Source organism: Mauremys reevesii, linkage group 23 (assembly GCF_016161935.1).
Source record: "Mauremys reevesii isolate NIE-2019 linkage group 23, ASM1616193v1, whole genome shotgun sequence".
NCBI lineage: Eukaryota > Metazoa > Chordata > Testudines > Geoemydidae > Mauremys > Mauremys reevesii.
Genome location: NC_052645.1, coordinates 16,330,864 through 16,444,657, shown reverse-complemented (window position 1 = coordinate 16,444,657; position 113,794 = coordinate 16,330,864). Strand labels below are relative to the sequence as shown.

Below are 113,794 nucleotides of genomic sequence, written 5' to 3'. Positions count from 1 at the left end.
GATGCTAGGCAGATTGTCCAGCTCCACATTTGAATGGCGTGTTGCTACGAGGCTATAATACACATTCACCTTTGTCAGCCCAGCACCACCTGCTGTACGAGAATCTGCCCCTGGGACCGGGTTCTACCCCCCGTGTTAACATGCAGTGCCAGGCACGAGGGCGAAGTGTCGGAGTTAAGAGCCGAGCCAGGAGAGGGCAGCGGATACCAACCAACCCATCCCACCTTCCAAGCGGACCTACCAGCCCAGGAACGTTCCCACGCGCGGGGTGGGGCTTATCGCCATGAAGGCAGCAGAGCGGGCGTGGAGGGGTGGCGGAGCAGAGACGTTTTGGGGGCAAAATGGGCTTTTTTTAGTCCTGTCCCGGCCCTGTGCCGCAGGGAACCCAGGATCGCCGAGCACGGGCCCCCGAGGGCCAGCTTTGAGCTGGAAACCCCCGATTCCTGTGGACGAAAGCTTGGAGCCAGGGCCAGCCCCTCGCTACTCCCTCTGCGGCGCCCAGCTCAGCCCCGGCTGCGCCCGCAGAACCGCTGGCCTCTGGGCAGCCCGCTCTCTGCGCCCCGTCTCCAGGGGGAAGGGGATGAAAATCGCCCCCAGCTGCGCGGCCAGCGCAAGAGCCGACACCTGGGAGGCAGGAGGAGGGCAAAGCCCCAGCGGAGCCCGGGGGTGGTGGGCGGGGAGGGGGCGCCAGCTAGCTCGGTTTTTCCAGTGCGCCTGGCACGCGCCTACCCAGGGGTTTGGAGAGCTGCGCCGACGCGCAGCGCTGCGCCCTGAGCTACCCCAGCTCGCCGCCACTTGCGCTCAGCCGCGGGGCCCCTTTAGGCTGGGGGCGGGGGGGGGTTGCGGTACAGACACGTGCTCCGGGTCCTGGCGATGGTTAACGCGCACGCCCAGCAGCTCTCCGCGTAAAGCCCCAGGGCAGAGGGGCGCCCGCCTGCTATCGACGCCTCGCTGGCCAAGGGGGTCCCCAGGGCAGCTCCGCGTCCCGGGCCCAGCGGGGAGAGCCTGAGCCAGGAGCTGCTCCGCTTTCCAGCTTCCGCCTTCGGAGAAGAGGCTCCCGCAAGGCCCCGCACCTGGCGCTTGTCTGGCCACGACCCATTCCAAGCCCCCGGCTGCCCGGTCCCACGCGCGGCGGCCAATGGGCGGCTGGTGAGGCCGGCGCGGCGCGGCGCGGCGCAGCCCGTGCGCCCCCGGGAGCGCAGCGCACGGGCTCGGCCGGCAGAGGCGATGCGGCTGCTCTGCGGGGCTCTGCTCTGGCTCCTGGGGTTCTTGTGTGACCTGGGTAACAGCAGCTTCCTCCGGAGCCATCTCCATGCCTCCAGCTTCCTGCAGCGCCGGCTGAGCGGCCGGGAGAAGCGGGAGATGCAGCGGGAGATCCTGTCCATCCTCGGGCTGCCGGGCAGACCCCGGCCCAAGGCCTCCGCCGGGGGCAAGCTGCCCTCCTCCGCGCCCCTCTTCATGCTGGACCTTTACCACGCCATGGCCAGGGAGGAGGAGGACGAAGAGGAAGATCCCCTGGGCTGGGGCCGGGGGGTCTCCCGGCCCGTGCTGACCAGCTTGAGCATCCAGGCGCCGCCGTTGGGAAGAGTCATCAGCCGGGCGGACACGGTCATGAGCTTTGTCAACATGGGTAAGTGCCGAGCGCCCAGGCGGCTGGAGAGAGCAGGACCCCCGAGGGCGGGTGGGGCCCTGCCTGGGCTTGGGCACCTGCCCCCGCTGGCTCAGGGGACTTGCGTCACCTCTTCTCTGTCTACCCAGTTACTGGAGTCACAGGTTCCCCGGCCAGTGGGGACCATTGGGAGCCTCTTAGGGTGACCAGACAGCACGTGTGAAAAATCAGGACAGGGGGTGGGGGGCTAATAGGAGCCTATATAAGAAAAAGCCCCAAATATCGGGACTGTCCCTATAAAATCAGGAGATCTGGTCGCCGTAGAGCCTCTGGCCCGGCCTGACCCCCTGGATAGCCCAGAACTTCCCCCGGGGAATTCCAGCGCAGACAAACCAGCCAACCTGCGGCTGTAGCCAAACACCCCCTGACCAGCTGGCCGCTTGCAGGGCTTTCTTCACCCCAGTGCACATACAGGAGTTAAGGGTTAGAGCAGCTGTTCGGTTAAAGCTCAACTCTTCTGGGGGCTCTAAAATCCTCAAATGGCCTTGAAATGAGTGTTTGGTCTCCTGGCTGATTGGCCTGGGTCTTTTCTGTCATTTTTCCCCCCATGGTTCTCATTTCCCTCCCTTGAAAGTTGTCTGCATTCAAATTATTTTTCTGACACTTATGCCCCCCCCCACCTATTGGTTCCCATCTGTGTTTGACCCACCTCTCGCCCTTTATTCTGGGCCCCGGTTTCTAAGGCCGATGCTTTCCCGTGTTGTCCCAGGCTGCTGGTGGATTTCTGTCCCTTTGTTTCGAGCTAAGCTGGCAACACTTCTCTCCTGGTTATTCTTCACTTGAGGGCTGGTTTATGACCATTTGCGTGGACTCACTTGCCGGTTATTCGGCAGTCTGTTAAGCCTCTGGATATTTGTGACATCAAAGATGATGTAATGTGAAGGTGACAGCTTTGTCCTCAAACCATCCCAGATATGAAGAGCCTGTTGACTGCTTCCAGTCTTACATGGCCATGCAACATGCTAGATATAATATATGGCCTAGTGGCTAGAGCACTGAACTGGAAAGATGTGGGTTCTCTTCCCAGCTCGTCACTGGCCTGCTGGGTGACCGTGGGCAGGTCACGTCCCCTTGTTGTGCCTCAGTTTTCCCATCTGTGAAATGGGAACAATGATAGCGATCCTCCTTTTGTAAAGTGCGTTGAGACCTTCTGATGAAAAATGCTGAAAAGAACAATTAGACTCTGGAACTCATTGCCACAGGAAGTCAGTGAGGCCACGAGCTTAACAAAATGGAATTGGACCTTCATCTGAATAACAAGCAGATCCAGAGTTATCATCATAATTAATTGAAACACATTTTGTGAAAGGCATATTAAAACTAATGCATCTGGACCTAGCCAATCCCTGTTGCAGATCAAGGTGAGACCTAATGGGGAAGGGAGCAGATGGCCCCACATCTGCCTACTGCCGGGTTCTTGAATCTTCCTCTGAATTAGCTGAGCTAAATGGATCTTGAGTCTGATCCAATCTGGCAATTCCTGTGGTCCTAAAACTTTATTCTCAGCACCCCACAGGGAAACACACTAATAACCCAGTAGGTTTATTTACTGTTAGACTGGTGTATAACCTAAACCTAATTTAAACCTACTAGAACTCACTAAGTTACCATTGGCCAGGGTTCCTGAACTGTTGTGTGTGCCCGTGTGAGGCAAAACATGGCTGGATGGCATCACAAAAGCAGCACCAGGTAGCCTGGCTAAACTCGCAAGATGATAGAATTACCTTCTTCTGACGGGGTTAAGCTTTTACTGTCCATGCTTCTAACAGGGCTGCCGCTGTCGGAGTTTAGGACGCACAAATAATTTGACTCCGTGCGACTATCTTGGGAGGTTCTACAATGCATCCTTGCAACAGCTGTACACTTTGTTACTTACGTACCACCGCTATGTGCTTAACCTCGCGTCCCGGGCTGCTCTCTTCAGACACCAGACCTTCACTAGGAACAGAAACCTCACTGCTAAATTTAACTTCATCCTAAACCCCACAGACCAAACCTCGCTACTAATTGAAACCTCTCTGCTTTATTGTAGAGCTGGCTAGTGCTGGTTATGATGCCATTAGCTTGCTGGCATCCTACGCACAGATGTGGCTCTTGTGCCGCATCCTTTTTGAAACAAAGCCTTTAGGAGGCTGGACGGTACCTCCAGATGCTATTCCCTGTTTATCAAGCTGACTTCATGAGTGAGTTGTGGTGGAACGTGGGTATGGGGGCCTCCTGTGATGGAGACTCCATTTCAGTGTCAAAAGCTGTCACAGTGGTCCCTGTTAGCCTGAGTGAGAAGCCTGCTAAAATGGGGTGGGATGTGGGGGAGCAGAAAGGGGGAGAAACTAGACCAGAAAATGCCTGTTTGGCACAAATTCAGCTGTAACTTTGTCCCTGCTGGGGTTAGCCCTGGGTCAGTCTAAACCGGTTCGTCTCTTCTACAATCTCCAGTTTAAAGACCAGGCTGCGAAACTGTAACCCAAAAGTTACTTCCACCTTAACACGCTGGAGGTGAAAAGGTGGAAATCCACCAAAGGTGACGAGTGCCTTCAAAAGCAGCTGCCCCGGGAAAAGGCTGGATGTTAAATGGAATGGGTTCACAACTGCTGATCTCCACAGTTACCCAGAAAGGGAGGTGGAAATATTGGGGACGTGTGTTGAGAGCGACGACCGAGTGCCTGCTGTGGGGGGTGGCCGTTAAGCAGCTGGAGGAGGAACATGTGAAAGGGGCTGCTGAAAGAACCCCTGTCGACCAGTGCTCAGAGGGTCCGTCTACACTGCGGCCGGCCCAGGTCAGCTGACTTGGGCTTGGATCGCGGGGCTCAAAGTTGCAGGATAGATGACCGGCCCCTGAGACCCTGCATGGGGGGAGGGCTTAGCCCAAGCTTGAATGTGACACTGTAATTTTTTGCCCCACAGCCCATGCCCAAGTCAACTGACCCAAACGCTGAGACTCGGTGCTGTGGGTTTTTTTTTATTGTAGACGTACCCAGAGAGGGAACTCTTGTGGGGCTTAACAACATAGAGAACATGCAAGGATTGGTCCGGGATAGACAGGGATGGCAGAGCCTTTTGTGCCCTGAGTAATGTCTGATGCTGCAGGATGGATTCAGGTTCAGATCTGTTCCAACACACGACGGCATCTGTTGGTTGTGGAAGCGGACTCTGATGATAAAACCACCTAATTTTCAGCAGCAGCGTATTAGTAATTCACTCTTATCAGAACTGACGTCCAAAATACAGGGCCAAATCTGCCCTGATGTAAGTGGGCACAACTCCGATTGGAGTCAGCGGGCACTGCGTCACTTCCAATTTCGGCATGCGTGGGCCTGGAGATCCACCAAACAGGAAGGATTGATGGCCATGGAGCAGAGCGTGCAGGGGACGCACCAGCTCCTCTCTTCCAGCAACAGGGTGGAACAAGCTAACGACATCAGGACACTGAATCAGGATTCAAAATAAAATCCTAAAAGTTGCTCCTTATTGCTGTACTCCGGTCAGGCTGGGGACGGTCTAACGCTTCTGCCACTGTCCTAGCTGTATTAATGACATCTAAAGTGATGATATTTCTACCCAGCACCTCTGTTCCTGAAGACTAATGTGCAAAGTTCACTGCAACAAATCAAAGGAAGCTAATCAGAAGAGGGGCTTCATCTGTAAGGGCAGGCTTTGAGTGTGGATGAGGTGTTTCTAGAACAAAAACAGCAATATCTGAAACACGAGACCTTGTAGTAATGGGTGACTTTTCCAGCAGCCATCTGGGTAGTTAAAGTAATACGGCAAAACACAAACTTCCGAAGAAGTTTGTGTCAAGTATCAGGGGGCAGCCGTGTTAGTCTGTATCCACAAAAACAACCTTGCAGCTGAAGAAGTGAGTCTTTTTACCCACAAAAGCTTATGCCCAGATAAATCTGTTAGTCTTTAAGAAGTTTGTGGAATGTCCTTGAGAAGGTGGAGGAAGTAGCCAGGGGGACAGCCAGTTTAGACTGGAGTCTGACTAACAGGGAGAACTTGCTTGCAGATTTGAAGGTTGAAGACAGTTGGGGGGGGGGAGGAAGTGATCATGGAATGGTAGATTTCTTTATTCCAAGGAACAGAAGGAGTCAGAGCAGCAGAATAAGGACAGTGGACTTCAAAAAAGGAAACTTTAATCAGGGGCGGCTCCAGGCCCCAGCACGCCAAGCGCATGCTTGGGGCGGCATGCCGTGGGGGGCGCTCTGCCGGTCGCCGGGAGGGTGGCAGGCAGGCAGCCTCCGCAGGCACGCCTGTGGGAGTTCCACCGGAGCCGCGGGACCGGCGACCGGCAGAGCGCCCCTCGCAGCATGCCGCCCTGCTTGGGGCGGCGAAATGTCTAGGGCCGCCCCTGACTTTAATGAATGCGGAGAACGGGGAGGTAAGGCCCCTTGGGAAGAAAATCTAAGGGGAAAAGGAGTTCAGGAGAGCGGGCAGTTTCTCAAAGAGGCTGTTAAAGACACAACAGCAAACTACCCTGATGCAGAGGCAGTATGGGAAGAATAACAACAGGCCAATATGGCTCAACCGGGAGCACTTCAGTGACCTGAAAATCAAAAAGGAATCCTACAAAAAATGGAAACCTGGACAAATGGCTACGGCTGAGTACAAACCAGTACCACCGGCATAGAGACAAGAAGGGCTAACGCACAAAATGAGTTACACCCAGCAAGGGACATAAAAGGCAACGAGAAGAGGTTCCCCACATTAAATTAGGAGCAAGAGAGATGAAGGCAAATGCAGGGCCTCTACTCAGCAGGGAAGGAGAATGAATAACTGATGATATCACAAAAGCTGAGGTGTTTGATGCCAGTTTTGCTTCAGCCTTCGCGAAAAGGGTTACGGGTGACCGGATTCTTAGCGCAACGAATATTAACGACAAGGGGGAAGAAACACAAGCTGAAATAGGGAAAGAACAGGGTAAATATTCAGATGAGCTAGATCTATTCAAGGTAGCAGAACCTGAGGAAACGCATCTGAGGGTACATAAGGAATTAGCTGAAACAATCTCCGAACCATTCGTGATTCTTCTATATGTTCTCAAAGGTACAGCTGAGGTCCCAGAGGACTGGAGAAGGGCAGACATAGGTAGGTACAATCTTTAAAAAGGGGGACAAAGAAGACCCAGGGTATTATAGAGGAGGCAGTCTAGCGTCTATACCTGGAGTGATACTGGAACAGATGATTAAACAATCAATTTTTAAGCCCTTAGAGGATAACAGGGTTACAAGTAATGTCCTGCATGGATTTGTCAAGAACAAATCATGCCAAACCAACCGAATTTCCTACTGGCCTAGTGAATGTCCCACAGGACATTCTCATAAGAAGACTAGGGAAATGTGCTCTAGATGAAATGACTATAAGGTGAGTGCAAAACTGGTTGAAAGACCGTACTCAAAGGGTAGTTACACCCTCCCAGTTTGACAGCAACACTGGGTCAGTCCTGGGGCCGTTGGTCAATATTTTCATTAATGACTTGGATGGCAGAGTGGGGAGCGTGCTTATGAAATCTGTGGCTGATCTCAAGCGGGGAGGGATTGCTCCAAACATCCTTATCAAACAGGAGAACTGGTCTGAAATCAATAAGATGAAATTAGAGAAAGATAAGTGCCAAGTACTTCACTGAGGAAAGAAAAACCAAATGCGCAATTACAAAATGGGAACTAGAGGCTAGGTGGTGGTGGTACTGCTGAAAAGGATCTGGGGGTTAGAGTGGATCACAAATTGAATCTGAGCCAAGAACATGATACCGCTGTGAAAAAGGCTAATATCTTTCTGGGGTGTAACAACAGGAGTGTTGTATGCAAGTCACAGGAGAGAATTATCCCACTCTACTCAGCCCTGGTGAGGCCTCAGGAGCTGGCGTACTGCGTCCAGTTAAGGGTACCACCCTTGACAAATTGGAGAGTGGCCAGAGGAGAGCAACAAAAACGATAAAAGATTTAGAAATCCTGCCCTACGAGGCAAGGTTAAAACCCAGCAACCTGGGCATGTTAACAACTGAGAAAAGAAGACTGAGCAGGGGCAGGTCTGGGACCGGGCGCAGGCTCGGGGCTGGGAACAGAGCTGCAGCCAGGCCACAGCTGGGTGCTGAGGCTGGGGATGGGGCGGCGCTGGGTGGCCCTCCCTCCCCACCCCCCCATGGGGGTTGACTCAGGCCCCCCGAAATGTTCTTCTGTGCCCCCCCTAGAGGGATGTGCCCCACAGTTTGGGGACCTCTGCAGTAAGCTGTGTGACAAATTATTCTAATAAGCCATCAACCTAGTGTCTCTGTTAAGACCGTGGTTTTTAGCGTCCAGCAGAGTAATGAATTTAAGTTCCCAGGCTGGTCTTAAGAAGGTTTTGTGCAGGTTTCCTTTGAGGATGATGAAAGAGATAATACTTAGCCCTGCCACGAGTGCAGGGGACTGGATTAGAAGACCTCTCGAGGTCCCTTCCAGTCCTACAATTCTGTGAGAGGTCAGCTGCGGAGTGATCGCTTTGGGAAAAGTTTGCCCATGGGTGACAAGGTGGTTTTGTCTGTGACATTCATTCGAATGTCTGGTTTCATCCACACAGGTGGTGTTGGGGCATTTGATGTGCTGGATGAGGTGCTTCATATGCCATGATTAAGGCTATGATTTTGTCATGGAGGATGTGGAAATCACGGAATCTGTGACTTCCAGGGACCTCCATGACTTGAGTCTGCAGTGCTTGGGAACTGTAGGGTCTCCCCGCTGCTGACCCTGCAGCTCCTGGCCGCTGTGGATGGCAGGGTCCCTGGAAGCTTAGAGCCATGAGTGGCAGGGGACCCCACAGCTCCGAACTGGTTGTCCCCCCCGCTCCCGCCCCCCGAGTGGTATGGAGACTCTGCAGCTCTTCAGTTTGTCACGCATATTTTTTGTAAATGTCATGGACAGGCTTCCATGAATTTTTCTTTATTGCCTGTGACCTGTCCGTGACGTATGCAAAAAATGTCTGACAAAGTCTTAGTCTTAGTCATGTTAGGTGTGTGTAGGACCCACGGATCATGAAAGTTGTGTTAGGGGTGGGAGATATTGATCATCACAGCAGGGGAGATATGTCTGCAGGTTTCACATCTGTTGTTTTGGCAGGGTCCAGTGCTGCTTTGAATTGCTGTATCCTGGTGATGAGGAGCTGGGTGAGATTTTGGGGCAGGGGGAGAGGGTGGGTTGAAGGCCAGAAGAGGTGGGTTTGTGAAAGATTTATTTCAGGATGTGGACCCCATCAAGTATTGGTTGTAACTGTTTGATGGTACCCATATGGATTCTAGTGTGGGGTGGCAGGTGACAAGTAGGGGTGTACAGTGAGTGGGTTTTTCCCCCTGTGCTGAAGCAGGTTCTTCTGGGGTATTTGGGTGACCCATTCTATGACACAATTGACTCTGGTGGTGCGTCCTTGTTTAGTGAAGGTGGATTTAGGTGTGTATCTCGGACTACTACTTCAAAGCAAATTCTGGGTGTAGATGACCGATTTCATGATGCCTCTGGGGCAGGGGAGGGAGTTGCTGGACTTAAGTGTGGTGATCTGTGGTTTAAATGGTAGTGAAATGGTTGGGTTACAAATAAACAAAAATAATGAAACGTCTGATTCACTAGTGCACTGCAAAATTACTTGGTTTTAAAAAGAAAGTACTTTATAGCCATCAGAATTAAACTTATATATAAATATTGTTTTTACAAATGCTAGCCCTGCACTTACATGTTTGTGTGAGTTGTACTAGCAGAAGAATGAAGTGTATAATGAAAGGCTGTCAGAGAACCTTAGCAGCACTAATGCATGCCACTGTCTGTAACACACACACACACTCTCTCTCTCTCTCTCCCGTCTCCTTACACATCAAAACAGACCTACCTTTTTCTAGTCCCTCCCCTACAAACCTTCCACACCCATCGCCTGCAGGGCAAGCTCACCTTTGCTACGGTTCGTGATAGGACCAGGTATGGGAACCGTATTGCACCATCGGCATGTTCCGAACGTTTAATTTAAGATTCCAGTCACCTTCATTTCAAAAGGAAACTAAAAGCTGCCTCATGCTCCCAACCACAGAGCTAGCGAGAGAAGAAGCCAAGAGAAGCTGTAGGAACCTGATGCTGCCTTCAGGGAGTTACTATCCACTCCGGTTATTTTGGGAAATACAGCCGAGGAGCCACCCATTTTAATGATTTACTTATGACCCAGGAATTTGAGCTGGGCAGCCCAGTACCTACTAAGGATGTTTTCTTTCTTTGTCACACTCAGTGGGTAGGCCCGGTCAGTAAGAACCAGTCTGGGGTAGTCACTCCACAAACGAGGGTATTACGTGGTGAAGGATCGAGCCATTTTAGGACAAACTGGGATTTATATTACCAAGACAGGGTGGCCCGGATGCATGTTCTATAAAATGACCTGGACGTGACTTTCTGACCATACAAATGCAGCCCCTTTCTGAGACTTCTCCAGCCCTGGCTGTTTTAAAGAGGGGTTTTTCTACTTGCCAGTTATAGAGTAATCTGCCTGAAAATGCCTCCTCCCCCCGAGGAGCCAGAGAACGAAGACCAGTCTTCTCTGAGCCATGTAGCTATTTCACTACTAATAAACACAAGGGGGAGATAGCAGAACCCTCCATGTTTACCCCGTAAACTCATCTGCAGAAAGGCATCTAAGGGACACAGTCAAGTCAGTTTCAAAAAGTAGGTTTTTGTGGGTCTATAACATTGTCCTAGTTCTAAAATGTGTTCCTCTCCCCTGCTGCTATGTGCAAACCTTGCACAAATTAAATGTGAGGGCCAGAGGCTCACCTGCCAATAAACCTGCCTGTGTGCAAAGTGCAGTCAGATACATGGAGCAAACTAATCACGCGTTTTGTCAGTTTCTCAGATGTCAGGTGCAAGGATATTGAGTTAAGTGTTCGGTTTTTTTAAGTGAGGTGTCTGCATTTTTTTTTTTCAGTTGGCACCGTCCCTTTACAAGGCTGCACAATATAACCAAGAAAATGTTCCACTTTTCCAATTTTCGCACTATTTTCTTCTGTCTCATTTCCATCTTTGTAATTATATGCAGTTGTTTGGCACACTAACGACACAGGGTTTAACAGACCAAGTACCACACGGAAAGCACTTAATAAAATAACCACCAGGGTTTTTTTTTTTTTTCCAGCCATTATAACAGGTGGCCATTTGATATAGGGCCAGCCAGCTCACCAGGACTCCCAGCATTTTGGCTGTTGGCCTCCACTTACGAATCCGGGTGGAGCAGTTTTTCCTTCCATCCGTTTTAGCAAGTCAGCTGTAGTGCAGCTGAAACAGCTGGGCGGGTCTGGAGTGTGGCTGGAAATGCTTTTCAGAGGTGGCCACTTAATGTAGGGAAAGTTAATATCAGAGAGATGGGAAATCTTAGGGAGACTTAATTATTACTTCTCATTAACCAAAGAGATTGCACGTTGCGTTCCACAGCAACGGCGCCACACTTGGCTTTAAGAGAGTGTTTTTCGGTATGAAAGGTAACCCAGAGTGCTTCCAGATTCTAGCAAACAGTGCAGCGCATCTCTCACGTCCTCTTGCTGGGAGATGGGACGCTGGCTATATTCCCCACACAAACCGATGGGGGATCTTCAGCTGACAGCCGCTAGAAGGGAGCAGAAAGAATTGCCATTCAGCCTCGTCACTTACCGAGGGCAGAGCTCTTGACTGTCTCCCCGCCCAGCTCCCTCTTTAGCAGCTGACCGCAAAAGCCAAGTGCAAGGTCTGAGCGCACAGTATTACCGCCTATGGGGGATTTCATCAGCACAGCTAGTTTTTACTTTGAGGCCAATTATTAGCAAAGACAAATTACCTTCAATATTAAAGGCTGCTGTTTTCCCACTCCTGCTGTTCCCTTCGTTCTCTAATGGCTTATGCTCCCTCCCTAGTTCCTCGGATGAATTTCATCGACAGTGGCCCAGTAGATCAAGACACAGACTGGGGTAATTGTTTTGTTTTGTGGCAAAGCTTTCTCACAACACTGGATGAAGGGTGTGTGTGTGTGCATGCTTCCTTTAAATGTGCAGAATTTTTGTCAAGAAAGTATAATTTTTTGCAGAGGGGGTAATGGAAATATTAGCCAGATTCCACTGAAACATACTTTCAAACTTCACAAAGGAATTGCAGTAACATACGTGTCTTGGAAATGAAGGGACCCAAGCAAGCCGGCTTTATGATCAAATGCAACAGAATTTCGGAACCGCTTGTGAATGAATAGGTGGCTGCATTGGAGTGATTCCGCGGCCTTTTGCTTCTAAGTTTGCTGCAGAAGGAGCCAGGAATTGTTTAGGAAATGAGAAGCCAAGCACAGCTCCTTATCTGCCACATTTTGCAGTGCTTGGGAGTACTTCTAAATCCCTTTTTCCCCTTTGGAAAGCTTCTGTAGTTTATTTTTTCCTGGTTTCAGCTGAAGGGTAGCATCCTTCTTGCATCTCATTTAAATATATTTTAAGACTCCGAATACTTGATGTGGTTGAAGATGCTGGCATCTCCTTCTAATTTAGGGTCTGAAATGGCCATTTGGAGGCAGCCAGGACTAGTAATTACAACTGCTGTGTAGTTTATAGAAATGGCGCACACAAAAAGTTTGACAATTAAAAAAAAGTGCCTAAAAATACCTTGCAAACAGTGGAGACTTGAAAACCTGCTCTTCAGCACTGCAGAGATTTCTGGCTGGGAAGAGGGTTGAAAGGACTGAAAAGAGAGAGCCTGGAATTCTGCGAGAATGCTATGAAGGCGGCCTGGAAGAGCCGGTAGAGATTGCAGGATCCCAGCTCTACCCTCTGTAAGGTGCTGGGGTTAGAGAAACACAGAGAGGCCGATAGCACATCTGGAGCTTTGCTCCACTCTGGGGAGAGGCTCCTTCAGAAAGTGGTTTTATTAGATACAAGACCAGAGGGGCAATTTCAACCCTTCCTCGGGCCTGCAGCTGCTTGAGAAAAACGGCAGCCTGGCTTTCTCACACTGAACTTCACTTCGTTCCCCCAGGGTCTCTCTCTGTCTGCCCTTCCCCGAATTAAAATAACTGAGCGCGTGACAAATGAAAGGCACCTTTGAAAGCTCAATTAAGCAAGTCTGGCAGTCTTGTTTGTTTGTTTCCCCCCCCCCCTTTTAACCTATTAACTTTTAAAAATCAGAGTGAGCCTGAAAACTAAAAGTGTGGGTGGGTGGTGGGAGGAGGGGATCTAAAGGAGCAGAAGGATTTTGATCCCTAGGGAAGCTGCCGCTCTACTTGCTGTAAAACAGGCCTGCCAGAGACTAAACGCCTCGGTCGGCGCACAAGCTCAGCCTTTACTCAGAGGTGCTGAGATGGTAGGAAAGTGGTGCTGGCCCGGTGCTTGGCTGGGATCACTTGGTAAAGGGTTCAGTCCAGCACGAGAGGAGAGAGAGTCTCAATACCCCTCTGGCCTATTGGGTATATAGGTTCTGATACCACATTTGCTCCCCGAACACCTCCAAGTGGCACATTAAGTAGTATGAGTCTCACCTGTCACACGCTGTTTGGTCTCCCAACCTCTGTCCAAGCCTGCCTGTGACTCAGACAGCTGGCCCCCACCGCCGTGGCGTCCCTGCTCCAGAACCTGAGCCGGCTACGTGAAAACTAGTGCAGGCATGCCTACACGAGCGGAATCATAGCCCCTGACTGCAGTGTAGACGTACCCTGCCGGGATGTTTGAACAGGGTCACTATCGGTGTCTTCTTTCATTTCCTTCTTCTTTCTTACCAGTTAAGGTGTGGCACAGAACAACCACCGGAGCTCTTTCTGCTGGGGGTCGTTCGTGTTTCTCAAGCAGTTTGCTCACGAGGTGTGTAAAAGCAAATGGCCAAACGGCTTAAAGGACTAGTTAGACACTTCAGATAGGTCCTTACTAATATGTGTGTGTGGCTTGAACTCTGAATGATTCAGGCCCCTTCTCTGGGGAGGCCTCTAGAACCGGAAAGAGAGCCTAGATGTGGTTTTACTAAAGGCACCTATAAAGCCAGCCGCTATCTGATTTCACAAGTGCTACCTCTCCCTCTACTTAACAATCTTCTATTTTCCATGTGTAGGGTACCTGTCATCCCCAAAGACTATTACCCAAATCCTACAGACCCTCTGTTACCAGATGTAGTGATACAAATGTGAGCACTGGCCACTGACCTCAATGGTACCACTCTGAGTAGTAAACACTACACCCAGTAGTAGGTGGCTGCAGGATCGGGCCCGATCTTTGACCCGTGTTACAGGGAAGCATCAACTACTGTATAGCATAATGCAGCACGGTAAAGGGAGAGGACATTTTTGACCAAGGACGTGAGGGTAAACCCCCTTGCGTTCTGAAGATGGCCACAGGATCGTTAATGTCCACACTGAACACACGGGACGTCTGACTTGAAATGTTTATCCAGCCATGCAATAAAGAAACCTCAAAACAACCCAGCTATTTTTGCAGTTTACCTCCAAAAAGAAATGCAGCCGTGTTAGTCTGGGCAAAGCAAACCCATGGTTCCTGGGAGTCTGTGGATTTTCAGCCTGATGCGTAGCTAAGCCAGCCATTCCCACCCAATCAATAATTGTAAAGATTTGGACTTATCATTTTAAAGATCTCCCATTCAAGGATCTTGATGTATTTTTACAAACATTATTTAAAGGCTTGGAACACTCCCGGGAGGGGGAGGGGAGGTATTATACAGGGAGGGGGAGGTATTATACACAATTTCCAGATGAGTCAACTGGGAAAGAGGTTAAATGACTTGGCAAGGTCTCAAGGAGAGATTCTGTAGGGGACTCTGAACCCAGGAGTCTTGACTCTGGGACTCTAACTCTACTGACTAGACCAGTGGTTCTCAAACTTTTTTTTTCCACAGACCTCTTGAAAATTGCTGAGGGTCTCGGCGGACCACGTAATGATCTTTCCAAATGTTGTTTGTACCATTAACTAACTATTGTAAAGCGCTTTGGATAAAAGCACTATATATAAAAAGATAGTAATAAGTAACGTTTTTTGTTCTACAAATAAAAGCACACAACTCATATTTTAATATCAGTAGTCTTAGCTTTCTAATGTGATGGATGTGCCCTCTCTCCTCTGCTGTGGCAGCCCCTGAGCTGGGGCTGGGATGGAGGGGGGGGTCTCTCCCTCTCTCCCCCACCACGGCAGCCCCTGAGCTGGGGCTGGGATGGAGGGGGGGGTCTCTCCCTCTCTCCCCCACCACGGCAGCCCCCAAGCTGGGGCTGGGAAGGAGGGGGGGGTCTCTCCCTCTCTCCCCCACCACGGCAGCCCCAGAGCTGGGGCTGGGAAGGAGGGGGGGTCTCTCCATCTCTCCCCCACCACGGCAGCCCCTGAGCTGGGGCTGGGAAGGAGGGGGGGGTCTCTCCCTCTCTCCCCCACCACGGCAGCCCCTGAGCTGGGGCTGGGAAGGAGGGGGGGGTCTCTCCCTCTCTCCCTCACCACGGCAGCCCCCGAGCTGGGGCTGGGAAGGAGAGGGGGTCTCTCCTCTCCCACCACGGCCCCTGAGCTGGGGCTGGGAAGGAGGGGGTCTCTCCCTCTCCTCACCACGGCAGCCCCGAGCTGGGGCTGGGAAGGAGAGGGGTCTCTCCCTCTCCCCACCATGGCAGCCCCGAGCTGGGGCTGGGAAGGAGGGTCTCTCCCTCTCTCCCCCACCACGGCAGCCCCCGAGCTGGGGCTGGGAAGGAGGGGGGGTCTCTCCCTCTCTCCCCCACCACGGCAGCCCCCGAGCTGGGGCTGGGAAGGAGGGGGGGTCTCTCCCTCTCTCCCCCACCATGGCAGCCCCCGAGCTGGGGCTGGGAAGGAGGGGGGGTCTCTCCCACTCTCCCCCACCACGGCAGCCCCCGAGCTGGGGCTGGGAAGAAGGGCCCATTCTCCCTGGCAGCTGCAGCCCTGGAGCTGTGGAAAGTCGCCTCTTTCTCTGGCCGCTGCAGCCCTGCACGTGCCAAATTCACCCCACCCCTTCTCATCCCACTGCCCCCTCCCATTTACCCTCTATTCCCCCCAAGGCCACCACCTCACCTTACATGTGCATCTTCTCCCAGGTCCAGGCACCTAATTAGTGGAGCCAGTCTGCATGGCTCCACTAATTAGGTGGGTGGCCCTTAATTCTCTTGTGTGCCGCCACCCAGGTGCGCACCTTAGAGGGAACTATCTGTGGACCACCTGAATGGAGCTCATGGACCACTAGTGGTCCCCAGACCGCAGTTTGAGAACCTCTGGACTAGACCATACCCGGAATGGCTGTTCGTATTCGTGTAAACTCAATGTCAGTGTCTCTCTTCCCATTGCCAGGTTCCTTGCTACGCTAGGATTTAATTAAAACTGATAATTTGTCAATTTTTCAACTCTCTTGGGTGACCTCATCAAAGGCTTTACAAAAATCTAGATCCCCTGCCTTGTGTCCATTTCCCTGAGACACACAATTTGTAACTTAGTGAAGAACATAACAATATTTGCCTGATCTGTCTCTCAAACCCATGCTGCTGTTCACCAAGTTTTCATTTCAATGCACAGATCAATTACTATCGCATGTGCCCTACTAGGATAATGGGCCCATAGTTTCCAAGATTAACTTTTGGCCTCCTTTTGATGACTAGGTCTACGTTCTCCAGCCCTCTGACGCGTCCCTTGTCCTTCGTTATTGACTGGAAATTCTGACTAGTAGTATTTTCTCCCACTACTTCTTTCAGAGTACTTAGAAGAAAATCATCAGGCACAGTTCACTGAGACAGGTTCCGCTTATTAAAGTAACTTCTATATCAACTTCCAAACTTATCACTGTTGCCTTTTTCTTCTACCAGAGACTGAAGAAAAGGGTTAAAAAGATCTGCCATTAGGAATCCTCTCACTAGTATCCCTTCTCTAAGATTGGTCCTACAGCCTCATTGTTTTTCTTTCTATACCTGATGATTTCAAAATCTTTCTTTGGTTCGACCCCTATAAAATATGAGCCAGTACATGTCTCAAATACCTCAAATCCTTTCAAAAGGATGAACGCTATGACCCTGATAAGACTTGACTGACCAATTAATGTCAAAGCTGCCCTTGTCTGCCCTCACATCGCCTGTTGTGGATAAGTTTTACCAGGTGAGGGATTTACGGAAGAGGAGATTTGGTGAGCTTCATAGTCTGCAGAGAAAGTGACAAATCTTGTCTTGGACCCCACTCAACATCAACCTGGGTTTGACTGACCGCGAAGACAATGGAGCCTTCTGGACCAGTTTCATACCGGACATGGAATTTGTGCTACAGCGGAATTTCAGTGGCGTTTTAGAGACAGTCCCCTTTGTCATTGTGGACAGCCGCAAACCATGGTGCGTATTGTTGAGGACTGCAAAATGACTCAACTTCCTGGAGGTCTTCGTGCCTTGAACATTGTTGATAAGAATGCTGTGGCTTGGCTTGAGTGGGTTGCCTACACCAAATAAATAAATGTCAAAGCTTGAGATTTTTATCATAAGCTCTAAGGAGACCTCTTAAGTGAATCAGTGTCTTTCAGAACTGCTGTAATTAGATGATTATGCGTATAGGGATTCCCATACGCCTATATGCAGCAAACATGCACCCAACACATGTGGGTAATTAGCAAGTTGTTTAGTTTTCCACGCACGGCATGAAAGCAGCTTGCAAAGTATTCTCGTTACAGATTCCCGCCCGGGAGGAACCAATCATGGTCTTTTGGAGCGTTATTTTAAGTTTTACAGCAAATAAATATAAAAGGCACCTAGAGACCGTCTGTGTTAATTGCACCTCTCCATGAGTGAGCACGTGCTCATTGAGGGCCTGTTCTTGGGCAGGAGGACGCCCGATGAAAGCAACACAGGGGAGGTCGGCTGTCCTTCTTTAATGGGAACCCCTTCATTAGATTTCAGTCGGAGGGGGGAGACAGACAAGAACAAGAGACAGAACAAGGAGAGGAAAAGAGGTGAGATGAGGTTTAAAACTCTCCTAAGAAGGGGGAAGACTGAACCATGTCGTCATTATTTGTGTGTGTCACTGTAGCACTTTGGGGATCCTGGTCCTTGACTAGGGCTCCCTTGTGCTAGGTGCTGTACAGAGGCAGCTGTTCTGTCCTATTTCACTCAGGGTGACGAGTGGCAGTTGGGCAGAGGGATTAAATTTTGGTGATTATGTAATGATGAAGCCAGTGACGGAAGGAGCCAAGCAGAATTTTGAACCACGGAGCTTTAACTATTCAGGAAAATGTTGCTTGACATCCATTTAACAAAAACAGCCCTATTCCCGATTCACCCTAGCAGACACATCACTGCATCAGTCCTTTAAAATTAATAAGCCCATGGTGCTTACACACACATTTATATGCACACTGACAGACAGACATAGATTCGGACTGAGATTTTTTTTTTTAATGAAGCCTAAAAGATTTGGATCGCCAGTTCCCAGGGGATTTGAAAATCTCCGAGCTCCCACCCACACACCCACAAACACTCTCACACACGCAGACAGAAATCAGCAAGAGAGTTGAGCCTCTGACACAAGACGCATTCTGAAAAGTGTGGAGTGATCTCTATAACCACCCCTCAAACGGGTACACTCTGATTTCGGGGTCAGCATACGTCTCCACGCAAGCCCCAAATGCAATCGACTAAAGTAGGAATAACCTATGCAGCTGGCTGTGTATAGATGATGTTTCCAGGTCAGGACGTGCCCCATGACTGCCTAGGCACCTTCATAATGTCCTTCTATTGCTTATGCCCTGGAGGAACTAAGAGGAACAAGGTGGCGGAGGGAATATCTTTTACTGGACCAACTTCTGCTGGTGAGAGAGACGAGTTTTCGTGCTTACACAGAGCTCTTCTTCTGCATGAACTAAGGCAGGGACAATGGTCTTCGCAAGCCTGGTCCCGGAAGACTGTTTCCACAGCTTTGTGCCCCACTATGTGTGATAGCACATCAACTGCAACTGAGAGAACTTCTCCAATGATGCTGAATGTTCCTAGATTTGTCGGCCACCCTGAGCCTTCTGCTTTAGAACTCATCCGATCCACTGAAATGCACTAAACAAAACCAACTCTGGAATAATTACAGCACTGAAAAACACCCAGAATTTTCACATTTAGCATCTCCTTGTGATGTTACCGCACAGACCTCCTTGATTTTTGCCACAAGAATTCCTATTGCCCTTCCCTGAATGCATGTTTATACATCAAATAGATGACAAATTTCAAGTATTCTGGGAAAACCTCTAATTGCAGTTGTTTATAGTTTTCTAAGTAGTTAGTATGGATTTTATTAGCAAGATGCTGATGCTGTTCCTGTATCTCTTGTCTGTTGTTTCTGTATTGTAGAACTAGGAAAGGAACAGTATTCCATGGCACTGTATCCATAAATAACTGCAGCTGAAAGGAGGAAAGATAGAAATCTTGCTGCTGTCCAACGTAACTTTCTCGATAGAAATTCAATCAGATGATCAGATCTCTCATTGATTTCTATGTACTCTGTGTATGTATACATGTTGGTTTCTGTCTCATTTTGTGTATTCTAGCTCTTGTCTCCACCTAGCACATGGCAGATTTCTTATGTATCAATTTCTTCAGAGTAATGGAATTCAAGTCTTCACCTAGGAGAAATTTTGGTATAAACTCAGGGCAGGAAAACGACATTGATCTGAGATCCAGGACTTGCAATACTCCATCCTTGTTCTCTGCCAAAAAAGCATCGCTAAGCGGAGGAGTCAGTGACTTAGATAAAGTCCAGTATCTTGTGAATTGTCAAATACTGTATTCCAATGGAAAAACGGAGAACTTCAGCTTTTCAAAGGTATGCACCGTTTAGCTATAAGGCTTGGCTGGTCATTAAATATTGGACACTATAGTCATATCATTCTGAGTATCATCTTGCTTCTTCCTTCCCTAACTTTAATCCCAGCGTGATTTGAGCAGCTGGAAATCCGAGAACTGCTACAGCTGAACATTGATGCATCATATAATAGCACATCATAATAAAGACCTACCAGACCTTAATACACTTTGGCAGAGCCAGTGAGAGTGCTTTCAGGGCTATGTTTTCAGCATGGATGCTTGGTCAGTGGAAAGAAATGGATCCCTGCAAGCCATCTGGACCAAAATCAAAGGCCTTTGTTCGTTTCGTTATGATGCTCCCTCTGCTGTTATAAATGGAGCATTCAGTCCTAGTAGAACATTCCCTGTTAATTGGGGGGGGGGGGTAGGTTAAGTTTCAGAACAGCTTTATGAGACCTCCCAGTGCACGTTGTCTGCAGAACGCCTTCTTGACAAGTCGTGACTCGACTTGCCATGGATATGGATGGGTTTAAAAAAAATTAAAATTAATCCGGTGGCTTTGGAGCGAGTGTGCAGATGTTCGCACGGTGGTAATTTTTTTTTGTTTTGTTTTTTTTGTATGGCGAGATCAAAATGCAGGTTTCTCCTCACCAAATGTATTCTGTAACATCCTTCCCCAGCACAGCTGCCCGTCCCTCGGTGCCAGGCCCACACCACGAGAACAGGAAGTGCTCTCCGCATCCGCCCCAGGCTGCCCTTGCCTGATGCTTTTTATAAAATGTAGCTTGTGGTGAGCCCAGTAGCTGGAGGGAAGATTTTTTAAAGACACATGGATGGATAATTAAAATCTTGGTGTTTCGTTTTGGAGAAGTGCATTTTGCTGTTCACGCCCCTTATATAAACATTCTTTGGACATTCTCTTAGCAGATTTTCCCACTGTTTTATATTAAGAACATAAGAAGGGCCATACTGGGTCAGACCAATGGTCCATCTAGCCCAGTATCCTGTCTTCCGACAGTGGCCAGTGCCAGATGCTTCAGCGGGAATGAACATAACAGGGCAATTATTTAGTGATCCTTCCCCTGTCATCCAGTCCCAGCTTCTGGCAATTGGAGATTTAGGGACACCCAGAGCATGGGGTTGTGTCCCTGACTTTCGTGGCTAACAGTCATCAATGAAACGACCCTCCGGGAACTTACCTAATTCATTTTTGGAATCCAGTTATACTTTTGGCCTTCACAACATCCCCTGGCAATGAGTTCCACAGGTTGACTGTGCGTTGTATGAAGTAGTATCTCTTTATGTTTGTTTTAAACCTGCTGCCTATTAATTTCATTGGGCGACCCCTAGTTCTTACGCAAAGGGGTAAATAATACTTCCTTTTTCACTTTCTCCACACCATTCAGGATTTCATAGACCTCTATCATATCCCCCCTTAGTCGTTTCTTATCTAAGCTGAACAGTCCCAGTCTTTTTAATCTCTCCTCATATGGAAGCTGTTTCAGACCCTTCGCTGTACCTTTTCCAATTGTAATAGATCTTTTTTGAGAGGGGGCAACAGTGGTATTCAAGGTGTGGGCGTACCAGGGATTTATATAGTCATGTTGTGATATCGTCTGTTTTATTATCTGTCCCTTTTCTAATGGTTCTTAACACTCTGTTCACTTTTTTGACTGTTGTACAATGAACAGATGTTTTCAGAGACCTAGCCGTGATGACACTACAATCTCTTCCTTGAGTGGTATCAGTGAATTTAGACCCCATCATTTTGTGTGTATAGTTAAGGATATTTTTTTTCCAATGTGCATTACTTTGCCCTTAGTATTACATATTGAATTTCATCTGCTATTTTGTTGCAACTCCTCACAGTCAGCTTTGGATTTAACTATTTTCAGTAATTTGGTGTCATCTGCAAGTTTTGCCACCTCACTGTTCACCCACTTTTCCAGATCATTTATGAATATGATGAACAGCACAGGTCCCCGTGCAGACCCTTGGGGGACCCTGCTATTTCTTTCCATTGTGAAAACTGACTATTTATTCCTATACTTTGCCTCCTATCTTTTACCAGTTATTGAGCCATGAGAGGACCTTCCCTCTTATCCCATGACTCCTTACTTTGCTTAAGAGCCTTAGATAAGAGATCTTGTCAAAGACTTTCTGACCAAAATTGGTGCTACATTAGCTACCCTCCAGTCATCTAACGGAGAGGCTGATTTAAGTGATAGGTTACATACCACAGTTCTGCAATTTTGTATTTGAGTCCCTTCAGAACTCTTGGGTGACATATTGCTGTTTAATTTATCAATTTGTTCCAAAACCTCCTGAGGAATTGCCTCAGATTGAGGTGTCAATAGAGATCTGTCACCTAAAAAGACTGATTCAGCTGTGGGAATCTCCTCCTCATCATCTGAATTCTTTCCATTGGGCTTCACTGCATTTAGCTTCCCTGCAATGGCCTTGTCTTCCCTGAGTGGTCCTTTAGCACCTCGGTAGTGGAGTGGCCCCAGTGGGTGTTTGGCAGGCTTCCTGCTTCTGATGTACTTTAAAAAAAAATGCTGTTAGTTTTTGCGTCTTTAGCTAGTTGGTCTTTTGATTCTTTCTTGGCCTGCCCTGCCCGGTTATACTTTTACACTTGAATTGACAGAGTTTATGCCCCTTTCTATTTTTCTCACTAGGATTTGACTTCCAATTTTTAAAAGATGCCTTTTTGCCTCTAACTGCCTCCATTACTCTGCTGGTTAGCCATGGTGCCCTTTTTTTGGTCCTCTTACTGTTGTTTTTGTTTTTGGTTTTAAATTGGAGCATACATTTAGTTTGAGCCTCTATTATGGTGTTTTTACATAGTCACCATGCAGTTTGCAGGCATTTCACCCTCGTGACTGTTCCTTTTAATTTCCATGTAACTAACTTCTTCATTTTTGTGGAGTTCCCTTTTTGAAGTTAAATGCTACTGTGGTGGGTTTCTTAGGCATGTTTCCCCTCTACAAGGTTGTTAAACGTAATTACATTATGGTTTCTATTACCTGGTGGTTCAGCTGTATGCACCTCTTGGACCAGATCCTGTGCTCCACTTAGGACTAAATTAAGAATTTCCTCTCCCCCTGTGGGTTCCAGGACACTTATTTATGGTGTCTAGAAATTTTATGTCTCATCTTTTCTTGAGATGAGATAGTTGAAAACCCCCATTATTATTGCATTTTCTTCCTTTGTAGCCTCTCTAACCCCTCTGAGGATTTCACAATCACCATCACCATCCTGGTCTGGGGGTGGTTAGTATATTCTTACTGCTACAGTCTCATTGGTCAAGCATGGAATTAAAATCCATAGAGATTCTAGGGTAGTTTGATTCATTTAAGAGGCTTACTTTATTTGACTCTATGCTTTCTTTCATATATAGTGCCACTTCCCCACCCGCACGACCTGCTCTGTCATTCCTATATAGTTTGTATCCTGGTATGACCATGACCCATTGAATATCCTCATTCCACCAAGCTGCCATGATGCCAGGAACTCTAGTCCACCCATCTACGTATTTAGACTTCTAGCATTTGTATATATAAGCACTTGTACATTTTGTCAATACAGGCGAGTCTCATCTTACGCGGGGGTTCCGTTCTGCAGTTAGCGCGTAAAGCGAAAACCGCGTCTAGTCAAAATTACATTGAGTTGAATGGCGGGCGGAATCGCCCGCACTACAGGTACAGTATTAAAATGGTTGTTTTTCTTTTTTTTTTGCCGACCTCGTAAAGCTGAAATTGCGCATGTTAAATGTGCGTAAGATGCGACAGACCTGTATTCAGTTGCTTGTGTTATATTTCTATTCCCTGTTAACAATGTCAAATGTAGAAATGAGATACCATGCGTTCAAGTGCCGGTTATGAAGATTATGGATAAAATTTTCAAAACCAGCTTAGTGAGTAAAGACCGCATGTTCTTAGGCATGTTGACTTTGCTAGACTTTAGAATCCTAAGTGCCTAAATCATTTTTGAAAACGGGATTTAGGATCTTAGATCACATAGGGTAAAATTTTCAAAACCATCTAATCCTTAAACCATATTTATTCATTACTGAAACTGAATAAATATTTATGGCTCTAGAACTTTTCATGTAAACGTTTTGTTAATTGGAAGTGACTTGGAGAGATGTGTTTTAAGTTGTTTACGGCTGCGTGGATGTGTAGGTGAGAATGGTTTCTAAATTAATAATATATTGGGATGCCAGCTAGATTTTAAAATGAAATCTGCCAACTAGATGGGTTTAATAGTTTTTGGTTTTAATAATAATTTGCTTAATGTATTATTTGATTGTTATAAAGAATTCATGTTAATACCCCTTTTTGGCTGACTCCAAGAACTGCTCACTATTTTAACACTGGGTTTGTGTAAGAAGTTACTTGTATTTCAGAAATAGGACTTTTTTGGTTTTTAATCATTTAATTCTAGCCTTTTGTTACAGACAATGGTATTTCTAACCCACAATTAAAAGAGAATCTCTATATCAGATAGCATATATGCTAAGATTAGAGCTGATCAGATTTGTGTGTGTGTGTGGAAACTTTTGACTGTTCCTCAAACACCAGGAAGTCTTTGGTTTTTCAACAAAATGCTGCATTTCCATGGAAAGCAGATGCTTTCTGTGAAAATGTTCATTGTGCCCAAAACATAATTTTCTGTCTAAAAGCAGTTTTTAATGGGAAAATGTCAACCAGTGCTAAACAAGTTATACAGCTGGGGGAGAAAAGGATGAACAGATCAGGTTTTTCTTTGATTTTTTCCAAATTGTTGTGTGGAAATAATAAAAGCAAATGAAAACATATCAGTTTGATGCTGTATGCAGTGGTGGGGAAGCTGTGTTGGTCCCAGGCTGTTAGAGACACAAGGCAGGGGAGGTAATATCTTTTATAGGACCAACTTCTGTTGGTGAGAGAGATGAGCACTCTTCTGCAGGTAACCTGTAGAACAGAAGTTGTCCAATAAAAGATATTCCCTCACCCATCGTGTCTCACTAATCACTCAGCTGAGCGTTGATAGAATTTCTCATGTGAGTATTAAACTGAAAGTGCAGCTGACTGGCTGGGAAACAGGCCACTTTCAACTCCCATGTGGCTTCCCATATGTGCTCCCAAAAGAACTTGGGTTCAAAAACGTATAGACGTTCCCACACACATTCTCAGTCCTATGCAAGACCTTCCATTGAAAAATCAAATCATTTGGTTAAACAGGATTTCTTCTTTTTGCTCTTTGCCAGGTTTATCAGGGCTCACAGCAGGAGATGGGTCAATGTTTGATTATCATTATTTTTATTATTTTATTACAGCAGCACTAAGAGCCTCAGTCTGAGATCAGGCTCTGGCTGACTCAAATCTTATTAATTCAACAATTTAATGATCCAATTAATTAACTAAAGTTAACAAAAACTCACCAATAACCTCATTGATTCCAGGTTGACCTGTGGCAGGTTTGAAGGGAGGGTACTGCTGGCCTGTTAAAGGGATGTTCTTGCTTGTTTTAGAGATTCCTGGATTTCTACTGGTGTTCACAGTTCAAGAAGGGTCTTGATAAATTGGAGAGGGTCCAAAGAAGAGCCACGAGAATGATTCAAGGATTAGAATGACAAACACAAAGAGCTTAATCTATTTAGCTTCGCAAAGAGATGGTTCAGGGGTGGCTTGATTGCAGTCTATAAGCACTTACAGGGGAAACAAATATTTTGATGATGGGCTCTTTAATATAGCAGAAAAAGGTATAACAATATCCAGTGCCTGGACGTTGGAGCTAGACACATTCAGACTGGAAATAAGGTGGACATGTTTAACAGTGAGAATAATTAATCATTGGAACTGACCAAGGATTGTGGTGGATTCGCCATCATGGCAATTTTGAAATTGGGATTGGATGCTCTAGTTCAAATTGGAATTATTTGGGGGAAGTTCTGTGGCTTGTGTTATGCAGGGAGGCAGACTGAATAATGACAATGGTCCTGTCTGGCTGTGGAATGCATTAATCGATGAATAATCTAATATATGGAGATAGGTCTATCTCATAGAACTGGAAGGGACCCTGAAAGGTCATGGAGTCCAGCCCCCTGCCTTCACTAGCAGGACCAAGTACTGATTTTGCCCCAGATCCCTAAGTGGCCCCCTCAAGGATTGAACTCACCAATACTCAAACCACTGAGCTATCCCTCCCCCCCTGTGGTTTTACTAGGGTCCTTTTGACATCTTTGTAACTTGCTGGAGCAAGTTCAGGATTGGCTGCTCTGCACTTTGCTGCTTGATGTCCAGAGAGGAGAAGAGCAAGAATTCAATTCAATTGTTTTAGTTTTGCAGCAGGGCATTCATAGAATATCAAGGTTGGAAGGGATCTCAGGAGGTATCTAGTCCAACCCCCTGCTCAAAGGGGGACTAATCCCCAGACAGATTTTTACCCCAGTTCCCCAAACGGCCCCCTCAAGGATTGAGCTCACAACCGTGGATTTAACAGGTCAATGCTCAAACCACTGAGCTATCCCTGCCCCACTAACAGCAGGTTCCAGAGTTAGTGTCTTCAACCTCTTTCTTCCAGGGTGCTTTATTTATACAGGAAAGTGAACAAATCAAAGAGAGAGAGAGAGAGTGACCATGTGCCAATTTGGCTTGTATGCCTAAATCCCAGGGCTTTAGGTGATCCATATTTCACTGGCTACAAGCCATACATACATCTGGTGGTGATGTCGTAGCCTCAGTCTGGATTTCAGAGTTGCATTCCTGTAGTATCCAGCAGATGGTGCAGATGTGTTGCAAATAGTTTGTGGACTCAAATTCTGTCGGAGGGAGAATGGCTGAAAGAGCTTTAAGACTCCCTTTTGAATGGTCCCCAAATCTAATAATTTTTAATTAATAAGAATTTCTTTTAAATAATCTCTTAATTTGAAGAGAACTTTTTAAACAAATTGTGTGTGTGTTTCCACCTTTGCAATATTTGACCTTTTAAATACAGCTTAGACTCTCAAGAGTGTAACAGCCCTTTTAGGAAACAATTCCTGCCATGAGACCGTCTGGCCTTTTTAAACAGGCACATCTTTCAGACGTAACCAGGCAAAATGCTATGTTAAAATGGAGTTAAGGTTGGGAGACACGTCAGTAGCATGAGGGTAAATAACATTACAGGGATGTTGCAGTTATTCCATGAACAGGCATTACAAACCCAGGAAGTCAGAGTTCAGGTTAAAATTAACAGAAATCTGATAATGTTAAGCAAGGGAGGGATAGCTCAGTGGTTTGAGCATTGGCCTGCTAAACCTAGAGTTGTGAGTTTGATCCTTGAGGGGGCCATTTGGGGATTGGTCCTGCTTTGAGCAGGGGGTTGGACTAGATGATCTCCTGAGGTCCCTTCCAACCCTAATAATCTATGAACCTTAACTCTGCCCCATAGTGAAGCCAGACAGTTAGGACTCATGTATTTTGAGTTTGTGGTGCCGGATTAGATTACATTGATTTTTAACAACACAAAGTATCTTTTGCTCATGGCCTCAGTAAAGAGCTGGGGTCTGGGGGAGTTGTGTTTGAAGAGGACAAACGGATGAGTAGAAATATTATGGTTGAGGGGGAGAAAGTGGAGATTTGGGAGGGCCAGGGGAAACACCATGTGCATGGGTCTGGGGTGGGGGGAAAGGGTGTGTTTGGGGAAGGGGGCTGTGTTAGGGAGACTGGTGCTACTTGAAGTGAGTGGGGAGGAAGGAGCCCAGTCCCAATGTCCCCATGGCTTAAGGGCTACTCCTGCCTCCATTTCCCTGATGGTGCCGCCTGGGTGGGCAGTGCCTCCAAGGCAGTAGTGCCATGGGGGAGGCATGCAAGCAGTGATACCTGAGCTAGCATGTGGCCACAAAGCAAGGACAGCTGGACCACGTCGCCTATCAATGAGAATTCTTGACACAAATCCAGCCTTGCTCACCTCTCTGACTCGTTGCAGGCGGCCAGCAGAACTGTAGCATGCAAATCAGCTATAGCGGAAGGGTGCTTGGTTAGCTCTGATATTACAGTGGCTACATGTTAGTGCCCTTGCCTGCCAGCTGGGAGCCGTATGCCTTCTGCCGGATTCTCTGTGCCTTTGGGGCATCCAGGATCAGCGGAGGAGGTTTCTAGAAAGGTTTCTGTAGCTCCCCAGAGTCTAAACAACGGCTCAGTGAAAGCTGAGGATCCAGGAAGCTGAACAGCAGGCGTAACAAACATCCCACTCTGGTCTGGGGTTGGCTAGCGTTCAGCTGCTGCTCCGTAGCAGGGAAAGTCTGGGAAAGTTGTCCAAAGGCTATGGAGGTAGAACAAAAACGGGGAGGTTCTTCAGGAGCACGGCCCCGCCCATCCTGCCTGGACTGACGGGTCTAGTTCTGCCTCCAGCAGGCTGCAAAGGGGTCTGGGGACCTTACCTGCAAAGAAGAAAGGGGCCTTGAAGGAAGGGGTGGAAACAGCTCCCTGAGAATACCGGTTGTGCAGCTCCCTGGATGGGGTAGCCGGGATGGGGCACCCAGCATGATGTAGGCAAAAAATCAAAACCTTTTGAGGCCTCTATGGCGTGCAGCAGTTTTACAGGCCGATACTGACAGGCAGGGGCACTTCTTTAATCAGAAATGGGGGGAGGACAGGGGAAGGAGAGTGGGAGGGGAGAGAGAGACGTATCAGGTCTAGAGACGGGAGATCCACATAGACAGAACTACCTCCTCCTAGCTACATTTAAAATCCCCAAATAGAACTTTTACCCCTAGATCTTCTGTAGTGCTTTTCATCCCTAGATCTCAAAGCACTTTCCCAAAGAGGCTGGTATCATTCTCCCCACTTTACAGACAGGGAAACTGAGGCACAGATAAATAAAGCGACTTGCCTAAACTCACCCAGCAGCAGAGCCGGGAGTAGAAGTCAGGGCTCCTGAGTCTCAGGCCAGTGCTTTAGCCACTGTACAATCCCAACAACCCCAAATGTTAAAAAATTGAGAGTCCAGACCCCCAGAATCATGAGTTTCTTTTTAATGGTGGGTTCGCCTTAATTGCCTTCTGATTATTGAGTCTTTGGGTCATGTTGTCAAGCTTTTCTCTGCAAGCCAGAGGGCTAGAAACATTTGGCAGCATTGAACTTAGCCCTGCAATCTATCATCATTATTGATCTTCTCCTGTTTGTATTACCAAGACCCACTGTGCAGACACAGAACAAAAAGATGGTCCCTGCCCCAATGGGCAAACACTGGCACGTGATTGTCACTGTGACAATAAGTAAGGCGAGGATTTAGTCATGGGTATTTTTAGTAAAAGTCCTGGCCAGGTCACGGGCACTAAACAAAAATTCACAGCCCGTGACCTGTCCATGACTTTTACTAAAAATACCCGTGACTAAATCTTGGGGTGGCTGCTGCTGCAGGGGGAGGGGGCGTCCTGGGGGGCCAGGGCCAGAAGCACCAGCTGCTGGGATCTGCTGGAGCAGCGACTGCTCCAGCCACCCTGGGGACTGCTGCTCTGGGGGGCGCGCCCTGGGAGGCCATTACTGCGGGGAGGGTGTGCCTTGGGGGGGCTGCTCTGGCCACCTCAGGGACCGCTGCTCGGACGGTCCCCAGGGCCAGCTGCACTGGCCACTGCAGAAGTCATGGAGGTTCATGGAAAGTCACGGAATCCATGACTTCCATGACCTCCGTGATAGACACGGAGCCCTAAGAACAGGAACACTTCATGAGCAATTTCATACAGGATGCTGAAAAAGCAAGATATTAGGGTTTTTGCCACTGAATGCAAGGTAAATTAATTCTAGAGGATCCTATTAAAACCCAGTTGCTTTGGGGCATGTGTTTCTCATCACAATGGGGTGTAACAATGGTCTGCTGGTAAGCTTGATAAACGTTCAGGGTATCATTTGTATCCTCACTTTCCCCAATCCTTCATTTTCCAGTTGAACACGACAGAGACATCTTCTACCAGAAGCCGTACTGGAAGGAATTTCGATTTGACCTGACCCAGATTCCAACTGGAGAATCTGTAACGGCTGCCGAGTTCCGAATTTATAAGCTGCGAAGTTTCACTCGTGATGTCAACAAAACCCTTCACATCAGCATCTATGAGATCATGAAGGAGTATTCCAACAGGTGCAGCAAAACCGATCGGTGCCTCTGAGCTGGAAACAGAAAAAATGTTTTTTCTTATATAGAGCTAGAAACAAATCTGGGTTCTTATGAGCCGAAACTGTAGTTCTGCTTTTTCGCTTCACAGTGTTCAGTTTATGTGCAAACCAGAGTACAATTGGGACATGAGAATTTCCGATTCTGTTTTTTTCAATCTGTGGGGAAATCATTCCCATGTATTTCAATAGGTGGCAGTAATTTAATAGGTAGCGGTATAGCTGTCCCATCTGGACCAAGGGCACCGTCGAGCTTTTTCACTCGTGGACATTGGGGAGCAGGCTTTTTCAGAGCAAATGTCAGCAATTATGCCACCCATTATCATTTGATTAGTACTGCAGGAGCAGCTAGAAGTCATAGCCATAGATCAGAAGCCGTGTGTCCTCGGCGCTGCACAGACACACAACAAAAAGACAGACCCTCCCCCGAAGAGCAGTCAATCTAAGCAGGTCGTGTTATCTACCTTCAGTTGATTTTGCTTATCTATTTTTCCGTTTCTGTAGGGAATCTGACTTATTCCTGTTAGATCTTCAGGAGCTCCAGGCTGGAGCTGAAGGCTGGTTGGTTTTTGATGTCACAGCTGCCAGCAACCACTGGTTAGTAAACCGTAAACACAACCTGGGCCTGCGACTTTATGTGGAGACAGATGACGGTAAGGCTAACTCAGGCACTGGAAGGATTTAAAAGTCCTGCTGCTTTTCAAAATCTAGCTAGATCTTGGTGTGATGCACCTGGGTGTAAGGAGAATATCCAATACAGAGCTCGCATCAATGTCTTTTTAAGGCATTGACGTTAATGCACTTCCTAGTGTAGGGTTTTCTAATAGGATAAGTTTAATGTAATCCTTGCCTGAAGGGATTCTCACGTGTGTTTCGCCGGATTAACCTTTCCTAATTTCACCCATGGATAAAATCCATTCCAAGTGTTACCTCCACAGGTGTACTTCAGAGATCGTCCTTGAGGCTAGGAGAACGCAATTGCTCTCGTTGGCCCCCTCTCTCTGCAGTATTTCCCTTTCAATAAGCATGCTGCTAAGATCAGGCTATTTTGGTTTGTGGTGGTGCATAAAACCTTGAGTAAATGTGTCCTCTCTGTCTGGAAACGGCCCGCGGCGGGTGGGTGGATAGATCAACACCGGTTCTAAACAGCAAGGGCCAGAACCACAGCTGGTGTAAATTGGTGACTTCAGTGGAATGATGCCAGCTTACGCCAGCTGAGGATCTGGCCCCTGGTTGGTTGGTTTGTTTGTTTTCAGTCAGCCTGAAACAATTTGCATCACAGGATTTCTCTCTCTCCTAACTGCCCACACTAATGGACGTCAGATATCAGGTCCAGATCCTCAGAGGTAATCAGCACCTAGTTCCCATTCAAATCAATAGGAGCTAGGCGCCTTTGAGGATCTGGGTCTAGGGATTCAACCAGCTGAGACACTGCATAAGAAAATAAGAACGGCCGTACCGGGTTAGACCAAAGGTCCATCTAGCCCAGTATCTGTCTACCGACAGTGGCCAATGCCAGGTGCCCCAGAGGGAGTGAACCTAACAGGCAATGATCAAGTGATCTCTCTCCTGCCATCCATCTCCATCCTCTGACGAACAGAGGCTAGGGACACCATTCTTTACCTATCCTGGCTAATAGCCATTTATGGACTTAGCCACCATGAATTTATCCAGTTCCCTTTTAAACATTGTTATAGTCCTAGCCTTCACAACCTCCTCAGGTAAGGAGTTCCACAAGTTGACTGTGCGCTGCGTGAAGAAGAACTTCCTTTTATTTGTTTTAAACCTGCTTCCTATTAATTTCATTTGGTGACCCCTAGTTCTTGTATTATGGGAATAAGTAAATAACTTTTCCTTATCCACTTTCTCAACATCGCTCATGATTTTATATACCTCTATCATATCCCCCCTTAATCTTCTCTTTTCCAAGCTGAAGAGTCCTAGCCTCCTTAATCTCTCCTCGTATGGGACCCTCTCCAAACCCCTAAGCATTTTAGTTGCCCTTTTCTGAACCTTTTCTAGTGCTAGAATACCCGGACAGTGGGAGTTGCGGGGGCAGTGTGCAGAGCACCCTGGCCGTCCCTACGCATAGGAGCTGGAGAGGGGACATGCTGCTGCTTCTGGGAGCTGCGCAGAGTGGGGCAAGCCCTGGACCCCGCTCCCCAGCTGGAGCTCGAGGGCCAGATTAAAATGTCTGGAGGGCAGGATGCAGCCCCCGGGCCGTAGTTTGCCGACCCCTGATCTAGACATACTCTTTAAGAACTCACAGAGGCTTTCTATGGTTAACAGTGCCTCTGCCTGGGGCTAGCTTAATACCAGAACTAGTTCACAACAACCCAGAGTCCCAAACTAAAGCGCATACCAATAACACAAAGAAAAAGTCCATACTTAGCTCTGGCATTTTCTCTCACCCTTGAGGGCAGCGACTGCTTGTACTGTGCGGTCTTGTTCCTGCGAGGAGTTGGTTTTGAGCTGTGCCGTTCTGAGGATGGCCTAACAGTAAAGATTGTTCACTGCAATACTGAGCTGTGTAAATTACCTTTCCCCTTTGCAGATGGCCCTTCTGCTCAGCCAGTGCGTTCCTGGGTTATTTTATATGCATAGCTCTTAGTTTAAGGATACTCTCTGCCTGCCAACCAAGAACATGGCCTCTTAAAACACAGAGGATTCCCTTTGTGCCGCCAGTTGCCGTCGGAGACGGTGATCACGTTGCCAGTCACTCATGAGCTGGTCGGTTAAGCTTGGTTAGCGGCAGAGGTAGAGCGGTAGCTGAATTGCTCTCAGTACCTGATTTTGTTTTCATTGTATTGACAGAAGCCCAGATGAGTCCTTCTGAATGAGGACTCGGATAGGTTCCCCATCCTTTGAGGTTGGTGACCAATGGTTGGGCCAATTTGGATTTAATGTGCAATGGAAATACCTCGAAAATCCTCTTTCCAACTGATCAGAAGTTTAGGGAGGAAAATGCTTCCTCCCAGGTCTTCCTGAGACTGCCAATGCTTTGGCTGTTAGTCCCATTCAACAAAGCACGTAACCACGTGCTTAAATTCCATCACGTTGCAATGAAGTCAATAACCCTTTGGAAACCTCTCTTGTGCCATCTTGTCCAAAGCTGGATCCCTACACGTGAGACCATCCTCCTTTGCAGAGGGTCTCGTGTCCTGGGGTGAGATTTTTTTTCCAGAAGTGCCTGAGTGAGTTAGGAGCCTAACTCCCATTTTCAAAAGTGACTTAGGAGCCACTGAGACTTTGCCCCGACCCATGTTCGTGTTTGGAAGCCAGCACCTGTTCTACTCCCAGGCTCTATGAATGCAAAGTGGGAGGGAGTCCTAGCACTGAATATAGTGCTGCCATTTTGCTTCACTTGCCCTATGGCGGGCATCCAAGACTGTAATGGTGAAATTCTGGACCAGGGAAACGTTGAGGCGCTCGGAGGAGAGTGTTATCTTCCTTAGAAAAGGCTGAAAAACTCGAAATAATTCGAGGAACTTGCTGCTGTTTGGAGTTCCTGTGGATCTCTCATTTCCTTGTCTTTTCTACCCCCTGTTTCACCCTCCCCACAATTATCGCTTCTTGCTTTCAATCCTGGATTCGAATTCTTACTCTCGTTTGTCTGGTCTTCCAAGCCAAGCGATTTAGCTCACAAAGCGTGTCCTCCGCTTGGACAATGACGGGTAATGTCTCTTTAATGTGTTGTATGGAGGCAGGCTGCACTTCCAGTCCATGCAAAGAGAGGCCCATTCGTTTGCTCTGGCTCTACCAACGGAGCACCTGGCAGCCCTGGGTACTCGTCTCTTGATGCCGAAATCTAGATTATGAACACACAGAGGGTGAGGGAGGAAAGGTGGCTGGCTGAGTGGAAATAATAGAATGCAAGGAGATGTTACACTAGAAAAATCCTGGGACTCTACTGGGGTTTGTTTATATAGATTTTTTTTTTAATTTAAAAGTTCATCTGCCCCTTTGACTAAAGAGCTTAGTTTTACAGCCTAACTTGCATATGTGATGGAACGAACTTGTGTTTTCGGCCCATCGTAGGGCAGAGCATTGATCCGGGCTTAGCAGGACTGCTGGGTCGGCGCGGGCCACGCTCCAAGCAACCTTTCATGGTCACTTTTTTCCGGGCAAGCCAAAATCCGGTCCGAGTCGCTCGAGCCGTCAAGCAGCTGAAGAAGAGGCAGCCCAAGAAAACGAACGACTTACCGCATCCAAACAAGCTTCCAGGGATTTTTGGTAAGAGCTTTAGGTTAGAGACCCAGCTAGCTAGAGGGAGCACAAAGGCTGTATTTACAGTCAAGAAAATGATCTTTATCTAAAATACCATTTTCCTCTGCTGCGCTAACCATGGTATATTTTGTTAGCCCCTCCCTCCTTCAGGAATTTCTCTTCTGGTTGAAACACATGGCTCTGATGTGTCCTCAAGTGAGTTCCAGATGAACTAGGTTTTGAGAGAGCTCTCCACCCTCCCACCCCCCCAGAATAGGAACCATTAATTGGATTATGAAGCCAAACAACAGAGAAACTGTACTGTCCGCAATGGCTTCCTGAAGGAAAGGACTTTATTAGACTTTCTAGGTAGTGGTATATCTGAATACTGAATCCTTTAAGTATGCTATTAATATTAGCATCAGCTTCAAAACCATCCTTAGAGTGGAGGAGAGCCTGAAAGGCATCCCATTGAACCTGAGATGTTTTTGACGCGTGGCCAAGCGTTAGTAGAGATGATTGTTAGGAACACAAAAATATGCTGCTTTCAAAGTCTGTCTGGGATTAGGGAGTCATTTGGGGCCCATTCCTGAATGATTAAGGTTAGATTTCTCCATGCTGAATGAATCGCTGTTTCTTGATCTACGAGTGATACATCTAGAACCAGTCTGAAGCCTTCACTTCTTTTGGTGACCCAGAGTCTGGGATAATGTTTTCTGGCCGCATTCTTCAAGGTTGCCAATGTTCCTAGGGGTTGTAGCTTCTCCAGGCTTTCTGTTAAGACTTCTCACTAAGCAGAGGGGCTCTGAGGCCAGTGGGGCTTCATTGTCAGGCATAGCTAGAGTTGCCAGAAGACGTTCCGAGATCCCAGGGGATTTTGAAGCTTGAAGGTTCCACGCTGTTGGCTGTTGCCACGGAGCTGGTGAATCCAGCAAGCTGGCCAGGCGCTCCTGGAATCAGAACCAATGTCTCCATGAGGAGCTCCTGGCTGAAGCAACAGGAAGTCCAAGGAATCCGTCAGTGCTTTTTCTAGTAACCCTCCAGCTGAATTATTAAATCCAGATTGAGAGGAATCCGGGTCAGGGTGAGCCTGGACGTAGCATCAGTCGCTAAGATTTTGAATCAGAGGTCCCAATGGGTCAGGGTGTTGCAGAAACAGCTCCTGTCACCTGCTATGTCAAAGACAAAGGATATGGCTAATCTGAGGGATTTTAAAGTTCTTTTGGAACAGCCTCCCTTATACTGGTGCTAGCAAATACTCAGATAAAATAGGGTAACTTGCTATTTTGAGTGACAGGTATTTTCTCGTCTCTCTCCCCCCATCTTTTTTTCTAGATGACATTCACGTCTCTGAAGGCAGACAGGTTTGCAGGAGGCATGAACTCTACGTCAGCTTTCAAGACCTTGGATGGCTGGTAATTCCGCCCACTGCCCCTTGTTTCTTTAGCAGTAAATTCATACCCAGGAAAATTAAATGGGGAAAGTAGCCCTTCCTTGGGGCTCACCTCCACTCCTTCACGACCACAAGGCAATTTGGAGCATGTGAACTCTGCCTCACTTTGGTCTTCCCTGGGAGATTTCACAGGAACTTGCTTTAACAACATCATTGGCATTACTAAGAAAAACATGAACTGATACAACCTGAAATCCATCAGTGACCCTGAATGAGGAACTCTCCAGTCAATATAAAAATCAAAATAAACCCTAACTGTTGACATTTCCCCTCGCCCCACTATGAGTAGCCTGATTGTTTCTGTGTATGTCGGAGAACTGAATGAACAAGTGTAGTCGTGCTGCTTAACTATCGAAAAATCTTTCTCTTTGTAGGATTGGGTGATTGCACCACAAGGATATTCCGCTTTTTACTGCGAAGGAGAATGTGCCTTTCCTCTGGATTCCTGCATGAATGCAACCAATCACGCCATCCTGCAGTCACTAGTCAGTAGTTTATTAATGTGTATGTGCGTTAATAGCTTGCAGGGCCCCAGGGTCTGCACAGGATCATTAACATTTGGAGTAGCTGTCAGAAACTCGGTGGTGTATAAATCAGGTCACAGTAGAGAGATAAAAGTGCAGTCCAAGGGCTGGTCTACTAGACACAGAAGAATCTTTTCATGACCCCCAAGTGAGATGTTATATTTTTGTTTGGTTGGTTTTTTTAAATAGACAGTCCCCGCAATTCAGATCTGGATCTGGGCCTTCTACAAGTTTGAGGGCATTTGGAGTCAGAAGTCTAGTTCAGACCCTTCTAAAAAAAAACCCTGTGTCATTAAAGGGGTCAGAGTGACGCGTGATTTTAATCTGGTTGGGATTTGCCTACATGGGCAGATCAAGGAATCAACAGGAAATAATGGAATGAACACCTGATTGGCCAGCTTTGTTTCCCACGGCATGCTTTGCAGACTCGCAACTCACATTGCAAAATGCCTTCTGGTACAATTCCATTTTTCACTCAATTTTTCAGACAAATCATCTCTCGGGGTTAAAAGTTTCCAACTGTGGTGAAAATGACTATTGCCTGTTCTGACTAATTCCTCCCCAACCTCGCAGTTAACTAGAATACGGTTAATATTTGAAAACCTGGAACGAGTTTTCAGGGAGGTGTGTTGCCTTTGCTAGACTGAAAACAGTTTGATTTGCAGTCTCTGCCTTTAGGACACCTTGAAAATGCGGCTTGATGCATATGCCCAATAGGAGATATCCCTCCTGCCCATGTGCACAGATGAGAGTACACGTCTTTCCCAAGATTAGGAGGCGCCATGGGGACTTTACAAAAAAAATCTGGAGACATTTAATGCACCATTATAGTTCTGAAACCAAACCACTCACCAGGCAGAAAATTCCCAGCAGAAAGGCTTTCTACTGCAACATTTTCCCAAGCACACTACACGTGCTTTAACTTCTGGGATTTCCTGACTAATGAGCACTTGATGTCCCATCTTAGAGTTGCACTGACTCTCATTTTAGCATTGAATTCCATGGGGTGTAGACAGATTGCTCCGCTGCATTCGGCTGAGAAAGGGCAGTTTTGTGATACAAAATATTATAGGTTGTTAATATTCATATATGGGAGCAACCAGAAGCCCCACTCAGGATCAGGCCACAGTACGAAGACACAGGGAAATCCTTGCCTCAGTGAAGTCAATGGTAGTTTTGCTGCTGTTTTCAGTGGGACCAGGATTTCACCTGGGTTCGCTACTACCAAACCATTTATGACTGTTCTGGATGCCTTTTAGGCTTTGCCTTTAAACTTAAATCTTCCCAAATCACCACAATTCCAGAAACATAACATGTATAGCAGCAAAGAGTCCTGTGGCACCTTATAGACTAACAGACACATTGGAGCATGAGCTTTCGTGGGTGAATCCCCACTTCGCCGGGTGCATGCTATATGTATAGCAAACTCCTGAAAGTGTGTGACATGTATCAGTTTCACTGCTCGTCAGGACTGGCCCTTCCAAGGACTGATGTGAATGGCATCCACTTGGGAAGGCAAAATGAACCGGAAGTATAAAAAAAATCAAAGCCAAGATTCTCAAAGGTATTTAGATGCCCAGCTCCCATTTACTTCAGTGGGCGTTGGGCACCTAAATCCCTTTGAGAATCTGGGCCCTAGTGCCAGCCAGTTTTCTGTCCTGAAGTAGTGCGGCGTGACAGCAAACCACCAGCTTCTGTAAAGGGAGATTCTGAATTGCCCTGAAATAACTGAATTGCACGTATTTGGCAGGGAGGGGTGCATGTGCCTGGGTAATGACTTACAAACTACTAGCCTTGCATTATATGGGGCGTCACTGGCGGAATTCCTCGTCACCCGGAGAACGAGTCAAGGCAGTGTCACTTTCAGAAGGGAGACAAGGTTGTGTACTTAGTACTTTTTGCACAACATTAATTTTCAGTCTGGACACCGAATACCCACGGGGGAGGGCCTACCTTCCACGTGCGCCTAGAAGCTGATCTAAACAAAATATTTTATTCCTGGGTAACAAAAACACACAGTTTTAAAGCCGCATTCTCTTACCTGCATATTTTCTAACTGAGGTTAGTATATTTCGTGACAAGGGCGCTGCACAGAAATCTCAGTTTAACTGATGAGTTGCGCTGGAGGAGTGGAGCCATGAGAATGAGGCCAATATAAACTGCAGCGAGTGCTGCCAAAAGTTTAGAATAAATATTTGGCTGAAAGCTGAAAATAATCTAGCCATTCAATCAGAGCCTTTTTACAGGTAAGAGCTGCTCTCTTTGAAGCTTTTTCTTTTCACTAACTCGAAAAACCACATGTTTACCTTGAGAGAGCTCGTTACTCCCTGCTACAAGTTCCTTATCCTGCCTGGAACCTGCAGAGGAGCAGCCATTCGTCACCAGTGAAAATTCTCACACCAGCTTGTTTGCCTCCACAGGTCCATCTGATGAAGCCCGAGGCTGTTCCCAAGGCCTGTTGTGCTCCCACCAAGCTCAGCGCAACCTCCGTCCTCTATTACGACAGCAACAACAACGTGATCCTCAAAAAACACCGCAACATGGTGGTGAAATCATGCGGCTGCCACTGAAGCTCCCTGAGGCAATGCGATCGCTGGTTCCGTGGCGAGGAAAAAGAACTATTTTAACAGGTCTGAATCCCATCTATGGTGCCGAAGTCCGTAAGAGTCAAACGCCTAGTTGTAGACGAGACAACACTTTTATTATCCTACTATACTTCATGAGACTAGAGACGGCAATTCGGGGGCTGCTTAAGTCGCGTTGTGTTTCTGGCTGTTGGGTTTTGTTATAGGACTGTGGCTAGCTGCCTCCTGGATTATTCATTATTACTCGATAAAGTTTAGCCTGCACCAGTGACTAGGCCGAGGAAGGCAGGACTTGAGCTGCTTCTCAATCTATCAGTATCTACTTACTTATGTCCAAGTATTATGGTTTTAACAAGCACTTATAGTTCTCAGAATGAAAACACGGTCAGCCAATTAAATAGCTGGCTAACGAATCCTCCCCTCCCATTTAACGTTTGAAAATTCATCCAAGTGGAAAAAAATGTCGAGCTTAGGCCACAGTTATAAAATAAACCCCTAGTTTGGAAAGTAAACACTTAATTTTGTTTTTAGTAAATGTCACGACCCAGCAGCATGGACACTATTTCTTGGCGAAAGCCCCCAGGGTCTGCTAAAATTGTACCTAGTATTTGCTTTGGGGGGAGGGAATCCTTTAGTGTGCGACAGCTTCAGGTCACTTTGTTTTCTATGGGCTAATTCATTTGAAGTGACACCTAAACGAGGGTGTTGGGGGCAAAAGAAGAAAGAGCTAAGAAAAGGATCCCTTTAATGTTGCCTTATCCTATGGGGCCCGCATTCTAGTTCTTAGGGCTGCCGCTGTGCCTCGGTTTCCCCATTTGTAAAAATGGGGCTAATGATGCTCCATTGTTTTGGTAAAGTGCTTTGAGATCTACAGCTGAAAAGTGCTATATAGGAATTAGGTAATATCATTCCCCTTCCTGCATAGGAACAGCATCCTCACTAGGGGGCTTAAACCAGTGGGGGGGGGGGGCGCAAGAGGTTCTCGGGGTGGGGGGGCCAAGAAACTGGGGTCCCACAGGACCCACTGCCATAATAGCAAGAACAGGATAAAATAGATTGGGTATTGTGGGGCAGGTGCAGGATTTAAAAAAAAATAGTCCTCCCACTCTGCAAACCAGGTGAACACCCTAGTCAGAAGTCACTGCTCTCCGGCCACCCAGCTCTGAAGGCAGTGCCGCCGTCAGCAGCAGCACAGAAGTAAGGGTGGCAATGGAGCATGGGGTGTGACAAATTCTGTGCCTTCCCTGCTATTGTTACCTGTGCTAGGTTGATTAAAGCTCCCCTCAGTATGCCCAGCTGTGCTATAATCCCACCTTTACTGGCCAGCCTCTTAGAAGGGACCGGCTCCTGCCTCAGGAATTGCATCATGAGCTAAAATGTTCCCCCCTAGAAATCTGCTTCTCCCGTACCTGGGAAAGCAGAGGTGTGGAGCAGGAAAAGCAATCCTTGTTCACCCGCTCTCCTTTTTATGCAAATTGAATGTGCCAATCTTAGTTCAGAGCCTTGGGGGGAATAGCATGGATTGGCCCATGGTCTGTAGGTGACAGAGACAAGCTTTCAAGCTACACAGAGCTCTTCCTCGGCTCTGGGTACTGAGCGTGTCACAGCTCACTCCAAGGTCGAACTGCTAGTTTAGCAGAAGTAGTTCGCTTGCTGCAGCACACCCCAGAGATGGTGTTTTTTGTTCACCTTCCTCAGCAGTTCAGAGACGAATTCGTCAGTGTATCTGCCAAAGGGCCTAACACACACTGAGCACCCACAATTCATCTGACTGTGTTGCCAATTGTCCTGCTTTTTATTGCAAGTCTCACACTAGCTGGGATGTTCCTTTAAGCATCAGCTCCCAGAATCGTGGGATTTTGGGAGGATCTCAACTTTTGTTCAAAAGTGCCTAGAGTTAGGGGCTGGGCAGCAGCCAGGCTTGTCCAGGTGCCCCACTGCAGCATCAATCTTTGCACAGCCAGGGGCTGCCTTTATGAAGTGCATTCAGCATTAGCCACTCCACTCAAAGTGCTGATGCTTATGTGGCTATGATGTCAATAATAATTTTTATAATCTAAACCTTTGCTACCTGAACACTCGGTGGTTTCTGCACTTTTTTTTCTCCTTGAACTTGCTCTTTCTTTCTTTGCTCTGCCAGATCTGATAGCTTACTACGTTTACCAATGGCAGAGAATGGAGAGCCTATTAAACTACAGAGTAGCTGGGTTGGAGCAGGGCTGGCTTTAGGCCGATTCCCCCGATTTTTACATACCCGGCGGTGGGCCAGGTCTTCGGTGGCACGGGGGGGTAGGGGTTCCTTCACTCGCTCTGGGTCTTTGGCAGCACTTCGGTGGTGGTGGCGGGAGCGAGTGAAGGACCCTTCGGCGCTGGGTATTCGAATCAGGCCTCGCCGTTCCTAAAGCCGGCCCTGGGTTGAAGTTTCCATTAAGATGGTCTGGGGATGGTTTTATATTTTACATGAGGCGCAGTGGGTCGGTGTTGAACGGCTGGGGACTTAGTGCCCTCTGCTGGTGGAACTTGGACACTACAGCGTCCTGGAGGGTCAAATGACACAAATTAAGCAGCCTGGTTTGGGGTGGGTTTTTTTGTATTTAACCAAACCACCTCTCAGCTTCCCCGGCTCATGGCGGAGCAGAGCCGAGCACGCTCTAGGGGAAGGGGAGAGCAGGCTGGGGATTGTCAGCGCTGCTGCTCTGCCTCTGAGGCCTCAAGCCCCTGCTTGTTCTGCTACTCGGGGGCTCCGCACCGGGGCCGACGATGGTTTGAGGGAGCTGGGGGTGATGCGACGGCCTAGGTCCTTGGTGCAGCCATTTCCCGCCTGCTGCCCCAGCTTTTCCCTCCGAACCAGAACGGGACATTCCTGCTAATTCAAGCAGTCGTAACTACTGCCGAGATTGCCCGTGGATGCTTCCATGCAGCCCCAATGCGACTTGGCCCAGAGGAGCCTAGTGCCTGAGGCAGGGGTGAGCAGACAGCCTGTGGCTTCCCTCTGTGAGCCGGCAGCTGCTCTAACCTGCCTCTCACCAGGCCACCTGCTGAACTCTGAATTCTCTGGGCCTCTTCTAATGCACCTGCTTGATCTGACCCGAAGAACAGCAGCGCACCTCTCCCTGGGCCGGAAAACGCCCTTGCTACAGGGTCCTGCCATACACAAGTTACTTGTTTCAGGGCTTGAGCACAGCTCTAACTAGTAGAGAGGATTTTTGAGCCCTCATTTGGGGGACAGATTAGTCTCCTGTCTACTCTCCTATAATCCTAAAATTATCTTTCATCTTAACCTGTTTCGCTGCAGCACTCGGTACTGGCTCCTGTTGCAGCCAGGACACTGGATTAGCTAGCCTCAGGGTCCGCTCCAATCAGGCAATGCCTAGTGTCCTAAAACTTTGTCAGGTTCCACAAAATTTGAGTATGAAGCTTTGTAAATGCCTATTTTTCCTCGAACAACCCAACTAACTATGATTAAGGGATCGCCTAGTGAGTGGGGCAGTGAACAAAACATGATTATGTACAAAACAAAGTGGTGAGCTGTTCTTGGACATAAAGATAATTGAGGTAAGAAATCATCACTTGAGGAACGGCGAGGTGCTTTTAGTACTGCATCCCCTTTCATTTGAAAAACCAGTTACCAAAGTAGGCTGAGAACAGTCACACTTATAGGGTGGGGGAGGGAAAGTCGTGTGTTCATATGAAAAATTATCTGTGGTCATGCTCGAGTCTAAATGAAAAGATTAAAAAAACAGTTTAACCCCCTGATCCTGTAGTGCAAATTTTTCCACCTCGTGCAGCTTTTCAAGAACTCCCTTTTTTGCAGACTGAGGGGAGGCGGGTAACGTTGTACTGTAAAACTGCTGCAATCATTCCTACGTTGGCAGTTATTCTAACAGGCTCCCCTCCCTTCAGGTTCTGGACTAGTGTAAGGAACAGTAAGTGTAGCAATTTAGGAACACTCTGTCCTCTCTACTGAGAGGGGTTGTCTGTTCTGCCTCAGTCTGTCACCATGACATGAATCCAGTGTGGTGACGACAGTAAAGAGATTGTAGTTTGGAAAACAGCCTGTCTAACTTTCCAGGATGCCTAAGGCCTTGTGCTGTAGGTACTAGCAACATTAGCCAAAAACATGTTACTGGATGACATTTAAGGCCCATGGAGCTGCAGGTTGTCAGACCAGCTTGATCCAAGGGTCCCGTCTGGCGTTAATCCATACAGCTGAAAGTGACCATCCTAGCCATTTTGGAATAACTCTTTTGAATAACTCCCGCCTGTGGAGTTATAGCAGACAAGCTATGCTAGTCAGTTTCCTTCTGTAGACAAGCCTTGAGAGACAAATAAACCAAGGACTGTTCAGCGACCTTACCCGCAGCTCAAAGCGAAGTCACCTGTAGAGAAATCCCACAGCTGTCTGATGATCTGAAAAGCCAGGCCCAAGCCAGAGGAGACTTGCATTGAAAAATAGCATGAGACATCACAGCTGCATTCCAGAGGCCGTGACCCAGCCGTCGACAGCCCAAGCTCACTTTCCAGGCATGAAACTTGGGAAGTCCACAGCCAAGACCAGCTGTGGCTTCCCCGCCGCTGCCCCAACCCACCTTCCTAAAATAACTGAGAACAAAACATCTGCAGCCTCTTGAAGCTAGCACATACCTGAATTGCAAAAGCCGCTCTAGAAAAAAGCAAGTGGGATCAACCTTCGATAGAGACAGGAAAGGAACAATGGTGAACGAAGGGTGCCTGATGCTTACTAGCCTTCTGAATTTGCAAATGAACACACAAATTGCATGCATGGCTTATGAAGAGGAGTTTTCCTGCTGGGTGAATAGCTGTATTGGACCTGCCTTCCTCAACTCCCTAGCAAGCTGGTTTTAGACTTTCAGTAAAACTATTAATTACGTTTTTCAAATGCAATAATAAAGAACACCCTGAATTCTTTTCTGCATGCAGCCACCACCCAACTGCCATCTAAGCTCCCAGTCCTGCTAACACTTAACTGCACATGTAACTTCTCGTGGGATTAGTGCCACTGACTTCAACAGACCTACTTGTGCATGTAAAGTGATACATGTACTTAACCTGGGCTGCAATCCTGCAAACACTTATGATCCCAAACTCTCATAAGTGATGAAATAGAAAAGCAATAGGCTAATCCTGCGTCTAGTCAGGACAAGGTGAACAGTGGCACTGGTTTCAATGAATACAGGATCAGACCCCACATGAAAAAAAAAAAATTGAGAGATAATGGAAGTATAAATATGGAAAATGCAGAAGTGATTTTTTTTCCACATCAAAACACTTCGGCAACCATAAGGTTATGCTGTGGCAGCTAATGTTAATGCAAAAAATATTGCAACATAGTTATAGTTTTGATCTGCAATAGTCACAGCTAGTACTTCCTGTTTCCCTTTCCCCTCTTTTCTATATTCCAAATCACGTTCATTGCAGCTTGTTTGCTCGGCCTCCGCAGCTGCATATTAATTTGAAGTGTGAGATAGACGGAATAAGGAGGAAGCCCTTAAACGCATTTCAGCTGGAAACCCCTGACTGCGGTCCCTGAAGGACGTGAAATAAATGTTCACCAACAATTTCTTTCAGTCTAAAATTTTTAAAGCTGATAGCCCGTAACTACAAATGTTTGGGGCGACTGCTCATCAGAATGATCATTTTTTAAGTCAGAGAGGTTGTGTGTCTAGTAGATGGATCAGGAGCCCTGGTTCTATTTCCTGTTCTGCCACTGGCCAGCTGGGTGACCTTAGGCAAGTCACTTCCCGTATCTGTGCCTCAGTTTCCCAATCTGTAAAACAGAAATAATGATACTAACCCTGTCTTTGTAAAATGCTTTGACATCTACCAATTAAAAGTGCCATATAAGAGCTATGTATTATTGGTTTTAGCTTAGCGTACCAGCCACTCAGTACTAGACACACCCTGGCTTTTAGAATAGATTCTTTTGCCTTACAGCTACTTTTCATCCGAAGGATCACAGCAAATGAAGAGAGGAGGGAGGAGGTCTTCCCGTGTATTTGTGAAACCCCACATCATGTATGGTGTCGAATATCAACATTTCTGTACATTTTGAGAACTGGCCTGCAAAACCCAGGGTTGTGAGTTCAATCCTTGAGGGGGCCATTTGGGGATTGGGCCTGCTTTGAGCAGGGGGTTGGACTAGATGACCTCCTGAGGTCTCTTCCAACCCTAATAATCTATGTTTCTATGATTTTAAAATATGTAAATCAAGAAATTAATGCATATTTTAAATGCGAAATGCACGCATAACAGGTCCAACAGAAGATACTACTGGACCCGCTTTGTCTCTATAAAAAAATATGGTCGGCGAAGAAACACATACAGCTGCAGAGCGTAAACACGAACATCAGTGTCAGGGAAAGCTTTTCAAAGGGCCTTTCACTGCCTAAAACCCATTCGCAATCACTGCAAATGCCAGCTGTCCCGCTGTTTGTAGCTGCAATCCGCCTGCACCACATCAGCACTAAAGCAGTGCGTGAGCATAACGCTAGACAAAATGCTGGTAGGGAGTTTAGTGCAGAGGACAGTCCTTCGCTAGGGCTGTGCACTAGATGAACTAACTGATGGCACTGCCTAGCTCTTTTCATCCAGAGATCTCAAAGCATTTTACGATGCGGCCCAGTATCAGTATCCCCATTTTACAGAAGGGGAAACCAAGGCATAGGAAGGCGACGTCGGAGGTCGGCTGTTAAACACACTCACCCACTGGCTGCTAAACACACAGACCCAAAGCAGCTGGCTGAACGGCAGATGGTCCGCAAGTAACTCCACACAACACAAGGCAGACTTCTGCTTCTTCAAGCCTTTCCCGCGACAGCAACTTTCTTAGATTGTAAGAAACAGGTGGGGACTGTTGTTAGTACTTTGTTGACCTCTAGACGTTACCACGATCTGTGCGCTAAACAACACAACAGTGTGAGAATTCCAAGATAAGGGGCACCTTTTCGGTATTTTATAAAAGCTCTGCTTTATTTTAAACAAGTAAAAATTCTCTGCAGAAGACATCGGCAGGACTGGAGATGCTTCGCAGAGGAGGGACACAGAATCCACTCCGGATTGGACAAACTATTTGCATGTTTTTTTAAAGCTTCCTGTGCCCCCCCCGGGTGGAAAGGCACCCACTCATGAGCCTATGCTGTCTGCTGAGCAGACTGTCCAGCCCAAGCCAGTATGGTAGTTTCTAAAGAAACTACGTAGCAGGTGGGACTTGTGGAGTAAGAAGGTGACTTTTCTCCTTGGCAGTCTCCAGTTCTTTTTTCCCCCATCCAGAACACCTTCCAGCCTTCACCGCTCATCTGGTCACCCCATCCAGACTCCTGACAGACGGGCTCACACATACTCCCCACAGTCTGAAATGATCACTTTCTCCTTGGGTTTCCCATCTTTGCTGCCTTGAGCCTTAAGACAAATGAAACAAGAAGTAAAGACAAATCTCCAAGTCAGACCAAAGAAACAACTGGGGAAACTGCTCCCCGGACTCCTACCTCGATCTGCCGCATCACCTCCATCCCTTCCGTCACCTCTCCGAAGACCACATGCTTGCCGTCCAGCCAGTCCGTTTTATCACAAGTGATGAAGAATTGGGAGCCGTTGGTGTTTGGGCCAGAGTTCGCCATTGATAACAACCCTGGGGACAAAATATTGTTATTGTATTGAGGTCCAGTCATGGAGCAGGACCCAACCATGCTGGGGGCTGGAGAGGATGGTCCCTGCCCCGAACAACTGACAAACACACCATTTATCATAGATCTGCTCTACGCTCACTGTTAAGCGCATCACCACATCTGGACATTGGCTGCCTAATACAAACACTCCTTCAGCAGCTCCCTCATCACGGGACAGCCACAAGGCTCAAGAGAGAGACCGTTTGCTAGTATGTTTTCAGGTTCATAATACAGTGCTGCCCTCTGCTTCCTTTCTTCTCCTGTCTCAGGCTTCATCGGTCCCATTTATGATAAACCCATTACCCGCTGCCCCCCCCCAGTGTTCGTTACTATCATGTCCCCTCCCACCGTGCGTACAACACAATCCGTATTACAAGGAGCGCGGCCAGGCCAAATGAGGTCGCAAGTTTAGATTTTTATAAAAACACAGGATCCATCGAAACTGTCCCATGGACTATTACCGCCTCCTGCCCCCGTCCCACCGAATGGAAATAAAAAATCCAAATCAACATTCCCTACAGTGTTTACAACCCAGCCTGCAGCACCATATTAGTGCATCAGACACTGAGCACAACAAGCGTGAAATTGACTAAGATCGGCGACAGTGGGGGAGCTGAATGGCTAATATCGAGCCTCCTAGCTACACAGGACTGGAAATGACCTTGTGGGTCATCAGCTCCAGTCCCCTGCTATCCCAAGCAACCCCATTGTACATCCTGCTCATAAACTCTTACTTCTGGGTCCCTAGTGCAAGTCCGGCCTACGGCAGCTGGGACCAACTGTTGCTATCATCTGATGGCTACTAGGCAGCTGCTTGGTGGCCTGCGTAAAATACGTTGGTGGCCTCACGCCGTATGTAGGTGACATAGGTCACTTCCTAGGGGACAGGTGTCCGTATCTCAAACCTCACCCACGGGGTTAGCACGGTCTCCCTTTGCCGACAAGCTAAGAAGCAAGGGGCTGAACTGGCCACAGACAATGAAATCTCCTCCCACTCCTAGAGACGCTCTTTCCGAGTCCAGTTCGCAGCACATCAGTGGTGCAACGTGTGTGTGTGAGGGGGAAGGGGGTGTAGGGAAGAGAAGGGCTGTACCCAATCTGTGGCTGATGCAAGAGCTTCGCTCTCTGGCTACATCAATACCGTAGGCACCGCTGTCCCCTGGACGCTCGACCCCCACCCCCACCCTACCCCATGCCCCTGCCCCACTCCCCCCATTCCAACCCCTTCCCCAAAGTCCCCACCCCAAGTCCGCCCTCTCCCTGCCAATATTCCAACTCCTTTCCCAAATCCCAGCCCCGCCTCCTCCCCTGAGCATGCCACATTCCTGCTCCACCCCCTCCCCTCCTGGAGTGTGCCAACACGGCCCAAACAGCTGTTTGGTGGCGGCCGGGCGGGAAACACTGGGAGGTAGGCGGAGGAGCGGGGACACAGCACACTCAGGGGAGGTGGTGGTGGTGGGGCGGGAGGTGAGGGGAGCTTGGCTGCCAGTGGGTGCAGAGCACCCGCTAATTTTTCCCTGGGGGTGCTCCAGTCCCGGAGCACCCACAGAGCCGGCGCCTACGGTCTATACGGCAAACCACTGGCAGCGGCACATAGGGTACGTGTAGCTACCCGCCGCAGTGAAACGCCGACTGCATAGCTACATGCGGCTGCGTAAGAGTCTGGCAGAGGCCAGTCAGTGGGACGCGACTCTGCTAAACACCATCCATGCAGCCGAGGGAGGCATGTCTTGGGCGTGTAGAGAGCCGTGTAGGGTACATACCACAAGGCTCTGGCGTGTGTCTATTCTACTATGCTAGGCCTCACCCCCTACGCTGCTATTTACGCCCGTGGGAAGGGAGCGAGTAGCGTCCTGTGTAGACAGAGGCTGAGAATCCAGCCCCGTTTACCGACCACAAACTCAACTGCCCCCCAAAAGTTCCAGCAATCTGCCCCACGCACTCGCAGCAACGTTTGCCCGAGCTGCCCCCCTAACCCAGCCTGCTCCCGCGCCCACAGGATCTGGCCTCACCTGGCCCCGTGTGCTTCAGAATAAAGTTTTCATCGTCAAACTTCTTCCCGTAGATGGATTTGCCTCCGGTGCCATTGTGGTTGGTGAAATCTCCAGCCTGACACATGAACTGGGGGATGATGCGGTGGAAACTGCTCCCCTTGAAGCCGAAGTTCTTTTCGTGGGTGCATAAGCAGCGGAAATTCTCTGGGAGGGGGGGAGAGGGGCCCCGCGGGACAGCAGAGGAAAGAACGCAAAATCCAAGTTCAAAATGCCAGCAAAGGGACTATATGCAAAAGCTCATCTTAGACCAGGGGTGGCCAACTGTGGCTCCGGAGCCATATGCGGCTCTTCAGAAGTTAATGAGGCTCCTTGTACAGGCACCGACTCGGGGGCTGGAGCTCCAGGTGCCACCTGTCCAATGTGCTGGGGGGTGGCTCGCTGCTCACCCCCTGGCTCCGCCACAGGCCCTGCCCCCACTCCACCCCTTCCTGCCCCCTCTCCTGAGCCTGCCATGCCCTCGCTCCTCCCCCCACCCCCTTCCCCAGAGCCTCCTGCATGCCGCAAAACAGCTCATCGGGAGGTGAGGGAGGCACTGATCAGCTGGGCTGCTAGTGGGTGGGAGGCACTGGGAGTGGGGTGGGGGGAGCTTATGGGGGGCTGCAGACGTATTACTGTGGCTCTTTGGCAATGTACACTGGTAAATTCTGGCTCCTTCTCAGGCTCAGGTTGGCCGTCCATATTAGAAAGTGCCTTAGAGAAGTGGCACACTCACCCGCTGTCATGGGCACAATGTCCGAGCGCAGGAGAATCTGGATTCGGCCAGCGGGCTTGTTTCCAATCTTGATGTCCATGTACACCTGAGGATTGGCCCTGGACTTCTTAGCAGGAGGCTCACCCTAGGGAAGAGAAATGAAGTGATGTTCCCACTGGTTCTTCTTACAGGTCTCCAGCCCTGAGCTCTCAGCCTTCAGTGGCTCATCGCTCAACACACCCAGCACCGATGGGACATTCCACCTGCTGGGTGTGGCTGCTCCCCCTCCCGCAGGGAACATCAACCCTGCAATCAGGAGTGTGACTGCAGCCCGCGTAGACGTACCTGTGCTAGCTTTACTCTAGCTCAAGTAACAAGAGCAGCGAAGCCGCAGCAGCATACGCGGCCTGAACTAGCAGCTTGAGAACGTACCCAGGGTCCCGGGCAGGGCTGGACTCGAGTCTGGCCCATGCCCATGGATGCTGTTCTTGTGACTCGAGCTAGCTTTGAACTAGCCATCTTCAGTTTCTGTGGCATCGGAAAGGAATTTCTGAAGTTGCAAGGCCTGCGGCGCTACTGCCCACGTGTCTGACACGCTGCAACTCAGAGAGACGTTTAAACCCACGACCCACCCAAACCCAGACCGTTTTCAACACACCCTTTTGAATGACGCAAGAGGAACAAGTCAAATCCACCACTTGATCCTTTCCTTCTCCACACAGAAGGCCAGAGTCCTGTTGTTTACCTCCTGCGTCTCTGATTTGGAAGGCTCTGCTCCCTCTTCCTCTGCATTCTCCTCAAGCGTCTTCCCCGAAAACTTCTTCAACCAGTCATCATCCGACCAGACTGGGACAGAGAGAAGAAGGGATCAGAACAGGGTCTAAACCAAACCATGAGTTCTACTGCAGCACTAGCAGCCAGGTCTGACCACAGTGTGTTCTAGACAGCTTTGAAGGAGCAGGAGGACTCAGTCCCCGTAGGAGAACCCTAAGGACATGGAGCCCGTGGCACAGAGAATTACAGACCCATTACACAGGTGAATGAGAAAATGACATTCACCGAGTTAGTAGCCGCAGCCTAGTAAAACCTCCCGTTAGTCACCTCTCTAAAATTACCAGCAGGATCAGCCCACCCCGTCTTGCCTAATGGCTACTCTGCACAGGTAACGTTTAAGTGACACAGGCCCTCAGCAAAGCGATGGAGAAGGCAGACATACAGCAAGCAAACGGAACTGCAACGCAGCCAGGCACTACTGACAGACAGCAGGACATGAAGGTACTCCCCCCTCTCATTCACCAACTCACCGGGCCTGGAAGAGCCTTCCTTAATCCGCATCGGCTTGGCCAAGTTGACACGAATCGTCCTGCCAAAAAGCTCCGATTCATTCTAAGGAGAACGGAAGAGAAAAAGGTGAGACATTCCTGTGTTCTGCAAAGCCCTGCCAGGCTCTGAGGGAGTCAAGAGAAACCCAGAACATCCTTCCTCCCTCTCCCCTGTCAGAGTATTGAGTCTCTGAATGGACCAGGAGCACCTTGGGCTAGGTGATGGACAAACACAGAACAAAAAGACAGCCCCGCCCCGAAGAACTTACGAAGCACGAGACAAGAGAAAAAGAGGGAGGCAGGGAGGAGCACGAGGCAAGAAGGAGATAATATCGGCAAGTATGAGAGTCAGTGGCCTTGGCACACCTGCGGCCTAACGGTTGTCTGTGGTATGCAAACCAGGCATATGCCACAGCAGCCACTGCCCCCAGTTTAGCCGGCAAGAACCTGCAGCCAGTACTGCAAACTGCTGAGATTCTTTTCTGACTTGGGTCCCTTCCCGACAGCTGTTACGTGGGGAGAGTTCAGAAACGAGTTACCAAAAAACCCCACCCACTCCAGAGGGCATCAGATCCATGTTTCCCTTCCTCGGCCTAGGAGCTATGATCAGCTGTGAAAGGGATGGGGGACATTAGATACAAGCGATTAACAGAAATCTCCAGATGACGCTGAGACATCCTGTCATGGCCCATCGTACTGGGAGCGGAGCAAAGCCAAATGATGCAGGGTACAGACAAAGGGCTACACTTCCCCCACGAACGTTCAGTAAAGAGGAATGTGATCCATACCATGTTGTCAATAGCTGCTGCAGCGTCCTGAGGGAAGAGGAAAAGAAAATACGTTATTGCTAATTCAGCCATGACTCCTCTATTCCTGTAAAAAAGCCACACTAGGTGCATAGACGGCTGCTAGGATTTCATATCAATGCATATCCTGGGCAGGGAGCAATTGTCTAACCTCGCTCCTCAATGCAAAGCCTGTAGCTTCTTGCCACATCTCACATGGACCTTCAGAAGCGTTTTCAGACATAGGGGCAGATGCATTCATGGTTTTCTCCCCATCGATCCAATCAGCCAATGCCTCCAAACTGCACACCATTTGGGTCCCTTGTGCTGATTTTTATTATCTGAAGCCTGCGAGAGGGTCATCGGGCCACAAACAGGTGACAGCACGTGGTATCTACTGAGCTAAAACCACCACTGACATCACGGACTGTTAGCCCTGGTCAAGATTTTGGACCACGAAGAGTTGCCAAGATGGAGGTGTTTCTGCAGGGTCATCCAAAGAAAGCAGAAAAAACGGAGATGGCAAAGCTGGACCCAGAAGTGGGACAGTGATTCCAGCAGAGGGAGAACCATATGTAGCCATGACTGTTAACCTTGAAGGAGTCAGGAACAAAGGGTGCCATCTTATTCCCACTTAAGTCAACTGCAAAACTACCAGTGACTTCAGTGGGAGCAGGACTGGGTGAAAATATGGTGTCGGAAGAAGAGATTTCAAACTCAGTATTAAAATTTGCTCCTTTCTCACCTCTGCCAACTCAAATTCAATGAAAGCAAATCCCCGGTGCTTTTCTGTGGAGAGATAAGGAACAGTTACAGCCGCCGAGAAAGCCAAAGAACAAGGAGATTTGACAAAAAGTCACTCGCGCGGCTAAGGGAAATTAACGTGTCTGCTGCTGCCTCTCCATTTGAGAATTCAGACTTTGTTTCAAACACAGTTGTGTTTTTAGCGGCTGGTGCAAAGAACTGGCAACATCGGGGTAATGAAATGGCCCATTTTTAATTACTTCAAGTTGTACAGAAACATTAAACTGTTCTTTATGGCCCTGACGTTAACGAAGCTAAATCTCCATCAAGGTCATTCTCAAGTCATGCATTTAAACAATCTGTTGTACAGAAAGAAGAGCTAACTTTACACCTTCATCCTGAAATAAGCTCCATGCAGAGACTCACTGAAGTCAAGTCTGTGCACGTGGAAATCACTGCAGGATTGGAGTTTTCGTTCACAACCGGGGTAGAGAAAAGGCACAGTCGCATGTAATGACAGGAAAAATCTCTTTGCTAAGTATTGAAAGTTATTTACGAAATAAACGAACAAACATGATTTAAAGAAAAGACATTGCAAAATACAGTGTTAATCTATTTTGAAAATTGTAATTTAGTTTTAATTGTTCGTGCAAATATGTCAGGGAGTCCTAGTACATGTCCTGGAGAATATGTCATCAGATAATGGACTTTTAGTAATAATAGATCTAACTGCAACTGCTACTGAATCGTTGCTAAGAAGCAGGGAGAGGACACTGGTTTGTAGGTGATTACTGAGGGCCGGGATTTTAAATTGTACTGGTGTGATTCAGAAGATGCTAAGAAACTTCTGAACCTGGTCAAGTTCATAGGAAAACTCAAGCCTCTAAAGTTCTGCACATGCCAAAGACAGCACGTTACCCAACACATCCAGCAAATTCAGGGCACTATGAACGCCAACGGTCCTGGTGCACCGGGAAAATGCTGCCCTTGGATTTTGATGTTACAGAAGCACAAACCTCTACAGTTACCATTATGTAGGGTTTTTAAATAGATTAATGGAGATATACCCATCTCCTAGAACTGGAAGGGACCTTGAAAGGTTATTGAGTCCAGCCTCCTGCCTTCACTAGCAGGACCAAGTACTGATTTTGCCCCAGATCCCTAAGTGACCCCCTCAAGGGCTGAACTCACAACCCTGGGTTTAGCAGGCCAATACTCAAACCATTGAGCTATCCCTCCCTCTCTTTAATCCATGATTTCTTGGGAAGCAGCAAACCCCAAGGCCAAGCAGCTAAAGGCAGCAACTGGACACTCTCTCAAATTCTTGGACATGGTTCCTGACACAGAGATCCACACAGAGCAAGAAACAAGACAGACCAAAGCAGGAACCGACTCACCAGTTTCATAGTCCAGAGGTATCTGAATATCAGTGATATCTCCAAAGGGAATAAAGGCAGCATGGAGAACTTTCTCATCCACCTCTTCCGCAAGTCCACCTGCAAGTCACACAGAGAGTGTTCTCTACCTGCGCAGCCTGTTTGCCCACAAAGACTTCCCAGTGCAGCAACAGATGCCAAGTGGCATCAGTGCAGAGGAAAGGAATGGCCTGCTGATTACAGCCAGCTTGTAAACTACAGCTAGCGCAGAATGTGGCTATGATGATGCAGGATTGGGGCCAATGGTTTGGGGAAAGATCTGAAGTTTCTTTAGTGGCTTCTACAGTTTATACAGAAAGAAAATCCCTTCTGTATAAGAGACACCACCCGCCCCATCAGCAAATAAGGACCCTAAAACAAGGCCGGCTCGACCATTTTTGCCCCCACAAGCACAAAAAAAAAAAAAAAAGCCGACCGGACTGTGCCACCCCAAGAATGGACTGAATGCCGCCCCTTAGCATGTGCTTCCTCTGCTGGTGCCTGGAGCCAGCCCTGCCCTAAAAAGAGAAGGGCGGGAATCCATTCACAGAATATCAGGGTTGGAAGGGACCTCAGGAGGTCATCTAGTCCAACCCCCTGCTCAAAGCAGGACCAATCCCCAGGCAGATTTTTGCCCCAGATTCCTGAATGGCCCCCTCAAGGATTGAACTCACAACTCTGGGTTTAGCAGGCCAATACTCAAACCACTGAGCTATCCCTCACCATTTGTTGCCCTAGTTCACCAGCCCCTTTTTTGGGACTGCCTTTGAAAGGATAAATGATATCTCCATTCTGTCTGAAAAGTCTGCGGTTGTAGTATATTAACACTCAGAAACCCCTGTTACCACTTTTTAAAAACCCTTTTGAAGAAATGAACAATGCAGGAACCACTTGAATTCACAACCAATTCCTGCTCCTTTTCTGCTTGCTAATCTACATCTGGCTTGGACCAAATGCTCACACAACCCTCCCACCCGCAAAAAAACCCCAAACTGCTAATCCCATCCCAGGACCAGATTCTTCAGCTCTCCCAATGGCAACAGATAGGCACATGAGCAAGGACAGGCATTCTCAGACCTGTCAGATGTACTGAGCCAAAGCCAGTGAGCAAAGGGAAGGTTTTGTGCACCACACGGCGCAGTCTGATCAGCCAAACTTTAATCAGCCATGCTGCATCAGACCTGACCTTACCCACACCAACACCATCTTGGTGTGAAATGGTACAGAACTGCAAGCGCTGCACAACTCACCTGCTAGCTCAGGAATAGATCCAAATAGAGTAACATGGAGACTTGGCTGGAAACTGAAATGCAGGCAGATTTCCAGGGTAAAAGGGGGGAACCTTTGCATAAGGGGACAGGTCACATACAAGGAAGTGGAACAGAACCATCAGATTGCCTGCACATACTGGCAGGTCAGACGTACTGACCTCTGCAAGCTGTACGTGCCCTGCCCTAGCTAGCAGCTACACAAACACACATTGCCCAGCACAAACTAGCCGATCAGACACAAGGAAGTGGAGTAGAACCCCCAGTCTCAATCTTCCACCCCTGCTGCAGACAGGTTCCATGGAGCAGCTAAGCACAGGGGACAATGATAATTTAGCAAGTCATTTGGAGGTCAGGGGAGGGCAAGAACACACGAGCCCTGCAGCTTGGTTGAGGGGGAGAGCAAGCAGCTATTAAAAAGTTGGGCAAGGGGTTGAGTAACGTCTGTGTTGCCAAGTTGTCTGGATCTGCAGCCCAACCCGGGAACAGAACCTACTCGGGCAGGAAACACATGGCATACAGCCAGCACGCAGGCCAGAGGGTTTGAACTCAGGTGCCTGGCCTTAGGCACCATACTAAAAGAGGCCCGATTTTCATAAAGAGCAGCTGCTCTCACAAACAGGGCTGGCTCCAGGCACCAGCCCAGCAGGCAGGTGCTTGGGGCGGCCAACGGAGAGGGGCGGCACGTCCGGCTCTTCGGCGGGAATTCGGCGGCGGGTCTCTCACTCCCTCTTGGAGCGAAGGACCAGCCGCCGCATTGCCGCCGAAGACTGAAGCGGCGCCGGTAGAGCTGATCGCAATCACTTTTTTTTTCCCTTTTCTGCTTGAGGCGGCAAAAACCCTGCAGCCGGCCCTGCTCACAACCCCCCTGAAGACCAGGCCATAGGGGGTTAGGCATCAAGTTTAAACATTATGGGCATTCAGCCATTCATCCCCTTCCGTTCATGCATGAGAGCAGTACACATCCCACTAGTTAAAGTCAATGCTGGGAGGTGCAGGGAAAGGAAGGTGACTAGCTGAAAGTGCCATTTCGTTTTCATGTAAGCTTAGTCTGACCCACGCTTGCCATTTTTTGTGAGTCTCCTGCTCTTCTGTGTTACCCCTAAAGCCCCAGCTCTCGGATTCCTGGGAGTCTGAGAACAGTAGCAGCTTTAAAAAGACCGATGAACAGTATGTTCCCAGCCCTGCAGTGACAAGCAGGAAAATGTAAAGATCATCAAAGGCTCAACGCTAGTTTATCACACCCCCCCCCCCCGACGTTTAACCCAATCCCATGATTTCGGACGGGGTTTGTCCTTTTCCCCAGCCTCTAACAATCCGCTGGGACAAGGCCACAGGAGCGAGACCCCGGGGAATCCGGCAGTGGCCAGAGGCGAAAGCCAGCCCCGGAGGCGGGCAAGGCAGGGGACGGGGGGTGCTCTTCGGAGGCCTCCCGGGGGGAGGAATCAGCTGATTGCCAGGGGCCCACGTGGGGCGCTTCACCCCCAGCCCCGGGGAGCTGCGAGAGCCCCGAGCCCCCTCCGGCTGCACCGCCGCGACTCACCCACATACAGCACCCGCTTGGTGGAGGCCATCTTCCCGCCCCAAGCCCTCCCCTTGCCCCGGAACCTCACCCCGGCCCGGCCCGCCCCTGCCGAGACACGCGGCGGCGGCGCCGCAGCAGCTGGGCGCGGGGGGCCCTTTCCCCGCTCCGGGTGCAGGATTTTGCCCGTGCGAGTGGCTGCAAATCTCCGCCGCCCTGTAACAGCGAGCGCCCCGGCTGCGCGCTTCGCTCACCAGCCTGCCCGGGCTGGCTCCGGGGGGTTAAAAGCTGACCCTAGACCCGGCCTTCTGCACTTAGGGGCAAGAGGCACAAGGCTCCAGTACCAGTGGCAAGGAGCCCCAGCGGTTCAGGTTAACACAGGGGTGACTTGAGCACCGTCTGTCGGACCTACGTGGGGGGCAGACCTGGAATACTTGGCTTCGTCTAGCAGAGGAAGGTACAACAGGATCCAGTAGCTGGAACTTGTAGCTAAACAAAGTCAGAGTGGAAACAAGGCATCCGTTGTTAACAGAGGAATTAACCCTTGGGACAACAAGCCAAGGTTTATGGTAGATTCTCCACCACTGACCATTTTAAAATCAAGCTGAGACGTTTTTCTGTAAGATCCACTCTAGGAATTATTTGGGGGGAGGGCTCAGGCCTGCGCTGTGCAGTGGAGTGGATGATCCCAGCAGTCCCTTTGGGCCTTAGAATCTGAATTAGTAACCCCAGGAAGAAGGGCGTTTTTCCTAGGGAAGAGGTTGAAATTACCCCAACAACCTAGTGATTCAGGCTGATCAACTGCCCTCCACAGAACAAATATCTTAAACCTTATCCACTACAGTGCGATTAGGTGGTCAAGATTATTGAAGCAACCTCTGAGTTATAGGTTTTTTCCCCCCCCTAACCATAGTATCCGCTAGTTGCTATTGCTTCTGAGGAGTTTCTGTGGCTCCAGCTAGCATTACAGCCAGTAGGTGCAGCAGTTTGTGTGTGTGGTTTAGAAGTAGGAGTTAATGCAAACTGACTGAGGATAGATTGTAAATGGGGCTATAAGATTTACCCCACTGGATACCTGATCCTGAATGGCAGGGTGTCCAGTGATCATAGGACTTAAAGGTGCTTGCAAGAGCTGTGTTTGCATCGGAGTCCCTAACACATTTCACAGGGTCCTACCCTGACTGGGATGCTCAGTGAGGTACAGCTGCATTTCCAAACAATCAATTAGTGTGGTAAGTGTCATGCCACCAGACTGCAAAGTAACCATTTTCCTGCTTTAAATTTATGAACTGTGGTACTGCGTCTGGGAAGCAGAAACAGAATTATTAGAGTGGTCAGCTAAGATAACAGGTCCAACGTGTAACCGATCTTTAAGAACTACCAGCCTTTTCAGGATCTTGTTACAATGTATTATTCAATTCCCCATACAAAGGAGTCCGTATCATTAGAATCAACATTCTCTGCTTTGTGACTTGCCCTCAGGAGATGTAGGGCACTGCACTGCTGTACTTTTGCTGTCCTAGCTTCTCTCTTGGATTTAGGCAGAGTTATAGACCAGAATCCAGATTTCAGAGGGGGATTCTTGTATATTTCAATACCTTGGCCTGCTCTCAAAAACACCACAGATTGGCAAAGTGGAAAATCGAGGTGGCATTTAAATCTAGAAACCAAAAGAGCACTTTATACTTTTCTAGCACCGTTCTTCCAAGGATCTAAAAATGCTTTGCAACTCGGTATTAAGCCTTAACTCCCCTGTGAAGCAGACATCATCATCCTTTTGCAGAGAAACTGAAGTGTGCTTTCCAGCTCTGCGGTTTTCCTTTAGGGGAGATTTTCTTAAATCCTTTGATAATACTAACCCTACCTTGTTGGGCTGTACCTCTAAGTCATTTATAGAATACCTTCCATGCCAAAGAACATCCCCAAACCACTTTACATAGCACACATCAAAACCTCCCGCCACTGAAATGCAGGGACCTTGAAGGTGCAGAATAGTTTTACTAGCACAATACGACACTATACAACTCTTAAACGGAAGTGAAATAAAATATCCAATTGAATATGCAGGAGGAACGGAGGTACACAGTATGTAGTCATCCAGCGTGAAGAATGGTCTGGTATTTTCCACTCTTGCAGTGCCCTGGGATTTTTTAATGGAATGTAATCAGAACCCCTTCTCTATCTTTCATCTGAAAAATGTCTCCCAATACCATTTCAGAGGACTGTGTCCCACCTATGAAATCAACACTATTTCCAATAAAATGGGCTTTCTTTAAAGGTTTACTTTTCAAATACCAACCAGACCCAAACACTGCAGTTTGAAGTCAAAATGTCAAGTGGTATTTTCGCATGGCTATTTGATAGCAGGGATTGTCATGTTGAGACAGAGAGAGAGAAAATAGTGCCATTAAATCACAACTTTAAGTTTTTAAATCATGTGACAATTGCTTAACAGTTTACTTCTGACAAGTAAAAGAAATGCATGTGGTTTGGCACAATAGGCAGGAGAAAAGACCCATTTAATGAAAGGTTTTATTCCTTTATTGATAAAGGCTTTCCAGACTTCGCAAACTAGATTGTTCAGTTAAAAACCAAACCCACAAAAAACTTTCAGTCAGAAATCCTCAATGTCCTGCTTAGAAAAGACAAAGATTAGCTCTGTCCTGGCCACAAAGGAAAAGCTTGCAAACTTAATCCTGGTCTTGGAAACCTAAAGTGTCATGGAATTGACTTTTTAGACAAGATTTTTAAAGATTAATTTACAAAATACAGTATAGCTATGTGATATGTTGCATGGTGTTGAGATCTGCAGGACAGCGAAAGTTATCTCCAAACATCTTGAGCTGATGTCTGTGAAGGGGCTATTTGGCTTCTTTGCATCCTATGAGGGGGGGAAAAAAGGTTAAGAAAATACTAAATTCTCTACAGGCAACAAAGCTCAATCCAGCCCAGTGTGCCAATATTCAAAATTACCAACCCATTAAAAAACCCAAGGGGCAAATTTACTATCTAATTTGCATACTACATTTGTCCTTTATAATGAATTGCCAGATTGGCTGTTGTCATTTTAAAGCGACAGTGTCTCCCGAAATGGAAGATTTCCTATAAATCTTTAGCGCCAGAAGTGGTGATACCCTGTCATAACCGCCTCATATAAAGTGCCTTAATGGTCAGTGTTGTAGCCGAGTTGGTCCCAGGACATGACACACAAGGCAGGTGAGGTAATATCTTTTATTGGACCACAGTAATTCCAGACTAATCTACGTTAGGGAATTTATGAGGGGAAGCTGCTATGGAAAGGCATGTGAAAATCTAGATCAGGGGTCGGCAACCTTTCAGAAGTGGTGTGCCGAGTCTTCATTTGTTCACTCTAATTCAAGATTTCGCGTGCCAGTAATACATTTTAATGTTTTTAGAAGGTCTCTTTCTATAAGTCTATAATATATAACTAAACTATTGTGGTATGTAAAGTAAATAAGGTTTTTAAAATGTTTAAGAAGATTCATTTAAAATTAAATTAAAATGCAGAGCCCCCTGGTACTGGTGGTCAGGACCAGGCAGTGTGAGTGCCACTGAAAAATCAGCTCACATGCTGTCTTTGGCACGCGTGCCATAGGTTACCTACCCTTGATCTAGATGTAGTTTAAGCCACCCATCCACAGGGGCATTCAGAGAAACCGAAAGCCTTACTTAGCAGCTAATTGACAAGAATCACTGGTAACAGTAAGAATTAAAAACACAGTAGGTAATTTTAATTAAAGGTACTTGTCAACTTGGATAAACCTGGGCATTTAGGTGTGCTGTGTCTCCATTTTGCCCTGCCCAAAAATGACTGATGTCTTGTGGCTTTGCTCTTATTTTGATGGATTCTATTCTTTGACATGGATTAATAATTTAATGGTCTTCACAAATCTCATTTCAGTATATTTTTATCCTTCCCTGACAGGCTAGCGGCTGGAGATACTTCAGGAACTCAAGAAACCCGTCTGAAGATGAAATGTGAATGGATCTCTAAAAGAAAAGTTCTGAAGCTTCTACCCTCAAGAATTTCTGTATGCAAAACTGCACTGATCTGCAAGGAGTGGACTGAAATTCTGCTGGAGCCCTAACCCCATTTCTAGGCAGGCTGCACTCCTTACAAACAGTATTCTAGTTACTCTGATACTGAAAGCTTCGGATTGAAGGGGAGGGCAGAGATGCACTCACCAGTCTTCCTGGTTTAAGAGGTAGCAGCAACCACGCCCACCTTCTGGGCAGCTTCCTTCTTGGCTTGGTGAGCCTGCAACACTGCAACAGCCTCCTCCACCTGGGGTAGACAAATGATCAAATAAGATCCATGATCACTCTCCAGCCAAGCCTGCCACGGAGGGCGTGGGAATTTACCTTTGACCGGAGGGATTCTGGAGACTCCAGCATGTGCAGTAGCTCTGAATTGTCAATCTCTAGTAGCATTCCTGTGATCTTCCCCGCAAGGCTGGGGTGCATAGCTTGGATCAGGGGGAACAAACGTTCTCCTAGGAAAGCAAAGGTCAAACAGATGGTCTTTGTAGAGTGCTCTGAGGTGCTTTGCAGCAATTATGACAAAGAGGGAAGGTAAATCACCAGCTTTGAGCCAGGGCATTAACTTTTCATTTCTGTAGCACCTCATCTCAAAACCGTTACAAAGTATATGCACCCAGTACCACCGTGGGATGCTGCCAAACTCAGGGAGAAGGGCAGCCACCAGGTAGACAGCAGCGAAGGCTGTGGAAAATTTTGGCCCAGAATTGCGAGAGGGACTTTACTGTCCATGTAGAGCAGACAAGACACTGGGAAGATCTCCATGTAAACAAACCGAATGCAGTTCAACAAGGCGGAGCCAATAATACTGGAATTGGAAGCTGTGGTGCCAGTGAAATGAACATTTCAAACCCTGATAGTCCCCCCCCGCCCCCCCCGCACTTTTAACCATTATCTGTACACGCATTACAGAAGGGATTTCGCTACAAATGTGTCCAGTTGCTTTCTCAAAAGTGGCTGGAGTGTCCTCATATGTGAAAGACTGATGCTTTCCAACTCCCGTGAAGTGTCCTGAATTAGAATAGGATCACAAGGAATGTGTTTAGCTTCCTTATAGCCCTGGAGGCATTTCTTCCTCAAGAACTATAATGTCACTTACCCAGCATCTGTTTCTGCTCCTGGGGAGGGGCAGCAGCTAGCATAGAAGCAGTTAAAGGTTCCTGTCCCTGTACGTGTACTGCAGGCTGAGGTGCCTGTAAGAAGCAATAGGAGAATTCAGTTGTGACGTGTAAAAGGGAACGGTTGGTTTTTTTGTTTAGCGACAGCAAGAGACTATCTAGCTCCTCCCCAAGGACACAAATAAATCCGTGGCAGAGCCTGTGCAGCTGGAAAGGCCTATGGACAAGACTGGTTCAGTGCTTCACAATCAAGCCTCAAAAAGGAATCCTGGACCTTGGAGGCACGTTGCTTGTAAACGTCCTACGTATGGACAGCTTTAGAGCTGTGAGGTACAGGACTGCTTGATGGGGTAATGTGATGCTGGGACAACAGCAGCACTCAGATTTGCTGTTTAACAATGCAGGGATGTGCCTGGTGGCTTCTGTAGAGGGGTCTAGCTGCATCTTCAAGGATCCCTCGAGAAAGGCTGTGTGCTACCCAGCCTGGCCAAGAGACGACGCGGTGCAGCTGAGGCCAGAGACAAAGTTGGCGGCAAGGACCCAAGAGCATCCCTGGGGGGGGGGAAAAGGGCAAATAAGGGGCCTGCCAGGCTAAACAAGATGATTGGCTTGAGCTGCACAAGCAGAGCTGAGTAAGTGGAGGAGCACAGCCAGCTTCCCAAATTCTGCCATCTCTGTTATCAAAGTAATCTGGCCTTTCTGGGGAAAAAAAAATCCACTTTACAGTCAAGTTTAGCTGTAAAAGCTGCTCCTGTAGCTGCTATGGTCTAACTTTACCATTGCTGGCTGCAACACAGCCCCTCGTATTACCTGCAAAGGCTGTACTGCTGGGTGTGGGCTGCGGACAGTTGAGGCATATTTATAAGGGGGAACTGCTCTGGGAGCTGGGGCAGTTACAGGCGGACGAGGGGCTAAATTCTGAGCTGCAGCGGCGACGCCTGCAAAGGAAGAATAGGATACCAGATTATACACATGCACAGAAGTGTGTGGTACACAAGTCTAAATCCTAGCTTGATGCTAGCAGTGTGGAATTTGTGAACACCCACAACTAAGCACCACCACCGTCTAGCAGCAGAGTTTATTCAATGCAGAGCCAAATACTGGTGCAGAACCCTGTCTTTTTCAGTGACAGGGAGGCAATGGTACCAAGCTAGAGCTCAGTCCTGGATCAAGCAGGACCAAGCCCTGTTTTGCATAAAGCATCCTCGTAATACATATACTTGGAACTAAAATTGTGTGAGGCGCTGCACTAACACAACATAACCGGCAGCTGAACAGGCTCCTTACCTGCCAACTTATTCTGAGCTGTGTAATATTTAGTTTGTCATGTTAGACATAGCTGGGGAAGAGGTTAATTATCCTGCTGCGTGTGTTTCTTCCTGGAGCTTGTAACCCGGGGCCCCAGTCAGAGATTAGTTCCTTTTGTACTACAGTGGAAGAGAGCCGCCGTCACCTCTCTAGAGTTATACCCCAGAAACACTGGGCCACCTTAGGGCGGGGCTTTTCTCCATCACCCTAAACCAATGACAGATGCTGCTTGTGAGACATTTTCTACTTACATCCTCTCCAACAGGGTGAGCTGGACATCTAACTCTGGAGAAACCTCCATCATCACACAGAGGGTAGTAAGTGTTGCAGAGTTGTAGAGACAAGTCCCAATTAAAGTGCAAAGCAACCTGTCTGGATTGCCTCTGCTGTGTTATAGCACCAACTGTCCCCAGACCGGCACTGCACCGCGAGGAATGGGAAAGATTTAGGTGCTCTCTTTACCCTAACTTATGCCACCCAAACGTGGGGCCCTACCATGCCGCCTCTTGCCATCCACATCCGGCATCAGTCTTCAGAAACACAAGAGACTCTGCAGCCCCCGCTTAGACTTGGAGAAGAAAGTAAGAGCTGGACTGCTTACCAACTCTCTGGGCAGCAGCAGGGAGGCCACGCGAGGCCTGAGCATTGCCAGTAGGAGCCAGATGGCGCAGTGCTGGGCGCGGTCCGGACTGGCGCATGGCATTCGGCATTCCTTGGAATCCTGAGAGAGAAAGGCAATGAGAGGAAATTCTCAAAATGATTAGCAGTTCCCGGCCCACCAGCTGGGAGACGTGTGCACGCGTGTCTTGAAGGAGGGAGTCAAGGAAGGGGATTCAATGGAGAAGTCCTCATTGTTGCTGTCATCCTTGCCCACATTGGAAAGAGAGGGAACTGTGGCTCTAGAAACCCAGCAGGCTACACTTGTATGAACACAGGAGACTACAGAGTATGCCCTGGTAAGACAGAGGGTAGTTCTCAGGGACTGGCATGGCAGAGCCCAGATCAACAACAGATGCTATCAGGTGTGTGGATATTGCCTAGCAGGGATTTCAGTCCCCAGAACGGGTGGGTGTCCCTCGCCACCCGGCAGCCCAGCCACGACCAAGAATGACGTCTAGTCTGTTCTTTGCAGGGGAACAATTGCACTTTTCTTCCAACGTCTAGTGGCACAAAAGGGCATCAGACACAGGATCAACAGGAAGTGTGGAGGATAATCAGAGAGTAAGACAAACAGGTGTCTTAAAGCCACAGCTCCGTTTCCAGCACACTCACCTTGAGGTCTCCCCCCTTGCTGCCAGCGTGGGTTAGGTCTCATCTGCGTCATCTGATTGGGTGCATAGTAAGTGGGTCTGCTCTGAGCCTGAAGAGGACCGGAAAAAAACAAACAAACAATGAAGGAGCCATATCTAAACCAGTGATGTAAAATGTTTACAACAGGATTTGATACCCTTCCTGAGCTCAGTGCTCTGTGCCCCAGTGTCACATGACAATAGCAGGCAGCTGGGAAGCCACAGAACGAATCCCCTGGACTAGGTACTTCATATTAGGAGCCGCAGCCTGGCGAAAGGCACAGCAGAAAGACTCAATGGAGTCCTTGCAGCTGCTGCGTCAGAGATTCAAGCCAGGCGATGCTGGTAGTAAAGCCACTCTGACTTACTCAGCTGGGCTTACCTGGGGCACAGCAGGCATGAAGTACCCCCCAGCAGCTGGCTGGAACTGGTTAATGATTGTGTTCGCAGGCAGGGCTCTCATTCCGGCAATGCGCTGCATATACTGATTAGTGAGGTGGGCCTTTCGCTCCTCTTTCCTCTGTGCCAGCGCAACATACAATGGCTTGGAGCCCACGATACGCCCATTCATCTCAGTCACGGCTTTGGTAGCTTCTTCTGGAGAGGAAAAGCAGACGAAGCCAAACCCTTTGCTTCGTCCATCCTCCAGCATCACCTAAAACGGGGATTGACAGAGTGGCAGCATTGTGAAGGCAGGTCCATTCATGAGGGCTTGGCTAGAGTCATAGCAATCTATTCACAATTCAGGGGACTCAAGTACTCAGTGATCTTTCACGTATATCACACGGGAAGGGACTGTTGTCTGGAGGGAGTGGGTCAGCCAGCAATGAATCAATTGTTGCTACTTCCAACGAAACCTCTACTTCCTTCCTATTCCCTGCCAATAAAGAGAAGCTGTATGTTTTACCCTAGTGAATCTCCACAACCTCCGGTCAGAGGAGGAACGTTGCAGAGTTGTAGAGACAAGCCCTCAATGAGGGAGGAAAACCACCTGTCTGGATTTACTCTGCTTTTCTTTTAGCACCATGTGTCCCCAGGCCCACACTGTACTGCAAGGAATGGGAAAGATTCAGGTGCACCTTTTAAACTGCATTCAGTCACTTGAAACACAAGCCAGTTTGCCATTTCCCACCTCCTCAGCAATGAAGCAAGTATTCAATACAATTCTCAAGTAAAAACACATTTTCGTTCCACTGAAATCCACATCTTGACTGGTCAAGATGTTTTCAGTGCTTAAGAGAACCACAGATAAATGAATCACCCTCAACCCCACGCCCCAATTAGATAATGGACCCTCCCATTCAGGCCTTGAAATCTAAGAATCTATAAACCCTGACAATACCTTGGCACTTGTAATAGACCCAAAAGGCGAAAACTCCTTCCTCAGTTTTTCATCATCAATAGTGTCATCTAGGTTCTTAATGTACAGATTAACACCCTAGAAGAGAGAATACTAATACATGAGGCTCACAATATGGAAGACAGCCATACCAATGAAGAAATTGCATATTTAGGGAATATTGAGCAACCACATCTAGCTGCCAAACCCAGATCTCTCTCCCCTAATAACTCAGGGCAGGAAATGTTGCAGAGTTGTAGAGACAAGTCCCAGTGCAAATGGAAAGGAGCCTGTCTGGATTTCCTCTGCTTTGCTGTAGCATCATGTGTCCCCAGTCCTGCACTGCCCTGCAAGGATCAGGAAAGATTTAGATGCAAACTATACCCTGAGCTAGCTTTACCATAAGCCACAACCACAGAAGGTGGCCTGTTCCCTGCTACCTTTTGTCATCCACGTAAGGTGTCAGTCTTCTTAACTGCAGGAGAGACCACATGCTTGACACTTTATGTTGATAGTCCTTACAAAGCCCAGACTTTATTCTCACATGCGACTAAAAATTTCAGTCTGTTGCCATAGCTCTGACCCCTGGATTCCCTCTGCCAATACTAGGCGATTGCCTTTAACTCTAGAGGTCAGTATTGGAAGATGACAATTAAATAAGAATAGGCATGTTCCCTTTAAGTCCACCAGTACACTTCTGCCTGAAGATGGGTCCTGCATCCAGAACAGGAACACACACTGTCCTACCTGGTACCGGCTGATTCTCTCTTGTTTCAGCTGCTCAAACTTCCGTTTCAGCTCTGCCTGGCGCTCTACTTTCTTCTGTGCCCGGCCTACAAATACCATTTTTCCATTAATATCCTTTCCATTCATTTCTTCCACTGCCTGGACAGGGGTTCAAACAGAAAATTCCTGTCAAATGGTGAAAAAGTGGCAGCTACTCCTATTACTACCAGCTTGAGTGCCAGCAATCCATCCCCCTCTCCTGTAGCATTACATTTGTGTTGCATCTAAATAAAGGCCTGGTAAAATACAAACTGAAGCTGTCAGCAGGAACCAGCCTCACACAGCTCACTCTAAATTCCGGACCCGCAGCAGAGAGATGTGAACATACAGATGATTATTCAACCCTTACAGGGACAAATCTTGTAAGACCTACTCTGAGGGAAGAGCATTTCTGAGCATCCTCCCCAACTTCCCTGCACTTTGTCTCCTGGTGTAATGGTCCCTGATCAGATAAAATTCCTGCTATTTATCCAACAGGATACCGTACAGAGATCTAGTCGTTTGGGGGAATGTAGGCTTTAACGTTGAACGTCCAACTTGGTGAAATGCAGAAGCTATTCAACCCAACACTGGACACTCTCAGCTCTAAACTTTTCTGAGGATCAGTGTTCCCCATCCCTACACTAGCTGATGGCTTCCCACACTTACTTCCTTATAAACACCCGACTAGAAAGAAAGCAGTTTCGTACCTTGTTGGCATCTTCATGTTTTTCGAAGCTCACGAACCCAAAGCCTTTGGACTTTCCAGTGGGATCTGTCATCACCTTAACACTCAGTGTCTTGCCTGTTGCCAAGGGACAGAGTTAGCAGGGCATTAGCTACGCTACATTTCCAGGAGAGCTTCTCAAAATCAAAAACTAAAGCCTCACAGAACACCTGGCTTTCTTTCATTCACTTTGTGTCCCAGTCTCTGCCTCCTGTCTGACAACTGCAACTCTCTCTGGATTATCTTGCTTCTCTGTCCTCAGAGTGACTCAGAAGTGGCAGCACTCATGTGAATTACTATGGGGGTACAAGGTTTGCAGCTGCAGCGAGAGTGTATTTACCATATTTGCTGAAGAGCTCCTTTAGTCTCTCATCATCCATGTCATCCCCAAAATTTTTAATATAAACATTGGTGAACTCCTTTGCTTTGGCTCCCAGCTCAGCCTCCCACTCCTTACGGGACTTGAATCTCCCAACAAATCTGAAAAGAAAAAGCGAGAGTCACGGTGAGAAAAAACTCGTTTTCAAGGGTGGGTGTGTGATTTGCAGTGGGCTAAAAGTGAGTGTCTGGTAGGAGCTGGGGGAAGATGCAGCAGGCCAGAGACCAAGCAGAAGAATCAACTGTCCTATGGTGGAGAGGCGGCAGGCCAAAGATGCCCACCCAGCTCTGCAGTGGAGAGTGTAGGGCAAGGATACCCACCCAGCCCATTAGTGGAGAGGTAGCATGTCAAGGCTTGGGCAGGGAAACTCACCAGCCCTGTAGTGGAGAGGTAGCAGGTCAAGGCTTGGGCCAGGAGAACCAGCAGCCTTGTGTGTCCCCTGTTAATACCGAGATGCATCATGGTTCATGCGATCGTTGCTGCTTCTGGCTGTGACACTCACACTTTGCGGTCGTTGAGCAGCATGCCATTCATCTTCTCGATGGCTCTGTCTGCAGCATCCTGGGTCTCAAAGTGCACAAATGCGTAGCCCTTAGAGCCATTCTCATCACACACCACCTACAAGTGATGGAACAAATCAGATCATCAGCTCTGCACTAAGACAGAAAATACTGGTAACAGGATAACAGCAGAGACGTCCTCCGTTTTCCTTGATATACACAGAAGGTCTGACTAAGATAAAAACGGGGTCCTGATTCTTGACTGGGGCTCCTTGGTACAATACAAATAAATAACAAAACCTAAGTACTGGAGAGAAGCATGGTCCAGTGGATAGGAAGTTAGGCTAGGAGACAAGAGACTTGGGTTCTGCTGCTACGCACACTCCCTTGTGAAGGACTCATATCTGTGAATGAAGTGCTCTCCACAAGGATAAGCCTGACCTAGTATTGCTGATGTACTACATACAAAAGCCAGAATCCCAGATTTAAATCATATGCCAGCTACAAGCCAAACATTAACCCACTCTTTCATAGCCTGAAACTTGTGCTCATTAGTATCTTCAACTGCAGAGAACAGCTTTTCCATTTGTTGTGCTCGCACAAGTGGCGTGTCAACAAGGGAAAACAAGTCATGCCAAGGGACAGAGCCAGCAAGGCATTTTAAGAAGAGGCTTTCAAAGCTGGGCACAGCTTTGTGCCTTGACGATCAAGATCAAGTGTAACTTTAATGATCCTCCCTCTTCTGCTCAGCTATGTCCTTTTCTGCTCTGCTTTTGGAGATTCCCTTGCCCAAGCATGGTGGACATCCCCACTTTCCATCTCTTGTCGTGTGTGTTTAGTTGGATCAAGTAAGTGCGATGGAAGGTGGATTCTTAGACAAAGGTGGGTGTTCAGGGCTTCGGGAAGGTACCAAGTCTCACCTTGCAGGACAAAATATTCCCAAATGCTGAGAACGTGTCATAAAGTGCCTTGTTGTCTATGGATTTGTCCAGATTCTTGATGAAGACATTCCCAACCCCCGACTTCCTCAGAGAGGGGTCCCGCTGAGACCACATAATGCGGATGGGTTTGCCTTTGATCACATCAAAGTTCATGGTGTCTAGAGCACGCTCAGCTGTGAAGAGAAGAAAGTCAGGAAGAACAAGCTTCTGCAGCATGGCAAAGGAGAAAGATCGCTGCTGCATTAGTACTACAGCTTTCTTTGAATCACTTCCAGTTTATGTAGTCTCCTGAACACTTAAAGGACAAGGCCTAGGTGATATCCTTTGGCCAGTGAATCCATTGGCCAACTGACCTTTATTGTAAGATTAGACATTTAAAAATAAAAGACTCCATTGCCTATTTTAAATTGACGTATTTGCAGCTAGGTCATTAGACATGTTTACAAGACTACATTAAAACGGGTTTAGTATAGATTATTTTTCACAAGAGTAATGGCATAGTTTAGCAATCAGAAGACAGGACTGGGAATCAAGACACCTAGGCCTTGTCTCACCTTGGAAAAATAATTTTGTTTTTCCTAGAGCTAACTTGGTTGAAAATAAAGGCCTGTTTTCCTAGTCTAGACCTGCCCCCTGTCCTACCACTAACTCACTGAATAACTGAGCCTTAGCATCCCTCTAAGCAAACGTCAGGTATTTACCTACTTTTGTAAAGTGCTTTGATATCTGGGGTAAAACATGTCACGAGTACAAGAATGGGTTAGGACGAAGTGACCCAAGGAGGTCTTCTTCTTCTACATGGAGACAGACAGGAGAAGTTGTTTTCCTGAGGGAGAGGGAAGGCATGGTGGTAGGAGCCAAGGGGACAGACTGGATGATGCATCTTTAATATTTACACATATTCAGTAGGGCTGTTGATTAATCGCAGTTAACCCATGCGATTAACTCAAAAAAAAATAAATCACGATTAATCAGTTTTAATTACACTGTTAAACAATAGAACAACTGAAATTTATTAAATATTTTTGGATCTTTTTCTACATTTACAAATATATTGATTTCAATTACAACACAAAATAGAAAGTATACACTGCTCACTTTATATTATTTTTAATTACAAATATTTTCTCTAAAAACAACAAAATAAATAGTATTTTTCAATTAACCTCATACAAGTACTGTAGTGCAACCTCTAACGTGAAAATGCAACTTTCAAATGCCATAAGAACATAAGAAAGGCCGTACCGGGTCAGACCAAAGGTCCATCTAGCCCAGTATCTGTCTACCAACAGTGGCCAATGCCAGGTGCCCCTGAGGGAGTGAACCTAACAGGCAATGATCAAGTGATCTCTCTCCCATCCATCTCCCCATCTCCACTGGGACAGAGAGGGGGGGGGGACACCATCATCCTATCCATAATAGCCATATGGACTTAGCCACCATACCATGAATTTAGTTATCCAGTCCATTTATAGTATCCTATAGTCCTACTCTTCCTCAGGTCTCAGGTAAGGAGTTGTTGACTGTTGAAGAAGAAGCTAGAAGAAGAAGAATTTCAAATGTCGATTTTTTTTGTTTCATAACTGCACTCAAAAACAAAACAATGCAAACTTTAGAGCCTACATGTCCACTAAGTCCTACTTCTCGTTCAGCCAATCATTAAGACAAACAAGTTTGTTTACATTTATGTGATATACTGCTGCCCATGTCTTATTTACAATGTCACCAGAAAGCGAAAAAAGGCGTTCACATGGGACTTTTGTAGATGGCATTGCCATTCCAGAGGACATGCTTCCATGCTGATGACGCTCATTAAAAAAATAATGCATTAATTAAATTTGTGACTGAACTCCTTGGGGGAGAATTGTATGTCTCCGGCTCTGTTTCACCCGCATTCTGCCATATATTTCATGTTATAGTAGTCTTGGATGATGACTCAGCACATGCTCACTTTAAGAACACTTTCACTGCAGATTTGACAGAACGCAAAGAAAGTATCAATGTGAGATTTCTAAAGATAGCTACAGCACTTGACCCAAGGTTTAAGAATCTGAAGTGCCTTCCAAAATCTGAGGGGGATGAGGTGTGGAGCATGCTTTCAGAAGTCTTAAAAGAGCAACACTCCGATGTGGAAACTACAGAACCCAAACCACCAAAAAAGAAAATCAACCTTCTGCTGGTGGCATCTGACTCAGATTATGAAAATGAAAACGTATTGGTCTGCATTGCTTTGGATTGTTATCGAGCAGAACCCATCATCAGCATGGATGCATGTCCTCCGGAATGGTGGATGAAGGGACATATGAATCTTTAGCGCATCTGGCATGTTAAATATCTTGCAACTCTGGCTGCAACGGTGCTTTAGGAACGCCTGTTCTCACTTTCAGGTGACGTGAACAAGAAGCAGGCAGCATTATCTCCTGCAAAGGTAAACAAACTTGTATGTCTGAGCGATTGGCTGAACAAGAGGTAGGACTGAGTGGATTCATAGGCTCTAAAGTTTGACATTGTTTTATTTTTGAATGCAGTTATTTTGTACATAAGTCTACATTTGTAAGTTCTACTTTCATGATAAAGAGATAAGCACTACAGTACTTGTATTTGCTGAATTGAAAAATACTATTTTTGTTTCTTACAGGGCAAATATTTGTAATAAAAATAAATATAAAGTGAGCACTGGACATTTTGTGTTTTGTTGTCATTTGAACATGTAGAAAACATCCAAAAACATTTAAACAAATGGTATTCTATTATTGTTTAACAGTGTGATTAATCGCGCAATTAATCACAATTCATTTTTTTTAATTGCTTGACAGCCCTCAATATTCAATACTCTGCACTAAATCCTCCTAACACCTTGTATGGCCTAGCTTACACTCGAAACGATTTGCCAGTATAGCTATACCAGGAAAGCCTTCTGGTGGAGGCACAATGTTTCTGCTAGCATGGCTTATAGCAGTTTCCCTAAAGAAATAAATCATATCCACAAAAGCACTTTGCTAGTATAAGTCTACACTAGACTTCCGCCAACATAAAAATGTTGTAAAATCATACCCCCAACCAACATTGCTATACCAGGGTAGCTGCAGTTATGCTGGCAAAAAAGTCCTTTTGCTAGTATCGCTTATTCTGTTTGGGGAACTGGTTTAAGCTTTACCAGCAAGAGAATTCCTTTGCCAGTTGAAGCTGTATTTTCACAAGGGGGTTTCCTGGTATAGTTCTACCAGTAGATCTATGCTGGCAAACCCTGTTAACAGCAAATGAGGCCTAAGAGAAGAGGGATTATTCTCCTTGTTGGTGCAGGGAGAGGTACATAAACATGTAATATGGTGGGGCAAAAATGGTGCTTTAGTAACCCACTCTAAAGATCGCATCAGAGAGGAATAAGAAAAATCAGAAAGAAATCTGCATATGCTATATTGTAAACAGAGAAGTGTATCCGTCTAAATTCTAAAACGTCAGCAATGTAGATTGACTGAACCCAATGTAACCCCCTACGGGATTCTATTTCTGTTATCCACTGGTGTATTAAAAGGACCATTACATATGCACATCAGGATCTTGTTCATAAAATTAAGATGCTCAGGACACACTTCTATGCCAGAAAATACTCCGACAGTATGCAGGGGAAGAGAAAGAGGACACTAATTCCCAGTATGAAGCAGGGGAAAAAAAGAGGACGGACCTGCATTAAATCAAAGAATAGTCATGAGATAAGAAACCTATCTTCTCAGGTTTGTTTGGCTTCCTTTCAGCCCACTTTCACCCACATACTAGAGTAAAAACCTCTGAACTGGATTTGACGTTCCATTTTTTTTTTTTTTGGATGGATGATTTTCCATATTTAGATTCAGGGCCTCAAAGAAGTAAAGATTGTTGGCTACACCATAGCAGCAGCAAATTCAAGAGAAGTGTGATTTTGATTGTCTGCTGGCTACACATGCCACTTATTGATCTCTAGCTGCAGATGAAAGAGGATCTAGAGAATCCAACATTTTCTATGCAATAAATTAGCTCATGGATTATCTTCATGTCAGCATGGAGCTCAACCACCACAACATATACAACAAAAGTCACCAAGACCCCCTTGAAATATGAGTCTATTTGAACTCCTATTTGTAGAAATGTTTCTTAAGTGGGAAGTTTCCATCTGCTACAGAAATGGCTTTTCTTTTTGAGTGTTGTCACACGCTCCCATTCTCCTCACACAGCTGAAACTCCCCTCTCACTTGTTCCTGAACTACGCACTTGCAAAGGAAAGTGAACATGTAAAATTGTATAAGAGGGGCTCAGCTAACTTTGTTTAGTCAAAAGGGTTCAATTCAACTAACCGGCGTACTCAATTTATTCCTCAACTGCTACAGTCTGAATCAATGCCATTCTTTCAGCAATGTGCAGTTTACCACCGTCCATTTCCAGTAGGCACTTCAAAAGGCAACTCAGTCCAGCTTGTTGAATTTGGCAGCATTTATTTATAGCAGGGAGAGGTCCTCCAGAGGCATGTGTTGGCAAGGACACAAACTAATAGTATACACCATTTGTAGCTGAAACAGGACTCCTGTTGAAAGGTGACAAGCAGTTTGAAGCAAAGGCACGCAATCAGAATGAATTCTGAAACTCTATGACAATTACTGAGCCACAGACTAGTTAGGATCCTACTCGCATTATTTCAGCTCTTCTACTGTTACTAGCTAGGAGCAGAACTTGTGCTGCTGCTGTCTCTGTTAATACATTAGGCCACAGTATCACTGTCTGCTGCTTGAAGTCGGTTTAAAGACCCCTTGTGAGCATTACAGTGAGTGGTCCGAAATAGATTCTCCCGGTGCTTTAGGGAAGTTTACATCTCCATCTGTGGATATGACAAAGCACAATCACACCATTTTAGTGAACGGGCATGAGTGGCTTGAATTAGCCCAAAACCCCACCTCTGATTCATTTCCCTGAACTAGAAAAACACTTCCAACATTTACTTCTATTTAGGCCAAAGCTTCAGCCACTTCAATCCCTGTGTCTGTTTCTCTCCTACGGATTCCTGTCATCCTTCCAGCACAGTCATCTGCAGCTGACACAGTGCTGCAGCATACTCACTTTTCTAACTGACTAACCCACCACTCTTTTCCGTTTCATGCCTGTTCCTAGTGAAAACTACTGAGACACTCCCTGCCGGACAGTAACACCCCCTTCCCCACTCTCTGATCAAGTGCTGAAACAATGCTGGAGTTCGCCACTGCAGTTAAGGCTCATAAAGGCGGGTAACTACAATGCAAAGTTTCAGCCATCAGAGAGCCAGTACTAGAGTTTTACTCTGCAAGGAAAGCTGCCCCAGGGACCTTCTGTCCCTGTTTATTACCACTGTGTCTTTAAAAAAAAAAAAAAGAGCCGGAGTTCAGCCACTCTGATTTATTTACCACTGGTGAGTTTAAGACTGTTTAGGCTCATTCTCTCTGCTTTTCTGTATGTTACTTGACCACAACTCATGTTAAACTCTAGAAAGTCAATGAATTGATTCTTCATTCAATGTCCTTGAAGAAAGATTTCAAATACAGTTTGGGTCGTCCTAATGGGGGAGGCTCGCAAAAGAACTTCTTTGTAGACGAAATGTTGGGTATTGTCAGCGATGCTGACGGAGGAATAATTGGACATGAATAATTCATGGGCCCATGACAAGTGCTGGTGGGGCTCAGTTAGAGAAGGACACTGAAGGAGGTAAGTCGTCCTTTACATACAAACTTCCCCAAGCTTTCTTAGCCCTGGTCTACACTACAAAGTTAGGCGATGTCGACATTGGCAATTGAACGACAAAACTTTTGTCTTTCATTGGTGTTAAACCCCCACCTCCCGAAAGACAAAAATTTTTTGCCACAACAAGCGCCAGTGTGAACGGGGCGTTGCCGGCAGGAATGCCACTCATTGGGGATGGAAGTTTTTTGTTAGCAGGAGAGCCGACAAACAGCGGCTACGCTGCACGACTTTTAGCAGCACAGCTGTAGTGACACAGCCATGTCGCTAAAAGCTGCGTAGTGTAGACACAGCCTTATATTGGTATTACCATGTTGCTCAGAGGTGTGGAAATCCACACCCCTGAATGACACAATTATACCAACCTAATTCCCAGCGTAGACAGCCTGGCAGGGAGGTGGAGTACCTACATTCTTATCAGAGAGAGAAGGTGGGTGAGGTAATATCTTTTATTGTGCCAACTTGCAATAAAATAGATTACCTCACCCACCTTGTGTCTCTAATATCCTGAGACCTTTTGCAAGCCGATCACATTGTACAGTTGTGGAAAAGCCTCCCTTCAGAGATTTCTGGAAATATACTCACTGTCTCAACAATAAGAACCAAAAGTCAACAGACTGGTCACACTCCATTCCATCTGTTGACTTTTCGTTAAGATTCTTTGGGGGAATGATTTCTCTTCCCATGGGCTTCTGTAACAACTTAGCTATACATACAAGTCCATATGAAAGCTTGTCTGTTGACTTATTACTGTGTTTTTAAAACAAACAAAAAAACGCACCTGGCCATGCCAGACTATGAAAGCTGAACTACAGCTAATCACACATGAACATTCAATTCCTCTTCTAATTATGAAGCTGAAAGAATTTTCTTCAGTGTTTTAATAAGAACCACGTTAAAGGCCATGGTTATCAACCTAACCATCAGCCAGAATACTGGAGCATTGTCTTGGTCAGTCTACCTTCTTTTATTAGTTGTCCCCTGAAATTAGTGGGTTTCTGAGGCCCCACAGATCCTCCCCTTAGGCTGGGGGGGGGAGGGATCCTTTAGCATTGGGCGGGCCCAAAAACCCAATAGATACAACAGGCTCAGGATTCGACAGTCACCCATTACTATGCCATGGAGATGTGTAATCTAAGGCAGTATTACTCTCTCCCCAAGAACAACCCTTCTCCAACAGGCATATCTTTGATGTTGGCCAGCCAAGGCAGTGGCCACCCAGAAAAATCACTATTCCACTACCTGGTACCCTAACTAGCTAATAAAAAAGTATGTAAAAAAGCAGGTGGTCTGCACTTTAGATGCAAGTGTCCTGGGTATAGGAATCATGGGCTAGTGATTACCACACAGGACTGCAAGCGAGTTCTAACTCTGATTCCTTGTTCTGATAAAGACTTGCCACATGACCTTGGGCAAGTCAACTTCTGAGCCACAGATTCTCTGCCTGTAAAATGAGACTATTTTCCTCACAGAGAGGTAGAGGCATGATTGATCTGTATCTGTAAAGCACTTTGATCCTTGAATGGAAGGTTCCATGGACTATTATAGATTCTTTGCTCAATTCTTTATTACTATTTCATATGCATTGGAAAAACATCTGCAAGTACTTTGAATACAACTTCTAAACAAGCAGTCTGTTCTCCCTAGAACTCCGGGGAACACTTTTACCTTGTGCTAAAATGCTACTTTGTAACATCTTACAATAATATTCAAACCATAAGAGATCGCTTACAGCAACAATATGGCAAATAGCACTGTGGCAAACTGCAGTACTACACGAGCATCCTTCCTTCTCTGTGTTGATACTAATACACCTCTCTCTCGATATAACACCGTCCTCGGGAGCCAAAAATTCTTACTGTGTTATAGGTGAAACCGCGTTATATCGAACTTGATTTGATCCGCCGGAGCACACAGCCCCGCCCCCCCAGAGCACTGCTTTACGGCGTTATATCTGAATTCGTGTTATATCGGGTGGCGTTATATCAGGGTAGAGGTGGATGCCATCTTTAAAGGGGAAAACAAGAACTCTTTTTCTGCTCTTCCATGACAAGTCTTGCTTACGAAGAGATTGTGATGTGCCACCAATGGTCTTGTCTTTCCAAAGGGTTTGACAATATTCTGTTTACTGAAGCAGCCGTCTCTTGCTCATGCAGCCGAACAGCATGTGTAGCAGGGATCACCACGTAGGAGAAATTCAAAGCTCTTCAGAAGAGATCTTTTTCATGAAAACAATGGGAATTTGGTGGTTTCTCCTTCCCGTACATTTCTCAGTGACAAGGCTTCCCATGTTTTAGTCATTTGGCCTCCTTAACCTAGAAGTAACTAGACACTTGCTGCTGTGCCAGAGTATTACTTCAGCAGAGACTTTCTAGAATGCCTGCTGCCTTACTGGGAGCCAAGTATGAAGCAACCCCACCCTCAAATACCTGCCTATTTATTGCAGTGAAAAGTGATCTTGAAGTATATTGGAAAGCCACCTGTCTTCTACTTTTTATGCATGACAGGGCATTTTTTTTAATAGATCACAGAGAACACATAACAAATCACTCACATACACTCTAAAAAGGCAACACTTTGCCCCTTATAGTTTCAGTTTGCTTTCATAGTACTCAAGGGCCCCTTTAAAACTGTCCTCTGCTCTACTCCCTTCTCAGCTTTAGGAAAGCTACAGTGAGAAAAAGTTTGCATCGCTACATTTTCCTGCATCACTTCCTTTCTTCTGATGGATACTCAGACTACATCTCTGTGTTCATCTAATCTGAGGTCTGACTCCCACTTGGCCTTGTTTCCGTTGCCCATTTTTTCCCCAGCCCCGAGAGGGAGATAATACCTACCTCTCCCAGCTTAGGAGGATCAGTTAATGTTTACAAGGTGCTGTGAACACAAAAGTGTTCTATAAGAGGTAATGACACAGGAAGTTACAGGACTAAGAAGAGACCCATGTGTACAACCGCAGCCTCTCTCTAATCCATCCCTTCTTGCTGTGAAGTCTTAAACCACATCGTACATTGCTTGGCCTGTGTATGAAGCAACTCCAAAGGCTCCACGTATGAAAAAAATCATCGGGCTATGAGGCAGCTTTTTAGTAACACGTCAATAGGCAGGAGCAGAAGAGCCATTCAAAGCAATCAGCACCACTGGGGAAAGAGGGGAAGGTGCTACTCTGGGGTCTCACGTATCAGGAGACAAGATGAAAACCCAGGGCAGCATAAAATCAGGGCCACACTATTCCAGACAAGAATTCAGCCCAGTAGGCTCTGCTTCTCAATAGGTTTAGCGGAATATATCCGTTATGTAGTAACTATTCTATTTATTACAGATTAGAAAGCTCATGATTCAAGAACCATGTATTCATGTATTCCTTTGGTGAATACAAGACTGTATTCTTCAATCTGAATCTAACGGATACAATAGAGTTCACTTGTAGTAGAAGTTTGTGCTGTTGCAAACTAATTCTGGATTAAAGTTAAAAGTTCACCACTCTAGAGGCTTACATCATGTAAAGATGCTGCTAAGTCACAGCCCTTAGGTGTCTGTAATGCAAGACTGCGGGGACTAGGGCAGACAACGCTGACCCAGCTTTTTCTCTGGATATGGACATATTCAACATTGACTTCCTCTGCCCCATCCTTCTCAAAGCTCTGCTGCTGTGGGCCAAAGATACCTACCTTGAACATAGCCTAAGCCAGGCAAGGCTCCATCAGCGCTTCATGTGAGCTGGGTGTGTATTCCTTTTTAAAAGGGTAGAAAAAGCATCAGTAAATGCCGCATTTCAACTTCACGACCAATAGCAAACTAGAGCAGCCAACAGACAGTTTACCCACGGTATGTCTATACTGCATTTTAAAACCATGACAGAATCTTAGAGCCAGGGAAGGGGGTGGGGTCAGGGCCTGAGCCCAAACATCTACACTGCTGGTTATAGTGCTGTTGCAGGAACCCCAGTCTGTGGATCCAGGCTCTGAGTCTCGCTGCCATGGGTTTTACAACTCAGTGTAGATATACCCCCAGACATTACAATCCTCAGCCCACTGCACCTCCCAAGTCTCACGTAGAGGGTGGGAGTGGGAAGATTCCTTTACAGTCATTCGGACTGAAGGTCTGACCAGATGCTGACTAGCCTTCAGCTTCCTTCAAGGTGGCTGACTGGATAAAGACCCAGGCACGCAGCTTAACGCAGGACAATTCAGGGAGGGAAAACGAGGAACATTTCATTCTCAAATGAGTCAGGAAAAAGCGAGTCCATGGAAGCTGCTTTTTGGCAAACAGAAGTACTACTTATCTGCTTCACAGAGGTGTTGTGAAGATTTGTTAATGTTTGCAAAGGACTCTGAAGAGGTGAAGTGGTTAATATCATTCCAACTTCATAACCAAGTAGCAGAGCTGCCATGAAGCGGCTTGCCCCTGCCATTCTCATTCACAGCTAGGTGACTGTATGGGAACTTGTACAAACAGCAAAAACAGTTCCGAGAAAAAGAAGAGGGATAGGCATTTATGTCCAACTTACCATCAGCTGGCTGCTGGAAGTTGACATAGGCATATCCCAGGGAGCGACGGGTGATCATATCCCTGCAGACTCGGATGGAGAGTACAGGCCCAGCAGGGCTGAACTTCTCATACAACATGGCCTCGGTGACATCAGGGTGCAGGTCGCCCACATACAATGACGCCATCGGGTAGCTACTAGCAGCCGTATTCATCTTCCACTCAGCACGCACTCCCACCAGAAACTAATTTGTTTTTAAAGGTTTTTTTTTGTTTTTAAAACAAAGTTTTAGAAACTAAAACGGAATTTACAATTATATATATATATATTTTAAAAATCACTAATTTTGGCTAAGGGAAAATGAAGTGGGAACAAGGGGTGGGTGGTCCCCCTCAGGGCAGAAGGAAGTAGAGGCCAATGGGAAGTCAGGATAAGAGCAGAGTGCTCTTGACTTGGATTGGGGGTTCGTGCAGCAGATTGGGGGTTCGTGCAGAAGAAGCTTGTGGGGATTTTGGGGGTGGGGATAGAATGGTGCAGAAGAGGTGTGTTTGATTATCTCAGGCCCTGGGAGAGGAAGAGGGGAAGCAGCTGGATAGATAAAAGGCCTGGAAATAGGCAAAAAAATGTAAGCCTTCCACAAGCAAGGAGTTCAAACCCCACCACCCACCCAACAACTAAATCCAAGGCCTCCTCCACACAGTGGAGTTTTTCCACTTTGCCTTTGTTTCAAAAAGCAAAATGTCAATTAAAAAAAAGAAGCGTTTCTCTTTTTTAAATATATTATTTTTTTCTTCCAAATCCTTCAGACCCAAAGTCTGAGGCTGCTGTGTTATTTCATTTTCTGAGATAAAAAAAACTTGGACAAAAATAAAATAAACTTTGCAATATATAGTTATAGGGTTTTTTCCCTTTTTCTTTAAAAGGAAAAAGATATGTCGCTATTTTTATATAAAATATACTCCGGTTCCTCGGACTAGCCTAATAAATACTGGTTTGGAGGAGCCAGGCAGGGAGCCATGGGCAGCTCCTTTCCCGAGGGGAGGACACGCGTGCGATGGGTGGCACAGACAGACAGACACACACGATCAGGGGGGAGGGGAAGGGCAGAGACCCACGTGGAGCGAAGAGGGCGCAGACAGACAGACAGCCGAGGGCTGGAGCCGTGAAAAAACACCGAAGGGCCAGGGGCCAAAGGGACAGACAGCCGGACCGGGCCTGGGAGACGGACACACCCAATAGACGGGTGGGAGAGAAACGTGGGACCTGGACAGATCCACGGACCAGGGGCGGGAACCGAAGGGGCTGGACGGACACACAGACGGGGTGGGGGGAAGAGAGGAGGGAACCGGACAGACCCACGGACCAGGGGGAGGGGGTGGAAGAACCGGACAGACCCACGGACCGGGGGCGAAGGGACCGGACCGACACCCGGACCGGGGGGATTGAGGGGCCGGACTGACACACGGACCGGGGGGGGGCCGGACCGACACAGGGACCGGGGGAGGGGCCGCACGGACGGGGAGGGGGAAGGGCCGCACGGACCCGGGGGGGAGGGGCCGCACGGACACACGGACCCGGGGGGGAGGGGCCGGACCGACACACGGACCGGGGGGGGGAAGGGCCGCACGGACACACGGACCCGGGGGGGGTCGGGCCGGGTCGACACGCAGACCCGGGGGGGAGGGGCCGCACGGACACAGGGACCGGACCGACACACGGACCCGGGGGGGGGAGGGGCCGCACGGACCGGGGGGCGCCGCTCTCGCCCCGGCGCTGGCTCGTTTCTTGGGAGTATTTTTTTTCTCGGGTTTTTGCGATTTTTTTGGGTTTTTTGGTTTTTCTGGGCGGCGGCGGGAGCGCGGCGGGGCCCGACACCGACTCACGCGCTGCGGCCAGGCGGGCGGAGAGGCGGCCGGGGGCCGGGGAGCCCCCTTTATACCCGCTCCCCGGGGTGAAAGGGCCGCCGTGCCGCGGAGAGGACACGGGCCGGCGGGGAGCGACCCGCCGCCGCACCGCAGGGAGGGGCCGCCCGCTGCAGCGACCCCTGGCGGCGCAGGAGCGGCTCCCAGCCGCCCGGAGGCCCGCCCGGCCCCGGGAGGGGGGACCTGGCCCTGCACTGCGGGCACCGCCACCTGGAGTCCTCCCCGCAATCCGGGCAGCACCCCCCCAATCATTCACCCCTCTCCAGTAATCTGGGGGTACCCTCACACCCCACATGTGGGCAGCACCCCCCCAATCATTCACCCCTCTCCAGTAATCTGGGGGCAACCTCACACCCCACATCTGGGCAGCACCCCCCCAATCATTCACCCCTCTCCAGTAATCTGGGGGTACCCTCACACCCCACATCTGGGCAGCACCCCCAATCATTCACCCCTCTCCAGTAATCTGGGGGTACCCTCACACCCCACATCTGGGCAGCACCCCCCCCAATCATTCACCCCTCTCCAGTAATCTGGGGGTAACCTCACACCCCACATCTGGGCAGCACCCCCCCAATCATTCACCCCCCTCTAGTAATGTGGGGGTAACCTCACACCCCACATCTGGGGCAGCACCCCCCCCAATCATTCACCCCCCTCTAGTAATCTGGGGGTAACCTCACACCCAATCCCCCACATATCTGGGCAGCCCCCCAAATCATGAACCCCCCTCCAGTAATCTGGGGTTACTTTACACCCAATCCCCCACACATCTGGGCAGCCCCACAAATCAGGACCCTCTCTCCAATAATCCACAACAACCCCCTTCACCCAAACCTCACACACATATAGGACAGACCCCTGAAAACAGGACCTCCTTGCCAATAATCCAGGTTGACCCTCCCAAACATCACACACACATCAGGGTAGCCCCCCAAACCCTGACCTCCTCCAATAATCTGAGGTAACCTCATGCCCAAACCCTCATGCACACATCAAACCTGCCCCACCCCCCAAAACTTGGATTCTTCCTCCCCAGCAATCCTGGGTAACCTATCCAGGCAGCCATCTCAAAACCTGACCCTCTTCAACAAACCAGGCAAACCCTAACTCAAATCCTCTCTCTCTTTCTCTCTCTAAACCAGGAGCAACACCTACACTCAAATCCTGAGCAGAGCATCCCTGAGAATCCAGGGACATGACCCCACTCAAATTATAAGAACTGCTCACCAACAATGCAGAGGGTAAAATCCCCCCAAATTCTGACATCCCCCCCTTTCCCCAGCAGTCCAGGGGCAAAATCCCAAATCTTGACACCTCCCCCAAGACAACAGAAGTCAATTCCCACTCCCTGCCCCTGAAAAATCCTACTAATCTACCTGCTCCTAAAATCTGACCCCTGCAGTCAGGGGACAATTTCTCACCAAAATCCTGACAACCCCAGAACACCCTCTCCCCCACGACCCCGTGTACACATTCTGTCATTCCCACTTCTTCAAAAGTCCAGGGGCAAACCCACTTTCATTCCTCTCCTGATTATTGTCCCCACACCAAATTGGGGCAAATCTCCGCCCAGACCAATTCTGACACCCTTCACCCCACAAAACACATGGGCAAAGTCCTGACATTCACTTTTCCTCTACAAAACCCCATCCAAATCCTTGCAATTCCCTTTAACTTGGCCATTCCTGCCCTCCTTCCAACTGTCGAAGGCCATCCCCGCCCCAAATCCTGTCAGTCTACCTCCCTATGCCAATTCTGGGGCAAAGTCCTACCAATAACCTCCCCCATGCCTCCTCTGGGCTAAGGACAACCCACCACACAAATCCTGACAGTCTTTCCAACCCTCCTCTCAGCTGCATGGCAACAAAATATACCCCCACATACCAATCCCCCCTTCACTCAAGTTATACCAAAAGTGTGTTGCCTCTGCATGGGGAGAGCGGAGCTGAATATTTGTAATGCCACTGAGATAAATTCCTAGCCAGGAGCCGATGCCGTCCCGTTAGCCAGTGAAGAGATGGAAATGTTGGAACCAGAAGATTCCATGGCAGTTGGGGTTGGGCCATTGGAAGGGGCAGTTGGGAATGGGTCATAAGGACATGAGTATGGGTCAGTATAGGGTGATTATTTTTAATGGCACCTGAGAGAGAGTCTTGTCCTCTCCTCTGAAAATAGTGCACAGGAGGACTGGGGTGAGGGCCTCTCTTCAGTCCATGAAGGGACTGGAATCAAGATGTTTGGTGGTGCTGTGACAATTAGTGAACTGAGGGTTACGAGGCAGCTGGTGAAACACAGGAGAGGAACAATGTCCTGGGATTGAAACTGAGGTGAAAAAGAGAGAGAATAAAGGAGGAAACCAACTGAATCAGGAAGAAAGGGGGAGCAGAGAAAGAAAAGCAGACAGTGAAATGCACCTGAAGACAGGGTGTGCGCCTGACTACGCTCTTGCACTGTCCTGGAAGTGCGTGCCTCTTAGCTATGGTTTTGGAGATACCCCCAGCACTTAGATCAGGAGTGACTGTAGCTGGACTTATTCCCATAGCAATCTGCCTCCTAGTATTTAGAACATCATTTTTCCTTGAACAAAGGCTAGTTCCTGAAGAAAACGCCAGTTCACATCCTGTGTTGCCCTGGAGCAGGACCAATGCTCATCAACATCTCCCTGTGGAAGTCAGTTGTCATTCTCCATTCACAAGGTGAGTAAAAGGGTGATGGTTGAACAATGAATGGTGAAGAAAACTGCTGGAACATGTTCCAACACCAGACTCACTAGAATCAATGCTGTGGTGATCTATAATTACCCAGACTCTTTAGTATAAGAGTAAGACACATCAGGGCATTAATTATGTGCAAGAGAACCTAACATATCCTTCAGGGTCTTGTTGCGGTTATAATATGGCTTTTCAGTTATACATTTAATTTTCTTTAATTCTAGATAAAACCAATGATTATTTCAATTTATTGGTAAACTATCCTTCCACTATGGTAAATAATTTACAGGGGAAGAATAAAAGGAAACAATGGATATAACAAAGTATCTTGTTTGACAATATTTTTTGTAAATATTTCCAGCCCTCTGGCATTTTCTGCTTCTGAGCTCATGTCCTCCCAACGCCTCACAAGATCATTGGACTCTGGTGACACCTGGGAATGGGTAGCAAAGCCTGACGCAGTGTTGTTATTGTTTCTGTTTCCTTTCCACGTGCTGTTATGTTCACTCTGCCCACCTGCCTGCTCTGGATCAGAACACTGTCAACCTGCAATTTCTATTTGAAAAATTTAGCCCAGAGTTTAGTGCTCCTGATTACACTTTCTTGAAAGAATACAGGTTTTAATGGCCCAGACTGCCTCAAAAACTGGCGCTGCGGTGGTGCTGGTACCTTGGAAACCATTCTGAATGCAGCATTTGCTTTAGCTGTTTGACCCTCCAGATCCCTGTGCTTGAGTAGATCAAGATTATTCTAGATGCATGTTCATTACAACTTTGTGTCCCCTTCCATGAAGTTGGAGTCACGACTCCCACATGCTGAGTCCTTATACTTGAAGGTTAGACCACAAGTTAGTGAGTCAAATGGATCCTACTGCTCTGGCTGATTCCAGATGCATCCAGGCTCCCTCTGACTGTGGGGCCTGGATCCCAAAGAGCTTTCTCTACCTGCACTCTTCAGGCCTTCAGAGGTGGCTGGAGCAAAGGTTGCTGATGATGTTCTTTTAATATTCTTTATTCTCTGAGTATGCTCCTAATGATGGCAGGTCAGTGCAAGACCATTTGCCCTGTGGTCTTCCAAGGCCACTTATTTGTCATGATTCTGAAAAGTAATTCATTATGTGCTGGCACTGCACACTATGGTAAGAGGTAGGCTATTTTTTTAATATGAGTTTTCAGTTGGATGCTGGAAGGTCACATTTCATCAGTGGTAGCCGTAGACTCCTGCGTCTTATTGTATCCTCTGAGCCTGGGTTAGGATTTCTCATTAACTCTTTGGCTTTACCATTAGGGGGCAGACCTGGATCATATTGAAAGCAGAAGCGCTTCTTCCTGCATTTGTTTGGAAGAAAGGACAGGAGATGGGGAGGATCACTTCATCCATTTAAAACAACAGGAGAACATAGGTTGGCAAAATTATTCACACACGGAAACTTTGGTAGATGGAATGTAGTTACTCCTTACAATCAGAGCTAGGATTGCCAACCCTCCAGGATTGTCCTGGAGTCTCCAGGAATTAAAGATGAATCTTTAATTAAAGATTATGTCATGTGATGAAACCTTCAGGAATACCTCCAACAAAAATTGGCAACCCTAATCAGAGCATCTGCGGTATAACAAATGTCTCCTCTTGCCCAGTCCTGAGGAAGAGCTCTGTCGAAGCTCAAAAGTTTGTCTCTTCCACCAACAGAAGTTGGTCCAATAAAAGATATCTCACCCACCTTGTCTGTGGTATGTAACCTATTATTTAAATCAGCTTCTGCCAGATGATTGGAGGATAGCTAATGTGACACCATTTTTTTAAAAAGGCTCCAGAGGCTATCCCAGCAATTACAGGCCAGTAAGCCTAACTTCATTTCCTGGCAAATTGGTTGAAACTATTGCAAAGAACAGACACATAGATGAACATGATTTGTTGAGGAAGAGCCATCATGGTTTTTGTAAAGGGAAACCATGCCTCACCAATCTACTAGAATTCCTTGAGGGGGATCAACAGACATGTGGACAAGGGTGATCCAGTGGATATAGCGTACTTAGATTTTCAGAAAGCCTTTAACGAGGTCCCTCACCAAAGGCTCTCAAGCAAAGTAAACTGTCATGGGGTAAGAGGGAAGGGCCTCTCATGGATCAGTAACTGGGGTAGAAGGCAAGGTGTAGGAATAGTCAGTTTTCACAATGGAGAGAGGTAAATAGTGGTATCCCCCAGGATCTGTACTGGGACCTGTGCTGTTCATCATATTCATAAATGATCTGGTAAAGTGAGGTGGCAAAACTTAACTATGTTCAGTAATTTGGTATCATCTTCAAGTCCAAAGCTGACTGAACAGTTGCAAAGGGATCTCATGTGACATCTCCAGCAAAACAGACTGTGGCACAACAGCACATTTCACAACCATGACATGGGTTTGGAAGACTTATTTGACACCTTTTGCTGGATGCCTGACAGCTCACAAAGTTAACAGCTCTGCACAGTGCAAAGTGAGGGGAGGCTGCTCATTGTGGGAGCTCTAATGCACAGACTAGCTCCAGGAACAATCAATCCGTGGGGAACTTCTCTGAACAGGAGTATTTCATCCCTGATTGACTCTGCCCCCTCAGGAAATGAGTGAGGACAAGTAGCAGGGGCCTGGAGCATTTATGTGTATTGAGAGCAATCGGGAGGGACTCACTTCGAAAACAAGTGTGTCTGACCCAGATACATTTCACACACACACACACACACACACACACACAGAATCAATGTCTGAGCCACCAGCTGAATACACCACTGGCTTGACGTCTGGGATGGGGAGGGTCTGTTACATTAAAAAGACACTGTTCACTGTTCCCCCTTTGTTCCTTTCTGTGCTTTCCCCTTCATGGCATGGCACCGCTGACTCAGGCCAGGGGCACATGGATGCGATTAGAGGGTATTCAGCTGGACCAATGCCAGCTTGATATATCCAAGAAAGTAAAAGCACCGTTTCAGGGAAGAGGGGTCTTGCTTTGATTTGAGTGGAGGTACACTGCCTTCTTATATGTTATAGAAAATAATAATGCCAAGAGAAGTGCACTGGGGCAGTAGACAGCCTGTGGCTAGGACGGCCAGATGTCTTGGTTGAGAGGAATGGTTCTAGTCTGCCAACCCCTGCTGTGGAAACAGGTCCTGGTTCTCATGGACTCCATGGCCCTCTGGTCACCAGCTCATACCAACTGCCCTTCCTACGCTTCTTTTGTATATCAGCACTTCCTACACCCGTTTGGGCCACTTCTGAGCACTCGCTTACTACTGCCGCTTCTCAGCTGATTGCGGCAGGAACAGAATAATACTAATACTTAGCTCTTATATAGATCTTTTCATCTGTTCCTATTTTACAGCTGGGGAAACTGAGGTAAAGTGAAGTGGCTTGCCAAAGGTCATATAGCAGAGCTGGGAATAGAACTCATGAGTTGAAGTTCACTCCCCTAGTCACTAGGTCACAGTTTGAAAACCACAAGAGCGAAGAAGAGGTGAGACAGGAGCAGAGCTTGAGAACGCCGAATACTTGTTCCTCACTGCCCTAGAGAGGTAGGGATTGAGAGGAGACTCAGAGGTACGGAGTGAGCAGAAGACAAAGAATCATCATCATCTTGGCATTTGTATAGGAACACACAGAGATGAGACAAAGGCAGAGAAAGCTTTCAAGAGACAGAGGACATTATAGGGGCTGATCAAAAGCCCAAGAAGTCAGTGGAAAGACTGCCATTGACTTCAATGGGTTTGGGATCAAGTTCATGCAGAGAACATGGCGATAAAGAAAAAGAGCAGAGCTGGGCCTGGGGGAAACAGGCTAGAAACTTTAATTAAGGATCTGGAAGTTGGCAAAAACAAAGGAGGAGCTTGGGGTAAAGAATGCTTTCTTCCCCTCCTCCCTTTATGGTAATGGATTTTCATATGGGGAGGGAGGATTGATGGCTGAAGAGGGGAAGAGAGAAGGAAGGGCATCCTTCTCCCTCGTATTTCAGCTGCCAAGCCCTCCCCTCCATGACAGGTGTCACTTTGGAAACCTGCTCCCTTACTCTGTAATGCTTCACTGGATGAGGAAGATCTGTCTCTCTCACAGACATCTGACTTATCTACGTAGGGAATCCCAAACAGCAGCTGGCAAAGGAATTTTGCATAGTAATGTCTGATAATCCCTCCTGAAAACATTCTGATAACAGCATTGATCTAAGCACAGGATCAGGCAAATGTTTCCATGAATCAAGTACACCAGTGACACTTGGGAAGGCCCTGGTTTTAGGTAAAGGCCGAGCCACGGGAAATGAAAATGTGGACTGCACACAGTATTGGGGTCTTACGTACAGGAAGGCCTGTGCTGGGATAATTCTATGCAGCAGGAATGCGTACTGGGTATCTCAGTGTGTCAGTTCAGAGGGAGATCGGGAACCGTTACGTTTTCATCCAACTCATTCCTCAGGGTTATGTGTTTTGAATGAGCCTGTTACACACAATGTCAAGCTCTCCATTTTTAGAGATCAAGAGAATGCCGTTGGCCAACGGAGAGGAACCTCCCAACTGTCCTGACTGTTCACAGCAATCCTGAGGGGGGTTGAGTTCAGTTATCAAAGGACAGTTTGTGTGCGTGTGGTGGGTCGTCTCTATTACTCGCCAGCACGTCTCACCTCACTTAGACCATGTCAAACAACATGCTGAAGCTGGGAGGAAGTCAGTGTTGGAAAGTCAAGGTGTGGGAGGGAATATGTTTTATTGGACCAACTTCTGCTGGTGAGAGAGACAAGCTTTCGAGCTGACACAGAATTCGTCGTCAGGGCTGGCCTGAAGAGGAGCTCTGTATAGGCTGGAAAGCTTTCTTGGTCACCAGCAGAAGTTGGTCCAATAAAAGATATTCCTTCCCACACCTTGACTTGCTAACATCCTGGGACCTACATGGCTACAACAACACCGCATACAAGTGGTAGAAAGTGTCACTGCTTGGGAGCTCTGGGTCTCCAGCAAAGTCAAATCAGTGCCAAGGCTGGGTTACATTCTCCAAACTGCAACATTCAGCTCTACCAGGGCCTGGGCTGGAGAAGGGAAAGATCTGAATTAGGATAAACCTCACCCACAACCTTCAGTGGAGTTGTACACAGACAAATACATTCAGTTCAATACAAAATCTGCAAACCTGAAATGGAAACGAGGGAGACAGTGTGATGGGGAGGGAGGGAAGATGACGTGAGGAATAAGAAGGGATGGCAAGGTGAGGAGAGGATCCTTTATCGATCCTTTATTTCTGCAAAGCAGGAAAGAAGCAGTTCATCGGGGCGTGCTTTTTGAGCAATGGCTGCTGATGATTTTTGTCTCCGTTAGGATTTTGTCAGGGAGGGATCAGAAAGCCCCAATTTCAGTAGCCCAGGAGCGGCAGAGTCTGGAAGTCCCACTTCTGTTGCCTGGCCCCTGGGGAGAAGCATTCAAAGCAGGAGGAACTGTGTAAGAAGCAGGTGGTACGGGAACTCCAGCAGAGGTGGAGGAGAGCAGGAACGTTGCAATCTGGCTGCTTCTAGAGGTGGCATCTCTCAGGGCACCACCCGGTGATGGCACACTGGACATGGCACCTGGGATTGTTGATCTCACTGTGGGTCTAGCCCTCCGGGATGAAGAGGCCATCCTATTGGAAAGGAAGTTTCGGCGGGCTGGCATGATGGCACTAGGAATTCGGCGAACGGGAGCTCTTCTCATGGTGGTGCTTGGATAAGCCACGGGGGAAGCAGTCAAGACAGCTAGACCCGGGACAGCCTCCCTCCTGGGTATTAGTGCTTGGTTGGCGGGGGCTGTGGAATTGTGGAGGAATGACCAGGGCCACATTTGAAAGGGCAGAAGGGAAGTGGCTATGGGCGAAGGCTCCATTTCAGCAACGTAATTATTCAGGTGGGAGAGGAGTCGTAGCCGGATAGGATCAGCACCGTTTGGTCCCTCAAGGATACCAAGGTATCTGACAACTTCAGTGAGGCATTCACGGAAGCCGATACTCCTGTAATCCACAGCCAGGGCGCGGGCATCTAAGAACCCTGTGAAAAAAAGACAGATATAGCATCATGTCCACCAAGAGCACAGGCATCTGATAGCACTACCCATTTTAATGTAATTGTGTATTTAACCTGAGGACTTTGCCGCCCCATGATATTATTGAAGCAAATAGCCAAGTAAGCTTGAAAAAAGAATGTGACTTTACATGAATAAGACTAGCATCTGCAGTTACTCTAGCTAGGATAAAATGATCAGGGCCATCAATGTTCTTGGTTCAGGGCATAAACTGATCACCAGCTGGGATCAGGAAGTAATTTCCTTTGGATTCTGTCACTGGCTGTTACTGGAGGCAATACTCTGGGTGTCTCCTGGGATGGCCATTCCTAGAACAGCAGGTTGTGGGGTTTCTACTTCTCAATGGACAGCTTAATAGCCCCTCCCTGTGTTTCGAGACAATTGTTTGACTCTGTTACTCAGATTTTATTTAACCAGATGTCCAACTGAAGGACATAAGACAGTCTCAGACCCAAGACTATTGTCTCTAGAGGGCCCAAAGCCTTGGATCTTGGAGACAATCAGTGAGGTATGTGGCAGAGCTCTGACCTTGCCCCCATGGGTCCTGCACTCCTAGGCGGTTTACACCAGCCTCAGTGGCTCACTGCGACCCTCCACGCAGCCCTTCTCTCTCTGGGGCTAGGGTTACAGTCTACTGAGCCCTTTTCATCATAGGCTGCAAGGAGGTTGGTGAGAGAACTCCCACAGTCTCTGTTGTCCCTGGGGACTTATTTCAGAACAGTTTAGCCTCCTGTCCTGACAGGGGCCTGACTTCCCCTCCCAGGAGATGTTCCTGTAGTGGTGGGCTGGGAGGAACCCGGGCCCACCCTCTACTCTGGGTTCCGGCCCAGGGACCCTAATGGCAGCAGCTGTTGGCAGCCGACCTTTCACTGCCAGAGTTGCTACATTTCCCTGGGCCACTTCCCCACAGCTCTCCTGCTTCTCCCTTCTTCACCCTTACCGACGGTTTGAGGGTGTCTTCATTAACCAGCCCTTCAGCCGCACTTCCTCTCCTCTGGCTCCCTGGCTCTCCTCTGCCTGACTGGAGTGAGCCCTTTTTATAGTATCAGCAGGGCCTTAATTAGACTCAGGTCAGGTGGTCACATTAGCTTAATGGCCTTACCTGACTCTTTGCAGGTTAATTAGAGTCAGGTGTTCTCATTAGCCTGGTGCAGCCCCTGCTCTGGTCAGTCAGGGAACAGAAACCTGTTAATCCAGTGGCCAGTATATCTGCCTTCTGCTGTACCCAACTGGCCTCGGTCTATCACAGGTACAATAAAACTACCAATTGTTCCTTCGGTCTCTTTCCTTCCTGGAACTCCCGAGAGGATGGGCAATAAACCAGAGAACGCAACCAGCGTGGACAAAGTACTGAACCCCTTCACATTTTGGGGACCCTGTTGACACTATGTTTCAGCCTTGCAGCATAGCCATGCTGAGTATTTAAACAATGTTCCTAGACCATGATGTAACTCTGCTAAAGTCCACAGTCTGGTCCCATCTCCCCAGCGAGACAGAACTGTGTTTTAGCCGAGTCAGAGGATTACTGTGTTGAAACTGAGATCCCCGCCAGAGTCGCTGGGCAAGCGGAGAATGGAAACTTTGCTCCTGCGGAGGACGTGTATCCCCTTGGGTTTTACAAACTGTTAGTTGGCGGGGAGGGGGGAGTCATGTTTCTATGCAGAGTCACTAACCAGACTCCAGGCAGTGCCAGGAAACATATCCCGATGGGATGCGGAGGAGGCAGACTTGGGTTTGGAAGCCAGGTCCATTGGCGAGCATGACTAAGTGTGTAGCCTTGCCCGGGTCTGTGTGCGTAGCTGTTGCTGTTCTGGGAGTTGGCTGCCTTTTCTGTGGTTACACAGGACACACCGTGTGGCACACCTCAGTCTGCCAAGGCCTAAATGTGAGATCCTGACCCATATGCAGGAGCACAAATAGTAGCACAGGAAGTGGAAAGCTTCCCCATGGGAGAGCCGCTTCCTTTCAAAAGCAAACACAAATATTTTCTATAACCTTAGTATTAATGATTTCTGGAGTAAACAACGGGACGCTGCTCTCGGAGCTAAGGGTGAATTTTCCTCCCCTCAGAAGAAATCCTGTCCCCCTGGGGGTCAGTGGGAGGTTTGCCGTTGCTTTCAATACAGCCAAGATTTCACCCTCAATATACACGTTTACAGAAGCAGTTCTCACCTGTTCCTCCAGTGGCATGAAGCATTTTTAAATGGTCCACTGTCATTTGCAGGATCTCTGCCTTCTCCAGCTTGGAGGAGCCCTGTGTATTGAAAGCAGGGAGGGGCAGAGAAAAAGAGACTATCAATCCACCATTTTAAAATCTAGGTTTCCATCTCATTAAGGGAGACAGCTTCAAGGGGGCCTGAACTTTCCAGAAATGGGCAGATGAACAGATTCAGGGTTTGGATTCAGACTCATCTCGAATCAAGTGGTAAGGAAAATGGATCTCCCCTCAAAAGATACTGTGAAGCAAACTGAAAATCCCCATTTCCATTCATCCCTGCTGCTGCAAAATGTCTTTTATCCTCCATAAGATTTCCTGGAAGATTGATTACCACCCTATTTTACCACCTACTTATCCTCTGGGGTGATAATAATTTAGAGCGTTTATAAGGTTTTCAATCTTGAAGAATCCTAAAAGGATCTACAGACTGTAGTTAACAATTACCCATCAGTGAAATGCAGCCACCTCTGGGGTGGAATTCAGCAGTCGTTGTGCGCCATTGACATTGCGTTACACTTTTAAGCTGGGCCAATGAAGAATAATATCTCCAAATGTAGTTGCAGAAGGAATTTAGGAAAACAGAATGGCATTACCCAAGTTACAATTTGAGCATGACTCTTGGATTTAACACCCCAACTGGGAAAAGTACCCTGAGAGGTTTGGGACCTTTAGACAAACAGGGGACAAAAAGAAGCAACGATCACATATGCCGGACACGTGGCTTGGATTTCAGGAGATCTTTTCACAGTGAATGGGCAGGACCTTGTTTTTAGATCTCATACAAAAGACAGCAACTGCTTCAGCATTAGGGCAGCATTGACGACAGAGAGAAGAATGCTCCCTACTCCATCTCCAGCATCTCTTTCTACAGCACCAGCTGGTGCTCTTCAGATTTTCCATCCAAGCACTGACCACTGTCCAAACCCTGCTCAGCTAATGGGAGCTAATTAAATTAATGCCTAATGTGGAATTGCTGTAAAAGCAAGATAGCCCCCAACCATTGAACCACAACCCTGCTTTGGACTGCCTGAAGGTAATTTACTCTGCTGATACGACCCCTCTATGTATGTTTGTTCATAAGCACCAGAAGGTCTTTCCTTTAACATAAGAACATCCCTAGTGGGTCAGACCAAGGGTCCATCTAGCCCAGTATCCTGTCTTCCGACAGTGGCCAGTGCCAGGTGCCCCAGAGGGAATGAACAGAACAGGAAATCAGCAAGTGATCCATCCTCTGTCACCCATTCCCAGCTTCTGGCAAACAGGGGCGAGGGACACCATTGCCTTTCTTAAAACGGTAGGAAATGGTCACGTCTAACATTCTGCACGTACCTGCTTCTCAAAGGCAGTAGGGACTAAACGCCTCAGTTCAGACAGGCTGCTGTTAATACGGTCCCGGCGCCGCTTCTCAATGATCTACGAAAGAATTCCATTCAGAGGAGCGTAGCTGGGCCCCGTAGCCCCTAATCTTTTTTAGACTTCTCCTTCCCATTTCTAGAATGCCTTCCATCTAGGGATCTCAGATTCTTTAACAAGCATTGGTTAATGGAGCCTCATAGCCCTCCATGGGGTAAGATTGTCCCTCATTTTTAATATCCCCTTTAATATCTACAGTTTTAGATTTTAATCAAATGAAATAAATCAGTGTTACCAATGGAGAAACTGAGGCACGGGGGGGGGTGTTAAATGACTTGCCCAACAACACTTGGGGTGGGAGCCCAACCCCTGCAGGGTGGATAAAAGGGCCCAACATGACAAGCCCCAGTTGCCGCTGAGGACGAGTTCCCCAGTGAAGGCAGGGTGGAGAACGGTTGTTGGGCTACCTTCAGAGGACCCCGTCACAAGGTCCATCACAGGGGACACGCTCGATATAGGGCAGCATCATGCAGCCCTACGGAGATTCCAGCCAGTGCGGTGGTCCAGGGGGCAGCTCAGGGAGGATGCTGTGACTTAGACAGGCCACCAAAGCTAAGTTATGCCTGGAGCCTCTCCAGCCCCCAGAAGAGCCCATCCCTGGTGTTGTAGCGTTGGAAAAAGAAGCCAGCAGCCCAGGATCGTCTTTCCTATACTGTTCTAACACTGCTTCCCCCTTGGGATATGGAGCTCACCCTCGTTAACAACACAGATCCATGAGACAGAAGGGTTAAAACGGCCCATTTCTTTGCTGAAATATAGCTTACTCAGTAATGGGCATTAAAAACCTAACAGCATTCACATGTCCTCAATCTGTGCGTGCCACTGACGGGCACAATATGGCTGTTAGATTTCGTAGCATAAATGCTACTCACCCCTCTCCGCTTCTTCCTGGCTTGAATCTGAGATGTGGTGGTGGGAGAAACAGCCCTGGATACTTGGCTGTATAGAAAGAAGAAGGGAAAAAAAGGGAGGGGGGGGGAGGTGTTTCAGATGCTGTCTATTTGTTCACCACACACACAGACTTTACACCCACTCACCACATGTGATTTCCCATGTGCAAGGGAGTTTTGAGATTTTTGTACCATTTTAAGCACAGTCTACTTAGAGCTAAGTAAAGCGGGAGGTGGCAGGGGGAGCTGGGCAGGTCTTAGGATCTCTCCTCCCTGAAAATGCCCATCAGATTGTGAGAGATTTCTGGCAGGCTAGGAGGCATAATCGTCTTTTGGGATCAGAATAGCCAGCGTCTTCCTGACTTGTTGAAAAAGCAAAGATCTGATTTTTAGAGTCCCCGTTTTACTCTGTTCATGAGGATTTCAGATCTTTTATAAACCCGCAGCACTTGATACCGTCATTGTGATAATGGACCCACAACTGCCACTGACGTAAGTAGGAAGTCAGGGAACTCATGCCTCAGGATCAGGCCTGGGGACAGCATTTCTGTGGTTGATCAGGGCGTTCCTGGATAATTCTTTCCCTGAGAAGAACACTTCTTGCAGCTGCATGTTTGCTTCTCTTGCAACAGACATAAAGTTATCCCAGATTCCCCAGGGCAGTATCTGGTTACACAGCAAACAGCTGAAAGGTAAACTTCTAAATGGACAAAACCAGTTGCTCCCCATAATTAGAGGGACTGGAGCACCGTGGAGATGGAGCTCAGCTGTGAAGGCGGAAGTAGGTGGGAAATGCCTCTTGTTATATTACTCCGCGCAGTGATCATTGCCTGCCAATAGACAGTCCCTGAAGACACTGCTATTCTGTCCTCCCCAACCGGATGTCACAAGGAAAATGAGATCTAGAAAGGGAAAAGCTGGGGGAGAATGCTCTTCAGCCCTTTCATCTGCCAGGACCCAAAGGTGAGACAAAAGACCCAAAGTAACGGTGCAGGAAGCACAATACGAGGGGAGGTCAAATCTTTCATATAAACCACATTTTCCTCATCTCAGAGTCACCATTCTGCTGTCTAATGCAGGAGAATGAATGCAGGATAAGAGCAGCTTTGCATGGGAACATAGGGACGTTTGGATTTCAAAGGAAGGACCTCCTTTATAGGGACAGCCAATTAGAAGATGGGGGACTTCACGGACGTGGAACCCATGTGTATGTTTGACCGAGAGAAGCTACAAAAGTCCTCTGCTTGAATGATTTCCCCTGGTCCTTGGGAGACTTTCCTCTCAACCGCAGCTCCTGAAACTGACCAACTGCTGGACTGTTTCTGCCTCTTGAGAAATTTGAAGCAAAGATGATAAAATCTAAACACAGTTTATAACATTCTCCAGTAAAGACGTCCCGAGGGACCTGAAGAGCAAATAAGAATTATAAGTCTGGAAAGGGGGTTGGGTTCACTCCGCCAAACCGCAATATTTTTCACTTTGACAGAGCATTTTAATAGCAGAACCCGTTAAATAAGTCTCTGTAGGCAGAGTGTGTGCTGCACAGCAGGGCAAACCCTAGAATGAGCATGGTACATTAAAAGTACCTTTTGTTAGGCACAAGGTAAGGGGTTTCTAGAAGTTGTTTCACTATAATTCTTCTTCTTCCATATGGCAAGAGATGTGATTAGCAACATTCAAATAACCAAGTCCAGATTAGTGAGCCGGGGCAAGATGGCAACCTCCACATGGTGCATCTGTTACATGTTATTGATTAACACAATGAATGTCGTCAAAAGGCTACTGAACATGGATTTGTTGATCTCTCGGTATGAGCAGCAGTGTTTCACATAAATCTCCCACAATGACAAATTCTTACCTTGAGTATGTCTTATATACCCCGTATATTTGTAGCTTTTCCACACCTGCTGTGTGTTTTCCCTGTGTGTATGTGTCTACTGTGTTTGTGTGTGTGCATGGTGAGAAGGTGTACAGGGGAGAGCGTGTGCATGTGCTCACAGCAAGGAATATTTACTATTATTTGTACTGTTGTATGTGGGATTATGTGAGTCTATATGGTACAGGGATGTGATTTGATGTGCAGTATGGGTGTGTAGTGTATGTGTCCAATAGAACTCACTAACAGTCAGTTTGAATACAATGACCGTCCATTTGTAGGAAAATAGAAAGTCCCATTTTGTTTGAATGCATTGCTCTTTGCTGGACGGATGGATCTGGCTTACTTCAAAAGGGTTTCTTCCATTCGACTGACACATATGAGGAATTTAAGGACATTTGGTCTAAGTTCCCGGAGAACTATGATTGTTAAATTTCTTGTTGTCTGGCTTTGTCATTTGTGGCGTTATTCAGCTGGCTTTTTAATAAACAAAAATAATCATTTTCGCATCTGTACCAAGGCTCAGCTGAGGATCTCTGCCATTTACAAACATGAGTTAATTATGCTTCACAACCCCAGCAGCTTATCCCCAAAGTCACACAGCAAATCAGCGGTGGAGCTGGGAATTAAATCACAAACTCCCAATTTACTGTCCCAAATTACTCCAAGCTCTAGCCAACACTCCCTACTTGGAGGAGTTTCTCTTTGCCTGTTACTTTTCTTACATTAGCACATTACTTAGGTTGTAAACTCTTCAGGGCAGGAACTGTCTTTTCATTACGTGCTAGGTGCTGTACAAACACAATGGGGCCCCTACACACCACCCATAGTATGATAAATAATATAGCAACCATAATGTTATGTTTTACATCTTGCTTTGGAAATACATATTTTCAGTTGCAACAGAGATCAAACCCATCTCTATGGTTGTTCACTGACATAAATGATTGAGACGGTTCTCCTACATACTGTCCATCAGTGTGTGTTAGACAGAATGGGGTATTGTGCTGTGATGTGATATATTACATGTGCGTTGGGAGGGTGGATTATATACAGATACACTCCAGGGTTGTATTACTGCTGTATGCATGTGTGCTATGTGTTTGTATAAGGCCACGGTGTATTATGTGTTGGGTAAGTTGGTGCAGTGTAACACTGAGTGCTAATATCAGCAAGTACTAATGTTCTCTAGGGCCTAATTCTGTGAAAGCCTGAGCATGTCCTGCTGAGGCACCTAGCAAGAGATGCGCACAGAAGGAGGCCACAGGTGATTTCTGTATTCAGGATATCAAGCAGGGAAGGGCTTATTTCTCCGGGTGCACTGGGGGATACTGGGCAGTAGACATGAGTGTCCAGAAGCAACCAACAGACAGGATAGAGAAGAAAACAAGAGTTCTTCATACATTCCTCCTCTGTCTGTGTCTGCACTGACAGTGCCTGGGCTACTGGCAAACAGAGGACACAGCATGGGAACAGCAGCAGCAAGACTCCCTCAACATACAGAACTGCAGTGATCGGGGACCTTGCAAAGAATGAAAATAGCACCGTAGAGGGGAAATCGCATGGGGCCAGCTGCTTCCCTTTAACCCTCTTACCAAGCTGCAGAGTGCTCGAGCCTGACAGGAGCCCAGAAGCTGAAACTCGGCTAACTGGACGGGTAATGTCCATTGCTAACATTATTTCGTTTGTACAGTGTAAAAAACTCTTACACGGGAAAACCACAAACCCTCCCCCATTCAATAAAGAGCAAATGAACCTTGGCATAACGGGGCAATGGGTGCATTATGAATCCACCGACAGCGTAGCTAGTACAGGACAAACTCACTCAGCCAAAAACAGTCCAGTGGCACCTTAACGACTAACAGATTTGTGGGTGTTTTACCCACGAAAGCTTATGGCCAAATAAATCTGTTCATCTTTAAGGTACCACCGGCCTCCTTGTTGTTTTTGTGGCTACAGACTAACACGGCTGCCCCCTGATATTTGTCACTCACCCAAAATTCTTTGGGAAGTTTCAGATAAACAGCGCCGCAGAGGATAGAGACTCGCACTTGCATTAGGGGAACATACCTAGCTGCCTCTTGGGCGCTAGGAGCTCCAGTTACAGAAGGTTCGATTATTCCTTTCCTTTAGCCATGATGGGAGAGCGGGAAACCAGCTGCATTAGCCAGTTTGGCATTTCCTCCAAGGCTGGCAGTTCACTATCCCTTCGCCGGGGGCTGGGCTGAGTTTCTGTCCCTTTGCTTTTCAGCTGTGAGGTTTATGGTGAGGATTAACCCTGGTCATTAGCCCTTTCCAGCCCCAGAGCCCGGCCCCAATCATTCTCACCCATTCTGGGATTAGCCCAAATTTGCAGCAGGGGTTCACCCCATGGCCCCAAGTGGGTGGCATGGCTGAGAGGGGAGCTCCCAGTGCCTGGCTCTGGAGCTGCTGGAAGGACCCTGCTGGGCTCTAAACCCAGCTCCCCCGGTGCAAAGGTGCTGGAACTAGGGGTGTGGCTGCCCCCCCCCCCAGTAGCTTCCATCAGATCCAGGGTTCACAGTTTGGTTCAAGGGCTCTCAGCCCCCGCGCAAATTGCTCCAGCCTCCCCTGCCCCAGTGCGCCCTGACCCCCACCCCGCACTGCCCCCCCACCCCGCACGGCCCCCTTACCTGTATCCCTCCTCTTTGCCCACGTCTATGGTCCCGTCCGACTCGGAGCCCGACCAGGTCTCCTCGCTCAGTCTCTTCATCCTCCGAGACAGCGGCGGGCAAGCAGCCTCCTCTGCACCCTCCCCGCACCTGGGGCTGTATGGGGGGGAGGCTGTTCCGCACGTGGGGGCGAGCGGGGGTCTATGGGGGGGGGGGTTGTCCCGCACCTTCCCCGCACGTGAGGGCGATCGGGGGCGTAGGGGGGGGGGGGGTTAGAGGCTCCCCCGCACGTGTAGGGGGGGAGTCTGTCCCGCACCCTCCCCGCACTCGTGGGGGGTCTATGGGGGTCGTGGGAGGGGGGGTTGGGAGCTGTCCCACCGTGGCCGGGCGCGGTGCGATCGCTCCTGTCTCCGCGGCCCTGCTCCCCTTCTGGCTCTAGGAAGGGAAGAGACCCCCCCTTCCTCCGGGCTGGGAAGAGGAAATCGCCCCCCGACGCCTGCGGGCAGCTCCTCCGCCCGCTCCCTCCAGCCCCGTCTCCGTCTGCTCGGAGTGAGGGATCGCTCGGCTGCTCCGGCTTTCCCAGGTTCCCACTCCCCTCCCCGCCCCCGCCTTCCCGGCCCAGGAGCAGCCCGTGTGAACCGACCCGGGCGCCCCCCTCCTCGCCTCGGTGATTGGTCCCCGGCGCGGTTTAAAGGGGCCAGTGACCTCACTGGCAACAGAAAACCGTGGGAAAGCGATGGGCCTGATAAAGCCCTGGCTTGTTGCAGGGAAAAATCAACATCCCGCCCCACACGCAGAGCCGCCGGCGGGGCTCCAGCGGGGCCAGAGCCCTGGGATTCAGATGCAAACCAGCTTGGCCTCAGCGCTGGGCTGTTTTCAAAGGGCTGCGTGGATCAGTCAATGGGCAGAGGCTGGGCCGGTGCTTTCAGCCCTGATCGGGTCATTAGAACCGCCACCCTGGGTCAGAGCAAAGATCCGCCCAGCCCAGTGTCCTGTCTTCCCACAGTGGCCAGTGCCAGGTGCCCCAGAGGCAATGAACAGAGCAGGGAATCACCCAGCCCTCCCTCAGGTCAGGTGCCCAGTGCCCCAGCAGAGACACTCCTAACCCCACCTACCTGCAATTCAGGTCAGGGATCGTTCCCAGCCGGCTCTCCCTGGGCCTTGACTTGTGGCTCTTCCTTTGTGACACCGGGGACCAGATCCTCAGAAGCAGGGCTGGTGCAACCATTTAGGCGACCTAGGCGGTCGCCTAGGGTGCTGGGATTTGGGGGGGCGCCATTTTCTTCGGCAGCGACCGCAGCAGCTGGATCTTTGGCCGCCCTGGTCGCCGCTGGCATTTAGGTGGAGGGAGCTGGGGCAGGGGGGCACGGGGAGGGCCGCCTGCAGCAAGTAAGGAGGGAGCGGCACACAGGGAACTCCCCGCCCCAGCTCACCCCTGCTCCGCGCATGAGCACGATCACAAGCACCCAGCACGCCATGGCTGCTTCACTTCTCCCGCCTCCCAGGCTTGCGGTGCCCATCAGCTTAGGTGCCGCAAGCCTGGGAGGCAGGAGAAGTGAAGCAGCCACAGCCTGCTCGGGGTGCTTGTGCTCGTGCTCATGCGCGGAGCAGGGGTGAGCTGGGGCAGGGGGGGTGCCTCAGGGCGGAGGGTGGGAGGTGGGGAGCTGCCGCAAGGGGGGCACCTCAGGGCGGAGGCGGGGAGCTGCCGTGGGGGAGGGCGCCTCAGGGCGGGGGCACGGGGGGGAGCGCAAGGTGGAAGTTTCGCCTAGGGCGCGAAACATCCTTGCACCGGCCCTGCTCAGCAGTATGTAGGTTCCTACTTTCCATTGCCATCACTGGGCATTAAGAGCCTAGCCTAGCCTACCCTTTTGTATCCTCTTGTGAAAAATCACAGGCCCCTGTGACAAATGGCTTTTTCATCTCTCCTTGGCCCCCTCACCTGCACTCTGCCCCCTACCTCTGTGTATTCTGACCTCTCAAATAATTGAGCAGTTTCCAAGCAGCTGCTCTTAAAGCAAAGGAACCTGCCAACTAATTTCTTCCCTGCAAATGGGGCCTTTCCCCCAGAATTACCCACCCTACATCTCAGATCAGTGTCGCATTCCATAGAGCTGGGTGGGGGATTATTTTCCCGCCTCGTGGAAGTTTTTGATATTTTGAAAACTGTTCCCATCCTGAGTTGGGACCTACAGTCAAAATCACACACTTTTTTGTTCACTGGGAGAAAAAATGGTTTGGGTCCATCGAACTGTTTTGCCTCAAAAATTTTGAACTGGTGTGTTTTCAGTTTTCACACCTTTTTTTTTAAAACTATGTTTTAGCTTAAATTTGAAACCAATAAGCTGTTTCAAACTGGAAAGCCAGACTTCTTCATTCTAAAACTGTCAAAATGAAACATGTCAACACAATTAAACCCCCCCCACCTTTTTTTAGTAGAACAATACATTGAAACTGACCCGCAAAAAGCTCCATTTTTGATGATTTGGCCTTTTCTGATGAAAAACCATTTTATGAAAAAATTCCCAACCAGCTCCATTCAGGACTGAACAGATTTAAGATTTGGTATCCCATGAACCATTAAGACGAGGACCCAGGGCTTCATTCCAACAGAGAGGGGCTGGGATTCCCCACTCTCCAACGGGATATAGTATTTGTTTCTAGCCATGATAAATTGTGAGGTATTGGCCCTTAAAAGCATGACATGATTTACAGAAAAGCTCTTTTAATGGGGTTTCTAGTTATACATTCTCTCTCTCTCTCTCAGGCTGGGGCACTTAGACTCATGATACTGAAGCACTCGGATTTATATGCAGAAGGATATGAAAAATAGTGCACCAAACTTTTAAAACTCTCCAAACCAGGCTGTATAGAAAAGGCATGTCATAAACAGAATAAAGGAGGGTGTGCTGTCATATAAAGGCTCCCTTGCCACTTTTTTGGGTCCATCTGCAGAGCTCACTCATGATTTACTCACTCACAAGTAATGACGTAATGGCAAAAGAAAATGTTAGTCACCAGCGGTTGGAACAATTTGCAGCCCACTCACTCCTAGGAGTATCAGCCCAAGGATGGATATTGTGTTACTGCTTTGAACGCTAGTTCAATTACTGTCGTCTACATGGCGATCCCATGGCTAATGAGGTTAGTCCCAGGATATACACGGGAATCTGTCTCACGCCCTGCTTTCTATTTCAATGCGCTAGAGAGATAGGTTGGGTTATTTCAGCACCCTTGTTCATTCAGTCCTGCATCCATCCGCTCCCTGTTCCACAAAGTGCATCCCAACCTGCCCTGGAGGGCCCCTCTTCTGGGTAAGAAGGAAATTTACCCTCCATGCTCATTTATTCCTGGGCCTTCTTTAAGCATCATTATCTGGGTTCAACCGTAGAGTCATTGGCAAGATGGTTTTCTAGGGTTACTCTTCATTATGGATGGAGCAGAAGCCATGAAACGCACTTCTCTTGTAATCAGATCCATAATCTAGTCTAGCCTATGCTCCTGGAGAGTAATTTATAATCACTCCTGCTAAATCGCTGGGGATTGGTCGAGTGATCCGAGCCACCCCGGGATTAGCCGCTCTGGAGAACAGCAGAAACAGATACTGTGCAGAGCCCACTCACGGCTCGGCTCGGTTCAATAGAGACTACAGGGAAAGATTAAGGGGAATTAGCTGTAGGTTGGGGGGGTGTAGGTGTAAATAACTATTGTTCCTTTGTCTGGCTAGGGAGTGTGTGTAAACGTACACACCAGCCACATGGAGAAATCAGTGAGGGCTCTGAGGTGAAACCCTCATTTTGCTGCCCACTCCCGGTGTTTTCTTTTGTGCTGTTTGGAGCCAGGCTGGGTAAGATTCCCACCAAGGCTAAGAAGAGAACAGAAATCTGGCTTCTCATACTGTTCCCTACCTAGGGGGCTAAGCATCTACTGGCTCAAAATGGCTTTTAAATGGCTAGCTCGAGTCACTAAATCATGAAAAATGTCTCTGACCACTACTGACCTGCTCTTATCCATCACTATAGGGGTCTGCCACCCCTTTGCCTGCAGTAGGGTGTATTCGAGGAACGCGAGCTCTTGGAGTTCCCCGTGTCTCTAGAAGAGAAGTGGATTTGTGAGAAGCTCGTTCCCACGTTCAGCAGCAGGACCGTAGACAAAAGGAGATCAGCGCAGCTCATTACCGAGCTCTTAGAACGCCGTACGCCAGCAGAATAGAAGATTAGTCAGAGCTTCCAACAACCTGCCAGACAAGAAATTCAGTCACCAAGGCAATGAGTTTTCCTGGCTCATTCCCACTCTAGTCAAACTTTTGAACTTTCAGGTATGGGAGCAGCTTCCCCTGATGTTTTGAGGAACTTCTCCTTCCTACACGCTCTTCCGTCTCCAGTGACTTTCCTCATTTCATAACCTATCCCAGGTGTTTCTAGAGTGCCCATCACCATATGATCACTAGTCCTACCTTGTGCCACTCCCTCCCCCAGCTGTGTGACAATTTCCCATGTGTATTGGCTCACCGAGGCCACCCTTGAGGGTCACCGTCTCAAAAGAAAGCCTGGTTTTAATAGTCCATCAAGACCACAATAGACGTGACCTCACAGGGGAAGGGAGACCAGCGTTAGAATTGCTCATGAAAAACCCACATCTTTAGTGGACTTAATGTCTCAGGGAACTGGCCATGGAATCCGGAGCCCTTCACCACTATCTCTAGTGCAAATCCGGATGAAGTGGGCAGTGACAGTCAGTGCCATCCAAGGACTGTTTGTTGCCCAAGGTGAAACAAGTTGTTGATGGTAAGTTCAGTCTCTAGGGGATGAGTAGCATCAGCATAGGCTCTACCCATCAATCAACCTGCTCTAAATGCTGAAGAACGAATAAGCCACCAAGACTCATGTCCCCTCTTTGCTGTCGGGGATCCTGTGGATAAATGATTCCACTCCCCAGGACTTTTCAAGCTGGCACTTTTTGCTGGCACTACAATTAAACCAGCCACTGCTTTGGGATTCCTGCCTCTCCTCCCCTCCCCTCCCATTCAGCTCTGGGAAATGTCCCCCAAGAGCTGCCAGCTGTGAAAAGCGGCAGCAGCTGGAATGTGGGAGTGAGGGCAGAACTGATGGAAATAAAGCAGTGGTAGGCAGAGCATATCTGTTACCTTCTGGTGACCCGACACCTCCGGTTTAACCCCCTACATGCCTGGAATACCCTGTCCACACCTCTTCTGTCAACATCAACTCCTAACCTCAGGTTCCACCAGGGACTGCCAGATCAACAGCTGTAATGTCAAGAGTGGGGGCCTCGCAGGGGTATTTGGGACAGGATTCCTGGCTACAAACATGGCATCACGGTGGGGAAACTTTCTTATTCCATGCTATTTGTGTGCTGGGGCTAAACAGAGGCCTTCATGGGAGCTGAGGGAAACATCCAGGTTATTAGATGATTTTTGAATGGAAGTTTTCTTGAATGGACAAAATTTAATCTCTGTGTTTGGTCAGGTCTGGGACACTGCCAGAGGGAGATTGCGTACAGTGACACAGATCCAGGGGTGCTCAAAATGTGAAACTCCTCCGGCCCACACACCGACACAATATGGAGAAGGCACAGTAAACTGTCAGAGACAGACAAGGGAGAAAATGAAATCCCCTAAGACACCCGTGCACAAGATCACTTTCCCAAGGTGAATGCTTACCGGGCTCTGTGGCTGCACAGCGCACAGCAGAAGTGATTGTCGCCATTCTCCGTTCGGCACGGCTGCGTTGTCACGTTGTGTGCATGTGCCCTGGCAGGTAGCACCCGTGGCTGGGTCTGGCTTCTGAGCACATCCCTGCTGCTAGCATCACCAGTCAGGCCGATCAGCCCACTATAGGAAGTGTGAAGCTGCACCTGTCAGGCTCTCACCTCCTGGCATGCTGGGACAGCATGGAAGGGTCTGTTATCATGGTACAGGGGAGAGGAATTCTGCCTGATAAGATAGCGCTCCCCACTCAGAGCCAGCACCCAGAGCCTGTCTCGAACCCACTTCAAAGTGTCTGTCACCAGTACTGGCCCAAACTGCCTGACACGGAGCTGCTGGCAGCTGTCACTGCACCTCGCAGCTGAGGTGTCATACAAGACAGAACAGTGGGATGAGCCCAGCGCTCCACCGCAAACTGTCTACAGAGGCAGTGTGGCCTAGTGGATAGCTGACTGGGACTCAGGAGGACCTGGTTTCTAGTCCCAGCTCAGCCACTGTCCTGCTGGGTGACCTTAGGTGAGTCACTTCGCCTCAGTTTCCCTAGCTGTTAGATTGGGGTGATGATACTGACATCCTCAGTAAAGTGCTCTGAGGTCTGATGAAACCTGCTAGGTATTATTAATTATTATTATTATAGGAAAGATCCCCATTATTAGCATTACAGTAGCATCCGAGGCCCCAGAAGAGATCAGGGCCCTTAGTGAGCTGAGAGCATTGAGCAAACCTAAAACAAAGGACAGTCCCTGCCCCAAGGAACTTACTGGGTGGAAATGGGGCTGCCCCTCCCTCACCCGTGAAACATGCCCAGCAGTAGTGATGGGCCTCAGGGGTACCCTGGAGGGCAGCGGGATAAGGAGTTTCCAGGGGAAAATGAGTCCCCGGCGAGCAGGATGGGCTCTGCTGCCTGGCTCCTGGGAGGCCGTACTGGAGATCACTGGTTCGAATGCAAGCAGGGTGTCTATTAGCGCCATGCCAGTGCTACTGCAACAGTGGCAGTGTGAAGAAAAAGGTTGAGTGTAGACAAGGCCTAGGCACCCCTCTGGGGCCAGTCCTGAGGGGCTCCAGAGAACACAATGCCAGAACGTGAGAGTTTGCCCTGAACCTGCCTTTCCTACCTCGGCCCCAAAATACCAACCCTCCAAGAGGGATGGTTCCCTCCTCCCCACCCAAGTGATAATTCTCCAGCCCCCTCTCATGAGCTGTGGGAGAGCTCAGCCTAGTAGACAGTTCCACCGCTTGTGTCCATAAATCTTGCGAGTAGGCAAACACAAACAGACGCTATCCCACCCCAGATGGAACACATCAATCCCAGAGCCTTTCTTCTCCGACCACTTCAAACTGTCGTTTCTTCTGAAGCCACAAGAAGGCCCACTTTGTAAAGCAAATTCGTAAACATCAACTTAGCTTGAACGGCAAACAAAGGGGCTGGGACTGTTTTTAATTACTGGGTTTTTAAAAGGGCTGTATTCGGTTAATTACTTTCAGTTGTAAAACATTCTGCTGCCTCCAGCCCCGATCCTAGTTGCGTTGCTGATGGCCAGTTGGTGTTGGAAAGGTAACAAGGGCACGTGCATTTACCGGGTGTGCACGTGAGCACCCATGTATTTTATCGACCACATCCTCCCTGAAATACGACAGCCCAAGCTTTTCAGAAGTGACTAGCGATTTGGGGCGTGCAAGGGTGTTGGAAAAATGTGTATAGTAGGGGGTTCCGAGAGCCACTGAACAAAACTGTAAACGCTGGATGTGATGGAAACCACTTCAAGCTGGGGGGGGGCCTGCTACACCCCCAGCATCCCTGAGGGCATCTCAGTTTCCTTTAGATCCCAAGATGCGTGCTCAGCAAATGGAACCTCAGCTGAGCACCCAGACTGTCTAAACACTTTTGAACGTCTTGGCCACAACATTAGACTATATGCTACTTGGGTCAGGGACTGTCTTCTTGTTCCATGTTTCTACAGCATCTAGCCCTGTGGAGGCCTGGTCCGGGAGTGGGGCTCTTACACGCTATGATAATATATAATCATATGCATTCCTGGTCCAGAGGACACCGCAGTGACACTCTTGTCACAGTCAGAGCTTGGATCAATACTACCCCCCCCCCCGGGGCACATGATTTACGAGGAGTGGCTGAGGTAACTGGGGTTATTTAGTCTGCAGAAGAGAAGAGTGAGGGGGGATTTGATAGCAGCCTTCAATTACCTAAAGAGAGCTTCCAAAAAGGATGGAGCTCGGCTGTTCTCAGTGGTGGCAGATGACAGAACAAGGAGCAATGGTCTCAAGTTGTAGTTGGGGCGGTCTAGGTTGGATATTAGGAAACACTTTTTCACTAGTAGGGTGGTGAAGCACTGGAATGGGTTACCTGGGGAGGTGGTGGAATCTCCATCCTTAGAGGTTTTTAAGGCCCGGCTTGACAAAGCCCTGGCTGGGATGATTTAGTTGGGATTGGTCCTGCTTTGAGCACAGGGTTGGACTAGATACCTCCTGAGGTCCCTTCCAACCCTGATATTCTATGATACCCAATATCGTAGTAACTCTATTACTGCAGCACTTGGAAAGGAATTAAGAGTGTGGGGTGACTTTGTGCATTCATGACGTTTGCATACAGCACCGATTCTAATTGTGTCACTGAGGGGTCAAAGCCAGCTGGGAAGACCAAGCCTGTGCAAGTCTCTGGGATGAGAGGAGGGTTAAAGATAATGAGCCTGCAAAGAGCCATGAAAGGCGTCGTTAACAGAAACACCAACAGCCGGGAGCTGCTGAATGATCACGCTGAGTACCGTAGCGTTGTCCCAGCACCTGGCTCATACGGCAGGGGGAAAGAGAATAGGAGAAAGTCCCAGAAGCAGAGCCAGCTCCCACTGAAATCCCGGGGACTCTTTCCCTTGACTTGCATAGGAATTGGAGTGGGCTTGATGGGATGAAAGGAGAGAAAGGGCTAGAGAGCCCTTGGGGACCCCAAGCAATGAAGCCACCAGAGGCCCTCAAAAGCTTGGGGGTCTCACGGCTGCAACGAGGGGGTGGGGAAGGCAAACCGGGAGTCGTGGAGGGGGCGTCACCAAGCAAGGTCCATAGTGTGGGCTCCAGCGCCGGGAGAGGTGGAGACGGGTTTCATTAGCAGAGATCACTGCGTGTTGGAGGGGGGAGGGGGGGCACCCTGTAACTGACGTGAGGTGGCTTCTTTCCAGAGCTCTCACATACCTGCCAGCAGGCTTTCCCCTCAGGCAGAGAGACCTTCCGTTTCCTCAGGGCATGGTGCACCCGCACCTTGGGCCTGGCCAGCGACTCCAGCTCTCCATAAGGAACGAGGGGATAGGGCCTTCCCCCCCCATTTTAATTAATACTTTCCAGACGGTCTGCTCCGCCCTCCACAGTCGCCTCCCTGCAGCAGCCCAAATCCACCAGCTTTTCTCTGGCTCGGCTGCGTTTGTTGTGGGTCCAGCGTGGAGGGATTTCAAAAGCCGAACATTTGGAAACTCTCTAACGCAGAGGAAGGGAGCCTGGGGGCAGGGAAGCTCTGGGCTCCCTGTGTCATAAAGAAAGGGCATCATGACAGCCCCCCAGCGCGCCTTTGCTCCTCCGGCGCACACAGGAGCCCGCAATTCCAGCTGGGGATCGGAACGTAGGTGGAGGATGGAGGCTTGGTTCTGCAGGAGCCACGTCATTCCCCGGGGCTTTTCGAAACGCCCTGCCCGCTGCAGGCCCGGGGAGGCTATGCTGAAGTTTAATCACTAAGCCGAACCTGGAGCCAGGGGCCCAGACAAACCTGCCTCCCGAAAGAACCCAAACTGGGCAGAAGCAGCAAGTCTGACAACAGAAGGCCAGAGTGGTGAAGAATGGAGGAGAAGCAGGTGAAGGACTCACAGGGACGTGCTGGACATGGGCAAGGAAGTGGGGGTCCATGGCCACAATTCCTTACCAAAGAGGTCAGAGCTCAGTGTGAGTTCAGGGCACAGACTCAAAGTCAGTTCGCGTTTGATCTGAAGCAGTTCAGCTGGCCCATGTAGAAGCTACCATGCTGTGGCTCCCTCATGCACGTTGTGACTTTCGCATGACTTCTAACCCCTGTGGACACCGCTCAATGGACAATACTGCCCCTGTGAAGATGGCCACTCCCCTACCACCCATGGCTACTCTCCACCAGGCTGTCCCTGTCAAAGCGTGATGGCCCCTGGATGCTTTAAGCAGGATGATTCACCATTTTAAAAGAACATATATGACCTAAGGTAAAAGTATCAATTATACATGGTTCTGTTAGGAATAAGAACAGGAGGAGCGCTTACCTAGTGACCTTCTGCCAATGCCAACTGGGACCCCAGCGCTGTGAGCTTCCTCCTTGCAGTGCCCTGCCAGTGCCAGCTGGGACCCCAGCGCTGTGAGCTTCCTCCTTGCAGTGCCCTGCCAGTGCCAGCTGGGACCCCAGTGCTTGCGACTAGAAACCAAACTGCTCCACAGGAGGGTTTATCCAGAGCTCAGCAGTGGGTGGGTCACTTTTCTGCCAGCAGCCAGCGGCTGGTGATGAATGGCTACTCTCTCTGATTGAATAGCAGGAAGTTAAATCTTGTTTCTTTGCATTCTAGTCTGTCGGCTGGAACAATCGCCCACCTGTAGCACCGCCCCTGGGTATAAATAAGGAATGAAATCAGCCCTGGCAGGGGACTGGCCTGCATGCCCAGAGACTTGCCAGACATTGTACAGCCTCAGGAGACAGAGCGAGCTGGGTACCGTGGAGATACACGCAGGAACATGTGGGCTGGTGACAGCACGGATGGAGGCACATCGACAAGTGTGGGTGGAGGAGGGGGCTTGTTTGTGCCATGATGCTTGTGTGGAGTATGCACGTGGGCAAATGTGCAAATGCAACTGTGCACTTGGAGGTGAGCGTGCAGCCTGTACACACAACTGTGTATTCGTGTGCAAGGGATCAGTAGTGGCAAGTGTGCTCCAGCATGCAACAGGTATACGCAACTGCGTGCAAATGTGTGAGTCTATGCCGGCGTCTGCTGGTGCGTGGGCTGTATACACAACTGCGTGCCTGTGGGTGTAGGCGTGTCATGGAAGACTGCACGGGCCCATGGCATGGATACACAAACGTGTGCAAACGTGTGGGTAGCTGCAAGGCTGCACTGGTGTGCGACACATATACACAACTGTTAACTCTTAATTCTCCAACTTTAGATCTTGCCGCATTCTCTCTCTTCGGTACTTTTCAAACCAAAGCGCTGTCGTGGAATCCCACGTTCTCGCCCTGCCCTCAGCCCCGTGCACCATTAGCTCACCAGACAGCAGGCTCAGGCCAGCCCCCCCGCCCCCTGTGTGAATCTCTCGAGGTGCCAGGCAGCAGCTGCCCTGAGTTTGCTGGTCGGGCGCAGCTGGTGGCCCAGCTGAGGAAGAGAGTGAGAGGAAGCTCGCTGTGAAAGGAGCAGGCCCCTGCGTGTGTGTCACAGGGAGGGGGTGGGAGACACCAAGACACACACACACAGAACGCCCTTGTCTCTGCAAGAGGAAAGAATTAATTGGCCGGGGGAGAGAGGCGGCAGCGAGTCAAAAGCCCCGAAAGGCCAAAGACAAGACTCCCCTCCCGCCCCCCCGCCGCATCCCTTGGAGCGACCCTGTCGCCTTTGTGCCGCAAGCTAGGCTGAGACAAGGGCGTCTGTCCAGGCACAATGTCCCCCACAGAAGGATGAAACAGAGCCCGAGCTTCATCTAGCCTCCCGGCCCTTTCATCCCTCCTCGCACCCTGGGGATGACGTGACACTCCCCACCCAGCCCCACACTGTAGGGGACTCTTCTCCGGGGCCTCCTTCCAGGCAGTCACTGTGGTAACAGAGCCGCGGCCACGAATGCCGCTTCCCTGTTTGTTTTCTCTGTGTCTCTGTAACGGGGCCTGGCGCTGGCCTCCTCCCCGAGCTGGAAGTGGCGGGTATTCACGGCCCAACAGTTTGAATGAAGCCAGATCCCCAGGCACATTCTTGTGGGTCCCCCCCCTCCCCTCCTTTGGCACAAACGAAAGGATTCAAAAGGAAACCAGGCCTGGCAGCCGTGGGGGGAGGAGGGAATGGGGAGATGAAAGAGGGACTCGCTCCAGCTTTCCCTTCCAGTTCCCACACTCCGCCAGCCGCTGCAAATCTGGTAATCGTTCCCAGCCGCACCTGGAGGAGTGAGCCCGGGCTGACAGGGCCGGGGAGGAAACCGGGGCTATTTATAAACGGATGGGAACAGCTCCTGGTGCAGCAGCAGGCCCCCGGCCCAGCCGTCGACGAAGTCATCCCATCTCAGATGCCCGACATGCCGGAGCCAGTTGGTGAGACAGCCGCCCTGTCCCCATTACAACATGCTCTGTCGCCGAGCCAGCTACCGCCTCCCGTACGCGGCCCCCGGGCGCAAGCCATTGCCAGGACAGCTGCCCCTTCTCCAAAGCGCCTCACGCCAGCGCCCGTTGCCGAGACAACCCCCCAACCCAACGGCCCCACTCTCCGGACGGCCGCCTGGGCGCCCATGCTGGAGCTCGTCCTTGTGCCACCCCGAATGCACCACGCCACAGAGCCCAGCAGGGAGACAGCTGCCCCGTCCCTTATGCCCCACGCCAAGACGCCTGCCTCATCCCCAATTGCGAGGCACACTGGGGCAGATCACAGGAAGGGAGGAATTTTCCATTGGGAGCAGTGGACACAACATGAAGCTTCCGCCCCACTCAGAGCACCAGCTTTAGAGCTCTGCCCTGGGGCACTGCCATTCTCACTGGCAGGGGATGAGAAACCACCAGCGTGAATGAAAGAAACGAGTTTAGGCCTTTCCCACTGTTCTCCCATTTTCCTCTCCCGGCTCACCCATTGAGTGACAGCAGAAAGCTTCTGGGCGAGGAAGACTAGAGCTCTGCAATGATTCATGCCCCTGGGGCATGTCGAATGGCACAACTCTCCCCAGCCACGTGCAGAGGACACACAAATACCCCAATGGCCACAACAACAGAGATCAGCTTGGTGTATAGAGCTCAGACAGAGGAAACTCTGTTTAGCATGAAATAAAGTGAAAGTCCCACGTTAATTTCACTCATTGCAGTCTGCAAATAGTAATTCTGATTATAATGAACTTCTGCTGAGGGTGGCCTCCTGTAATGGAACAAAACTTCGCAGTAACAATAATAATACCTGGCTCCTCTATTTTAATTTTCAAGTGCCCATCACTATAAACATTATAAAGGGCTTTCACTGGATTTGTGTGTGTGTATGTCTCATATATGCCATAGATGCATAAATGACACATACACACTCATTTAATAAATGAAGCCACATTATACTTGTGAAACACTCAGTTTAAATTTTCCCTCATTGATACTTGGTTCAAAATTATTCACCCGATAATTTCTCTGGATGTTTCTTGGGCTACAGAATGATCCTGCTCCACAGACTGCGTGTGAGCAGTGTTTTAAAACGGACTTGATTGGTAAGTTTTGATTGGGAACAAGTCACATGGTATGTTTCCAACCCCTGATTGGATAAGTGTAATTAGAATCAGATTTTTGATGCTGATACCTACACTTATAAGGTCAGAATTCATTTCCTCGAACATTCAGTAACCATCACTTAATATTTGCTGTTCCCATGAACATTCCTGCCAGTAAATGTGTTGAGTAGAATACTTATGGAAAGTGACCACAAAAGGGAACAAACAGAGCTGAGACAAATCCCAGGTTTAGTGGTGTGACTTTTCACAGTACACACCCACCCACAATGGTCTAGGGCCCTGTGCAACCAACAACCGGATTTAAGAAGGATTGTCGCTAACACAGTTCAGCAATCTGGGCTGCGCCAGAACTGTAAAAATGGAACTCACAGGGGCCGAATGATGAGTTCCTTTTTGTAGAAAAGAATCAGCAAGGAGAGATTGTCAGGAGGGAGGAAAACTGCACTGGACTGAGGGAGGGAAAGCACCACTGTGGGGCAGGCTTGTTCCAAGCACTTTGCTGATTTTCTTTTTGAACTTAAACTGCGCCCGTTAAGTGATGTCCTTCATCCAGGAATCTGAAAACAGTTGTGCCATTCTCCGGCATTTGGAGACTCACTAGGTCTCCCCTGGTGGCCACTGTTGTAATTTCCCAACTAAAGACCGCTGCAACCCCCCGACCGAAGCCAGGCATCAAGTGATAAAACTTGAGTCATGAATAAAACTCCCAGGAACAAAAAAATCTCTGACCAGGTCACTCACTGGGTTGCAGTTGAATTAAACAGACAAATAAACTTCTAAAAAGGCAGATCTCTGGACGTCAGTTAGGTTTGCTCTGGGTGAGATTATCTGAACCCTGCTGAGTTCGGGACGTGAGTATGTATCTCTCTGGTTTCTGACCAAAGGCGAATGCTGATCATGCCTCCTGCCTAAAAGGCTTTTTCCTTTCGTCCTAGGGGTTACCCCTCATCTCAGACAAACCGTGGGGTGCACCAGCAGCTGCCCTTCAGAAAGGCAGGCCCCTCAGTCTGACTTTAGGGTAGGGCTGGTTTAAAGCACACACCTTCGCTAGGGCGTTGCAGACCCATGCCTAGGGCCCCACAGTGCCTATTTAGGGACACTCCCGGCTGCATTGGCTCCTAGCTTCAGCTCCATATAAGAGCAGCATGCCCTGGCCGTGATCATGACATAGCTTCAGGCAGCAGGCTGGCACTCCGCCCGGCTTCCAAGCAATGCCCTGAAGCAAAGGGGAGAGAACAGAAAAAAAACCACACCCATGTTTGATTTCAGTCTGGTCGCTAAAGGGTTATTATCTAACGGTGTGGACGCCAGGCTGTACACATCTACACCCAGCTGAGTCGTGGTCAGCTTGATGCCATCTAGGCCGACTGTTCACAAATACGATCACCCCGCGCACAGGACGGGACTGAGCGGGGTAGAAGCATCACAGTTTGTCCACCCCACTGGCTCTCTACCAAGGGCACTACAGAGGAAGCCGGTTACAGGATGGTGGTAAATCCTCCTTCCAAGCTGGACTCACCCCGAGCCGATTCTTGGCAGAGCGGGAGAAACTGGTTTCCTGCGCCAGCTGCACCAAGCAGTTCCGCACATGCTAGGTCGTGACCTGGCTCCACAGGTGGCCCCCTCCCACCCTCCACCCCCAGCCCAACCCACCCGAGCTCAGGCTGAGGGCACCCCGACAGAGGCATCAGCAAGCACTGCTATAAATAGCCGCATCAAAGGAACGAGATGGCCAGGCTGCCTGGATACTGGCAGCAGCCCTGCTCGTGCCGAAAGCTGGTGCCCGCGGCCTGGTGGCCTTTCCCCGCTATTCTGGCCATTGCATTAGAGGCTGCTGCAATGCACATACTCCCCTCTCTGCACTTGCTGCCCAGAGGGACCTAATGTGGGTTTGAGGACATGCCCCTGCCATGTGATAGCTCAGCGCACCCGGTGTAACCCGCGCTCCCGGTGTGGCGCTCTGCCCGCTCCGTGGCTGTACACCAGACAGAGCTTTGGGGCTTTGCAGTGAGCGAACAAAGAGGGACCCATTCGTTCAGGCCAGTAGAGGGCTGCACTTTTAGGTCAGATGTCCTACAGCTGACAGCTCGCCTAAGGGCATGGAGTTACACCAGCAAGCAGCCGTCGAACAGAACCACAGCTCACTGGGCGCTTGTGAAGACAGAAGTTCCATGACGTACATGGTGAGCTCCGCGGGGCAGGGCCCACCTTGTCATTTAGTGTTTGCACCGCACCTAGCGCAAGGGGGTCCTGGGCCATGAGGTGCTACAGGGGTACAAAGAACAAACAGGTTACATGTTGCTCTACCTTGGTTTTATGCGTCACCTCTCACCGGAGGATCTCAAAGTGCTTTACAAGCATCACATCTATGCCCCCAGCCCACGTGGGGGTAGGTAAATATTCCCCTCAGTTTGCCTGT

The 113,794-nt window shown here is 48.4% G+C and overlaps 5 protein-coding genes, 1 long non-coding RNA gene and 3 other non-coding genes across 17 annotated transcripts; 3 read left to right on the top strand and 6 right to left on the bottom strand.

Moving 5' to 3' along the window:
* The first annotated feature begins 849 nt into the window (after nucleotides 1-849).
* LOC120389074 (bone morphogenetic protein 8A-like) lies at nucleotides 850-39,261 on the top strand. The gene is made up of 7 exons (XM_039511278.1): nucleotides 850-1,630; nucleotides 29,332-29,524; nucleotides 30,061-30,209; nucleotides 33,595-33,789; nucleotides 35,098-35,177; nucleotides 35,590-35,700; nucleotides 38,160-39,261. The coding sequence occupies exons 1-7, from the start codon at nucleotides 1,228-1,230 to the stop codon at nucleotides 38,307-38,309; spliced, it is 1,281 nt and encodes a 426-aa protein (XP_039367212.1). The 5' UTR covers nucleotides 850-1,227; the 3' UTR covers nucleotides 38,310-39,261.
* A 6,012-nt stretch (nucleotides 39,262-45,273) lies between these two features.
* Nucleotides 45,274-55,876, bottom strand: PPIE (peptidylprolyl isomerase E). 2 transcript variants are annotated; one of them, XM_039511136.1, is made up of 10 exons: nucleotides 54,271-54,385; nucleotides 53,003-53,101; nucleotides 51,607-51,650; nucleotides 50,865-50,891; nucleotides 50,059-50,140; nucleotides 49,500-49,600; nucleotides 48,776-48,899; nucleotides 48,022-48,207; nucleotides 45,830-45,972; nucleotides 45,274-45,743 (listed from the first exon to the last, which is right to left on the bottom strand). In XM_039511136.1, exons 1-10 carry the CDS (start codon nucleotides 54,368-54,370, stop codon nucleotides 45,675-45,677), a joined length of 975 nt encoding a protein of 324 aa, XP_039367070.1. In that variant the 5' UTR covers nucleotides 54,371-54,385; the 3' UTR covers nucleotides 45,274-45,674. The 2 variants fall into 2 exon arrangements, with proteins under 2 accessions (XP_039367070.1, XP_039367071.1); XM_039511137.1 differs by lacking the exon at nucleotides 54,271-54,385 and adding an exon at nucleotides 55,832-55,876 and having other exon boundaries at nucleotides 45,277-45,743.
* A 2,452-nt stretch (nucleotides 55,877-58,328) lies between these two features.
* On the bottom strand, nucleotides 58,329-82,406 carry PABPC4 (poly(A) binding protein cytoplasmic 4). Of its 7 annotated transcripts, none has more exons than XM_039511127.1 (16): nucleotides 82,299-82,406; nucleotides 78,485-78,707; nucleotides 68,215-68,408; nucleotides 67,297-67,412; nucleotides 66,756-66,895; nucleotides 66,399-66,493; nucleotides 65,671-65,808; nucleotides 64,927-65,022; nucleotides 63,967-64,239; nucleotides 63,568-63,655; nucleotides 62,897-63,016; nucleotides 61,798-61,925; nucleotides 60,969-61,062; nucleotides 60,194-60,324; nucleotides 60,017-60,116; nucleotides 58,329-58,691 (listed from the first exon to the last, which is right to left on the bottom strand). In XM_039511127.1, exons 2-15 carry the CDS (start codon nucleotides 78,675-78,677, stop codon nucleotides 60,030-60,032), a joined length of 1,893 nt encoding a protein of 630 aa, XP_039367061.1. In that variant the 5' UTR covers nucleotides 78,678-78,707; nucleotides 82,299-82,406; the 3' UTR covers nucleotides 58,329-58,691; nucleotides 60,017-60,029. The 7 variants fall into 7 exon arrangements, 6 of the variants coding, with proteins under 6 accessions (XP_039367061.1, XP_039367063.1, XP_039367064.1 ...); XM_039511129.1 differs by lacking the exon at nucleotides 82,299-82,406 and adding an exon at nucleotides 82,273-82,290; XM_039511130.1 differs by lacking the exon at nucleotides 82,299-82,406 and adding an exon at nucleotides 77,646-77,708 and having other exon boundaries at nucleotides 78,485-78,612.
* Nucleotides 62,615-62,748, bottom strand: LOC120389469. The gene has a single exon (XR_005590944.1). It is a non-coding gene; the product is annotated as a small nucleolar RNA SNORA55 (small nucleolar RNA).
* Nucleotides 64,526-64,661, bottom strand: LOC120389471. Its single transcript, XR_005590946.1, has one exon. It is a non-coding gene; the product is annotated as a small nucleolar RNA SNORA55 (small nucleolar RNA).
* Nucleotides 65,165-65,298, bottom strand: LOC120389470. Its single transcript, XR_005590945.1, has one exon. It is a non-coding gene; the product is annotated as a small nucleolar RNA SNORA55 (small nucleolar RNA).
* A 53-nt stretch (nucleotides 82,407-82,459) lies between the features above and the next one.
* Nucleotides 82,460-101,086, top strand: LOC120389015. Its single transcript, XR_005590711.1, has 3 exons — nucleotides 82,460-83,084; nucleotides 96,991-97,213; nucleotides 100,951-101,086. It is a non-coding gene; the product is annotated as an uncharacterized LOC120389015 (long non-coding RNA).
* On the bottom strand, nucleotides 88,332-102,302 carry HEYL (hes related family bHLH transcription factor with YRPW motif like). 2 transcript variants are annotated; one of them, XM_039511134.1, is made up of 5 exons: nucleotides 102,184-102,302; nucleotides 93,663-93,729; nucleotides 92,707-92,790; nucleotides 91,332-91,413; nucleotides 88,332-89,125 (listed from the first exon to the last, which is right to left on the bottom strand). In XM_039511134.1, the coding sequence occupies exons 1-5, from the start codon at nucleotides 102,195-102,197 to the stop codon at nucleotides 88,446-88,448; spliced, it is 927 nt and encodes a 308-aa protein (XP_039367068.1). In that variant the 5' UTR covers nucleotides 102,198-102,302; the 3' UTR covers nucleotides 88,332-88,445. The 2 variants fall into 2 exon arrangements, with proteins under 2 accessions (XP_039367068.1, XP_039367067.1); XM_039511133.1 differs by lacking the exon at nucleotides 102,184-102,302 and adding an exon at nucleotides 98,208-98,382.
* Nucleotides 102,303-102,848: 546 nt separating this feature from the next.
* Nucleotides 102,849-110,883, top strand: LOC120389014 (extensin-like). Its single transcript, XM_039511138.1, has 3 exons — nucleotides 102,849-102,970; nucleotides 108,489-108,696; nucleotides 110,010-110,883. The coding sequence occupies exons 2-3, from the start codon at nucleotides 108,545-108,547 to the stop codon at nucleotides 110,677-110,679; spliced, it is 822 nt and encodes a 273-aa protein (XP_039367072.1). The 5' UTR covers nucleotides 102,849-102,970; nucleotides 108,489-108,544; the 3' UTR covers nucleotides 110,680-110,883.
* The last annotated feature ends 2,911 nt before the right edge of the window (nucleotides 110,884-113,794 follow it).

Bases quoted from the DNA above. Each gene is read 5' to 3' on its own strand.
- LOC120389074 (XM_039511278.1), top strand. From the start codon at position 1,228: ATGCGGCTGCTCTGCGGGGCTCTGCTCTGGCTCCTGGGGTTCTTGTGT. The intron at 1,631-29,331 runs GTAAGTGCCGAG...TTCATTTTCCAG, and splicing joins CATGAGCTTTGTCAACATGG to TTGAACACGACAGAGACATC. The intron at 33,790-35,097 runs GTAAGAGCTTTA...CTTTTTTTCTAG, and splicing joins CAAGCTTCCAGGGATTTTTG to ATGACATTCACGTCTCTGAA.
- PPIE (XM_039511136.1), bottom strand. From the start codon at position 54,370: ATGCAAAGGTTCCCCCCTTTTACCCTGGAAATCTGCCTGCATTTCAGT. The intron at 53,102-54,270 runs GTGAGTTGTGCA...TGTGACTTGCAG, and splicing joins ATCTATTCCTGAGCTAGCAG to GTGGACTTGCGGAAGAGGTG. The intron at 49,601-50,058 runs GTGAGTTGGTGA...TCTCTGTCCCAG, and splicing joins GGAAGGCTCTTCCAGGCCCG to TCTGGTCGGATGATGACTGG.
- PABPC4 (XM_039511127.1), bottom strand. From the start codon at position 78,677: ATGAATACGGCTGCTAGTAGCTACCCGATGGCGTCATTGTATGTGGGC. The intron at 68,409-78,484 runs GTAAGTTGGACA...TTCTCTTCACAG, and splicing joins CTTCCAGCAGCCAGCTGATG to CTGAGCGTGCTCTAGACACC. The intron at 66,896-67,296 runs GTGAGTGTCACA...TTTTCTTTTCAG, and splicing joins CTGCTCAACGACCGCAAAGT to ATTTGTTGGGAGATTCAAGT.
- HEYL (XM_039511133.1), bottom strand. From the start codon at position 98,287: ATGAAGAGACTGAGCGAGGAGACCTGGTCGGGCTCCGAGTCGGACGGG. The intron at 91,414-92,706 runs GTACGTGCAGAA...TTCAATACACAG, and splicing joins CTACTGCCTTTGAGAAGCAG to GGCTCCTCCAAGCTGGAGAA. The intron at 89,126-91,331 runs GTGAGAACTGCT...TTTTTTTCACAG, and splicing joins TCATGCCACTGGAGGAACAG to GGTTCTTAGATGCCCGCGCC.
- LOC120389014 (XM_039511138.1), top strand. From the start codon at position 108,545: ATGAAATCAGCCCTGGCAGGGGACTGGCCTGCATGCCCAGAGACTTGC. The intron at 108,697-110,009 runs GTGGGTGGAGGA...TTTCCCTTCCAG, and splicing joins ATGGAGGCACATCGACAAGT to TTCCCACACTCCGCCAGCCG.